Source organism: Symphalangus syndactylus, chromosome 1 (assembly GCF_028878055.3).
Source record: "Symphalangus syndactylus isolate Jambi chromosome 1, NHGRI_mSymSyn1-v2.1_pri, whole genome shotgun sequence".
NCBI classification, from domain to species: Eukaryota; Metazoa; Chordata; class Mammalia; order Primates; family Hylobatidae; genus Symphalangus; species Symphalangus syndactylus.
Window position 1 is genome coordinate 108067573 of NC_072423.2, and position 138155 is coordinate 108205727.

The 138155-nt window shown below is 51.1% G+C and overlaps 6 protein-coding genes and 1 long non-coding RNA gene across 26 annotated transcripts in view; 4 read left to right on the top strand and 3 right to left on the bottom strand.

Moving 5' to 3' along the window:
• Positions 1–625: 625 nt before the first annotated feature.
• Positions 626–62141, top strand: STIMATE (STIM activating enhancer). The gene is made up of 8 exons (XM_055274517.2): positions 626–946; positions 43489–43537; positions 46198–46293; positions 49031–49152; positions 53969–54081; positions 55112–55189; positions 55944–56093; positions 58296–62141. The coding sequence occupies exons 1-8, from the start codon at positions 787–789 to the stop codon at positions 58410–58412; spliced, it is 885 nt and encodes a 294-aa protein (XP_055130492.1). The 5' UTR covers positions 626–786; the 3' UTR covers positions 58413–62141.
• A 123-nt stretch (positions 62142–62264) lies between these two features.
• MUSTN1 (musculoskeletal, embryonic nuclear protein 1) lies at positions 62265–65776 on the top strand. The gene is made up of 3 exons (XM_055274550.2): positions 62265–63949; positions 65154–65286; positions 65474–65776. Exons 1-3 carry the CDS (start codon positions 63941–63943, stop codon positions 65578–65580), a joined length of 249 nt encoding a protein of 82 aa, XP_055130525.1. The 5' UTR covers positions 62265–63940; the 3' UTR covers positions 65581–65776.
• Positions 65777–65791: 15 nt separating this feature from the next.
• ITIH4 (inter-alpha-trypsin inhibitor heavy chain 4) lies at positions 65792–86844 on the top strand. Of its 4 annotated transcripts, none has more exons than XM_055274098.2 (24): positions 65792–68240; positions 69454–69614; positions 71572–71676; positions 71815–71977; positions 72117–72227; positions 72754–72882; positions 73808–73924; positions 74201–74369; positions 74451–74576; positions 74762–74943; positions 75025–75210; positions 77626–77765; positions 77969–78123; positions 78443–78469; positions 78770–78820; positions 78968–79006; positions 79253–79378; positions 80244–80318; positions 80495–80521; positions 80610–80726; positions 81717–81891; positions 84703–84857; positions 84995–85091; positions 85579–86844. In XM_055274098.2, exons 1-24 carry the CDS (start codon positions 67869–67871, stop codon positions 85646–85648), a joined length of 3075 nt encoding a protein of 1024 aa, XP_055130073.2. In that variant the 5' UTR covers positions 65792–67868; the 3' UTR covers positions 85649–86844. The 4 variants fall into 4 exon arrangements, with proteins under 4 accessions (XP_055130073.2, XP_063501939.1, XP_055130109.2 ...); XM_063645869.1 differs by having other exon boundaries at positions 78953–79006; positions 85579–85733; XM_055274134.2 differs by lacking the exons at positions 78770–78820; positions 78968–79006.
• Positions 73455–74888, bottom strand: LOC134737503 (uncharacterized). The gene is made up of 2 exons (XR_010122502.1): positions 74773–74888; positions 73455–73559 (listed from the first exon to the last, which is right to left on the bottom strand). It is a non-coding gene; the product is annotated as an uncharacterized lncRNA (long non-coding RNA).
• Positions 86845–90290: 3446 nt separating the features above from the next.
• Positions 90291–104354, bottom strand: ITIH3 (inter-alpha-trypsin inhibitor heavy chain 3). 6 transcript variants are annotated; one of them, XM_055274183.2, is made up of 21 exons: positions 103992–104354; positions 103264–103284; positions 102241–102407; positions 102045–102149; positions 101624–101786; positions 100971–101084; positions 99814–99939; positions 99417–99533; positions 98982–99150; positions 98245–98370; positions 97762–97943; positions 96391–96576; positions 96104–96243; positions 94941–95095; positions 93126–93158; positions 92833–92868; positions 92565–92678; positions 91866–92070; positions 91056–91225; positions 90751–90862; positions 90291–90420 (listed from the first exon to the last, which is right to left on the bottom strand). In XM_055274183.2, the coding sequence occupies exons 1-21, from the start codon at positions 104082–104084 to the stop codon at positions 90291–90293; spliced, it is 2664 nt and encodes an 887-aa protein (XP_055130158.2). In that variant the 5' UTR covers positions 104085–104354. The 6 variants fall into 6 exon arrangements, with proteins under 6 accessions (XP_055130158.2, XP_063501970.1, XP_063501986.1 ...); XM_063645900.1 differs by having other exon boundaries at positions 91056–91249; XM_063645916.1 differs by lacking the exon at positions 103264–103284.
• Positions 104355–107386: 3032 nt separating this feature from the next.
• On the bottom strand, positions 107387–125916 carry ITIH1 (inter-alpha-trypsin inhibitor heavy chain 1). The gene is made up of 24 exons (XM_055274206.2): positions 125275–125916; positions 123234–123340; positions 121697–121868; positions 121412–121432; positions 120916–121082; positions 120376–120480; positions 119829–119991; positions 119045–119158; positions 117457–117582; positions 117255–117371; positions 116384–116552; positions 116170–116295; positions 115046–115227; positions 114293–114478; positions 113088–113227; positions 112435–112589; positions 112332–112346; positions 111922–111942; positions 111474–111554; positions 111183–111296; positions 109668–109869; positions 108598–108770; positions 107890–108001; positions 107387–107736 (listed from the first exon to the last, which is right to left on the bottom strand). The coding sequence occupies exons 3-24, from the start codon at positions 121811–121813 to the stop codon at positions 107607–107609; spliced, it is 2736 nt and encodes a 911-aa protein (XP_055130181.1). The 5' UTR covers positions 121814–121868; positions 123234–123340; positions 125275–125916; the 3' UTR covers positions 107387–107606.
• Positions 125917–128339: 2423 nt separating this feature from the next.
• NEK4 (NIMA related kinase 4) overlaps positions 128340–138155 on the top strand; it is a 61818-nt gene continuing 52002 nt past the window's right edge. For 7 of the 12 annotated variants that reach the window (XR_008657065.2, XR_010122464.1, XM_063645984.1 and 4 more), the window contains exons 1-5: positions 128478–128771; positions 130836–131102; positions 132751–132948; positions 133131–133238; positions 135522–135676. Coding sequence is in view for 10 of the 12 variants with exons in the window: in XM_063645984.1 (XP_063502054.1) it covers positions 128679–128771; positions 130836–131102; positions 132751–132948; positions 133131–133238; positions 135522–135676 (821 nt within the window). In the remaining 2 variants the exon portion in view is untranslated. Of the gene's footprint in view, positions 128772–130835; positions 131103–132750; positions 132949–133130; positions 133239–135521; positions 135677–138155 lie in introns of all 12 variants that reach the window. The other 5 variants (XM_055274286.2, XM_055274270.2, XM_055274302.2 and 2 more) reach the window with 3 other exon arrangements.

Sequence of the window (138155 nt, forward strand, 5' to 3'; positions counted from 1 at the left end):
CTGAAGGTAGTTGTGCTCCCCAAGTGAATAAAGTGGGACATGTGCACGTCAGGTTTTCAGTGTGAAACCTGGTATATTTCAAAATGAAAGTGATTGGATTCAGGTGACCATTTAAATTATGTCTATGAAAAAAGAAAATAGACTTGGAGCCTTGATAAACCTTTAGCTAGGGAAGTAGGAAAAAGACTCAAATGTCTGGGTTGGAAGGAAGACTCCTGTGCGCAGTCTTAGGTTGTTTTCCTTATTCACTTGCTTCAGAATAATCCAGGCTGCAAACTATCGGGCCCCACCTCAAAACTACTGAATCAGGATCTCTGAGGGTGGAATTCAGGAATGTTAATAAATTCTCCAGGATATACGGATTTGCCTTAGAGGGAAAAATAATTTGACTACAGGCCGTCCCAGCTCCTACCTCCGGACCTGGAGCTCGTGATTCCCAGGCTCTCATTCCGGTCTGCGGTGCCTGGCTCACCTGGCCTGTCTACCTGCGGGCGTGGCGGGGTTGGAGAGTGGAGTGCGACCTGCGACCCCGCCCCCTGGCCCGGCCGGAGCCCCGCCCCTCGGGGGGGAGAGCTGCCGCGGCCGAGGCCCGCCCCAACCTTGGCTGCGCCAATCAGGCACTGCGATCTCAGACGTCGGGTTACGCGCGGCGCGGAGTCGGAGGCCGGGCGGAGGTACCGGCTCGGGCTTGGGCTCGGGCTCCAGGCGCGGGTTTGGCGGCGCTTCGCCGGCAGGCAGCGAGGCCGGGCGGGCCTGGGCCCTCGCGCCCCTCCCGCGAGGCCTGCCATGCAGAGCCCCGCCGGGAACGCGAGCCGGGGACTGCCAGGCGGGCCACCCTCCACAGTCGCGTCCGGGGCGGGCCGCTGCGAGAGCGGCGCGCTCATGCACAGCTTCGGCATCTTCCTGCAGGGGCTGCTCGGCGTCGTGGCCTTCAGCACGTTAATGCGTGAGTCTGGGACCCCCGCCCCTCGGAGGCCCTGCGCGGCAGCCGCGGCCCGGCCCTCCTGGGGGCCCCTCCTGCGCGGAGAGTTCAGGCCTTGGGACCCGAATTCCTCCTCCCCCGCAAACCAAGTCTGGGTATTCCTGCACTAGGGGTAGCCCGAGCCCCTCGCCTACTCGCTGTGGCCTCCAGCCAGGAGTGACCCTTCCCCTTTCCACTTTAAACGTCAGTCTTTTGAGACGCCAGTCTAAAACTCGCCTACCTCCCACCTTACCATCTCGAATTGTTACCCCACTTCCCAGCCTGGAGTCATGACCCCCAAGAGTGACATCCCCTTGTCCGCCCCTTCTCAGGGGCTCTTCGTGCTCAGAACCCACATCCCTCAATCCCCAGTGCGATGCTGAGCTCTTTTCTGCCCCTTCACTCTTCAAGGATTTACCTTCTCCGTTCACATTTAAATCCTGCTACTTTGCATCCCTCTCAACACCTGGAGTGTTAGGGCCATGCCTTCCGTTTCCCAGTACCCGCGTCCCTCTCCGTGGCCCTTCTTCCTCAGCTTTAGTTTCCCTTTTGTCAGGGCAGGACCCACCCAGTCTGCCTTCTTCCCCAGATCCCCTTCCTCTCGTTTCTTCCGGAACAGGCCCACCTGCTCCATCTCTGTCCCAAGCTTTCCTAATAAGCCGCATCTATAGCTTCCCCTGGCTGTACCCTTTCCACTTTTATTCTTTATATTTTAAGTTTCCTTTTCCATTAAACTTGGGCACCCTAGTGGCTGAATAGAGAAGGAAGCCCCCACCCTGTTGTCATGTGTGCTGCTGAGGGGACGGCGGGGGCGGGAGGGGGGGCTTCTGTTTTTCATCGTGTACATCCTTCCCTTATTAAAGTAACAAGAAGTTTTGCTCGGCATGTAAGCCTAGGAGTGCCCTTGTGACTGCGTTTTAGGGGGAAGGAAAGGTTATAACTATCTGTGCAGAGTCATTAATTCCAAAAATGACTTGTTCTCAAAACTTCCCCACTGTGCTTGTGTGGACAGAGTGGAGAGTTCCTGCAGAAAGTATGCTTTGGGGTACTCAGGAGGGATCTTGCAGCTGTGTGCCTATGTCTTGTAGGGTCCAGTTGCTGGAGTGGCCACCTTGCTTGTTTATAACTTGGGGTTTCTTTGAGTGAATTCTCTCAGGCTTTAAGTAACCCTGAAGAGGCTCTGATCATGGATACCGCGTTCTTCTGGTGGCCTGTCCTTGATAAGTCTTACAAGTGCCCAACTGTCTATGTTTGCCACTTTTTCTTTCCTTTTTAGTTCCAACTTGCCTTGCTTTTTCTGTGCTAAACAAATACCCACTTGTACCCACAGTAATAATTTGTGACAACTTAGCCAAAATCTGCTGCTTGTAGTGTACAAGCATGTACTGTACGTGTGTGTTTTCAAGACATGATGAGTGGATCTTCATACCCCTCTTACTTCTCTGTCCTCCAGACAGCCTTCCTTTCTCTCTGAAGGAACTGTAGGTTAAATTTTTATTTCACTCCCTAACCTGAGGTTTCTTAGCCTAGCTCTGGCTGTTTCCATAGGTTTGATTGATGCTGATGGCCCGGCTTATCCCCTAGGGTTTGACACTTGTGATTCAGAGAAGGAAATGTGATGATGACAGGGCAGAGTTGCTCGCAGCTGAGAAGTGTGTTAGGTTGAATGTGTTCTGAGTGGAGTCTTCAGGGACATACTCACTTTTTTACTTAATCTTCAGCGTGAGCACATGTGCAAATCCCACTGTGGTTGGTACTTTCTGTGTGCAGAGATTGGACTAGAAAGCAGTCTCTTGTTCACTGTGAGGCTTGACGTGGACAGAGCTTGTGGAAATGGCTGGTGGGTTCTGGGGTGATGTGGGTAGGAGTGATGGGGAGAAGAGTTGGAAAGGCTAGAGCTATGTCTGCCCCGACACAGAAATGGAGATGAGAGCAAGAGCCTCCTCCCCCTACCTAGAAGCAGACAGAGCAAGCCAGGGCAATGGCACTCTGGGAGCTGGACAAGGAGAAGCCCACTGACTGGGATGCAGTCAGGGTGGGGCCCTTCTTATCTCTCAGATTTCTTGGTCCTGTTGAAATAGAACTGTGAGGCTTTTCCTTCTTGAACTACTGGGAAGAGGAAGAAATCTCTAAGGTGGAAGAGGAAAGAGATCAAGGTAGCCTTAAGGAAGTACATCTGCAAGCCATTTGGCTTTGTCCTGGGCTTTTAGTCCTCCTTCCTTCTCAGTCTGGTGGAGCTGCCAGGAGGGGCATCTGTTGAAGGCCAGGCTCCCCTGACCAGGGTCCCCCTCGCAACCCTGAGGGAGGGAAGTCTTAGTGTATGTTAAGGTGAGGCCACTCCATCCTTCCTCAGTTCTGTTATCTTCAAATATTTTAAATACCAACCAGTCTGTTCTGAGCAGTTTAAACAGCTGCTATCCTTTGAGGGGCTGTTTTTGAGATCACAGTCTTTTCCCTTCCCAGTACCCGTGGCCCTCAAGGCAATGGGCTCGCTGCCTCTCTTCTGGCACGCTTCTCCAGTCCTGATGGCCAACACCATTGTTTCCTGTTGGACCAGCTCTGACTGTAGAATGAACCCACTTCTCTGCAGACAAGCTGTGAGGTAATTTTTCTTACCTCACCTCCCTGATTTCGGTGACCCCTCAGACCACTGTCTTTATGTTCCTTTTTCTATCCAGAAAAATCACTTTTTTCTCCACCTACACATTGCCTTGTTTTTTTTTTGTTTGTTTTGTTTTTAATCTGGGGAGGTTTGTCCTGAAGGAAGATTGCTTATATATATTAATGTCTCTGGGGAGGATTCTGGTTCTGCAAGAATTTCTCATTCTGGTGCTTTGATAGACTTCTTGCCTTACTGTGTAGGGTTTATAGACCTTCTCGGTCCAGGCAGTTGAGAACGTATATGCCAGGTCATACATGGTAGCCCATTCTTTTTTTTTTTTTTTTTTTGAAACGGAGTCTCGCTCTGTCGCCCAGGCTGGAGTGCAGTGGCGCGATCTCGGCTCACTGCAAGCTCCGCCTCCCGGGTTCACGCCATTCTCCTGCCTCAGCCTCTCCGAGTAGCTGGGACTACAGGCGCCCGCCACCACGCCCGGCGAATTTTTTGTATTTTTAGTAGAGACGGGGTTTCACCGTGGTCTCGATCTCCTGACCTCGTGATCCGCCCGCCTTGGCCTCCCAAAGTGCTGGGATTACAAGCGTGAGCCACCGCGCCCGGCCTGTAGCCCATTCTTCAAGCTGCATAAACATACAGACTGTTACAGGCATCACCCACACACATGTCCCAGTGTCAGCACCGCCTTGTTGAGTTGGCAGGCTTCCTAGAGGCTCCAGCTAAGGTACCCTGTGCACGTGAGGAAAGATGAACATACTCAGAGTCAAGCTTATGAAGATACTTTCCACTTAGAGTTTTCTGAAGTGTCTACTAGGTATCTGCATAGAAAGAAATGCTTTAAAGGAGGGGGCTTTGGCATAGTCGGCCTGCCAAGGAATTCCTCGTTTTGGTGATTTTGTCTGTAGTCTGTGACTTGACAAAGTTGCTCAGCTAGGGTCTCAACAGAACAGAGCTGAGCAGTCCTGGAGCTCAGCAGACTGTTCCAGTACAGGGTAGCCACCCAGCTGTCAGCCAAAGGTCGTGTTGGCCAGTGTGTGTGTTGGCATTTGGGGGTGTTTACTCTCAGTACACGTGAATGCAAAGCAAACTCAAGCCTCCCTCACCGTGCACAGTCAGGGTTCTGGGCTGAAGTGTAGACAGAATTGGTTTTTAATAAAACAAGCATTTTGAGAGCTTGGATAAATCTGCCTGCCTATTTTTGTTGTAGACATGGGGGCTAGCCAGCTGGGAGAAATGTGTCCATGTTTTACAAAAACACTGCTGACATTGAGAAGTGATAGCTTTTTTCCTGCAATCCAAAGTAAAATCACAAACCAGTCCACTCAGCTTTGATATCTTAAATGAGAGTTTCTGGGGTTTTCTCCATGGTAAACTGGCCTCCCTATGTGCTCTGTGTGAACAGACTTGAGTTGGCACAACCTTCCCTACGATCACCTCTCCCCACCCCATCCTGGTTTTTATCTCTAAACATGTCAAACATAGAAAAGATGAAAAATAATACACTGAACATCTGTCTGCCCTCTACCTAGATTTAGCAGTTGTTCACATTTTGTCACATTTATCTCTTTATTTATTTATTTTTTTTTTTGGCTGAGCCATTTGAAGGTAAGTTGCGACCAGCATCACACTTTACTGCTAAATACTTCAGCTAAGTCTGCCCAAAATAAGGACAATCTCCCACATAACCACAATTGCATCATCACACTTAAAAGAATTAATAATAACTCCATGATATCATCTCATATCCAGTCCATAGTCACGTTTCCCCAAATGTCACAAGTCTTTTATAGCTGGAGTTTTTAAAAGCTAAGATCCAATCAAGGTCCACACGTTGTGTTTGGTCATGTTTTCAGTCACTTTCATTTCTAGACGAACCTTCTCCTACACATACATGCACACTTTTTTTTTTTTTTTTAATGTTTCTGGCTTTTTGAAGAGTCCTGGCTGCTTGTTGTGTGGAGTGCCCCACATTCTGGAGTTGTCTGGGTGTTTCCTTGTGGTGTTTGAATTGTTTCACTAACCCCTGTTTTCCTGAGTTTGGTCTGGAGCAGTTATTAGATTCAGATACCCTGTTTTATGGCAAGAACATGCCATAAGCGGCGCTGTATGTTTCATGTACATTCCACCAGGAGGCATGTGACATCATGCTGCCCCACTATTAGTGTTAATAAGGTTGATGACTTGGTGATGGTGGATGGAAGACCGCTCAGTCTCCCCCTTGTAAAGGTACATCTTCCCCTGGGCAATTAATAAGGGATCTCTGCAGTGATAATACTTTGAGATCATGTGAATACTCTGTTTCCCAGTAGCCTTTCACCCAGTGATCACCTCCTTCTGGTAAAATAACAGAATACAGTGACAGCTGAATTGGAACTGGAGCTCACGAGTGAAGGCGCCTGTCTTTGGGTCTGGAACCCAGCACAAACTCAATCAATGTTGCTGTCCTTTCCTCCCTCTGGAGTGCCAGCACGGGCAAAGGAAGTACGCCCCTTTTTTCATGCCAGGCTGGTGTTGTGGCCAATGTTAGCATACTGGCTAGCTTAGAGCTTTCATTTTTAGAAAGTTTTCAGGTTTTCTAAATGTTTATTTATTTGGTAGCATTTATCCGTAATGATGATCTGCTGCTTGATTTATCATGTAACTTCATTAATTTAGAATAAAATCAGGACAAGAGGAAGTTGTCTGAATTAGGGGACAATCTGAGTTGTAGAATAACTTACCAAATGCATTTTTTTAAACTTTTAAATACCTCTATTGGCCACATGTTGCCCTGTTGGGGCCTCTCATGCTTCCGCTGCTTTAATATCTGTTTAAAGTCTTTTGCAGTTAGTATATTTGCACAAACATGAAGATTTGTTGAAGGGGTTTTACAAGTGGTTAAAAATAACGGGATCCCTGGCTCTGGATCCAGCCTGACCTGGCATCCATGTCTGCTTCGCTCTGCCATGTGGTACCCCTGAGCAACTTCTGCATTTCTCAAAGCTTCAGTTTTTTTCCCCAGTAACATGTGGATAATAATCCGTCTTTTCTGGGGCTATGGAGATGAGAAAGAATGTGTTTGAGGAAGCTGGGTTGGTGTCAGGCACATGTTAGGCCCTCCTTGGGGGTGTGTCTTCATCCTTGTTATTACATTGTTTGTATTCATGAGTTGGGCTGAAGAATGTTTCACAAGTGCTTAAGTAACTTATTTTCTGAATTAGTTTAAACATTTCCCTTTCTTTCTTGTTTGTACAATGTCTTTACCTTTAGCCCTCTTCACAGAGTGCATGGCAGTGAAAAAAAAAAAAAAAAAGAAAGAAAGAAAAGCACCTTTAGCCCAGCCAGCACAGTGAGTGTGAATCCAGATTAGCATGTGCCAAAACCAGGTGGCTTTCGTGGCCAAAATAATCTTCCTTGACCTAATCTTTCTTGTGTTTTTACCGGCAGGGCCCCCATGTGGGCTCTGAGAGAGAGGGCAGTGGGTGCCTGGGGCTGCCCCACTTCCAGGTGATGAACCTGCTTCAAGTCGCTGGCTTTTCTTTGCCCAGGGCCCATGGTAGTAGGTGGTGGCGCTGGCCCCTGGAGCCGGCCTCTTTCCTGCAGCCTGCTCTTCACTGAGTTCCCAGCATGCCAGCCCCCTCACAGGAACCCTGTACAGAAGCGGTCGGTGAGCAGATGAAGTGCCTTGTACAAGGGCTCCTGGTTAGTAAGTGCAGAACTGAAATGTAAGCCAGGTCCCTGGGACCCCAGACACCCTGAGCCACTTCCTCTGTGCCTGCCTGCTTTTTCCACCCGTCTTTACACACAGGTGCACTTTCTGATTACTCTGTATCTGTGGCTACCTCACCTCATTTTTTTTCTATCTGAACAATTCTGATTTTCTTTCTTGATAATTATTTTTATTTAAGTAATTTTATTTAAAGCATTATTGTTTTATGACTGTTGATAACATTAAAAATATAAATTTGAAATGACTCATCAATCACTTCATGCATACATGAGTCACACCCTAGGTCTGCTGTTCTGGGCCTTTGTGAAGATTTTCCTTGGCTGGTCAGAGGGTGGTGATTCTACCCCAAGGCTGAGGTCTAGCATCTGAGGCGGAGGCACCCCCGCCCTACCCCAGAGCAGCAGAAGCAGGGAGCACGGAGTCCCTTTACTCGCTGGTGAGGAAGGGTCTGCAGGGCTCTGGGTGGCTTCAGGTTACATGCTGAGTTTCACGGAGTTCGTTTCCCTGTTGCTTGCCATATGACAATAAGGAAGGTAGTTAATAATCTTGAGGTTTACCCAGAAGAATTATCCTTTTCCTTGTGTATGCATAGAAGCAGTTGGTGAGTCTCTTTTAGATTACTCCACTGCTAGGAAAGCTATCCATTGAATCCAGAGTTTTTCAGCCTGGCACTGTTGGCACTTTGGACGAGATAATTCTTTCTTGTGGGAGGCTGTCCTGTGCATTGCAAGGCATTTAACATCATCCCCAGCCTGCCTCTACCCAACTAAATGCCAGTAGAATCTCTCATTGTGACAACCAAAAATGTCTTCTGACATTGCCAGCTGTCCCCTGGGGGGCCAAATCGCCTGTGTTTAAGAACCACTGCATCTGTTCAGTTTGTGAATTTCTCAGCAAACTCATATTTGTTCTAGAAGAACAGATTAGAAGGTCAGTGTGTTGTTTCCAAAGTATAAGAACAGTGGACTATTAGGATCTCTTAAGTACTTTGGTGCCAAGCCCGCTATTGGATGTTTCCTTGACGAAGAGTTGAGACTTGTGCCCAGTCCTTGAGGGGCTCACAGCTGGACCAGGCTGTAGGCAGGCGGGCGGGCAATTCTAGTATAGCGTGAAGAGGATTGTAGAAGCTTGAACACACTGGAGAGGGGAATGAGGGATTCTGCCTGGGGACTCGAGGAAGTGTCCCTGAGGAAGCTCCACCTGAGCACCAGGCTAAGGGCTCTCGACACGGAGCGGGTGGTAAGAGCATAGGTTCACGTAGAAGAGTACCAGCGCTGGAGAGGGTAGAGGCAGAGGGTCTCAGGAAAAAGAGGCAGTGTACTCGGAGGCTTTCCAGAGAGCCTTCCTTATTCCATTTCAGGCCTCTTTTACGGGTGCATTTAAAGAGGATGAATTAAATTATTGGGTGTCAAGTCAGGGTCTGCATACACTACTTGCTCCATTTGTATTATTTCCTTGAGAACCTTTCTTTTAAAGCAGTTTTACATCTCATGTGGCAGCCCCTGAGAAACATACACTGTTTATCTTTGGGGCCACAGAAGAAGAAACAGGGACCCAGTAACCACCTGGCCCCCATCCTCTTGGCAGTGCCTTCTGAGCTAGACGGTGGTGATGTGGGCAGACGTGCCGTGCTCGCCCAGGTTGGGCATTTAGTCCTCACACAGCCTGAGAAGTAGGGACTGATAGTATCTCCATCTTATAGATGAGGAGATTGAGTCGTAGAGAGATTAGGTAACCCACTCAAAGTCACACAGCCAGTAAGTGGTAGAGCTAGGCAGTGCGGTTGTGCAGACCTTCCATTTGGATAGTAACAAAGCCGCTCCTTATTGTTAACTAGCTTTTATGGATTGTCTGCCATATCCACATGGATGTGGAGAAGGTAGAGATACTTTCAGCCTGGATTATATGTAGCTCTCGAGGTGTGGGCACAGATCGTCATGCCAGGTTAGGCAAGCCCTGGGAACCACCGTCGCCCACCGAGCACGGTTGCAGGCTTTGGAGGGGTTGGGCTTTGCTACAGAACATCTCTGACAGAAGTTCAGTTGTTGGTACATTCTAAAAATTCTGTACCTACTATGGCAGGATTGTCATGCATGGAAGTCGCCTTAATGCCTATGAGAAGCCTTCTCCGTTGACTTACTACAGCCCCATCTGATCATCACATGCCCTCCTGCTGCATCTCCTGGTTTAGTGTGCCCTCTTCATTCTAAGGGGCATTTTGTGCTGTAAGCAGGTTCCACTCAAGCCATTTTGGGGAGGAGGAGGCAGAGGCTGGTGAGCTCAGCACACTGAGAGCAGGTTTCATGGTGCGGACATTGGGTGGGGTGGCACGAGGAAGGAGGGAGAGGCTGGGGATACCCAACCAGTGTTTTTCTTGGCTTTAAAACTTCTTTTAAAGACGTGATGTTGTGTATTCATGGTTTTTCCGATCACCAGCCATTGATGGGCATCGACAACTTTCATGCTTTCTCTTTATTTCTTGTATGCAGAGTTAAGTCAGGACACATACGGGGCCAACTCTGCTTTTTTCATACATTCATCTTACTTAAAATGCTTCCTCTGCCAAGCTTTTGTCTAGTCCATGGGCTTTTCCAGGTCTCTTGAGCTCATCTGTGTTCTTCGTGGGCTTTTCCATTTTGTTAGAAGACATCTTCATTTAATAGTGTGAAATGACGTAGAGGCATGAGGTAGTAACAATGCATTTAAATGATGTAAGCATAAGACACTGTCCTATAGGAATAGTTGAAACACAGCCACACGGTGCATGCCGCGTCCTTTTGCCCACAGTCCTGTGCAGTGTGCACCATCGGATCATTAGAGCAGCTTTCTGTTTGGGTAGGGAGTTTTGGGCAAAATATCTGCAGGTGGTTACATCAAGCAGGGCTCTCTGCACGCTGTTTATGTGCATCCAGTCTTCGCATGGGGAGCAGTGGAATATGTCAGGGAGGCTTGCTCAGAGCACATTTAAGCAAGCGTGTTACTGACGTGGCTACCCTTCACTTGCCAGGGCAGCCCATTGTATGTTACAAGTCTGCTATTCCATTATGCCCTGACCCTCAGTCCAAGCCCTGGAGCAAAAAGGGGGTTCAGAAGCACGTGAGAGGCTGGAGATGAGGGACATGTGTTACAGTCCTAAAGACATAGTGTAGGGAAATTCAAGTGTTTTTTTTTTCTGTCAAGAGCCCTGGCTTTATTCTACCTTCAGATTTCTGTGAGAAACCCTATCAGTTACTAGCAAAAAAAAAAAAAAAACTGATTCTTTTATATGAAGTTAGAGCAAACAGGGATGCTAAATTGCCTATTAATCCATTTAGCAGATTACATATTGATTTTTTTCCCAGTGTGTTTAAATAAATCATTTACTAATATTCTAAATAGGTAAAAACCTTCAGGGAAATGTCCAGCACACGTGCCATAGTGTCACCATGAGCTGGGTTGGAATGTTGCTGCTACAGACAGGACCTTATCCTGGATGCAGCCATTTTATAGTGAAATCTCATTCTCCCAGTCACGGAGGTCCTCAGGCCAGGCTAATATGGATGTGGTGACAGATGAAGTTTGGTCTGGGGTGATGTGAGGCATAAGGGCATGGAGGCGGGTGGTGGGTAGGAGAGGCAGTGTCTCAAAGTGTTTGTTAGCTCATGTTCCATGGCATGTGAACTGCTGAGCCCTACCAGGGAGCTGCTTGGTGCTTGTTCCCACTGGCTGTAGCTGCTGTAGTGCCATGTGTGGTCCTTCTTAGTGTAGGTCTAAGGCAGCATCCTTGTGTCTTGCAGGACAGCCAGGCTCCTGAGCCTTACTGCCCCCGTCCTCCTTTTCCCAGCTTTTCCTGTGCCGCAAACATCCAGTCTGTGTGGTACAGGATAGGCCTCTGCCTGTGCCTGGGTCCGGCCCACCAGCCAGGCTGTGCTAGCGCACAGTGCCACCTGATGATGCTCTGGCGAAGTGCTCCTCCAGTCCAGGTTTGCTCCTGAGCAGTGAGATCTTGGGAGGTGGAAGGAGGCTGGGATTATTTTCTTTTCTAACTACTAAATACTTCAGCATGCATTTTCCAAGGACACAGGTGTTCTTTTATGTAACCACAGTATAATGATCAAAACTCAGGAAATTTAACATTAATATGTTATTAACAATCCACAGTCCATGTTCACATTTCATCAATTGCCTGAATACTATCATCGCTTTTTTTTTCCTGGTCCAGAGGCACACTTGACGTTTAATTGCCACATTGCTTTAGTCTCCTTTAGTCTGGAATTGTTCTTTAGCCTTTCTTTTTCCTTCCTAGCCTTGACACTTTTGAGAAGTGTAGGTCAGTGATTCCGTAAAATGTCCCAGATTGGGTTTGTCTGATATTTTCTCAAGATTACATTCAGGCTACATGTTTTTGGCAGGCTGCTGCCTGCATACATGATGCCGTGGCCTACTCAGTGCATCGTAACCTGAGGTGCCTGGTGTCAGCTGATTCTAGTGTTGGTGAAGATTTCATTGATAACTGGGATAGGGTCGCTCCTCCAGCTCTCTCCACTGTGAAGTTACAGTTTTTCCCTTGTAATTAATAACTGATTTACAGGGAGATATTTTGAGACAATGTAAATATAAGATGTTTTCAGTCTTTCTTGGAAAGCCTCCCCCATTTGGAAGGGAGCCACAAATACAGAGTGAAGGTCCTACAGCCAATTTTTGATCTGGTAACTCTCTGGTGATGAAACTGAGTCACATGTGTAGAGTACTCATTACGTGTCAAATCTTGTAAGTGCTTCACGTATGTCAACTCATTTACTTTTCAGATTATCCCTATGAGATGAGTACTCATATCATCTTACTTTACACCTGGGAAAACAGGCACTGAGAGGTTAAGGCCCCTGTCTAAGGATGTGACAATCACTGTGTGGCAGAACTGGAATTCAAACCCAGTGGGCCTCACTGCAGTGGTGGGGCCTTGCGTCCCCTGCCATTCTGCCTGCCTGCTGCAATGTGCAGCATACACGTGTGCTGCTTGACACACATGCTGCTTCTCTGACCTGTGCACGTTCCTGTCCTCTGCATGTGGAGTTCTTAAACACCATTTGGTCTCCACTGTCCCTGACCTGCTTGGTTTTTTTGACTGAGAGCCTCACCGAAATCTTTTTTCTAGGCGTGATAGACAGACTGGGAAGAAGCCAAAGGCTTTTCATTTTGAGATTGGAGTCCATGGGCCTTGTCCTGGAAGCCAGAAGAATCTTTCCTATGTGGATAAATTTAACATTTAAGCCTGTGCTAAAGGATGAGGAGGCTTTAGCCCATGAAGGAGTAACAGATAGAGAACTTGCCCATCTTCTGTAAGCAACCAGAAAACAGGCCAAAATTGTATAAAGCAACTTTGCAAATATCAGACAGCAGGCATCAAGACAGTGAGCCTAAGGGAAAAGAAGTAATGAGGTGAGCCCTATGGTCTTCCCTCCAACATTCTGCTGGAGGCAGTTTCCAGATCTCAAAGCAGCGAAGAGGAACCCAAGCGAGGCCCAGCAGTCTTGCTGCATTGAGAAGACACATCTGAGGAGGCCATTGCGGTTGGAATTTGCAGGGGACAGTACAGAGAAAAAAGAGCTATGCAGAAGGACAGCTCTTCACCTTAGCTTAGGGGTCTCCTCGAGACTTTTTATGAACAGATCTGTTGTATAGGGCACAGGAAGCAAATTGAAGAACCACTGCTAGAGAACTGTAAGTGGAACTACGTTCAGGACGGAGAGACATTTGAGTTCTTTCCAGATAGAGCAGAGAGACATTGTTGAACACCTGGGACATCCGTAGACCACTCAAAAGAGTCATCATGCCTTAATGTTAGGTTTTATCTAGCTCTAGAGAAAAGAGGACAAAGTTTAAAAACAAGCCTTGAAGCCATATACAAAAATTGACTGGAAATAGGTCACAGACTGGGAGAAAATACTTGCAAATATGACTATCTGACCAGGTGCTTATAACCAGAATATGTGAAGAATTCTTAGAACTCAGAAAAAAAATGCAATTTAAAAATTGGCAAAGGATCTGAAGACATTTCCCCAGAAAAGATTTACAAATGGCCAATAAGCACATGAAAAGATGCTCAATATCATTACTCATCAGGAAAATGCAAATTAAAATATGATGAGATACCAATATATACCCACAAGACAAGAATGGCTAAAATTAAAATTGATGAACAATACTAAGAAGAGAATATGAACTCTAGAACTCCTATGCATTGCTGGTAAAAATGCAAAATGGTACAACCACTTTGGAAAATTGTTTGAAAGTTTCTTATGAAGAAAATGAAACGTACCATACAACTCAGCAATTTCACCCCTCGAGATTTACCCAAGAGAAAAGAAAACACATGGCCATAGAAGGACATGTGCATAAATATTTATAGCACCTTCATTTGTAATTGCCCCAAACTAGGAACAGTTCAAATGTTCAACAACACATGAATGGATAAACAAATTGTAGTATGTCCACATAGTGGAATAAATGTCAGCAGCTAAAAGGAACAAACTATTGATACATGCAACAACATGATTGAATCTCATGGTTGAGTATGCTGAGCAAAAGAAGCCAGATAAAAGGAATACATACCGAATGACTCCATTTGTATGAGATTCTAGAAAAGGGAATTCTAATCTATAGTGACAGAAAGCAGATTAGTGGTTGCCCTGGGGTAGTAGGAATGGGACTGACTGCAAAAGGACTTTTTGAGTGGGTGTGGTGGGTCACGCCTGTAATCCCAGCACTTTGGGAGGCTGAGGTTGGTGGATCACTTGAGGTCAGAAGTTTGAGGCCAGGCTGGCCAACATGGTGAAACCCTGTCCCTACTAAAAATATAAAAATTAGCCAGGCGTGGTGGCGGGTGCCTGTAGTCCCAGCTACTTGGGAGGCTGAGGCAGGAGAATTGCTTGAACCCGGGAAGCGGAGGTTGCAGTGAGCCAAGATTTCGCCACTGCCCTCCAGCATGGGCGACAGAGTGAGACTCCGTCTCAAAAAAAAAAAAAAAAAAAAAGAACTTTTTGGGTGATGGAAATTACTGTATCTTGATTGTAGTAGGGTTACATCAGCGTACACATTTCCCAAAACTCACTAAACTGTATGCATAATATAAGTGCATTTTTGTTATGTAAATTTTACCTCAGAATTGTTTTAGAAGAGAAAGGGAAAAAAAGGCTTGGAATGATCAAGCTGCTCTACAGAGTTCACTGCTTGCCCAAATAAACTTAAGTGCTCACTAAAGGCAAACAAAATGTAAACACTTAACAATGTAACTAACAATCATGATGTATAGCCCCAATCAACAATTTCTAGACAGGTTAGATAAAGAAGCAGGAAATTGTGGCCTATAATCAGGAGAAGAATCAGCTAATATTAATAGACCAAGAAATTACAGAGATTTTAGAATCACCAAGAAAGGATTGAAAAACAGTTATAAATATGTTAAGTTTTAAAGAAAAATAATAAGCACAATGGAAAATAGAAAAGCAAAGCAAATGGAACTTCTAGAACTGAAAATACAATTTCTGAAAAATTCATGAACTTATAAACCGAAAATTAAACTATGAAAGAATAGCGTATGTGAAAACATAGCAACAGAGCTTTATAAATTAAAGCTCAGAGAGAAGAAAGTCTTAAAAAAAAAACAAAGGAACAGAGCCTTAGTGACCTATGGGAAAATATCAAAGGTCTAACGTGTAATTGGATTTCCTAAAGAGGCAGGGGAGGAAAAGGCAGAAAAATGTTAGAAGAAATAATGACTGAACATTTTCCAAAGTTGATGAAAATTATAAACTCATAGATCTAAGAAGATTGATGAACCCCAGGCAAGATAAACGCAAAGAAAATCACACTAAGCCATATCATAATCAACCTGTTGAAAAACAGATGATGAAAAGAAAATTGTAAAAGCAATCAGAGGAAAAGAAGACATTTTATACAGAGAAATCGACATAAGAACTAATTTGGACTTTTTGTCAAGCTATTCAAGCCTGAAGACAATGGAATAACATCTTTAAAGTCCTCAAAGTGAAAGCCTGTCAATCTAGGATTCTATAGCCAGTGAGAAATACCTTTTATAAATGAAAGCAGATTTAAAAACTGGATGAGAGCACTTTGATCCTTCCTCAAAGTAGGTGGCTCCAAACCTGATAATGACCATTCCAACTCAGCTCCTTGGCCCCTTTGTAAGTTTTGACATCTTTAGTTACCATGTCATGAGTTAAGTGTGATAGTAACAAGTTACAGACGTTTGGAAGAAACTGAGTTGCATTCTTTAATTAAAAACTACTTGCCACCGCTATATGAGAAGCAGTGCAGGGATGTAGTTTTAGGCTCCTAGAAGCCATGCTGGGAAATCAGGTGCTCTCGGCATCTCCTGTTTATGATGCCTTTCTCCATCCTCCCATGCACTGCTGTGGCCGACTCTGAGTGCCAGGACCTAAGCCCTTCTTCATACCCCTCTGTGGCATCATTTTTGTCCAAACTGCCCTTGTTAGCAGACTCCTCATTGCACTGATAGGATACCCCTTGTTTGGGGGAATGAAAAACCAAATTTAGCTTCAAATACCTTTTTTGGTTGTTGAAGTAGAATAGGGGAAAGGAAATCTCCTTTCAGGGTAGACAGAAACACTGTGGTGACTACTTCTAGTGCCTTGTTCTTTTTTCCTACCTTGAAGAGCTGTTAGCCGAGTAGGTCAGCAGAGAACATGAGCGTGTCAGCCAAGACTGAATTTGAAAGCAAAGCAGCAGCTTCAAGTTCGCCCTTGAAAGATGCATCCATGCCACATCCAGTAAAAACGTCCTGAGAACTTAGAATGACAAATGTGGCAGGTCGCCTCCATGATGGACCCCAATCATCCCCACTCATGATGTTCACACCCTTGTATAGTCCCTTTCCACATGTGTCAAAGTTAATTTATGAGACCAGTAGAATGTGCTAGAAGTGAAGCCACATGGCTTCCGAGATCAGGTTATTATGAAGACTGCAGCTTCCATCTTGAGGGTACTTGCTTGCTTGCTCCCTGCTGGGTCCCTTGCTCTGGGGAAAGCCAGCCGTCATGTCTCGAGGACATTCAGGCAGTCCTGTGAAGAGACCCATGTGGTGAGGAGCTAAGAATCCCAGCCCCTAGCCCTATGTGAGCCTTCTGAGAAGCGCATCCTCCAGCCCCAGTCAAGACTTCCGGTGATGCCGCCCTGGCCGACAGATTGGCTGCAGCCTTACAAGAGAACATGAGCTAGAACTACGCAGCCAGTAGTAAATGTTTACTTCTTTAGGCCATTAAGTTTTGTAGTAATTTGTGACACAGTGGTACAAAACTAACATAGCAAAGCTGTGAGAGAAGTTAGGAAACTTGATTCCTGTTCTCTAAGAGTCCATAGCCTGCTTAGGAAGGTAGACCACTTGAGCAAGTAACTATTCTAGGCTTGTATGCTAAGTGAGCAAAGACTGATTCAGGGCCGGGCGCGGTGGCTCACGCTTGTAATCCCAGCACTTTGGGAGGCCGAGGCGGGCGGATCACGAGGTCAGGAGATCGAGACCACGGTGAAACCCCGTCTCTACTAAAAATACAAAAAAAATTAGCCGGGCGTGGTGGCGGGCGCCTGTAGTCCCAGCTACTCGGAGAGGCTGAGGCAGGAGAATGGCGTGAACCCGGGAGGCGGAGCTTGCAGTGAGCCGAGATTGCGCCACTGCACTCCAGCCTGGGTGACAGAGCGAGACTCCGTCTCAAAAAAAATAAAAAAATAAAAAAAAATAATAATAAATAAAAAAAAAATAAAATAAATAAATAAATAAATTAAAAAAAAAAAAAAAAAAAGACTGATTCAGGTATATTTACCTATTGGGCTTATCAATTGGATTTCATCTTAGTGAGCAGGGCTGTCAGAATCCCAGAGTGGTTTGTAGCATTGCTGTTCCTCCTGAGTTCGTTCGTTCTTATTTATTTAGAGACGGAGTCTCACTCTGTCACCCAGGCTGGAGTGCAGTGGTGCAATCTCAGCTCACCGCAAGCTCTGCCTCCCAGGTTCATGCCATTCTTCTGTCTCAGCCTCCCAAGTAGCTGGGATACAGGTGCCCACCACCACGCCCAGCTAATTTTTCTATTTTTAGTAGAGACGGGGTTTCACCTTGTTAGGATGGTCTCGATCTCCTGACCTCGTGATCTGCCCACCTTGGCCTCCTAAAGTGCTGGGATTACAGGCGTGAGCCACTGCGCCCAGCCCTCCTGAGTTCTTGGAGGTAGTTTAGACAGGCTCAGATACCAGCAAACCTGTCATCCAGAGTAGGAGTTAGCTACTTTTTCAGTCTTAAGGATTTCAGAGAGGTAATTTGTCGTATTCTTTTTTTTCCCCACATTTTCTATTATTTTTGATTGCATATGTGCCTTACCCTTAGCAAGCCTACCTGATTCTCACTGTTTACATTTTTTTTTTTTTTTTTTTTTTTTTTTTGAGACTGAGTTTCACTCTTCTTGCCCAGGCTGGAGTACAATGGCGCCATCTCGGCTCACTGCAACCTTTGGCTCACTGCAATCTCTGCCTCCCAGGTGGGTTCAAGTGATTCACCTGCCTCAGCCTCCCGAGTAGCTGGGATTACAGGCATGCCCACCACATCTGGCTAATTTTGTATTTTTAGTACAGACAGGGTTTCACCATGTTGGACAGGCTGATCTCAAACTCCTGACCTCAAGTGATCCACCTGCCTCGGCCTCCCAAAGTGCTGGGATTACAGGCATGAGCCACCGCACCCGGCTTTACTGCTTACATTTTAACTGGTAGGAAATCTGAGTTTCTATAGTCCGCAATGGATTGGTGAACGAAGATGAATTTCAGACTATTTTTGTTATATAATGTGCCTTTGAGTTGCATGTGGGAGTCAAACAGAAGCTAATATTGAAACAGCCAGCTCATTCCATGCATAGTGACTTTCTACACATTTTTGGTCTTAGTTGTGTGGCTTTGTTTCAGTACCTCCTTTGTAAGGAGGCAGTTGATGGATCTTCCTTTTCCTACGAGCCCTTTCAAAGGTACCAGCAGCCCCAGGAGCTCTGTCTCCAATGCCACGGGAAAGGAAGTGCTACGGGAATGGAGCCTGGCTGAGTCTTCGTTCTCTGCCGTGAGCACTCCCACTGGGTTTTTCCCCAGCCACCTGCTCTTCTCCTGTCCCTAGAATGTGCTGAGACGCAGTCACCACTCTCCTGGTTCTTATAGCAGATGGTTTGGTCTTTTTTTCTTTTTACTTATAATGAATATGTAATAATTGTACATATTTGTTGTTTGGTCCACTCTTGACAGTGTTTTAACTCTGCTTTCTCTGGTTCTGTGCTTGCCCACCCACTTCTGGCCCCTCTTGTATAGCATCAGGTGTGTGAAGCTAAGTCTCCTATAGGCGGCTTGGTGAAGAGCACGTCAGAAGGATGCGTGCTGACTGGGACTCTTGCCTGGTTGATGCACACCGTTGCCTGGTTGGAGAGTCTGAGGACAGGTTGGAGGGCCCCACCCGGGCCCTAAGCCTCCTTTTGTCTAGGATCTCATGAACTGTGCTTGGCCTTTCTGTGCGGGAGCTGGCATAGCAGACCTGTTTCAAATGAGAAATAGCAGGGCCAGAGCATGCTGATTTTCTGGGGTTGATTTATGTTTTTTCTAGAATTTTAGGAAGGCAGGAATCAAGGAAGACACCATTGTGATACAACCCCAGAAACATCACCCAGCAAGCCCCTCTCCAGAATTCCAGAGGCTCAGGTGGCTTCCCCTCACTTCATGTAGCTAGGGTTCAGAGCCCACAGGGAAGGAGACTGGCTAGGAGGCAGAGCTCCTTTTCCACATGTTCTTTAAGGAAGCTCTCTGCCAGCCTCATGCCTTGGGGTGCTTACCATGCGCTCTGCAGGACAAGAGGGGCAGAAAAACTTAATTTCATGGTGCCTTTTATGACTTCCATGCCATGTGATGGTGGTTTTTCCAGCTCCTTTGTGGAAGGAAAATTTGAGAGATCCAAGTAGAGAGATGAACAAAGTGAGCCCTGGGAGTTGAGGAATCCTATTCTGACTGAGACTCTCCCTTTCCTCACGCAGCCGGTGTTCCCAGTTCTCAGAGTCTTGGCTTATTTACATTGTATATCCCCCTGTACTGGTGTACATGCTTCTCGTGTCACTTGTTCTTGCCTCCTGGTCCTCCTGTTCTTCCTAAGTGGAGGAGAGGCGTCAGTAGCTGTGAGAAGAACCTCAAGGCTCCTGAAGTATCCATCAGACTACTCTGGAAGGGATTCCCACTGCCCGCCAAAGAGGGCTAAAGATATTTTAGCTCATAGCGGGTGATGATTTCTTAAGGTCCCAGCCTCCTGGCGGTGGAAGGCTGCCTTGGCTGCTGTCTGCTGCCCTGTCTCTGGCCACCTGACTCCTAGGCCTGGGGACTGAGGACGTGAGCTCTGTTGTTTCTCTTCTGAGATTCTCCCTAGTTACACAACTTGTATGGTTTGAAAGGAGAAGACTCTGGATGCCAACTTCATTGGGCTGAGGAGCTAGGGCAAAGGTCTTATGTGTAATTTAATAATTCTGGTGTCATGAGAAGAGCTGATCTTCCTTTAATTGTTCTGCCTAGCATGCTTATTAATTCTCTTCCATCAATAAAATTGTAAGGTAAAGCCCAGTGTTCCCAGAAGAAGAGTTTCTTTGCTTGAGTAAAGGCGTAGCACCCTCACAAAGCCAGTGGATGCTATTGCAACATCCGTGCACTTGCACTGCCGTTGGAGCCTCTCGGTAGACTCCTCGTCTGCCATGCTATTGGCATTCCCACCCACTCCTGAAGGCAGTGTCCTATCGGCTCTTATCTGTTGAGAAGGTTAGATATGGCCTTCTGGAACCCTGGGGAGCTGGACCTCTGAACTTGGACTTGTCCTTGACTTCTTTATGTAGCTTCATAACCAGCCAGCTTCTCTTGGTTGTAGGTGTGTGCCCTTGGAAAACCAGTGGAGATGTTTCTGTTCAACGCTATCAGAACAAAAATGCATTTAGGTAGGCTCACGAGACAATCAGGGAGAAAAGTCTTTGTCATCCAAAGGGACCAGGGAACAGAGATAGTGTAGCCAGGAATGTAGGGTTTCTACACAAGGACACAAAAGTAATACATCCAGAACCACAGGGTTCCTAGACCAGGGAGCAGAGGTGGTACAGCCGGGACCACAGGGTTCCTAGACCAGGGAATGAGATGATACAGCCAGGACCATAGGATTCCTAAACCAGGCAAAGAGGTGATACAGCCTGGACCATAGGGTTCCTAGGCCAGGGAGCAGAGGTGGTACAGCCAGAACCATCGGACTTCTAGACCAGGGCATGAGGTGGTATAGCCCGGACCATAGGGTTCCTAGACCAGGGAACAGAGATGGTACAGCCTATTGGTCACATGCATGGTGTCTAGCATCAGACTGCCTAAATTTGGGCCCTTGCCTCTCCTCATGACCACCAGGCCACGTTATGGTAGTTTTTCCAGTGCTGTCTGACTTTATCTGTGTGAGATTGTTTCTTGTTCTCAAGATAGGGGAGGTGATGGTGATTACCTGTCTTTTTTTTTTTTGAGACAGAGTCTTGCTCTGTCGCCCAGGCTGGAGTGCAGTGGCGCGATCTCAGCTCACTGCAAGCTCCACCTCCTGGGTTCATGCTATTCTCCTGCCTCTGCCTCCCGAGTAGCTGGGCCTACAGGCATGTGCCACCACACTGGCTAATTTTTTGTAGTAGAGACAGGGTTTCACCGTGTTAGCCAGGATGGTCTCGATCTCCTGACCTCGTGATCCGCCCACCTCGGCCTTCCAAAGTGCTGGGATTACAAGCGTGAGCCACCTCACCCGGCCGGTGATTACCTGTCTTAATGGGTTATGAGAATTAAGTGAGATATAGCGCTTGGCACTGCTGGGTGCAGGGTGAGTGCTGAGTGAGTGTTAGCTCACTGAGGCCCACCATGGCTGACTGGCCGCCACATCACACAACCCTGGGGAGGTAGGACAGTTCACACTATGTCATCAGTTATTAGAATTGGGAAAATACAGATAGCTTAATCCAAGACTTCATGTATAGGTGGAACTGGAGGGATTGAATGGCTCACCTGAGACTTTCCAGCAGGTCAGAGGCTGAGCCAGGACTAGAACCCAGAATTCCTCTATCCTAGGCCTCTGCCCTTTCCCCTCCAGTGCCTACTCTTGCTGCTGTTTCTGTGCCCCCTGCCATGGCACACATTTACTTATGCTCATTGGTTTGTCCAGGGAGTTTGTTCTAGACTATGGCATGAGAAAGGGAACTCTTCCCACCTGCGAACTGACCTTCCTAACATTGTGCCACTTGGTCATGACAACCCAAGAGCACAAGCCTGGAGCCGCAGCCAGTGGCAGGTGGCTGAGGCATGTGAATGTGGAGGGATGTTGCACACTCTTGGGAAACATGGGCTTTCTTCCTTCCCTCTCCCAGCTTCAGGCTGGTCTGGCAGAGGCAGGCACTGGGTTGCCCAAAAGCGTGATGGCAGAAGCAGCCCCAGGCAGGGTGTGTCAGAGGAGACCTGTTGTGGACTCAGCCAGTGTGGCCTGTGCCAGTGAACTTCAATGGCCATTCTCAGTTTTAACCTGCATTAAGACTTGAGTTGACTTTTTATCACAAGCCTTGAAATTTTGGACTGTGTATGTATTATAAATGTAGACACCAGCCACCTTCAGTGTAGAATAACATTCTTGAATTGTTTTTCCACCCACAGTTGATCCTTGAACAGCGTGGGGGTTAGAGCAGTCAACACCCACACAGTTGAAAACCCGCATATAACTTCTGACTCCCCAAAAACTTAACTGCTAATAGCCTAGTGTTGACTAGAAGCCTGACCCAATAACATAAACAGCCAATTAACACATATTTTATATATGTATTATATATGGTATTCTTACAATAAAATGAGAAAAGAAATGTTATTAAGAAATGTTACTAAGAAAAATCATAAGAAAGAGAAAAATGTATCTGCTGTTCATTAAATGGAAGTGGATTATCATGAGAACTTGTGTTCGTAATGGTTTTCATCCTCTTGATCTTCACATTGAAAGCCGAGGAGGAGGAGGTTGCAGGGTTCGTCTTGCTGTGTCGGGTGGCAGAGATGGGAGAAAATCCACATATAAGTGGACCCATGCAGTTCAAACTCATGTTCTTCAAGGGCCAACTGTAGATTTAAGTGTTCTATGCTAATTCTCTTTTAGAAGCCATTCTTGTTTTTCGATAATGCTGCCTGGGTTGCACATAAAGACCTAAGTTTGACAAGCTTTGCGTTTTGTATCAAGGGACCAGGCTCCATCAGTCCTGGTGCTGGTGCCTCGCTGTTCAGTGGTGGGTGAGGGTCAGCAGTGGCCTGGGTTCTGGTCCTGACCTTAGTGCTTGCTGCCTGTTGGACTTCAGCAAGTTCCTTAGCTGCTCTGAGCAGTTTTGTCATCTGAAAATTAGGATGATTCTGTCCACCTCCTAGGGTTGAGTGAGGAATGATGGAATTTAATTTAGCTTAAGTGTCTGGGGCCATCAGTATTGCTGATGTTGATCACACCTTATGTGATGAGACTTTCTCAGATCTCCTATGGGGACTCAGTTGAATGCATACTGGCTTTAGGGAGTTGAGAAGGCTGTCTTTGATGGTAAAGCAGGATGCTGTTGGGGAACATGTCAGGTGAGCCTGTCCTTGCCAGCCACCCTCACACTGCTTCTCCAGGTGAGCTGGCTGCTCATGGGTACCTCTCAGTGCTCACAAGGGCTTCTGGATGAGGGAGGGGGCCGGCTGGGTGGCCCCTCCACCCGTGCCAGGGAATGGCATTTAAAGTATTTGACCTACAGATGGCAAGAGGGCAGGTGGAGTCATCTTTATGAATGAAACACACTGCACTGGGGGTTTATCCTAGTGAGTTGAGTGACCTAGTTAAGTGGGTTGGCAACTGTGATGTCCTTTGGCTTCTGGACTTAACTCTTGGCAGGTGGACCTCAAGACTCCCACCCTTTCCTTCCAGATTCAGAGTGAAAACAACATCACAAATACCCCTCTCCATACCCGTTATTCATTCTGTTCTCTGCCAAGTTGGGACCACTCTAAGCAGCTAGAGTGGTGTGGGAGCCTTGGGTTACAGGGGCAGAAATCTAACCTGCGATTTGCTGTGTGATGGGGCCACTGTGTGATGGGGCCAGCAGGTGTCTCCTCTGACTAGGAGGCAGAGAGATAAGTGTCTGTGCTGCTTGAGCTGAGGATGAGCTTCTGTAGTGGGGCTGGCCAGGGGCTACATGTGTTACCTCTGAGAAATGCAGACTCCACGGCCATGCCTTTTTCTAAGAATTTGACTAACCACAAAGTGCAGTGAAGATCAGTTCTTTGGGTAAAGAAAACTTTTTATAGTCAAGGTCCTCTTATCCAACACAAATTAGAACTAGTTGTTAATTTTAAGAGGTAGTGAAACTGGGGAATTCAAAAAAATAGAAACATACACAATGAACGTTTTATTCCAGCTTATGCCTGTTAACAGACAGGAGCACAGGGACCTCCCATCTACCAGAGATAACAGCGCAGCAGTGATCCTAGACCTGCTTGATGTGGGTTCAGTGCAGACTAAAGTGGCGCATTTTCCGTCTCTTATGAGTTCTGCCTGCTGGAAGCTTTTTCTCTTAGAAGGAGATTTTCTAAATGAGTTGGGTTTGAGGAAGGTTTTTAATTACCTAATGTGCAAAATTGTAATTTAGTCATTTTTAATTTATTGTTTTTAGCAGCAGAGACCTTTATTTTATTTATTTATTATTATTTTTTGAGACAGAATCTCCCTCTGTCGCCCAGGCTGGAGTGCAGTGGCACGATCTTGGCTCACTGCAACCTCCACCACCCAGGTTCAAGCGATTCTTGTGTCTCAGCCCCCCAAGTAGCCACCGTGCCCAGCTAATTTTTGTATTTTTAGTAGAGATTGGGTTTCCCCATGTTGGCCAGGCTGGTCTCAAACTCCTGACCTCAAGTGATCCGCCCGGCTCAGCCTCCCAAAGTGCTGAGATTACAGGTGTGAGCCACCATGACCGGCCTCTTTTTTGTTGTTACTACAAAAGTAATACATGTTCACTGTAAGCAACTAAAACATTATGAAAAGACAGCATAGAAGGTGAAAGTTCAGTTCACTGTAAGTCCATCCTCTAGAGAGCTAACCATGGTTAATAATTTATTGTATATGCCTCTGAATTTCTCTCTGTGTGTGTGTGTGTATCTTTTGTTGATGTATAAAAATAGGTTCACATTACACACTGACCATTTTAATGATTTGCTTTTCCCCACCATTCGCATGAGGGTTTTGTCCATTTCTATGCAGATAGATCTACCTCACTTTTTAAATAGTTTTATTGAAGTATAATTTATGTACCATAAAACTCACGCATTGTAAGTATACTTCACAGTTGACGTCCATTGCATAATCACATATAATCAACCCCTTCCCTATCGATGGACATTTAGCTGGTTTCTAAATCTTCCACTCTGAAAGACAATGCTGCAGTGAGTGCTCTGCTACCTAGACTTGTGGGCATTTGTGGAGGTGTAACTGTAGAGGAAAAGCTGAGTCACAGTTTATAAACATTTAAAATCGTAATAGATATGCCAAAATACCTGACGCAACTTTTCATGTGTTTTGTGGACTGGTGGAAAACACACACACACACACACACACAGCGTTGCCGGCTATGAGATTAAATGAAATTCCTGAATTTATTTGTCCAGGGAATTGGGGTTAGCAGTGTAGTGGTGATGCATGGCAGGAACAGATGCAGCATTTCTCTGTGATTCTCCCAGCTGCCCAGGATACTGGCTCACAGGGTAGGGTCCTTCCAGGACAGCCCCATTGTTCTTGGGGCTTCCATCAGTATTCAGGAAGAATGTACACTAACAAGCCCTCATTAGCAAGTACTTACAGGTCCCCAGTGCCTCTTGGCTGTTAGGTCAAATTCTGCATCCTGGAAGCCTCATCCCTCCACCTCCCACCCCATCCCCAGGGCTCTTGGAGCAGCAACTGTGACATCTCTGCCTCTAGTGTCTCTGGTTTCCAGAAGGCTCAGTTAGTTCACTGAGGCTACCCTTGGTACCAGTTTAATGACCTCTTTAACCTGGGTGGTTCTGAAGCCTAGGATTGCAAATCCACTTCCCCACACTTACCAAATGGTTGTACAACTCACTTTTCTACCAGTGTTTTAAGAGTACCTATTTCCTAATATCCTCACCAAATGTTTTAACCTTTGCTAATCTGGGCAAAAATCAGTACTAATTTGCATTTTCAAAACTGCTGTTATTAAGGTTGCATATGTGTTTATCAGCCATTTGTATTTCTTTCCATCAAACAGAATTCCCCATGGAACACACATACAGTGATAATGCCCCCCACTCCTACTGCCATCATTATCTTAGCAGATGACACCACAGCCCTGCTCCTGGGGGAAGCAGTGGTTTCAAGGAGGCCTGTGTTCAGAGAATTTAGCATATTTATTTGCTAGACAATTTAGGGTGGTGGGGAGAGGTTGTTGCATTTTGTTTTTGTTATTTATTTCTCAGCCTTCGGCCAAACCTCCATGGAGCAGGACTAAAGCTGGCTAACTTAGAACCTGGGCTTCATCTGGTTCAGAAAAAATTAAGTCTTTACCAAAAAATGTTCATGAGCACTTAGACCAGATTATCAGCTTCTCGTTTTTAAGGTCAGATATGGTTGCCGGGCGCGGTGGCTCACGCCTGTAATCCCAACACTTTGGGAGGCCAAGGTGGATGGATCACTGGAGGTCAGGAGTTTGAGACCAGCCTGGCCAACATGGTGAAACCCCATCTCTACTAAAAATACAAAAATTAGCTGGGTGTGGTGGTGCACGCCTGTAATCCCAGCTACTTGGGAGGCTGAGGTAGGAGAATCACTTGAACCCAGGAGGCAGAGGTTGCAGTGAGCCGAGATTGTGACATTGCAGTCCAGCCTGGGCGACAGAGCGAGACTCTGTCTCAAAAAATAAAATTTAAAAAATAAATAATTAAAAATCAGGTCAGATATGGTGAGGGAGCCTTTGCCGAGCCAGTTCATCCTACCTTCCAGTTATTTACGAGGAAGAAGGTTTGGAGTAGTTGGCCTCTGACAGTCTTGCATACAGCTTACCTCATCCATAACCAAAGCAGTTTAGTCCTTCCTGTTGTAGGACTAATAACTTGCAAACTCTGCTTCTGGGAGAACCCATCACAGAAATTCATGAAACTTGTTAATTGACAGTAAACGCCTGGACAGGACTCAATAAATATGGCTTAAAAGTGACAGACTGAATGAATTCCTTTGTTCAACTAATACTGTTTAGCTACCTGTTTGGAGCCAGGCTCCCTATAGGTGCTAGGAATAGAGAGGTAAACAGATCAGCAGGTCCCGGTCTTATAGAGCTTACTTTCTAGTAGGGAGAAGACAGTAGTAAGAAAACGTAAGAATTTCTGAGATTAATGCCATGAAGAAAACCAAACAGGGAAATGAGACTGAGGGATGGGACAAGGTGGGACAAGCACACCCGTGGTTGAGGCAGTCGGAGGAGGCTTCCTGAGAGCTGAGACAGGAACAAAAAGAAGACAGCCACTTGGTGACCCGGGAGAAGAGTGTTCCAGATGGAAGGTGCCTCATGAGCCAGAGGGGCAGAGGCAGGGTGGAGCTTGTGGGTGCCGCATCAAGAGAAGCCCTGTGTGACTATGCGGAGCCTAAGTCACGTGGGACGTTGGCCAGAGAAGGAGCCTGCCGTTTCTTCTATCTGCCGTGGGAAGGCATGGGGGAGGTTGTGTTTGTGTGTTTCAATTTTATGGAAGTATTGTTTACATGAAGTAAATTGCACAGATCTTAAATGTGAAGTTGGACTTTTGACAGATTTGTGTCATGGAAGTTTTGAGTGGAGGGTGACATAATTTTGTTTATACTTACAAAGACCCCACTGACAGCTGCGTGGAGGATGGGCAGATGGGTTGGTGGATGGATGAATGAATGAGTGAGTGAGTGAGTGAGTGATTAATAGTCCCATCTTATTTAATAAAACATAGTGAGGCTCTGAGGCTTCTGCTCTGAGCCTCTTTTGTGGAAAAGAGTGACAGAAGGTGGCATTGGAAGCTGTCCCTGCCTCAGGGAGAGGCTAGAAGGTGGGGCAGGAGGAGTGGGTTTGGAATCCAGGGTTGTGTGCTGGCTGACTCCCACTAAGATGGGATATGCCAGGGTTCTGCAGTCCTCCGTAGGTGCTCCCACACAGATGAGGTGCTTGCTGACTGTCGTGAGCAGTCCGGCCTGGGTTCCACTCCCCCACTGCACCGAGCCCCCAGCGTCCTCTCTGCCCAGGGTGTGAGTCCTGTGGCCTTCTTGACGGGACAGGCCTGTGGACGTTCATCCATGTGGTGTGATTCTTCAGGGTTGTTAAAAAAGGTCCCTCTTCAGAGATAGTTTTTCCATCACCCTTTGTTTGGTACCTGAAATTCCAGCATGAAAATATCTTGGTTTTGAGCATATGAAACTGTCATGAGTCACTATCCCATGTGACAGGAGGTGGCGGTACTTGATTGAATTGCCTCCTAACGCAACGATGAAGGGAGCAGGATGTGGGGTAGGCGAGTGTGAAGGTTGCTGGGGAATTGGGCAAGATTCAGGACCTGAGGCACTCAGGTGCTGAGTGGGAAGCCTTGGGAGTGGTTGTGGGAGTGTCGAGAAGGTGCTGGAGGCTCCTCAGGCACTGCCCCGCCTTCCCCCAGACCTTCCAGTGAGAGGGGGCACAATTACTCGGAGCACCTTAGCGACCCCTGACCTCAGCACTCTGCTGAGGTGGTCTCCCATCATCAGCCAAAAGCATGAGATATGCTGAGTCCTGCTCCCTGTCAATCCTGCCGTGTTTCCTGGGCACCTCCCAGGCCCCTGCCCTGCTGCTGGTGAGGCGGGAGGAGAGGACTCGCCTGACCAGCCTGAGGAGAACCTGCCACTTTGCCTCCCGTGGGGCCACCCTGCCTGCGCAGCGGGACGCCATGCATTCACTTCGCATGGAGTCACTAGTGCCCTCGCCCTGGGCAGAGGGTGGCAGGCCTAGAACTTGAGAGTCTTGATGGCTTCGTGTTTCTCTCCTGTGGGCCCAGGTTGTCCCTGTTGCCACTCTCATGTGCTCACCTCCCAGCACCAGCATTCAGCCTTTGGGCTGACAGAGGCCGAGCAGGCTGGGGTAGCTTGATATCTCTTGGGTCCGTTCCCACGTGGGAAGCGCAGGCGAGATTTGGAACCACAACCGTGGTGATACAACAACCAGTGATCGTGGTTGTTTTCAGATGGTGACATTTTAGATAATTTTTCTCTTTCCCTGGTTTCCAAACTTACTGCAATGATTTATAATTTAAAAGAAAAAAAGAGGCCAGGTGCAGTGGCCCACACCTGTAGTCCCAGCACTTTGGGAGGCCAAGGCAGGTGGATCACCTGAGGTCAGGAGTTCAAGACCAGCCTGGCCAACATGGTGAAACCCCAACTCTACAAAAATACAAAAATTAACCGGGCATGACGTAATCCCAGCTGCTCGGGAGGCTAAAGCCAGATGTGTGCTTTCTTGTTTCCTGCAGGTGGACTTTGTGCTTAAAGATTTACTCTTCCTCCAGCAGTTCCTCTAGCTGCTGCTTCTTGCTAGCATGTGCATGGTGCTTGCCAAGTACAAAGCATAGCTGTAGTACTCTAAGTATATTGTTTTATTAATACTCCTGTGAGCTGTGTACTATAATTTCTTCCATCTTATAGAGTCCAGTTGAAGCCCAGAGACGTTAAGCAAGTCTCCCTGGTCCCACAGTCGGCACTAAAGCCAGGTTTTGAACCCAGAGCTCATACTCACAAACACTAAGCTCTGCCGTCTTTGACTTGTGATGGGACACCAGTGTGTTCTGCTCTGTTTGTTCAGTTTAGTAGTTAAGTGCCTACTTCATTCCAGGTACTGGACTGGGTGCCAAGGGTATAAATATGAATAAGATAAGGTCTCTATATCCCTCCTTAACTGTCTAGTGGGAGACAGGCAGATACTTAGTATTGCATATGAAGTGTTGTCCAAAGATGTGCATAAGAGACTTTGGGGGCCCAGGAGAAGGGAGGGCACTTGGTTCAACTGCAGGGAGCTAAGCAAGATGTCTTAGAGCAATGGGAACTATCTGGAAGAATGCCTAAAAACTATCCAAGAGAAGAAATGGAGGGCCCCTCCTACGCCAAGGGGACAGTATGAGTGACAGCACTAAGGTGGGAGATGCCAGGCCGTCGGGGCCCTTTTTTGCCAACTTACAAAGCCTGCATTATGTTATCTGATGATGGGGATGTGGGGCTGGCACTGGAGGGTTTTAGGCCAGGAGCAGCGTGCTCGGTTCACTCTGGTCCAGTGTCAGGGTGGATTCAGGAGAGAGGACTGGAGTCAGGAGGACTTGCTAAGGCAAAGGGATGGCCTTGATTCTGGGAGTTTTTTGAGCACCAGACCAGTGCCTTTTCTGCCAACTTGAGGGATCAGTTGGATGATTTCTCACTGGATGATTATAGTCAGTTTTGTATTCCCCTCAAGACGGCAGGGGAAATGTGGGCTTTGGATTCAGGTAGACTTAGATGCAACTCTTGGTGGTGCCATTTTGGCAATGGCAAACCCCGTGACCTTATCTGTAAAATAGAGATGATACTTTGCCTGGTTGTCAGAAAGATTAGAAGCAATGATATAACGTTCCTGAGGTGTGGCCAGGTGCATTGGCTCACACCTGTAATCTCAGCACTTTGGGAGGCCAAGGCAGGGGGATCACTTAAGGTCAGGAATTCGAGACCATCCTAGCCAACACGGTAAAACCTCGTCTACTAAAAATACAGAATTAGCCAGGCATGGTGGCACGTGCGTGAAATCCTTGCTACTCGGGAGGCTGAGGCAGGAGAATCACATGAACCTGGGAGGCAGAGGTTTCAGTGAGCCGAGATCTCGCCACTGCACTCCAGCCTGAGCGACAAGAGCAAAACACTGTCTCAAAAAATAAAATAATAAAATAATGAAGTTCCTGACGTGAGTACTCAATAGATGGTGACAGCATGACAGCCACAACAGCAGCTGCTCTTCTCCCCACAGTGAACCCATGAAGTGGACAACTGAAGAAACAGACTCTGAAAACTTAAGTGACTGGCTTAAAATCATAACATTTTGGATAAAGCTGGAACTAGATTTCAAGCTATTCCCAACTTGACTGCCTTTAGTTCCCTGCCATAAGAATCACCTGGACCTCCATTTCTCCTTAAAAAGTGGCCCGACGTGGATTTAGAGTTCTACTAGGGTAGGACTGAGTCACATGGCCACACCAGCAGCATGGGAGGCTGGGAAATGTAGTCTTTAAGTTGCCTGACCAAGGGGCTTCTCTTAGCAAGGAAGAATGAGAGAATGGATTTGGGGAAACAGCCAGCAGTCTACCTCAGTGACTTCTGGGGACTTTTTCCCTGGGCACTTTTTCCCTGGGCATCTCTGGGTTTTTAGCCCTACTACGGGGCATTGAGGAGGTTTAAGATGGGGCCTGGTTGTTGGGATGTTCGTTTATCACTTAGGGAAGGTGCAGAAACACTTCTGGGTTTTTCCTTGACTGCTGGTTCCCTCTAGCAGATAGGTTTGTTCACCCCTCAGGACAGTTTCTGCCCTTTGGAGCATTGGAGACCTGGTTAAGAATTGTGGAGAAGGGGCCTGGGCTCCATAGGACCAGCCAGGCATGGCTTGAGGTCACTGGCCTGAACAGTGCTGGTTAGAGAAAGGCTTGGCCCGGGTGACTTGGCTTTCTTTGCGGCTCCTCTGCTAATTGCTGGGGTGATTCTGGACAAGTCAATTCTTCCCCTACCATTTTCCACACCCTACACTGGAGGGGGTTGGACACTCAAGGACCCTTCTGGCTCTGAATGGGAGCCACACTGCCTAGTTTATGAGCTGATACTCAACTGGGGGTCGTGCTGCTTGCCACTTGCCCAGGGAAAGAGTCCTCTGCCTCAGCACTCGCCTGTGTAGCAGGAGGCACTGGCCCATGAGACAGCTTGAGAAACGAGGCCATCAGGGAGTGGTCCTGTTCAGCAACATGCCATGGGGCAGAGGGCTCCAAAACTATGGGTGTGTTTCTGCCTCCGGGTCATCGGAAGGCAGGAGTATTTTTCCCCAGGGATGAACAAGAAAGCATACAGGCTTATGGCGTATGAGCTCATGGCTTCCAGAGCACCCCATTCCTGAGGGTTGGGAAACCTGCTCAGCACCGAGGTCCAACGTCTCATACAAGGACCAGCGGTTTTGTGTCCCAGCAGAGCCTGTGACTGACTTCCTGCTGTCTGTGAGGGAGAGTGATCCAAAGCATCTTAGTTTCTACTTTTGGAAAGTCATAAGCTAAAAAGGCCACTGGGAGGCCTGTGATGACCCTCCTGCTTTAAGGTTACACTGTAGGTGTAACAATACAAATATTTAACTGAATTGCCTCGGTGGATTTTCATGGCAAAGAGCAGCTTTGTGCCAAGAGCCCTGAAAGGTTCATGAGCCTCTTCCTGTTCTGTATCCTCAGCAAGGGGTGATTTTCCACCCATGTTGTGCTGGTCTGAAAAATGCCATCTGGTAAGAGGGATGCAAGGGACTGCACCACCTGGTAGCCAGGGCTGCAGCCGGGAGACCCCGGCTTCCCTGTCTTTATGCAGCCACACGCCTTTCCCTGCACCTGACAGGAGCCCACCACATTCCTCCTAACCCTGCATCTCTTGGGCTGCGCCTCGTGTTGACCAGACAGCTCCCTTAAATTGAGTGTTTAATCTCAAGACAGTTGTACTTTTTGACTCAGTTTCTAAATAGGGCTGCAGCTGCTACCTGGAAATTATATCCCTTCCAACGCCTGTGTTTTTTGACTTGTTATCCTACCACTCTGTGACATCAAGTGTAAAATTCCAACTTCCTTCTGCCAGTCAATGGGTCCACGTGGAGCACCAGCCCGGATTGGGCTCTGAGGAGGACAGTGGAGCTGGGTGCCTGGTCTCCGTCCTCCACATGCCGAGTGGAAAACCAAACAACATAATGTTAAGTGAGCAGTCGGTGACCTGGGTGCTGTGTGAAGTAGACAGGTAGAGTTGAGTCATCCATAATTGCCATCCTATTGTGTGGCATCAGTAGCACTGCCCAAACTTCTCGGAGAGTGAGCACCACACCCTGGTATCCTCAGGGGAGGGTGTGAGCATGGGGAAAAGGAGGGGCTCTGGGCTCATGTCAGAGAGGAGAGAGCAAGTGAAATCGAGTGGGACTGGGAGCCCTGCCAGGCCACTCAAGGCAGTAGACGGTGGCAAGCCCCACAGGTGCCCCAGCACCCAAGTGGCCTGATGGGTGCATGCTGCGGCCCTGCTGAGACAGCCTCTTCAGCGATCAAATTGTCAGAGTGAGAAGGTTTGCTAGTACACCATGCTGGCAAGAATGTGGGAATGGGTACTCGTGCTATTAGTGGGAGTGTGAGTTGGCACAGCCTCTGTGGAGAGTGGCGCCACAGAATAAGCTGCACATAGCTTTTGATGTAGCAAGTGTGCCTCTAGGAATCTGCCCCTCAGATACGGGCCTGCACAGGCAGAGACAGCACATGGCAGGGACATTCGTGGCAGCAGCTCATAGAGTAAATGAGATGGCACAGCCACACGGTGGGATGCCATGTAGCCTCTAATGAAAGAAAATGGAGCCATGTGTACAGTAGGTGAGAGCAGGAAGGTTAGACAGCGTGTAAAGCATGTGATGGCTTGTCCCCCTCCCCGCCCCCCCCCACACACACAGATCTGTGCATCTGTGTGGTTGTCCAGCATGTCTTTGAAAGGATATGTAAGGTCTTGGGGACAGTAGTTGGCCCTGAGAAGGGAAACAGAGGGACTGGGATGTCAGCCAGAAGGGAGACTTTTCACTGAATATATTTTGTACTGATAATGGTTTGGCTCTGTGTCCCCACCCAAATCTCACCTTGAATTGTACGCCCATAATTCCCACGTTGTGGGGGGGACCTGATAGATAATTTGAATCATGGGGGCAGTTTCCCCCACATTGTTCTTGTGGCAGTGAATAAGTCTCAGGAGAGCTGATGGGTTTATCAGGGGTTTCTGCTTTTGCATCTTCCTCATGTTTTCTTGCCGCCGCCATGTAAGAAGTGCCTTTTGCCTCCCACCATGATTCTGAGGCCTCCCCAGCCATGTGGAACTATAAGTCCAATTAAACCTCTTTTTCTTCCCAGTCTTGGATGCGTCTTTATCATACAGTAAATTGGTACCAGTAGAGTGGGGCATTGCTGAAAAGATACCCGAAAATGTGGAAGCAACTTTGGAACTGGGTATCAGGCAGAGGTTGGAATAGTTTGGAGGGTGCAGAAGAAAGGAAAATGTGGGAAAGTTTGGAACTCTCTAGAGACTTGTTGAATGGCAGTCAGGCACCATGGCTCACGCCTGTAATCCCAGCACTTTGGGAGGCCAAGGTGGGTGGATCATGAGGTCAAGAGTTCAAAACCAGCCTGGCCAAGATAGTGAAACCCCATCTCTACTAAAAATACAAAAATTAGCCGGGTGTGGTGGCGGGCGCCTGTAGTCCCAGCTACTCAGGAGGCTGAGGCAAGAGAATTGCTTGAACCCAGGAGGCAGAGGTTGCAGTAAGCCGAGATCACGCCACTGCACTCCAGCCTGGGTGACAGAGCAAGACTCCATCTCAAAAAAAAAAAAAAAAAGAGAGACTTGTTGAGTGCCTTTGCCCAAAATGCTGATAGTGATATAGACAAGGTCCAGGCTGAAGTGGTCTCAGATGGAAATGAGGAACTTGTTGGGAACTGGAGCAAAGGTGATTCTTGCTATGTTTTAGCAAAGAGACTGGTGGCACTTTGCCCCTGCCCTAGAGACTTGTGGAACTTTGAACTTGAGAGACATGATTTAGGGTATCTGGAGGAAGAAATTTCTAAGCAGCAAAGCATTCAAGAGGTGACTTGGGTGCTGTTAAAGACATTCAGTCTTGTAAGGGAAGCAGAGCAGAATAAAAGTTTGGAAAATTTGCAGCCTGACAATGTGATAGAAAAGAAAAACCCATTTTCTGGGGAGAAATAAAAGCCAGCTGCAGAAATTTGCATAAGTAACAAGGAGTCAAATTTAATCCCCAAGGTCATAGGGAAAATGTCTCCAGGGCATGTCAGAAGTCTTCACAGCAGCACCTCCTATCACAGGCCTAGGAGAAAATGGTTTCGTGGGCCAGGTCCCTGTGCTGTATGCAGCCTAGGAACTTGGTGCCCTGCATCCCAGCCACTCCAGCCATGGCTGAAAGGGGTCAATGTAGAGCTCAGGCTGTAGCTTCAGAGGGTGTGAGCTCCAAACTTTGGCAGCTTCCACATAATGTTGAGCCTGCGAGTACACAGAAGTCAAGAATTGGAGTTTGGGAATGTCTGCCTAGATTTCAGAACATGTATGGAAATGCCTGGATGCCCAGGCAGAAGTTTGCTGCGGGGGCAGGGCTCTCATGGAGAACCTCTGCTAGGGCAGTGTGGAAGGGAAATGTGAGGTCGGAGCCCCCACACAGAGTCCCCACTGGGATACTGCCTAGTGGAGCTGTAAGAAGAGGGCCACTGTCCTCTAGACCCCAGAATGGTAGATCCACCAACAGCTTGCACTGTTAGCCTGGAAAAGCTGCAGCCACTGAACGCCAGCCCATCAAAGCAGCGGGGAGGGAGGCCGTACCCTGCAAAGCCACAGGGGTGGAGCTGCCCAAGACTATGGGAACCCACCTCTTGAATCAGCATGATCATCAAAGGATCTCCTTGAATCAAAGGAGATCATTTTGGAGCTTTAAAATTTGACTGCCCAGCTGGATTTCAGACTTGCATGGGCCCTGTAACCACTTTGTTTTGGCCAATTTCTCCCATTTGGAGCGGCTGTATTTACCTAATACCTGTACTCCTGTTGTATCTAGGAAGTGACTAACTTGCTTTTGATTTTACAGGGTTATAGGTGGAAGGAACTTGCCTTGTCTCGGATGAGACTTTGGACTGTGGACTTTTAGGTTAATGCTGAAATGAGTTAAGACTTTGGGGGACTGTTAGGATGGCATGATTGATTTTGAAATGTGAGGACATGAGATTTGAAGGGCCAGTGGCAGAATGATATGGTTTGGCTCTGTGTCCCCACCCAAATCTCACCTTGAATTGTACTCCCATAATTCCCACATGTTGTGGGAGGGACCTGGTGGGAGATAATTTGAATCATGGGGGTGGTTTCCCCCATACTGTTCCTGTGGTAGTGAATAAGTCTCACAAGATCTGATGATTTCATTGGAGGTTTCCACTTTTTCATCTTCCTCATTTTCTCTTGCCACCACCATGTAAGAAGTGCCTTTTGCCTCCTACCATGATTCTGAGGCCTCCCCAGCCATGTGGAACTGTAAGTCCAGTTAAACCTCTTTTTCTTCCCAGTCTTGGGTATGTCTTTATCTTTGAATTTCATTGAAAGAAAAAGAGAAAAGAATCTTTATTAGTTTGCTAGAGATGCCATAACAAATAATCACAAACTTCTTGGCCTAAAACAGCAGAAATGTATGCTAACTGTTCTGAGGCCCCAAGTCCAGAGTCAAGGTGTGGGCAGGAGCCACAGTCCTTCCAACAGCTCTAGGAGAAGACCCTTTTTTGCCTCTTCCAGCTTCTGGTGGCTCCAGGATTCCTTGGCATGTGGCTGCATAACTCCATTCTCTGCTTCCATCTACACAGGTCCTTCTTCTCTTCCCCCTCTGTCTCTACTCCTCCATCTCTCATAAGAATACTTGTAATTGGATTTAGAGCCCACCTAGTTAGTCCAGAATGATCTCATCTCATGATCTTTAATTACATCTGCCAAGACCTTTTCTCCAAATAAGGTTGCATTTGCAGGTATTGGGAGTTGTGGGACATACCATGTGGGGCACCACCATTCAGCCATTATCATTGCCAACTAGATTTTGAGGGGAAAACTCACCTATATGCTTCTTACACTTAAATATAAAATTGAAAGAAGAGAGATTGAAAAAAATACCATAAAACACTACTAAAAGAATATACTTTTTGAATTTTATATACTCTCCATATATTCACCTTTTCCAAAAGATGTACTTTAATTCTAAGATGAGGCAAGTTTTTAGGCAAGTTAGATGGTACACAGCATAACTAGACTGAAAGCCCCTTGAGGGCAAGGACCATGTCTGTATTGTCCATTACTGTATCCCCAGCACAGAGTAAGTGCTCAGTGCTGGTGGAGTGGATGGGTGGGTGGATAGGAAAGGCGGTTGAAGAGATCGGGTCGGGAAGCCTGTTAGGAGGCAGTCTCATCAGCCCAGGAAAGCAGTCCTGAGGGGCTGGGCTAGCTTGCTGGTAGAAATGGGGAAAGGGGCATATGCAGAAGACTCTTCAGTTGCAACTTAGCAGGGGAGATTGACAGCTGAGTGGGAAGGAGGGAGGAGAGTCAGGAGCCCCAGGGTGAGGACACTTCCGTTCTACGCAGAAATGGCAGAGCTGGGCAGGACTAGCAGGGTGGGCAGGAGACAACTTGGCTATGAGGGACCCAGCAGACTGGGCCAGCCTGCAGTTGGAGCATCACTGGGAGGCCAGGGCTGGAGGTGGAGGCTGGCAATCCTTCAGCATAGGAGCCCTGAGAGGGGAACTTTTCCCCGGGAGTCAAGAGGAGGAAGAGGAGGCTGTGGAAGGAGGACAGAACCACGGGAGATAGAGGAGAACATTCAGAGGGCTGGGAGGATGGCAGGGAGGTGAGCAGGGTTGGAGAATCATAGGATCCTCCTAGGATTGGGCCCCTTTGCTGCCTGGAGGGCCAAAGGAGGGATTGGTATGGAGGGTTGCAGCTGGCAGACCTAAGGTCTCACGCTTCACAGAAACCAGGACGGGGGTGGCTCAGCCCCAGGAGTGGGGAAAACGGACACAGAGAGGAGAGGGAAGACAGGGTGCAGGGTAGGGATGCCACAGTGAGGCTTGCTCTCCTGAGCACATGTTCATTACTGACGTTTCCATCTGTCTTCTCATTTAATCCTGGAGACAACCTGCCTGGCAGGTCATAGCAGCCCCCCACCTTCCCCTTTTTTGTGATATACAAAAGCCACAAAGCTAGATAGTAGCAGAGACAGGATTCAAAGCCACATCTGTCTGACTGTGCCCAGGCTGTTGACCACTCCTCCTTTTCAGGGCTGATGAGACCCATGCCTGTCTTCAGGACACCTGTACACAAAAGGCCACAAGTCTGCTTAGGAGCCTGCTGTGGCTTGGGGACAATTGGCGCACTTCATCACAGAAGCAACGGAACGGGACCTGTGTGCAGAGGCAGTGCCACTGAGTGCTGCAGGCCTCAGTCTCTGCCTCCCCCTTCTCCCCTTTCTCTGCTCACTAGGGCTCTTTCAGGAATCACTGCATCAGCCTTGGCTTCCAGCTCTGTGGTCGGGAACCTGACCTGCACTTGAGGTGTGGCTGGTACCCTCCACCAGCCTCCACCTCAGGGGTGTGTGGGGATGAGGATGTGCTAGAGAGGGTGGCTTATGCTTTCCTGGCTCTGGCTCCATCTGAGCGAGTCCCCTTCATCCTGCAAAGCACTACTAATTAAGAAAGGTCTGTGGTCCTAGGACCCTGCCGGAGCCACTCTGAGCATGGTGTGGCTTCTGCAGGAGCAGCTTCCAGGCCCAGCAGGGCGCAACTGTTTCCATGGGACGGGGTGCCTGGCTCACTGTCTGTGAGGCACACAGAGACCCCTCCTTGTTTGTTGCCTGGAGATAAGTACCCCCGCCACCACATGGAACAGTGTAAACTCCCACCTCCCGAGTCAGCCCCAGCCATCCTTTCTTCCACACCCCACTTCCACTGTCAGCAGAGCCTTCAGCTCAGCGTTTAAGACCCAACCGGAATCTGACCTCTTCTCCCGTCTCCTGTTGCCCCAGTCAGTGCCAGCATGTGGTCCTGGTTACTGCGGGAGGTGAATGGGGGTGGGTGGTTGTCTCTAGTGGGCTCCCTGCTGCCACACCATCCCTGTGGGCTGCTCTCAGCACAGCAGCCAGAGGGAGCCTGTTGGGCTGTGGCTACAGCTGCCTGGCCACCACACACAGGCCCAGGTGGAGCTCTTAGCCTGGGCTCTGGGCGGAGGTCCAGCTGCCTCTCCTGCACGCCCTGCTGCTCTGCCTGCTGGCCTCCAGCTCTCTGCCTGGACGTCTCTTCCCGAGACCCTCGTGACTTGGCCTGCACCGTCCTCGAGCCTGGGCTCTCCTTCATACCTCCTCACTGACAGTTCAGACCCCACGTGCCAGCCCTCTTCTCTCTTCACCTGCCTCTGTGTTTACCTCCACACTTGGCACCATCTGCCATGCTCCATATGTTATTCCTCTCCCTACTAGGATGTGATGAAGGCAAGGGTTTTGTGCATTTCATCTCCTGCTGAATGGGGCTTGTCACACAGCAGGCCCCTCAATAACATATGATGGTAGATGAATGAATTTTTCTGTTTTTTTACCCCCTTTACCAAATTTGATTTGGAGAAGCTCTCTTAGTATTTCCTCCTCCTTAAAAAAAAAAAAAAAAAAAAAAGACTCTGGACTGTTCTAGGGAAAGGGGATAGGAGGTGGAGAGGAAGGAGGCAGGAGCCCCACACTTCTGCTCTGATTCAGAAGAATCTGATTCCATTCTGAACTTGATCAAAGGTGCTCCTATATGTGGCTGTCGCAGGACACCCACGGGCACGGGCACACCATTCTCCTCCATTCCTTGTCTGAAGCCCAGCTGTAGGCCTCTCTGATTCTCCCACATCCCACTTTGCTACCTTGGCTCAAATCTCTGAGACAGGTTTGTCTTTTCTTTTGTAAATTCTGAAATAAAAGCAATGTGAATTCCTTGATCCATAACTCCTTTAATCAAAAGTAGCCTTTGGATTTTTTTCTTTTTTTTTTGAATCAGGGTCTCACTTTGTTCCCCAGGGTAGAGTGCAGTGACACTCTTGAGCTTAAGTAATCCCTTCCCGCCTCAGCCTCCCAAGTAGCTGCGACTACGGGTGCATACCATCATGCCCAGCAAAAAAAATATATAATATATTTTTTGGAGAAATGGGTCTTGCTTTGTTGCTCAGGCTGGTCTCAAACTCCTGGCCTCAAGCGATCTTCATGCCTTGGCCTCCCAAAGTGCTGGGATTACAGGTTTGAGCCATCACACCCAGCATAGCCTTTGTTAATAGTCACTTATGTATTCTTCTAGGAAAAAAGAATACGTAATACCAGCATAAATGTATATCCATTCAAAGTGGACATGAACAGAATCATGGTAGGCATATTATTCTAGAATTTATTAATATAATTTGAAAATCTTCTATATTAGTCCATATAGATCTACCTCATTGTTTTTAATTTAATTTTATTTTATTGTATTTATTTATTTTTTTTTGAGATGGAGTCTCACTCTTGTCGCCCAGGCTAGAGTGCAGTGGTGCGATCTTGGCTCACTGCAACCTCCGCCTCCCGGGTTCAAGTGATTCTCCTGCCTCAGCCTCCCAAATAGCTGGGATTACAGGCACACGCCACCACGCCCAGCTAAGGTTTTTTTGTATTTTTAGTAGAGACGGGGTTTTGCCTTGTTGACCAGGCTGGTCTTGAACTCCTGACCTCAGGTGATCTGCCCACCTTGGCCTCCCTAAGTGCTGGGATTACAGGTGTGAGCCACCACGCCTGGCCTACCTTGTTGTTTTTAGCAACTGCTTAGTATTGTATTGAATGTATGTACCATGTCATAGACCTAACCCCATACCGACAGGCATCAGTTTTAGTTATGACAGTATTGCAGTGAATATTCCTATACATCCTGACACACCTGCAATAATACTTGTATAGTATGCATCTGGCAGTGCATTGTAGATTAAAGGAGCATGGACATTTAAAATTTTGATAGATATTGCCAAGTTGACCTTTGTTTTTTGTTTCTTTGGTTTTTTTAAATTTTTTTGAGACAGTCTTTCCCAGGCTGCAATGCAGTGATGCGATAGCTCACTGCAGCCTCAACCTCCTGGGCTCAACCAATCCTCCCAACTCAGCCTTCCCAAGTAGCTAGGACCACAGCCATGCGTCGAGACACTTAGCTTATTTTGTTTGTTTTTTGTAGAGATGGAGTCTCACAGTGTTGCCCAGGCTGGTCTCAAACTCCTGGGCTCAAGCAGTCCACTCCCTAAGTTTGGATTACAGGTGTGAGCCACTGCATCCAGCCCATGTTGACCTTTGAATGGTTACACTGGTTCATTCTTCTGGGATGTTTTTCCTCAAACTTTTTATTTCGAAAAATATTAAACTTACAGAAAAGTATTAAACTTTCAGGAAAGCCTAAATAATAGTGTAATGGATAGCCAAATACCTTTCACCTAGGTTCACCAGTATTGTGATGCTACATGTTTTCGTTTGCTCAAGCTGCCATAACCAAATATCACAGACTGGGTGGCTTAAACAATAGACACTTATTTTCTCACAGTTTCTGGAAGCTGGAAGACCACAATGAAGGTGTCAGCAGGTTGGGTTTCCTCCCAGGCCTCTCTCCTTGACTTGCAGATGACCATCTTCTCAGTGTTCTTGCATGGTCTTTTCTTGCTGCACTCACACATCTGTGCCCTAATCTCCTCCTCTTATAAGGATACCAGTCATATTGGATTAGGGCCCGCCCACATGCTCTCATTAAACCTTAATTACCCCTTCAAAGGCCCGGTCTCTAAATAGTCTCGCTCTGAGGTGCTGTGGGTTTGGACTTCAACAGATGACTTTGGTGGAGGGGGCACAATTCAGCCTATAATACCACATTTGCTTCTCTTTCCATATATATATGTGTGTGTGTGTGTGTGTGTGTGTGTGTATAATGTTAATATAATTATAACATTTATTATACAATTTGTTGTATTATTTATAATTATAAAACCATTTATAATGTAATATATTTATTACACATAATTGTCATGTATAATATATTCCCCCAAACCACTCAGAAGTAAATCGCAGCCACTGTGTTACTTTAGCATGCATCTCCTAGGAACAAGGACATGCCCCTCAGGATATATTTGATGTCCTTTATTTTACAGTGATGGGGACAGATCCCCTGAAGCAGAAGGAGAAATGAGCATGCAGTGGCTCTGGCCCTGACTGGGGGCGTTCCCTCCAAACGGTTTTGTCCTGGCCTAGTGTTCTCCTGTCTCCTTCCTGAGTTCCAGCCCCCAAGTGAGACCTGGCATGCTTAAGGGAAGGGGCCTCCGGCTTCCAAGAGCTGTTCAGGCAAGCAGAACCTCTTGGCCTCGACTCCATATTCTCTGGCGTTGTTGAGGTTTGGGATCTGTGATGTGTCAAAGAGATGACAGACCTCCTCACAACTTCACCTGCTCATTGATCTCTCTCTCAACATGTCTCTCTAAACAGACTTGTTACTGCAATTCTTTGTATAGGCAGTCCTTGCCTGGCAAATGTAGACTGCCTGTGTTTATTCAGAGAGTAGGGTTTACTGTCTTGGCTGCCATTTTCTCCTTCCCTGTCTCCCTTCTCCTCCTGCACCCTCGCTGGCAGCTCAGGACTCTGCCAGAAGTTGGTTCTTGCCTGCCACCAGGAGTAACGAGGCATCTTCTGTGGGCTTGCAACAGCGTCTGTTTCTTCCTCAGTACTTTTCTGTGGGAAAATATCACACAGGCAGCACTTTCAGTGTTTGTTTTAGTAGATAGAATCATTGTGGAAGTACTTGCCTAGCACCTCAATGGAGGATACGTAGCTTCAAAACTTTTCATTTCCTCTTGTTCAGGCCATCGTGTCTACAGACCCAAGGTTCAGACGTAAATCGGGCAAGTTCTTTGCTATCCAAGGCCAATCAGGTTGTTGCTGAATGAGTGCCCAGACATCCACTGTCTGCTCAATTAACAGAGCTTCTTTTCTTTTCTTTTCTTTTTTTTTTGAGGTAGAGTCTCGCTCTGTTGCCCAGACAGGAGTGCAATGGTGCAGTCTTTGCTCACCGCAGCCTCAACCTCCTGGGCTCAAGTGATCCTCCACCTCAGCTTCCGGAGTAGCTAGAACCAGAGGTGTGCGCCACCACACACGGCTAGTTTTTAAAAAATATTTTGTAGAGACGTGGTCTCACTCTGTTACCCAGGCTGGTCTTGAACTCCTGGGCTCAAGCGGTCCTCATGCCTCAGCTTCGCAAAGTGCTGGGATTACAGGCATGAGCCACCATACCCGGCCATAGAGCTGCCTTTCTAAAACTTAGTCCCAACATGTCTTTGACTCTGCTTAGAACTCTTCCCTGGCTTTTCCTTTCCTACAGGATTCATTCCAGTTTCCTTGGCCCAGCATTCAAGACCCTCCCTCATTTGGCCCCTGCTCAATTTGTCACCCTGTTACCTGCTGCTCCCCCAGGAGGTTCTCTTGTTACCTATTGTATTAAAGCCAAATTAAATGAGGCCAGACACACTCTGCCATGCTTTGTCCCTGTACCTGTTGGCTTGTGATATTTCCCAGAACGTATCTTTTCTCCCCTCCCTGATCCATTTGCCAAATTCTTACCCAGCCTTCAGGGTTTGGCTTGACCGTCCCCCATCAGTAAAGTCTCTTCTTCACTGGAAGATGGAAGACATACAAACACTTTGGTCCCCACTGCAGGGTTGGCCATCCTTCCCTTGTGCCATCATTCTGCCACAGACTTCACTCTTCTCTAGCATGTGTCACACCGTATGTGATATGTACGTGTCTAGCCCCCTGGTTGCAAGACAACTGGTTTTACCTTTGTATCCTTAGTGCCTGGGTTGGAGTAGGCACTCAGTAAACGTTTGAGTTGATGATGGATTTGTCCTTGAATAGAGCCACATCCTGAAGTTAGAAGCAGCTGCGTTCCACTTTGTCATTACCAATCCTTGTCTGAGTGAGCCTTGTGTGTCACAAAGGGAAAAATACAGTTTTCCACATGCTATGAGGAGTCCTTCTCCCTAAGTGTCCAGTTCTAAAGAGTCCATACCAATCATCAGCAACACAGGACCTCAGTGATCTTCGCAGGGCTTACTGTATGTTGTTACATGTTAAAAGAGTGTGTGTATTACCTTGGTTATACACACAGTGAGTAGACTGATAACCCAGCTTGTTATGTGCATCTTGCTTTATGTTACTTCTTTGGAAAACTACAGATGTCTGTCTTTTCTTTCAGTCAAACGCTTCAGAGAACCAAAGCATGAAAGACGTCCGTGGAGGATATGGTATGTGTTTAGGTATTAGTTCATTCTGGATTACTTTCGACTATGTTGGGGGTCTTGGGGCTGGGGGTGGGGTATGGTGTTGGAGTGGGGAGGGCATGGAATGTGAGAAATGATACATAATATAATGTATCTGGAATCCCTGAATTAAATTCATTAGGAACTATGTATATTATGAAACCGTTTCTGTTTCTCCAGGTAACTTTTGATCCTACCTTTATTTTAGAATCACTCTGCTTCCACTTCCAGAAGATGGAAGATACGCAAATACATCAGTCCCCGATGCTGGCTCCTTCATCTACCTGTTGTTAGATTTGGTTTAAATTCCTGGATTCTGTAGTCTGTATGTGCAAGCAAAAACTAACCTAAATTTGGAGATCAAACATAGCATATAAATGCTCCTCTCTCCAAATGAGTCTTTCTTGGTCCTAGTGTAAAGGAAAACTATTTCTCTACTCAAAATACTTCTGACACCAAATATATGAGGGTTTTCTTCCCCCAGCATCAACCAGCTTTCCAACTCTGTAAATACCATTTGGGTGTCCCATAATTTAATTCACTTCTGACACTTAACTACCTGGAGTTAGAACAGAATCCACAGGTTAAGGGCTCAGTCCCACAAACTGCCCCCTTCTTCAATGCCAGTTGCAAGTAGTGGGGTCCTCGGTATCCACATTTCTGTCCAACTTTGCTATAAAGTCAGGGGTTCCCACAACCCCCACTTCCCCACTAAGGTTCAGTAATTTGCTAGAACGGCTCATAAAACTCAGGGAAACATTTACTGATTTATTATAAAGGACACAGATGAACGCTAGATGAAGAGGTGCATAGGGCGAGGTCCAGAAGGGTCCTGAGCACAGGCGTTGGGGTGTGCCCCACTCCCAGCACGTGGATGTGTTCACCAGCCCGGAAGCGTTCCAAATCCCATTGTTTAGGGATTTTTATGGTGGGTTCATCATGTAGGCATGACTGATTGTTAACTCAGTCTCCAGCCCCTCCCTTCTCCCTGGAGGGTGGGGGATTAGGGCTGAAAGTTCTAAGTTTCTAATCACGACTTGGTCCTTTTGGTGACTAGCCCCATCCTGAAGCTATCCAGGAGCCCACTAAGACTTGCTTCATTAGAGCAAAAGCCTCCTGTCTTCCGGGAAATTCCATGAGGTTTAGGTGCTCGTATCAGGACCAAGGCCAAAGACCAAATACTAGAACAAAAACTCCTCTTAGCACCTCTGTTACTCAGGAGATTACAAGTGTTTTAGGAGCTCTGTGTCGGAAACCAGGACAGAGACCAAATACATATATTTCTTAAATAGACTTTGATATATATATCAGGCATATATTTATTTCACAGAGGATGATCCTGCAGTCACATTTTTTCCTTCGTAAAATGGTGGTAAAGAAGTAGGTTCTAAAGACAAAACTCCAAAATAATTCATCACTTGGAAGGATACCGTCAGCTCTTCAAGACAGCACTGTGTCCACAAGAAGCTGCCTGTTTTAGGCTGCCTTGGGCTTCTACCTTTCCTAACAAAATAGCCATTTTATCCTTCAGAGGAAACGTCAGTAATGACTGTGATAAAATTTTTAAGCGTGTACTTGCTTTTTCTTAAACGTGTTGCTGGTGAATTTGATAATTCTTTTTATTTTCCCCCCACTGATTTTTCTCAAACCCTGTTAACTTTAGAATGTGTGACTCCCACCTCAGGGCTGGGGCAGACCTAGCTTTGGAGCTCTCTGAGTCTTACGTGCGTTGTCCTTTGGTAACTCCTCCTTTCCAGTGAGTCTAGGGAATGATTTTCCAGCCACTGTCACTGGGTTGCTCTGGATAATCTCTGCAGTCCTGAGACCCTGCCCAGCTGGGAGGCTGTGAGAGACAGCTGTGACTAAGAGGTGCCTCGACCACAGAGGAGAGTGGCTGCCTGGTGCTCGTGGTGGAGGACATACTGAAGGCACACGCTGTCTCCACCATGCTCCTGTCACATGGGTGGGGGATAGCTCCTCTCAGAGATTAACGGCCTTGTTTTTTCTTTTTTGAAATGCTTACCATCTAGTCCAGGGGCTGGCACGCTACAGCCCGCAGGCCCGGGGTGTGTATGATTGGAATAGCTGTGTCTATGCATCATTCTCTAGCGGCAGGGCTGAGGAATTGAGACAGAGATCGTATGGTGCACAAAACCTCAAATATTTATTCTTTGGTCCTTTACAGAAAAAATTTGCCTACCCTGATCTAGCCCATTGTTTAAATGGCAGCAGCTGAAATTTCTTTAGGGTTCCAGCTGCAGTACTGGATTTGTGCACATCTTGTTAATTTCACACATAATTTAGCTCATTGTGAGTGAAGTTGAATGGGAGCTCTTTAAAATAGAGGCACCTTGGACTTCATCACAAAGCAGTGATTGAGCATTTTATTTTGAAGTAAAAAAATTTAAAACATATTTTAAATATCAATCCTTGACCTTTTAGGGATTTCAAAGGCAATGTTATTGAAGGCTTTGAAAGGTGGCTGAGATGCCAAGCCTGAGTTAGTGCTCAAGGCCCCAGGAAGAGATGACCAGTGATTGGAAGGTTGGGGTGGCTTTTTTCCCGTTTCAGTCTTCTCGTTTTCCTCAAATTGGATATTGCCCTCCTGTCAGGCTAACAACCAGTGTTGGTTTTATTTTGTACAGGTTTTTAGACACTTCCAAACAAGCCATAGGGATGCTGTTCATCCACTTTGCAAATGTATACCTAGCAGATCTCACTGAAGAGGACCCTTGTTCACTGTAAGTGGCCCCTATTTGAGTGCAAACATCAGCTGCCCCCCCATTGAAAATATAGGCTGGCCTTACTTTCTGCTGCTGGTCCTGCTCCCTCTGGCTTGAGGAGAGGGTGCTCCCCTTTTCCTCTGTGCTCCTCTGAGAGACCATCCTGTACATGCTGTCCTGGAGCTCACATACACAGCTGTCAGTTGGCTTGTAGGGCTTTGCGTGGTGACACTTTCCCCGTGCACTGGCTTTCTGTTCATCAATCCAAGTTCCGTCCTTTGATTTTCTAGTGTCCTTATGTCTCCCAATTTCCAAGCCGCCCCTGGCAAGGAAGGATAATGCCCTACAGGAGTGTCTCTGTGCTGGAACCAGGACACACTGGGGCTTCTCTGTGACGTCAGCCATTCAGGGTCAAAACTGTTGTTGACCCTCATTGACCTCTTCCACCTTATCATTGCAACGTGCCTTCCATGCAGACCCCAGAGCAATCCATCTGTGACCTCAATCCGGCCAGGATATTCTGTCCTCCTTGCTGATGGCACCCACATAGTGCTTCTCTTAGCAGGTGGAGTGGCAGAGGAGGCTTGCCTACCTCATCCTGGCCCCATCTTCTGCCTCCCTTTGTCATAGCAGCCTGCCATATATTAATGGAGACTTTGATTATCCCCGTTTTACAGTTGTGGAACTGAGGCACAGAGAGGTTATATATACTGTAAGTTCACACCGCTCAGGAGTCATGGAGCCCAGCCAGTCTGGCTTCCAGGGCCCACATGATGCTTTGCTGTCTGTCAGAATCGTCTGTGTTGAGGATGGAACATAGAACTTTCTCTCTTGATTCCCGAGGCATGGCACACAGTAAGCTTGTAAATGTTTGCTAAGTGAATGTATAAAAGTAAGGTCTGTGTGTACATCACATGTCCCTGTTCTCGCAGGTGTGAGATGCTCTGGACACAAATTAAAGTAGCTGAGAGCAGCATAGCCTCAAGCTAGAGGGAAATTGCCTTGGAAGCAGTTGCTGCTCCTGCCATCTCTGGTCTGAGAGTGACCCCTTGTGATTTTACAGAGGAAGGGCAGGCAGGAGAAATGCCCCCTCCCTCTTTGCACTGGTTTTCCTGCTGACCTACCCTAGCACAGGCTGCGCCCTCTGGCATCAGAGTGCTGTGTGCACATCACCAAAGCTCCAGCCCGGGATAGGAGGCTGTGAGGCTACACAAAATGTCTCAAGCCTCAGCAACTGGAAAGCTCACTACACCTGGAGCGTGTAGTGTCCTGCAGCTTACCTGCAAGGATTTCAGAGCCACATGGTATCGCAGAGGGTCAGTACTGGACCCAGTGCCCTTGTCTCCCACTCTGTCTACCGTAGAGAGCTGGGGCTTGTGGTCAGCAGTGCCCAGCTGGATCTGGGTACAAGGCCCTCAAGAGAGGGTGAGTGGAAAAGGGCCTTTCTTTGGTGAGAGAAGAGATTTTGTGTTAGATGGAAACAGACCTTACAAGAACACAGTCCATGTGGCATGCCCTTCAGAGCCTCCTCCTCTCACTCCCCCAGTTATCTTGCCTTTTCCCATGGGGAGTAAAGCTCTCTCTTTAAAGTGTAGGCCGGGCGCAGTGGCTCAGGCCTGTAATCCCAACACTTTGGGAGGCCGAGGCGGGCAGATCCCTTGAGGCCGGGAGTTCAAGATCAGCCTGGCCAACATGATGAAACCTGTCTCTACTAAAAATACAAAAATTAGCTGGGTGTGCTGGTGGGTGCCTATAATCCCAGCTACTTGGGAGGCTGAGGCAGGAGAATCACTTGAACCCAGAAGGCGGAGGCTGCAGTGAGCTGAGATTGCGCCATTACACTCCAGCCTGGGCAATAGAGGGAGACTCCGTCTCAAAAAAAAAAAAAAGTGTAAAAATACTACTTATGCTTGACTGCAGATGGGGATGGGCGAAGACCATGTGGCCCTGCCCGCTTTGTCTGCGAAACCCGAGAGGCTGTTTTCCTGAACCTCTCTGGTGCAGCAGCACTGTTCTGGGCCTCCTGGGCTGGACTGTCAGGGAGTGAGCAGAATCATTGCGTAGGTGTTTCTGTCATCAGTTAAGTTCTGTTTCCTGTTGATTTCCTTGGCTGCTTCCAGGTACTCTGTCTTCCATTGAACCTTCGCCTGGCAGAAGCACTGGCAGGTTTTTGTGTTTTGTTTTGTTTTGTTTTGTTTTGTTTTGTTTTGTTTTGTTTTTTTGAGACAGAGTCTCGCTGTGTCACCCAGGCTGGAGTGCAGTGGTGCGATCTCAGCTCACTGCAACCTCCACCTCCTGGGTTCAAGTGATTCCCCTGCCTCAGCCCCCCGAGTAACTGGGACTACAGGTGCGCGCCACCACGCCCAGCTATTTTTTTTGTATTTTCAGTAGAGACAGGTTTCACCGTGTTAGCCAGGGTGGTGTCTATCTCCTGACCTCGTGATCCACCCGCCTTGGCCTCCCAAACTGCTGGGATTAGAGGCGTGAGCCAACGCGCCCAGCCAGCACTGGCAGTTTTAAAGTGTCTTTGTCCCTCACTCACCTCCCTCAGGTGGTCCCACTCCTGATGAGCTTCGGCACATGGTTGGGGGGCACCTGGAAGTGACAGCTACACTGGCACATGAGGGCTCCCAGCCCCCAGAACGGGCCCAAACAAATGCTGAGTCCATCCGCTTCCCTCAGGCCACCCTGCATCAGCCATGACCTCTGGCCCCGTGGCTTCTGCCGTGACCATGCGTGTGCCCTGTCCTCACAGGTACCTCATCAACTTCCTCCTGGATGCCACTGTGGGCATGCTGCTCATCTACGTAGGGGTGCGCGCCGTCAGCGTCCTGGTGGAGTGGCAGCAGTGGGAGTCCCTGCGCTTCGGCGAATATGGTAATGTGCTGTGGATGCCGGACAGGGCGTGAGGGAACTGCTGGAGGTCTCTGCTCCTTGCCCCATGCGGCCCACCAGGCAAGCAGATCCAGAAACGGCTGGAGAGCTGCCATTGTCTCCTCTGTGTGGTAGAGGGGGCTGTTCTGGGTTTGAGCACACCTTCCTGTGGGTATGGGTGCCTGCTTTACCACCAAGGCCCTCACCTTATGGCAGGGAAGGTGGCAGGAGGCAGGAGACACTAGACGCAGAGAGAGGGCTGAATGTCTGCTCCTTCTCATAGAAGACACCAGCAGTCCCACATACAGGGCCGCAGGGCCTCTTCATTCTGCCAAGCTTCCTGTAGAGCTCACACCACCTGCCTACCAGGTTAAAGAGATGGGGCAGCTCTCATTTTTTGAAGGTGTTCAGTAACGAGGTGGCAAGCCCTGCCCCTCTTTCTGCTGCACATCTGTGCTTGTCCTGTTGCTAGGCCATTCCACACGGCTGGTACTGGAGGGCACCTTCCTCAGGCCCTCACTGCCCTCTGAGGTTTCAGGACAGACTTAGGGGTAACATCAGCTCTCTGCCACCCTCACAGCTGGCCCTAGGTGTCTGCAGACAGAAGCTCCTCTTCCAGGTGGAGCGGCATCAGTGGAGCCTTTGCCTTGAGAGAGGGCCACAGAGGACAAGAGGGAGGGAGAGCAGATGGAATTCGGGATCCCCACTCTCCTGTCCTGGTCATGCCTCCCAAAGAGCTCATGGCTGTGGGCTCAAGGGCCACTCACTTCTAGATGGCTGAAGATTTACAGGGCACTCACAGTTTAAAAGGGGAGCTGGCTATGAGTGCCTTGGGTATTTCCAGAAATGTTAAGTAATTGTTTGTCTCCGTTGAGGGGAGATGAGCTCAGGGGAGGGCTTTCTTAGTCCTGTTACTTGATGCCTGATGAGTCACTGACTTAAGATAGTGTCCAACACACAGCGTGTGCCTCCTATGGCTCCAGGGAAGGCTTCTGAGAAGCTGCGAGTCATTGAGTCCTCAGCTGCAGAACAGAAATGGACCACAGCGGGGGGACCAGCACAGCATCATCTTCATTTATAGAATGGGCACCCAAAGGAGTTAAGTGACACACAAAGCTCACCCAGCCAGTGCATGGCTATGGGAGCCTGGGCCTGCTGCACCAGGATACCTAAACCCTCCCACCACCCCCACAAACAGTGCTCACAACTACTCCTTTGCAGTTGAGATCTCTTCTAGAAGGCGTGACTCCCAGCTCTACTATAGCTGACCAGTGCTAAGGTGAATCCACCACAGTCTGTCAGGTGCCGCTCAGTGACCTGGGAGTGAAGATCAGGTCTGTTTCAGATACACCAAGCATTAATGCTACCAGCCGTTCCCTCACAGTTTGTCTTCATCCCCAAGGGTGGATGGAAAGGAAGAAGGCAGTGGTTGTGTTTCAGCCGCCTCCTCAATCTCTTGGCCTGCCTCGGCCCCTGCCCCTGGGTCATCCCACCACTGCCTTTGGGAGCCAGAGTCTTCAAGCCAGAATGTCTCCAAATAAAGCTGCGGGGACCATCCTGAGTCCTCCCTAGGCTGAGGAAGGATAGCTTGTCTGCTCAGTTACCTGTTGTTTTCTATTTCCATCAATTTCTGTTGTTTTCTATTGCTACTGTAACAGATTTCCACAAACTTCATGGCACAAATTGAAACAACACAAGTTGATTATCTTTTTTTGTTCAGAAGTCTGCCATGGGTCTCACTGGGCTAAAGTCCCGGTGTCAATGGGGCTGGCTTCTGGAGCCTCTGGGAAGATTGTTTTCTCGCCCTTTCCAGCCTCTAGAGTCTGCCTGTAAGCCTTGGCTCGCGGCCCCTCCTTCCATCTTCAAAGCCAACAACAGTCGCTGGGTTTATCCCACATCGAGTTGCCCTGACTTCCTGCGGCCTTCCACTTTAAAGTGTCCTTGTGATTACAATGGCCCCACCTGGACACTCAGAACACTCTCCCTGTCTTAAAGGCAGCTGACTAGCAACCTTAATTCCATTTGCAGCCTCAATTCCCCTTTGCTGTGTGATGCTACACGCTCACAGGTTCCAGGGATTTGGATGTGGGCAACTGTGTCGGGCTGTTATTCCGCCTCCCACACCTGTTATCCTGCCCATTCATTTGAGGCAGAGGTCCCCACAGCTCTCTTCTCACGTAAATGAACAAGAGGGGCTTATTTTTCTAGGATGTGTCTTTTGTTCCTAGAAGAGAAGGCCAAGAGTTTGCTGATGAGAATGTGGGACTCAGGGAAATAAGCCACACAGCCCCGGCGGTTGAGACCAGATCCAGGTGACACATGGTGTCTGCACTCTGATTACCAGGCCACTCTTTCCCATGTGGAAGCCCTGACATCTGGGTCACGGTGCTTCATGGGTCTTGCTGCCCATGCCTGGCCAAACTCTCCCTTTTGGAAGCCTCTCGCCACAGATGTGTTCCCTCCTTTTGGCCCCTATTGCTGTGACTTCTACTGAGGAAATAATTAAATCCAAACAAAACACCCACATGCCTGAGGTTGTTCATTGCAGTAAAAAGCAAGGCACAAAAGGGCCGGGTACAGTGGCTCACACCTATCATTCCCAACATTTTGGGAGGCTTAAGCGGGGAGGATCGCTTGAGCCCAGGAGCTTAAGACCAGCCTTGGAAACAAAGCAAGACCCCGTCTCTACAAAAAAAAATTTTTTTTAATTAGCCAGGCACAATGACATGCATCCTTAGTCCCAGCTACATGGGAGGCTGAGGCAGGAGGATCACTCAAGCCTAGGAGTTTGAGGATGCAGTAAGCCATGTTCATGCCACTGCACTCCAGTCTGAACGACAGAGTGAGACCCCATCTCTAAGAAAACAATAACAGTAATGACAAAGCAGGACATACAACACTGCCTGGCATGTCTGTCCTTTAAAGAGGAGACGGTGGGGGACATTTGAAAGACTCGCAAGTGAAACAGGAATCAGGAAATACAGCAGCCATGTGCGCTTCTCCCAGTGGTGGCTGTGTGAGATCTGGGTTCCCAGAGGAAATGGTGTGCCAGACGGGGTCACAGGTGCTTTTTCTCTTTTCTCACATTTCTGAACTTTCTTATTTTAGCATCTAAAGAGGCAGCTGCAGCTAAGTTGTGTAGCAGAAACCTAGAACACTGGGGCAACGTGAGGCGTATGGGAGGAAAAGCATTTTCCTCCTTGTCAGTCACTTAAAACTGAAGAGCAGATGGAGTGAGCACATTGAGCGAGCGGACATCCTTCCATAGTAAATAAGCGGTGCCGCGCGCTCTGCTGGCTCCCGAACACTCCAGTCCTCGCAGAGAGATTTCCTAGTGGCACTCTGTCCAACTGTCCTCAAACCTACTTAATGGGTTCTCACAAATAAGTTCATCTGTTGTTTTGAGAACTGTTCTCGATAAGGTTAGGTGACTTACCGAAAGGAAAAGGATTGCAAAACTCATTAACAACCTAGCAAGGAGGGATTATGCTTATGAAATGGGTTTTTTGGCTCAAATGTCTCCTATCCCTTAAGTGAAAGTAGAAAGGAAGACCTCAGAAGAGGCAACTGATGTGTTTCTGCCACACTTCTCCCAGAGTTTTCCAGAAAAGGGAATGGCCTGGTGTTTTGTCCATTGCAGCTGCATAAAGTCATTCCCTTGTGTATAGCTGACAGGCTTGGGCAGGGCGTGGGCCTCCAGCACGGGTGCCCAAACAGGGATTGCTGCAGAAACAATAAAGCCAAATGAGAAGCTGGAGATTTCTCTTTGGACCAAATTATCTTCTCACAGCCTGGATTACGGCCTTTGCCCCCCAGCCCCCTGCCCCCACGCTGCCCCCAAAATGCTACCCTGTACCCCCTCTTCTGGCCAGCTGTGGTAAGGCAGCTCTGGCAGAACTTCCAGAGTGAGCCCCAGATGGCCTTCCCACATCCCACTCTCCCCCGGGGTCTCCCACTTTGGGGAGGCCTGTATGGCTCCCAGGAGCCACCCTAGGGTTCTTCATATCACAGGATCATTCCCTGGAGGGGCTGGTCTTCTCTCCATTCAAAATGTCCTGGAGGTATTCCAGGGCCTGCACGTCCCCCAGCTTGGACTATTAGGTCCCCCGGTTTCTCAAGCATGGTGACTGAAGGGGTCCCAGATGGACGTTTGTCACAGCCCTGGGCCCTGGCCCATCCCTCCCACCTCCTTGCCCCAAGGACTTCTCTCTTCACTTCCTTGTCCCTGGCCAAGGTGTTTGGGGTGACCCATGCTGGACAGTCAGAGTCCAAATTCCTCCAGAGTCACGTTTCTGCTCTCAAGAGGCTGAGGTATCAGGGACAGCCCGGGGAGTTGGGTAAGGGATGGGAGGTGGGGAGGTGGGAGACAAACAAAGCGACTGGGTCCTGCTTCATCATCCACAAACATCAGTCCACTCATGGACAGAGAAGGGAGGGGCAGCCCTGCCGTCACTGGAAAAATCAACAACGGATAAGAATAGCAGTCTTGCTTCATACAGCTTCTGCTGCCAGCAGGCAGAAAGAACAGCTTTTCTGAGCTCCAGCAATAAGCACTTCCTAACTTTAGTGCTTTTTAATCCTATCTTAGAATCTCTTAAAAGAAAGGCCATTTTAGTATCTTCAAATAAGGAATTCTCTGATTTTATTTAAAATACTGCATTTGTCTGTTAAGGATGAGGTAATCCTTTGGACTTTTGGGGGGCTCATTAAGTACCTTTAGAGCAAGGGTTCTGGGGTGCGTGTGGGGGAGTGGGGTGGGGACATCATCTCACTCAGATGCCTGGGCCCCGTGTGACTAAGCACCCACCTGTCCCTGCAGGAGACCCTCTGCAGTGTGGAGCCTGGGTCGGGCAGTGCGCTCTTTACATCGTGATCATGATTTTTGAAAAGTCTGTCGTCTTCATCGTCCTCCTAATACTTCAGTGGAAAAAGGTTTGCTTCGTCCCTGCATTAGCAGCTCCTTGCCACGCTGAGCAAGCAGCACTTCCTCCCCCACCACCCACACATGCCAACTCTAGGAAAACCAAACTTCTGTTTTAACTCTGTGAATGTGTCCTGGATTTGGTCTGATATGGCAACTACTCCAAAGAGCTTGTCAATTCTTAGCATCCATCCACTTTAAATGTCTGTTCTAGATGAAGCCTTGGGATGTATAAAACTAATGAAATACAGTCCCTGCCCTCGGCTTACCATCCGATGGTGGTTTTTAGGCCTTGCGACGATACATGTTTCTACATCGGCAAACATCCTGTCACACACCTCTCTTGGCTGGTAGTTTAACGGAGCCATGTGGTGCCACGGGCAGCTTCCACAGTCTGTGACCTTCAGCGTGCCGATGCCCTGGCCAGCCCACGGGCTCCCCAACCATGGCTTCTGCCCTCTGACCCCAGTTCTGTGTAGATAAACCCCCACTCCTCATCCCCGAATGCCCACATGAAACCAGCCAGAAGCCTTTGAGAAGAAGTGGCTCAGCTTGGCCTCCTTTGGGTTTTATTTGTGTTTGGATTTTATTTAAGAAAATAAGCCAAGGCTTTTCAGAGCTGTTGTCTTTTAGGGGTGGTTGAGGTGTGGGATTTCTGTTAGAAAGTGGTCTGGGGCCTCATTGCTGGTGTCTATAATGAGCACCCACTGTGTTCACCCCTCCAGCCCCCTGAAGCCCACACTCCACTCTCCCGGTGGGCACTGCTTGCTTTGCCCTGGCTTGGTGGCTGTGAGCCCACTGCACTTTGCAAGTCCACACTGAGGGGAAAGCTGCCAAAGCACCAGCTGCTTAATGTGGTCTCCAAGGGTTCCTTGTGGACAGTCTCATCTGGGAACCCTGGGCATGAGGTGCTGCTCCCGTTGGGCTTTGGGGGAAGCGTCTAAGCTAAGGCTCCCTCAGGGCCTGTGGGTACCACCCACCCACCCCAGGCACACTCTTGGTGGCCTCTCCCTACCTCACTGAGTCTGCTTCTCTTTACAGGTGGCCCTGTTGAATCCCATTGAAAACCCAGACTTGAAGCTGGCCATCGTCATGCTGATTGTCCCCTTCTTTGTCAATGTCAGTGCCATGTTGCGTTTTTATCCTGGTTTGCTCCCTGCCTGGCAGGGTTCCTGTCCAAAGTTCTGAGTCTGACAGCTCACCTTGTAGCCCTCAGGTCTTTGCATGACCATTTGCCACCTCTCCCACCCCCAGACCTGGAAATGGCAGGATTACCCCCTCAAAAGGCAGGGCCCCATCCCAGGGCTCCCATCCAGGATGGAGGGGCCTGGGAGCTTTGTCTTGTCCTCCCTGCCGAGGGGTCTTCCACCAAGAAGCCCCACCCATGTGTAACGCCAGCCTCTAGTTCAGGATCATTCCAAACGTACCCATCGTTCATTCCTGACCACAGATCTTGAGAAACTCCCGAGCACAATGGCTAGAAGTTAATCGACAGAAGTGGTGAGGGAAGCTGGGACAAACAGATGATGGCAGGGTGTGCCGGCCACCCACACGGAGTCTGTGGGGAGGGGCCCGGAAGGCGTGTCCAGAGACCTTGCTTCCAGGCCCCAATAAGGCTATTCCCCCAATTACCACAACAAAAACCCCTCAGGGCACGTTCCTTGCACACTCTGATCAGAAAACTGAACCCGAGGATGTGGAGACCGGGAATCTCTTTCTAAGCTTTGGGAGATAGCAGGGTGATTGGATTGGGTTTTTCTTTGCATAGCTCTGGATCTTATAACTTGGAATGGGAGTGGGCGGATGGGGGCCGTTCGGCTTTGCTTTGAAAAATGGTTTATCCCAAAGTAACCTGCACTTTTCCTTCCCGCAGGCTTTGATGTTTTGGGTAGTGGACAATTTCCTCATGAGGAAGGGGAAGACGAAAGCTAAGCTAGAAGAAAGGGGAGCCAACCAGGACTCGAGGAATGGGAGCAAGGTCCGCTACCGGAGGGCCGCATCCCACGAGGAGTCTGAGTCTGAGGTACGGCCTCCCTGACTCTCCAAGGGCCCAAGCTGTCGTATCGCTGGCCCAAGGGGGTCTCTGGTCTCACGTTTGTGTATGCTCTTCCCTTGAGTGCTGAGTCACAGTGCGAGTCAGAGGGCGGGAGAAGAGGCTGAGCCAGAGATGAGCGAGGGACAGACAGCTCTGTCCAGCCAGGACCCATTCCCACTGTCCCTTGGGCCTGCCTAGAGCAGGAGGGCAGAGCAGATGGGGGTGGCTTGCCTGCGACAGTTCCTCTGTCAGTGGAGATGACAGACAGGAGAGGGAAGTGCTGCCTCGTTTGGTGAGCTGGCAAGTACCGTCATGGGCCTAATGGTTGACCTTCAAGCATTAGGGTGTTTGAATCTCTGCCCAACACTAAAGAGCAAGGGAAGTGTTGGCTCAGACAGCTGGAAACTTCTAAAATATAGGGGTAGCCAGACCTTGCAGGAGGAACCTCATCCCCCCCCTTATTTTCTGGTCTTCTGAGTTCAAAGGTTTGGACCTCAGGAAAGAACGGTGGCCATGAATAGCAGCCCTGAGGCCAGGATATGTGTTCTGGCGGCCCCGCAGCACTCACCCCACATCTGCGTGCAGGGCCAGCTCGTGGGAGGCATGGGAGGCCTAGGAAGTGTGCAGGTGGGAGCTGCAGAAAAGCTGAGACGAACGTCTTCCCCGGAGAGGCTGTCAGACACATGGGTGAGGTGCAGGTGGACACATAAGTAGCTTGTCATGACACCGTAATATGTTCTAAGATTGAAGCATAGGCAGAACCCAACGAGGGCCCTGGGACAGCCTGGAGGGAGTTTCAGAAGACGAATAGATAGTAGGACAGAGGGGAAGCTGTGTCTTCTCTAGGTGCTTGTCTCTAGAATTTGGCCAGCCCCTGTCATATGAGAACTTGGTGAACATTAGGTGAGTGGCAAACAGTGTTGTGGGCAGAAGCAGCAGCTCATGAGCATTCACAGTCACATGGTTTAGTGTCTGGGCCATAGTGTGAAATGCACTGTGGCTTGTATTCTGGAGCATAGGACAGAAGGACAAGAAGTGAGGCACAGGCTGAGCTAGATGGGCAATGCCCTGTGATCTAGGCTGAGGCATTGGGATGTACTTGTACAGGCGGTGAGGAGCAGGGGAAGTGTGGTGGTCGGGACCGAGACTAGAGGAAGCCCTGCGAGGGAACAGTGCAGGGAAGAGGAGGTGAGACTGCCTGCCCTGCCCTAGAACAGGAGTTCATGTTTCCCTACACAGGTGGGCTTTGGACCTCCTGATCCCAACCTAGGTGGTTCCAACCTTTCCCTGATATTCAGAGGTCTAAGGAGCCAGGCAGGTGGGCAGGGGATGAGTGTGTTTGCCCCAGCTGCATGGCTGAGTCATTCCAGGGGCTTAGAACAGCAAAGTGCCACCGTTTGTCTTCAGCAGTTACAGAGTTGGCTCAGAGCAGCCACGCTGAACTCCCCCTGCCCACAGATGCTTTCTCTTCCTTTTGAAAGAGGCTTTTCAGTCTGCCTCTGCAGTATTTAAGGCAGCTTCAACAGCTGCATGTGGTCATAGTTGAGCTTTTTTTAGCCAGGGTGACCTTAGGCTGCAGATCCCTGCTGAGTTTGTCCTGATGGAGGTCGGTTCCCCTGGAGGTGGACCAAGAAGTGGGGAGCATTAGCAGAGGAAGGGGGTCTGTCGACTCAGTGCTGGCTTCAGTAGCCCATGAGTGTCCTTGGGGTGAACGTGGCCTGTGGAGGCTAGCACATCTCATTGAGTACAGGGAGCTTCCCCTCACTGTTGTAAAGAAATGTTAAGACTTGGCCAGGCATGGTGGCTCACGCCTGTAATCCCAGCACTTTGGGAGGCCGAAGCAGGTGGATTACTTGAGGTCAGCAGTCTGAGACCAGCCTGGCCAACATGGTGAAACCTCATGTCTACTAAAAGTAGCAAAAAAAAAAAAAAAAAAATTTAACCGGGCATGGTGCCATGCACCTGTAATCAGCTACTCAGGAGGCTGAGGCAAGAGAATCACTCGAACCCAGGAGGCAGAGGTTGCAGTGAGGTGAGATCGTGCCATTGTACTCTAGCCTGGGTGACAGGGTGAGACTGTCCAAAAAAAAAAAAAAGAAATACGAGATTCGAAGGGCCCAGGGTCCAGGGAGGGCAAATGAAGAAGGCCCTGCTGGGGGTGACTCAGGCCCTGCCTCTCCACTGCCTCAGATCCTGATCTCAGCGGATGACGAGATGGAGGAGTCCGATGTGGAGGAGGACCTTCGCAGACTGACCCCCCTCAAGCCTATGAAGAAAAAGAAGCACCGCTTTGGGCTGCCCGTATGACACATTCCCATGCTGGGGGTGATGGGAGGGCCCCGCCAGCCGCTGGTGTGCAGAGGTCATCCCGCAGCATCATTCCTTACCCTCTCTCTGCCCTTCCTTTCTACCTCTGCTCCTCTTGCTGTCTCTGCCCACTCTCGCCTGCCCCCAGACTACTGTGACTTACAAAGAGGGAAGAGGAGCCAGCGCCCGAGGGGGCCACGGGCGGCTGGAGGTCCCCATTCAGTTGCACTACAAAAACTGACCAAATATGCAAGGAAGGAGTTGTGTTTGTTTGTTGTCGTCCCAGACAGTGTTGTGAGGGACCTGAGGCCCTGCCCCGTGTCCAACCGAGTGGCAGGGTGGAAGGAAGCACAGGCACACAGACCGTGGGTGGGTCTCCTCACCGCGGCTGTGGGCAGTGCGAACACGTAACGCCTTTGGGCTAAAAGTGACTCGTTGACCATGTTGGAACCGGAATGCTTTCTTACTCGAAATGGCTTTTGTAACTATTGATTTCTGAAGCTGGTTTTATGAGCTGTGACAGTGTTACCGGGTTGGGGGTATGTGTTTATTTCCTACAAAGTACTTATGGGACTAATGGGCAAAACAGAGATTTTTAAGTCTTCCGTATGCTGTTTGACTTTTATATTTTTAAGTTATATTTTCATACTATTGTATTTAAAAACTCTTTTTAATCCCCAAAGAAATTGGTTTATTTGCCTTTCATGGGGTGTGGGCTGGCAGGAGGGAAAAGTCGGGAGTTTTTTATTTGGAATATTATTAGATGATAAGATGAGACAAATGATTGGGGAGAGAAGGAGGATGGCCCTTCTCTAGAATCAGCAAACCCAGTGGTTCTGTGAAGGTCAGACCCAAGCTTGGAGCAGCTGGTCTGGATGCAGATCCAGGAGCTGCAGTGTGTGTGGAATAGGAAGGGCTCTGCCCAGAGCCCACGAGCTCTAGCATTGCTGCCGGCAGATTAGAGATCTTAGTTAAATTTGACCAAGAAAGGAGCTTAGCTAAGAGGTCTGTGTCCAGAGGACCCAAGACTACCAGACTCTCCAATCATGGTGTAAAGTGGTCTCGGCCTCTCAGCCCCCACTGCTGCAGCCTTCAGAGCCAGCCTCTGGACACAGCGCCAGGAACCTCCTCTCCTGCTGCCCTGGTACCTGCCATCCTAGTGTCACCTATTTGTTTTGCACAGCATTCTGAAGAACATCTGCCTCACAAAGTGATCCTGTTTTTCTCGCCCTCCAAAGCTGAGGTGGCTAAGGCAGGCAGGGGTGAGAGAGCTCACTCTAAACCACAGGCAGGGCAAGGCGCTTCTAGGCCGTGTCCCCTCCCTGGGGAATGGTCACTACTCCTCAGCGTGGCCACAGGCCCCTGTGGTTTTGGGAGTTTGCTGAGTGACTGTGGAATGGGCAGACCCCAGCCGTTTCCCTGCTGTGGAAGCAGCAAGGTAGGGGCGCCGCTCAGTGGTTTGTCAAGTCAGAGGCAGCCACGGATGGTTAGGAACAGGAAGCCACACTGCTAAGGTGTGATGAGCTAGAAGGGGGACATCCTGAACTTCAAGTGAGACAAGTGCAGAGGAGGCCACTCCACTTAGAACCTTCCTTTTAGACCTGCACGAACATGTGTTTCACTTAAAGCACAATGGGTTCGAATTGTGGCGCATGAACCCAGCTGTTAAACCAGGTACCCTGGGACTGCCCTCTGCCTCTCAGAGCCCTGCCTGTCCTGGACTTGAAGGCGAGCATCAGGCAGGCCTTCTCAGCCCATCTTCCGCCAGGAGTGCAGAGCCAGGGTGCTGAGAGGAGCAGGGACTGTAACTACAGTAGGAGGCAACTTTGCTGGTGCTGTTCCTGCTCAGATTGACTTTGTGCCCCCTCCCATCCACAGCTATGGTAGCCAGTATTTCCCCAGCAGCTCTCTAGTGGGGAAGAGTGGCTGGAACCAGGCCATTCTCAGTCGAATTTGGGAAGACCAAGACTCATGTTCCTGACAGGACGGTCATTCCTTCATGGCATCACTGACTCAATTCTAATTCCTCCCCTCCTGTTTCATTTTGGTTTGAACAACCTGTGCCTGCAGCTGTTTCTTCCACCTTCCTGGAGCTCACAATCGGAGCTTCATGTTCAATCTTGAGCTCCTAATGTTTCCAAACAGGGCAGGGGATAGGAGAGCCATAATCTGTGAAAGCTGTGAAACAAACCCTGGGTTATGTAGACCTCAGATGGTCTTATCTGAAGGCTTGGCCCACTTCCCAGTGAGCAGAGGGTTTGGGGAACAAAGAGGTAGCTGAGGAGTGATGGTTTTTCCCTGTATCCTGATTTTCAGAAAGGGCTTTAGTCTCTGAGCTGCAGCTAGTAGCTGGCTGACCAGAGGACCGGGGTCTAATAGGGGGTCTGACCATAGGGCACCTCTCGTGTTTGGCCTTCCCTTTCTTGTGTGTGTGTGTGCGTGTGTGTGTGTGTGTGTGCACACGCTTGTGCACACACATGTACACACACAAATCTGTATCCCCAGGAGTGCCTCCTGCAGTCACTGGGGGCTCTTCCATGGTGCACCATCCCATGAGAGCAGATCAGAGGGCTGTGGTCAGGACTTCCTCCCAAGCTGCCCTCCCTCCCTGGGATGAGTTTCCTCTCCATCTGCTCCAAGGTGCCTTACGAGGTGCAGCTCTTCACCTGGCCACATGGCATCCATCACCGTGTTGAGAAATGGTGGGACGTTGGCTGGATATTGTGTGCTATCAATCTGATTTGTCCAAATCTGGACCTCAGCCAAGCCACCTGTGGTGGAACCTTGCAAGTCAAGGTCACGAACAAATTTCTTGTAACTACTGGAAATAAACTAATGAGGTAGAACTGTCGTATCCAGATGGAAGAGGTGGTTGGTACTGTTACTTCCTTTTGCTGTCAGAAGGTTGTTGACAATGGCAAGGGGGGATGTTAGTGAGATCCAGGTGGTGGTGGCTTCTTGGTCCACTCAGCTTGCACACTTGCAAGAGGGGGTCTGTGGCCCCTCGGCCATGCTGGTGGCCTCCTTCCTCAAGCTTTAACTTGTGCCCTCCCTGGCGACAGGGAGTCATGGGTTAATGTCACCTGTCATGCCTCTTTCTTCAGGGAAAATATTAAAAGGCTCAAATCAAAGCTGTGACTTCCCTTAGACAGTGTAAGCCTGTAGGGTGCAGCCCCAAGTTTATGTTGAAAGGCTGCCTCAGAACCCTGGAGGGAGCAGCGCCCAGCTGGCAGCTCACTCTGCCCTTGCAGTTCACTGGCCTTTTCGCAGCCAGGCTAAGATAGGCAGTGCAAGGAGCTTCCCACTGGCCAGAGCAGCTGCCTCGTAGAATGTGGGGCTGGCTTTTAGAAGTTTCACACGCTTGCAGCTAAGAGTGCAGAGCTCTCTGTTTTACTTCGTGAAACATTGGCAGCTCTGAGGGGCTTGGGTTTTGGTAAGGGACTTATGGTCTGACTTGCCACAAGCACCTTGAGCTCCTGGGTTGGTTGGTGGTTGGTTAGTTGGGTTGTTTTAAATTTGATTTTTCTTTTCCTGAAGTTTGTTAGAAGTCAGACCTATGCGAGCAAAACCATGGCCCACTTCAGCAGCCATCCAGTGGGGGTGCTTAATCGGTGGTGGTAGGATTCATGGAAACGTTTTTTTGCAATGAAAGAGAAAATGATGTACTTACATTGTAAAATGGTTTACAATAAAGTTTGGCATCTTATTACAGTTTTTTTAAAAAAGAAACCATCACATTTGTGGTTGTTGGTTGTGGGTTCTCTGGAGTTGAAACAGCTTGGCAGGGTCAAAAAAGATTCCCCTGTGAATTAGAAGGTTCTCACCAGGAACCAGAGTGAGAAGGAACCTTACAAAGCCTCATGGCAGGAGTGGGAGCCAGCAACTGCCCAGGGAAAAGCCAAACATGCTCTTGCCATGTCCATCTCCACTTCCTCGCTAGTGAATATTAAAGCAAGTCCGTCTCTGAGGAGGACATCATGTTGGGGAGGTAGAATATAAGCAGTGAGCAGCCCACATCCTTGTCCCTGAGGCTGCGGGGCTAGGAGGCAGGTCCCTGGGCAGAGCTGCAGCGTCAGGTGCCATCTGCAGAGGCACCCCTGGAGCTAGTGGAAGGCCCCCACGAGGCCTGGCCTGCCCTTGGCTGCCTCTTGGCCCATGTGCCACATCCTGGGCATTCCTCATGTCAGCACTTGTCTCAGATCAAGCCTGGCAGTCCTCTCATTGGCCTCCTGAAGCCAGGATGACAGGAGGGGGATTGGGGTGGGGTTCAAAGTATGACAGCAATGGAGTGGCATTTGGAATAACCAAATGTCAGTGCCTGGTTGGGTTCCATCTGCCTGGAGACTTCAAGGATAAAAATAATCTCCATCATAAACGGAAAAGGACTTAGATATGTGTGTTACTGGGAGGGCTCCGACCTCCTACGCACACCTATTCCCCACACCCACCCCAGGCTTAGGGTCCTGGCCTGTGCCCTGGGGGGTCTTCCCCTTGCAAGGAGAGGCGTGTCAGGAGCTTCTAGCAAAGGAGAGCTAAGTGACCTTCCGGGGAGCCCTTGGGCCTGTTCTTGTCTCTGCAGCTCGGTACCTGGAGTGGGCTTCACTCTCCCCCACCCTCTTTGAGCAACTGAAACTGTCCTGCAGGCCAGCCCCCCTGCGGTGGCCTCACCTACTCGGAGGCCTGAGCCTGAGCCTGTTTCCCACCTCTGTCTCATCAGTGCTGTCACCATCGAGCATGGTTTCCTCCCTGGTCCTTTCCAGACCCCTTACTCCCCCCTCGCTGAACTTGCAGTTGGAATAGGACAGAGGACAAGGACATCAGCAAAAACATGAGCAACTCCCCAGGCTCCCTTTACCTCACTTTCTCCACCTGTGAACGTGTGGTAGCCCCTCTCCCTGAGTTTGCTGTGAGGGCCAAGTGAGCTTGCCGTGAGCGCCCAGTGAGCTTGCCGTGAGCAGATGCAGCAGACATGGGAAGCTCGTGCTCTGCCACCATGCAGAGATGGAAAATCTCTCCACTGGAATCCAGGGCAAGGGATGGAAGAAGAAGAAAAACAAGCTTGGAGCAGTCCAACCCGGCTAGGGCCCTCCATTCCCTCAGGGACACCCCACACCCACCCCATACACTGGGATGAACCCTTGCAGAGGAACAATTCAGATGGTCACGTTCCAGGACCCAAATCCATAAACACAAAGCATGTCCGCCAGTGCCAGCACCTCCCCCTCCGGCGAATCAAGCAGCTGTCCCAGAGGGCGCAGGGTCTCTGCAGCCATCTGCTTTCATCAGGGCTGCAGCCCCCAGGCAGCAGTACTCGGAGCCCCTCTCATCTCCGAGAATAAACTCTGAAGCCAGCGACCCTGCGGACCTGAATCATCAGGGAGCCTGTCAGAGGAGGGGCAGTGACTCTCCGGGACAAGCAAGCAGGCTATATAAGTTTCAGAAGGCTGGGCTCCACTCAGATCTTTTCCAGCAGCTGCTGCCTGCCAGAGAGGCGCCTTCAGAGACCCAGCGCTTACACAATACCCACCATGTCCCAGGTAGGAGGACCCAGCACGGGCTGTGTTGATGCCAGAGGGAGTGGAGGTGGAGTCCTGGACACTTTCGGCTCTGGCAGCTGTGTCTTGATCTGAGCCCCAAGCATGAACTGGAGGCTCTGCAGCCCTTGGGAGATGGGGGCTCAGGGAGGACCCCCTGAGGAACCCCTCTTCTATGTGGCTTTGGTGGTATTCCATGGTTTGTTAGGAGAAGTGGAGAGAAATGTTGGGGGTGGGGGGTCCTAGATAGATCTTTGCATGTGCGTGTGTGTGTGTGTGCATCTGTGTGTGTGCACGCGTTTGTGCACGTGCATGTGTGTGCTGCTGGTATAGCTTAGTGTGTAGAGCTTTGTGCATTTGTAGCTATGGGCCCTGCAGCCATGCAGTCTGTGTGTAGCTACACACATAGGTCTGTCTGTCTCTGTATGATACATGCATGAAGCTGTATGTGTGTGCACATGAGGCTGGAGGGACACAGCTGGGTGCATCCCTGTGCAGGGGTATAGTGTGTTGCTCTGAGGAGCCTGGCCCGGGCTGAGGGAGGAAATGCCTGCACCTGCACCCAAGCACAGGCAGGTCTGAGATTCACAGGCGCCTGGGGTTGAGGGGTAGGGTAAACACCGAGCCTTGGTGTCCCCCACGCTGGAGGGACAGACCAGCCTGCCAAGAGAGAGGATTGTCCTTGCTGCCTGCTCTGTGGGTGGGTGGCCACTTTGGACTGTAACTCTGCGGGCATCTGGTCCTTCTACCCCATTTCCAGCCCCAAAGACACAAAGTAAATACTGGCGCTTTTCTGGAAGAGTGGCAATCCTTGAGGGACTGCTTGCCACCCAGTGAACAGGTTTTGGAACTAACCAAATTCCCTAGTATTGCCCAGCCTCAGAGCTAGTCCCCTTCACCGTTCCCCACTGTGCCCAGCCCTGAGCTTGACCAGGCAGCCAGACACACCAGTGTGAGGCTGCAGCAGCCACTGCTCCCAGGAGCTCCCAGGCTGTAGGGGAAGGGCACATGGGCAAGTCAGACCAAGACAGCTGGGAGACCTGCAGCAGGTGGAGTATAGTTGGGAAGGCTTTCTCTGGAAGAGGAGTAGAGCCTTGAATAGGCTTGGGTTTAGTGAGCAGAGAAGAGGGGTCTTGGCCAAGGCACAGAGGTAGGTGTCCCCGCCTCAAGGCTTCAGGTAGTAAGATGAGGCTCTTGGATCTCCAAGGCTGGTGCCCAGGAAGCCCCTATCAAGAAGAAGCGCCCCCCTGTGAAGGAGGAGGACCTGAAGGGGGCCCGAGGAAACCTGACCAAGAACCAGGAAATCAAGTCCAAGACCTACCAGGTCATGCGAGAGTGTGGTGAGTGTCCTCGTGCCATCTGGGGCTGGGGATGGGGGTGCAGGTGTGTGTCAGTGGTGGGGGGAGGCGGTCAAGGATCGTTTTCTGAGAATCCAGTATTCCTGGGCTCAAGAAAGGGTGCTCCCATCACAAGGGACCTTCCCTCCCAGGAAGCCAGGCTGGCCCTTGACTTTACCTCCTCCCACAGAGCAAGCTGGCTCGGCCGCCCCGTCGGTGTTCAGCCGCACCCGCACAGGCACCGAGACTGTCTTTGAGAAGCCCAAAGCCGGACCCGCCAAGAGTGTCTTCGGCTGAGAAGTGCGTGCCACTCCCCTTGCTGCCCGAATGCTCAGAAACAGGAGCCTTTCCCAGGAACTCTTTTTTATGCTCTTCCTCTCCCCTGCTGACTCTGGGGCTGCCACCCTCCCCCACAGTCCCGGCCCTTCAGCCAAGGGCTCTGCACCAGCACCTTGGAAGCACCAATAAAGAGGATGCCCGCGTGGCCCCGGCAGTCAGAAGGTGTTGGTTGGTCCCTGGCTATGGCCACTATTAAGAGGGAGGACAGGGTGGGAACATGGAACATGTCTATTTAGGAGGATCCCAGGGGATAGCACAGGTGCTATTACGGCCATTGCCACATGCTGCCTTGGACATGGAGACCCAGTGCTGACCTGTGACTTCAGACCAGACTCTTCTGAGCCTCAGGTTCCCCTTTTATACTACCGGGGAGTTGAGCTGGAGCCTATTCCATAAAGCAGGCCATGATGACACTGCTCAGAGTGAAGTGGGTGGGGTCTCGGGGACCACCTCTCCTCCTGCCTTCCACAGAAGCTGCTGAGAAGCCTCTGAGGACCTGCAGGCTCTGCAGCACCTAGGGACCTCAAAACCCCTCTCCCTGCACTTTTGTTCACACTGCCTCCTCCCAGCTTTTGTCCCCTCCAAGACAAAGCCAGATTGAGATTCCTCTCTGGCAGTCTGTTTCCTGAGCTACTGTCTCTTCCAAACAGCAGGGGTAAGACTCCCACATTCTGCTCCAACCAGGCTGTCTGGGCATGGAACACCAGATTCTCAGCCTGCATGACCCTTCCCTCTCCAGTCCTCTGTCCACTGTGTACCTGGAACTGCCAGGTTCAAAAGACCCATAGAGGCCTGACCCATTGTGATGGCAAGACCATGACCATGGACAGGCTGACTGGCTCCTTTCGGAGCTGGACTGGCAGAGCCTGGGCTTGTGGTGCCTGGCTTGGGGCTGGCGCCTGCTGGGGATGTCCTCCTGTCCCAGGAGGTTCTGGCTGCCCAGAACGCTTCCCACAGTCGCAGCCAGCCTGGTCTCCTTATATAGCCCTGGGTCTGGGCTGGGCCTGTGCTCTGTGCCCCAAGGGAGCAGACCTGCTGTGAGGAAGGGCCCAGTCCTACTTGCTGGACCCCATGGGGAGACTCTTCCCCCAGACACTGGAAGGTGTGTGTTCCCCTGTGTAATCCTAATCATATCCAGAGCCAAAAGGGTGAGCAGTGGAGACGTGCGCAGAGATGAGGCTTCTGGCCAGTCATGCTAAGGAAGGGGACCGTCTTCCTTGCAGCTGTAGAAATAGCTCCAGTCTATGGCACCTTTGACCCAGGCCTGCCGCCACCTCTAATGGAGACAGGACTGGTGGGGAAAACCCTCCCCAGCCTCTGGAAGCCACTGGCTGCCCCAAGGCCCCTGATAGGTTCCCAAGGCAGCTGGCCCACTCAGGGCTGGTGTCACGGAGCCCTCCTCCTTCCCTGATCCAGGACTTGGCATCTGGCCACACTTTTATGACTCATCTTTACCCATCTGTGGCCACAGACTCAGGAGCTGGCTTCCCCAGAGCCACCAGGGAACGCGAGCCCCAGCGGTGCCCAGAGCGCATAATATGTACTCACTCGATCCCACTTGACAAGGAGCAGAGCGCTTCAACTTTAGCAAGGCCGGGACCCACCCCAGGCCTTGGGGCAGCGCTCCCCTGGGTCTGGGCTGAGGCGGCATCACACTGCTCATGACAACAGCATTCTGCCCTCTCTCAACCAGCGATTCCTGGGCTCCCTCCACTCCACCGAATGCCTCCCCAGTCACCCCTCAGGAGCTGCTGGCACTGTCAGCTCTGTCTTCTGTTCCATGCTGTCCTGTCTAAACTCCCTGCATGGAGACCTGTGTGCCACAGGATGTGGCAGCTTTATGACTCAGTTGTATTGCCATTCTTGTTTTGGGGGCCTTGCTGGGGTTGAACCTAAAGCATTGGCTAGATTAATGGCACCCAAACAGCAGCCTGGGACCCCAGGAGAGAGAAGGAGGTGCCCCGTGCCCAGCACCTCTCACTTCAGAAATACGGTGTATCTATCTTGACTCTAGATCTTGCCCCACACAGACACCTCCCAGAGTCACTCCATGCCTTTGGGCCCTCCCATCAGCCAGTCACACTTACCTGGTGGCCAAGCCCCCTTCCTCCGGGAAGCCGCCAGGGTAGCCCTGTAGCCCTAGTCTTCCCCACCATCCCCCCCTGTTTCTCTCCAGGCTGGACTTATGGAGAGCAGACTGACATCTTCACTGTCAATTCCCTCCCAGCCCTGTGGAGCTTGGTGGAATGCCTGGTGTGAAGGGTCCTGGTGAAGATTTCGCACTTTTCAGAAGGGGCACGTACCCCCACTCCAACCTGAGCCTACCTTTCTTTGGTATACATTCCTGCCCCCAGCCAAGGTCCACGGGACGTTCGTCATTTGCTTATCTGAGGTCACTGTGGTTTTTGGCTTGTAGATCCCAATTTCCCAGAACCTGCCCCCATGTGGGTGGGACAGCAAACAAGTTACTAATCCATTCCCCACTTGCTGTCAAGTTCAGAAGCCTCCTGGCAGACACTGGAGCCACGATGAAGCCCCCAAGGCCTGTCTGTACCTGCAGCAAAGTTCTGGTCCTGCTTTCACTGCTGGCCATCCACCAGACCACCACTGCCCAAAAGGTAGCCAGCGTCCATGGGTGTGGCGTGAGCTGGGGGATGAGAGAACGCCTGGGAAGTGGGGAAGAGCCTCTGCATGTGCGAGCGTGTCAGCACAAGTGCGTGTGCATCAGTGTGTGTGCAAAAAAATGGTGCAGATCTCCCGCCAGGCACTACCCCAAGGGCCTTATTGGTATTCTCCCACCTAATAGAGGGGATGATCCAATCATTTCCATTTTGCAAATGAGGAAATACAGTTTTACAAGCCTGGCTCTACTGCCTTTTAGTAAGTGACCTCAGGGGAATGATTTATGCTGTCTATGTCTCAATTTCCTCATCTGTAAAACAGAGTAATACTAGGACCTATTCAGAGGGTGGCGGTTGTGAAAACCAAACCCATTGTGTCTATAAAGTGCCTAGGACAGTGCTTGTCGCAGAGCAAATACCCAAGCACATAAACAAGCCACTTGGCACCTCTGTGCCAAACTGCATTCAGGCAGCCGCATGCAGCCGAGCAGAGTTGGTGCAGTGCGCATGAGCATGTCGCACACAAGTTACTAATCCATGGGTAAGAGGTGCCCGTGTGCCTCGAGGCAAATGGCACATGCCAGGGCAGTGCCCTGCAGAAGGGGGGATGAGTTGGGGAGGGCCCACTGCGGAGCAGAGAGGAAGATTCCCAACTCTTAGAGACCAGACTCTAGTCTACCTCCGAATTCTCCCAGCTCCGGGGGCTTCCTTCTAGGAGACTGGTGGGAGCTTCCCTGTTGCCACAGAGGCCAAAGTCTCCAGAAATCAAAGGACCTGGTCACTGCCCTTTTTCTGGGCAAAGCTAAGCCAGCATGCAAAGCTCCCTGACGCCACCAGCGCTCTCACCCCTGCCCAAAGGCTGAATGTGATGCCCCTCCCAGACACTGGCCCTGGCTTCACCAGCTGCACCCCCTGCATACTTGTTCTTCTCCAAGGGGCGCTCTGGGCCCCCATAGATCAAGAAGGACATGGCCCCTGCCCTGTGGTGCTGTAGGGTGGGGAATGAAGCACACTGCTACCTCCTACCTGGGACAAATGTTCACATATGAGATGCCTCACTGGGTTCAGCCTGAGGCTTGGTCAGTGGCTCAGTCAGATTGGGAGCCAGGGTTTGGTCTGGAGCCAGAGTCAGGGCCAACTCTTGAAGAGTGTCACCCCGAACTGAGGTGGCATTGAAACCCTGCAACCCCCTTCTTCTTTGCTGGTCCAGAATGGCGTCGACATCTATAGCCTCACCGTGGACTCCAGGGTCTCATCCCGATTTGCCCACACGGTCGTCACCAGCCGAGTGGTCAATAGGGCCAATACTGTGCAGGAGGCCACCTTCCAGATGGAGCTGCCCAAGAAAGCCTTCATCACCAACTTCTCCATGTAGGTGCCTTCCCACCCTCCTCCCCTCTCTACGCCCCCCAGTGCTATGACTCCATCTGCTCTGTGCCAGCAAACCCTCTTCTTGAAGTAAGGCATGCCAGGGTGTACATATTCAGGAGTACACCCTGCATCTGGGGGTCACACAGGAACAGGGGCTCACCAAGGGACTTATTCTCAAAGATGCCCCCGTCCTTCCCTCCATCCAGCCATTCATCATCCCTAAGTGCTGTCCAGGTGTTAGGCAGAGAACCACAGCATCTTTGCGACTTTGCCTTTGAGGAGCACAGACTTGAGGCCTCCTGAGGCCAGACCAGGCAAGAGGGAGTCACCAAAATGCACATTCCAGCTCAAAGTACAGAAAACCTCCTAGACCCTTGGCTTCTCCTCAGTGGAGAGTGGCTTGAGGAGGGTTCTCCTAGTTATGCCCCAGCTGGGATCCTGCAGAGGACATTTTTGCTCAGGCTGCATGAGAGATGCCTGAGGTTTCTCTGAATTCTATGAGCCAGTGATGGTCCTCACTTTGTTCTCTGCCACCCTCCCCTACACTTCCCAACTCAGTTTCCAATGTTTACTAAATGCACCAGGACGCTGTCTGTCCCTTGCTGCCAGGAAAAGCTGTGATTTAGGACAAGGGCAAGACTCTTCCCAGAAACAGAGAGGGCGATGGTGGGGCAGACAGGGAGTGTCTCTCATGCGAGGTCCCACACTGCGGCCTCTGGAAAACTGCAGTGGGGGCTAGTCTCCTCTGTCAGGCCCCACGCATCCCCCACTCCACAGCAGCCCCTACTTTTCCTAACCCAGAGCCCGGGCCTATGCTGCCCAGCTTGCAGTGCAAGCCCCATGGGCTGTGTCAGCCTTCGACATGGGTGCCAGGGTCAGCAGTTGCCAGGTCCAGGCCCGTGGCATCTGCTGAGAGCTGAAGACTGTCACTTGCCTTCTCTGGACCCAGATCCTGTTGCTGCATGAGTTAGGGGAGCAGAGAGCAGGTTCCTTGCTCCCTGACCTGGCTAGGAGCCCCAGCTGGGCATCTGGAGAGATGAAGCACTGCCTACCCAGGGGGAGGAGCGCCACTGCCCACTCACCAGCCCCATCCTGGGCTGGAGTTAAATTATAACCAGGAAGATCAGGCAGGAGGGACGCGTAGTCCTGACATTCTGGCTGCTCCCCCTCCTGCCCACTGCCACACACTCCTACACTTTCATACCACCCCCAGATGGAGCAGGCGAAGTTGACCAGGCACATCCCTACTCACCCGACAAGGAGGCTCTGGAGAAGTCGTTTTCCTCCCTGAGAAATGGCCTGGGCCATTCTTTCTCAGCCCCCAAAGGATGGCTGCTAGGAGTGTGTCCACACACCCAAGAGTCCCGTCCACCAGTTGTCCGAAACCTCCTTCCAGATGTGCCAGCCTCCCTATAGGGTGCCTGCCTCTTGTGGGAGGGAGGGGGGAGACTGCTGTAGGGGGAAAGGGCTTAGAGCCTCCAGCCCTGCGTCTCCTTCCTCCTCAGTCCTGGCCCCACACGGCTGCACGCAGGGCTGGGAACAAGTGTGACTCAGAGAGCTCTTGCTGGTGATGAACTGGTTCCCCTGGAACAGTCCGTGAAGTGGAAGGGACAGGTGGGAATGTGGGCCAGCCTGGGCCAGACTGGACAGGTGGAGGGAAGGCAGGATTTAGCCCAGCCCTGCCCCTCTGCAGCCTCCCCTTCGTCCCTTCTATAAAATGAATGCTTACTGTTACTGTACACACCTCCAGGAGCTAGAGGCCTGGCGCACTTTGCAGAGTGCCCTGCACAGGGTCCTGTATGCGGTAGGTGCATAATAAATGGCACTGGGCTCAGGCAAAGATGGGAGTCACTGTGTCAAGAGGCACACCGAGTCCAGAAAGGCTCTTTGGAGGAGGCAGGAGTGGAATGGGCTCCTGCCACCAGGCTCTCAACAACTCCCACCCTTCTGCCCCCAGGATCATCGATGGCATGACCTACCCAGGGATCATCAAGGAGAAGGCTGAAGCCCAGGCACAGTACAGTGCAGCAGTGGCCAAGGGAAAGAGCGCTGGCCTCGTCAAGTGAGCTGGCGGGGGCAGCTTCTGTGGGGAGGGTCTAGACAAAGGCCACCTTGCCTTTGGCCCTTAGTCCTGCTCCCACCTCCACCAGCCTTACCCCACCTGTCCTGGAGGGGCAGGCCTGATGCCCTTCTCCCCCAGGGCCACCGGGAGAAACATGGAGCAGTTCCAGGTGTCGGTCAGTGTGGCTCCCAATGCCAAGATCACCTTTGAGCTGGTCTATGAGGAGCTGCTCAAGCGGCGTTTGGGGGTGTATGAGCTGCTGCTGAAAGTGCGGCCCCAACAGCTGGTCAAGCACCTGCAGGTACCTGCTGCTACCTCTTCCGGGGAGGCCTCCTGCGTGACCCTTGACCTGCTGAGGGCGGCCCCTCTTTGTCCCTGGGCCTCCTGTTAGCCCCAGCCCAGGCTCCTGGCTGACCCAGGGACCCACATCTTGCCTCCAGATGGACATTCACATCTTTGAGCCTCAGGGCATCAGCTTCCTGGAGACAGAGAGCACCTTCATGACCAACCAGCTGGTAGACGCCCTCACCACCTGGCAGAATAAGACCAAGGTGGGCCTGTTGTGGTCAGCAGGTGAGGGTACCAAGGGCCCTGCCTTCAGGCCAGCCCTATGAGCCTGGATTTCTGGAAAGCAGGATGGACTCTCCATCCTCTGAGCTGTGAGCTGGAGAGGCTCCTGAGATCTCTGCGTCCTTGCTGTCATTTGGCAGATGGGGAGGGCAAAGCCTAGAGAAGGACTATGGGGCCCTTGTATGAGCCCTGAGATCTGTCTGGGAAGGGGCTGGATAGTAGACTGATGTGAGGGTCCTGGGGCCAGGTGGAGAGGAGGAGATGGTTGGATGGCACACATCCTGGAACAGCCTCTGCTTGCGCGGCTCCAGGAACAGGGCACTCATCACACCCCTCCCCTACGTGAAAGTGGTCCATCAATAACTCAGCCTGAAAGAAAGTGCCCTGGAATACGGACCCAAGGCTGCATCCTGGAATTCTGATTTCCCAGTATACAGACAGGGGTAGAGGGTGTTGTTGGCCTGGCTTTGCTGTTCCTCCCAATTTCAGCCCGGATTATTCCTCCAGGCTCACATCCGGTTCAAGCCAACACTTTCCCAGCAGCAAAAGTCCCCAGAACAGCAAGAAACAGTCCTGGACGGCAACCTCATTATCCGCTATGATGTGGACCGGGCCATCTCCGGGGGCTCCATTCAGGTGGGTGGACTCCAGGCAAGGGCAGAGCAGCCTGGAAGTCTGTCCACCCCCAAGGGCCTGAGCTTGGGTATTTTAGAAGAGGAAAAGAACCACCCTTACTTAGCAGTGTGCACCAGGGACCGGCACAGACAGAAAACACCTGATTGAGTTGTGTTGTCCCTGAAACTATTCCCTTTCCCAGGCAGAAAAGGTTTGTCTCTGAGAAGAGCTGCTCTGTGGGGTTTCCCTCTTTGCCTCTGCTGCTAGGAGGCTCACAACTCAGTTTTACGCACATTTGCAGTAGTTTCTTGCACACTGGTTTCTGTTATTATTATTGTTGTTATATTTTGGTATGATCATGGCTCACTGCACCGTCAAACTCCCAGGTTCAAAAGATCCTCCTGCCTCAGCCTCCCTAGTAGCTGGGACTGCCCACATGCACCACCACACCTGGCTAATTTTTTTTTTTTTCCAGTAGAGACAAGATTGCCCAGGCTGGTCTTGAATTCCTGGGCTCAAGTGATCCTCCCACCTAAGCCTCCCAAAGTGCTGGAATTACAGGCGTGATTCACCACACCCAGCCATTTCTGCCATTGTTATTATAGTTCCCTTTTACTCCATGTTTTTGAAGTCTTCCCTCTTTTGATGGTTGTCAGGTTTATGATGTCTGAACTTTTTAATATAAGCCGTCTGAAATACTGAAACAAATAGAAGGAAAAGTTGCAGGGAGAGTTCTAGTGAGCTATGCATGAGCAGGGTAGGCTTCTGCAAGAAAGGGGCTGGTCTGAGCCCTGAAAAAGGGCAAGGTTTTGGGGAGGGTAGCAGTAGGATGGAAATGGGATTGGAACAGAGCACAGAAACCCAAGAATTTGGGGTAAGGGGGCTGAATGGGGATAGGGCACAATCGTAGCTCTGACGGCCTGGGTGGGTCTCACTCTGGCCACAGATCGAGAACGGCTACTTTGTACACTACTTTGCCCCCGAGGGCCTAACCGCAATGCCCAAGAATGTGGTCTTTGTCATTGACAAGAGCGGCTCCATGAGTGGCAGGAAAATCCAGCAGGTAGGTCCTGTGGCCCAGGGCAGGGCCCTGAAAACTCCCAGGCCCTTCACACTATCAGCTGTGGTCCGACAGGCGGACCCCCTTCCTTCACCTTTCGGCACCATGGGGCGGGTGGCTCTCAGGAGCCAAGGTTGGCCAGAGCCTAGGGCAGCCCCTGTTCCTAGAGCAGATACCATGACCTCACCCCTGAGACAGGAGTCCAAGGATGCCAGCCCAAGGGCACATGAGCCCTCAGGGAGCCCTTCTGAAGCACCCACATTTCCTCTCCCTGACCAGACCCGGGAAGCACTAATCAAGATCCTGGATGACCTCAGCCCCAGAGACCAGTTCAACCTCATCGTCTTCAGTACAGAAGCAATTCAGTGGAGGCCATCACTGGTGCCAGCCTCAGCCGAGAACGTGAACAAGGCCAGGAGCTTTGCTGCCAGCATCCAGGCCCTGGGAGGTAAGTGCCTCTGCGGCCCTGCAGGGTAGGGGCTTCCAGGGCTCCTGGCTGGGGGCCACCTTGAGAGTGCGTGCTCCTCAGGGACCAACATCAATGATGCAATGCTGATGGCTGTGCAGCTACTGGACAGCAGCAACCAGGAGGAGCGGCTGCCCGACGGGAGTGTCTCACTCATCATCCTGCTCACCGATGGCGACCCCACCGTGGGTGAGGGCCCTGCTCGCGACTCCAGGGCACGCTGCACAGGGGAGGCGGCTGGGGCTGCGCCTGGGCTTGCTGTGGGACCTGGGCAGGGAGAGGGGGTCACTGAGGCCCCTCAGCTCTGAGGTTCCAGAAATATTCATCGAGCAAATCACTATTTTCTCGCCCTCATCCCAAACCCCTGGGTCCAGGGGAGACTAACCCCAGGAGCATCCAGAAGAACGTGCGGGAAGCTGTAAGTGGCCGGTACAGCCTCTTCTGCCTGGGCTTTGGCTTCGACGTCAGCTATGCCTTCCTGGAGAAGCTGGCACTGGACAACGGCGGCCTGGCCCGACGCATCCATGAGGACTCAGACTCCGCCCTGCAGCTCCAGGTGCCAGTGTGCCCCAGGTGGGCTGCACAGAGAAGTGGGCAGTCATAAAGCCCAGCCTTTATGACACCCCCAACCCTGCAGGACTTCTATCAGGAAGTGGCCAACCCACTGCTGACAGCAGTGACCTTTGAGTACCCAAGCAATGCCGTGGAGGAGGTCACTCAGAACAACTTCCGGCTCCTCTTCAAGGGCTCAGAGATGGTGGTGGCTGGGAAGCTCCAGGACCAGGGGCCTGATGTGCTCACAGCCACAGTCAGTGGGAAGCTGGTGAGTGTGTCCAGAGCCACCCTGGAGGGGTGCAGCCAGAGGGGCTGGACTCAAATCCCAGCTCAAAGCTCCAGCTTTCCCCTCTGCTGCCTGTGGATGACAGAGGGGCATGGCAGGGATTCAATGAGACAATGGAGTGATTCTCATGAGACCAGCACATACAGGCCCTCGGCAGCCGGTCTGTGCACCTGTGAGCACAGGTGAGGGCAGGGATTCCTCCCTAGTTGTCATCCCCTCCTGTCCTGGTACCACAACCCTCTCAGGTTGCAGTTGGACAGGGAGGACTGCTCCTATTTCACAGATGAGCAGACTGAGCTCTAGGCAGGGCAGGCAGCTTGCCCTGGGCCCCACTGCAACCAGGCCAAGAGCCCAGCTTGCCACGTGGCACCCTGTCCTTGCCCAGCCTTCCCTGCCTCCTTCCAAGGATCCCCTGTCATTCCATAAAGAGAAACTGAGCACGAGCTCTGCGGCAGAGCCTTCTTCAGGCCCTGGGATGCAGCAGTGAATGAGGCTGGACCCCTCCGTGCCCTCATGGGAGAGACAACCCAAGGACATATCACCACACAAACCAGCTACAGGCTGGGCTCTAACCCTGGACTCAGGAGAGCAGCACTAGGAGCCCCAGCCTGGCCTGGGGATCAGGGAGGGCTTCCTGGAGGAGGCCCAGCAGAGACAAAGGGATAAGTAGGAGGTGGGAAGAGTCCAGATGGGGCAATGGAGGAATATGTTAGGCCCCTGTGGCATGAGGGCAGCGTGTGTGAAGAGAATAGCCGTGGGCGTTGGGGGCCCGTGGCCTTGTCTCAGGACAAATCCCCAAGTGTCATGACTGTTGGTACAGGCTGTGTGGCCACCCTGCCTGACTTCAAACCCAGCTCTGCCACCTCCCAGATAGGAGACATGGAGAAGTCACTTAACCTCCATGTACCGCAGTTTCCTCCTATGTAAACATGGGAATAAGTCTCATGCCCCCCTCATAAAGTCACTGTGATTGATGTCCAGTGATAAGCACTCCATACATGTCAGCAGCTGATTTAGCTTGGAGGCCGTGGGTTCCCAAAGTACAGAACCCAAGGTGACTCAGGGGAGTTCACAGACAGACATGGCTTTGTTTTAGTGGTTATTTACTTATTTTAATGTGTATTCTGAAAAATATGACCTGAACTTCAGACCTAAGATTTTTTTTTTTTTTTTTTTTTTTTTGAGATGGAGTCTTGCTCTGTCTCCCAGGCTGGAGTGCAGTGGTTCTATCTCGGCTCACTGCAATCTCCACCTCCCAGGTTCACACCATTCTCCTGCCTCAGCCTCCCGAGTAGCTAGGACTACCAGCACCCACCACCACGCCCGGCTAATTTTTTGTATTTTTAGTAGAGATGGAGTTTCACTGTGTTAGCCAGGGTGGTCTCAATCTCCTGACCTTGTGATCCGCCCACCTTGGCCTCCCAAAGTGCTGGGATTACAGGCGTGAGCCATCACACTTGGCCCAGATCTAAGACATTATGGGTATAAAGCCAAGTAAAAATTGTTAGCCTACTTAAAGTTCATTTAAGGAAAAATATCAATTAAATAGCTGTATGTGTGGATGGGGCAAAATTCATGCAGGTAGCCTATGTATGCCAAAGCTTTGGAAAGCCAGCCAGGCTCTGGGTGAGAGACAGGCTGCTCCAGTGGGAGTAGACCACAGGTCTGATCCACATTGTGAAAAGGTCTGTTGGCCACTCGGGGAGCTCTGGTGGGAGAGGCCTGGGATTCATCTGCCCTAGGAGCCCATTTCCCAGGCAGCGAGCTAGGTCAGTCTGAGACCACAGGCCCCTCCCCAAGGGAGGAGGGAGTAGGTTCACACAGAGCTTGGGTGCATGCTTCCCTGTCATTGTCCCACGGTGGCCAGCCACAGAGGGGCCAGCTTGGACAGGGGCAGCCGTTGGGGTAGATGGAGCCCCAAACCCGGAGCCACGACGTCTGAGTTCTGTTCTCAACTCTGCCTCTGACCCCTGGGAAGGTCCTTCCCTCTCTGTCCCTTTCCCCCACCTTTGGGGGTAAGGGCAGGCTGTAGCTAGATACACTTCCTGCTCCACACTGCACTTGCAAATCCTTCCTGCTGCTGTTTCTACACTGGCCTGGGTTTCCCATCCCTTTCTTCCAGAGGTTTGGCTGATGTGAGTCCTGGCGCTGTGCCTGCTTTGTTGTACCTGGGCTACTTTGCTACCTTTTCACCTCTTTCTCATCCCTGTATGTTCTGTGACTGAGCCCTTTGCATCCCTAAGCCCCCTCCTTACCCCCACTCAAAGGAAATGCAGTCCTCGCAGTCAGGGTGTGGGACCTGCCCCAGCTCCAATCATGGAAGAGCTCGGAACTGCCAGGCCAGATGCAGATGTCCGGCCCTCACTGCTCCTGCCCTGGCTGGGCCCCTCTTTCCAGCCTACACAGAACATCACTTTCCAAACGGAGTCCAGTGTGGCAGAGCAGGAGGCAGAGTTCCAGAGCCCCAAGTATATCTTCCACAACTTCATGGAGAGGCTCTGGGCATACCTGACTATCCAGCAGCTCCTGGAGCAAACGTGAGTGCATCAGCACCTCCCTAAGCCTGTCACTAGGGGGCAGGCACAGGTGGCACGGGACCGCCTAAGCATGGAGAGATGGGGGTCTTTGTATCATGTCCAAGCTCCAGATTCTCCCGGAGGGACCTCCCCAGAAGGGGCTGGATGGAAAATCTGTTCCCGAATTCAAGGACCTCCTGAGCTCTGATGTGCTCCACCTACAGTGTCTCCGCATCCGGTGCTGATCAGCAGGCCCTCCGGACCCAAGCGCTGAATTTATCGCTTGCCTACAGCTTTGTCACGCCTCTCACATCTATGGTAGTCACCAAACCCGAAGACCAAGAGCAGTCTCAAGTTGCTGAGAAGCCTGTGGAAGGCGGTGGGTGTGGGGTTGAGATCTCAGCCTCCCAGGTAGCAGAGTTTGGACCCAGCATTCTCCCCGATCTTCCCTGCATCCTGACCAAGACCCCAACCGTGCCCCCAACAGACTCCCCCTGGGAGATTCAGCCTATTCACTGATGAGGAAAGTGAAGCCGGGTCTCCTATCTCCCCAAATTCATTGCACCTACGATATAGTCCGGGATTGGGTAGCAAGATTAAACACAAGCGCTTCAAATTGATGAAAACCACCCCGATGGTGTCTGTCTGTGTCTCTGTCTGTCTGTCTGTCTCTCTCTCTCTCTCTTTGTTTTATCCAGAAAGTAGAAACAGGAATGTCCACTCAGGTAAGCAGCGAACATCCTCAAAGGCTGTGCTGGGTGGTGGTCTGCTAACACAGGGTCCAGGGCACCAGCCCTGTGAGGTTGCTGGCCAGGGCCCAGGTCTGCCCAGGCCTCTCCAGCCCAGCCCTGCTGCCAGGAGGCAGCGTTATCTGACCCAGCACGCTGGTGCATTTAGTCGCCTGTGCATTCAAATATTGGCTGTGCCTCAGGCCCTGTCCCCAGCGCTAGGAATACAGTCCCCATCCAAGTGGGGCCACAGGAAGGTGGGTGCAAGATGCAAACCCAGGTCCCACTGATTTCCAGGTTCCACTTTCTTCAAATATTATCTCCAGGGAGCAAAAATACCAAAACCAGGTGACAAAGTAGGAGGTTGGGGGAGGGGAGATTGACAGATTGGGCTCGGTCCTGGCTGTGGAGGGTAGTGCCTTGCCCAGCTCCTCTGGCTGGTGACAGCCCTCGGGCCTCAGTTCAGTTGTATCTGATCAGGACTTGACCACACAGAGGCTTCCTTTTCTCCAAGAAGAGGATGGAGTAGACAAGGTAGTTTGAGGGGTTCTGTCAGGGGGAGGCATGACATCCCTGGGGGGGAGTTCGAGGGAGGTCCATTATTGTTCCAGCATTGATTATCTCCCAGCTGTTGGGGGAGAGGCTCCCCAAGTTGGCCGGGTGTGGGGAGAGGAGACATAGCTGCCCTCTCCGCACCCACTCCTGGGTGGATCTCAAGCCCTGGCTGTGAGGACCCACACCCCACCTGAGAGAAGACTGCATCTGTCAATTTCTCCAAAGCTGGAGCTGCTGTCTCCCGGATGAATTTCAGACCTGGGGTTCTCAGCCCCAGGCAAGTTGGATTCCCAGGACCTCCTGATGCTCCTGACCATGCTGCTCTCCACCCCTTCCGCCGTCTGGCCGTCTGTAAGCCGCCTTCCGGCCCTGCGAGGGCCTTGGTTTCCTCACGGTGGTCCTTGAGCCTGCCCCATAGAGGGGGGTGGGGTAAAGCACGCACCACAGGGCCAGGCCGGGGACGGCTGCTGAGGGCATGATGTGAAGTAATTGTGGGTCATTTCAACCTGGGATCATTTACTGGGGCTGGGGTGGGAGTGCATTTCCTAAGGAGGTGTCCTCGCCTTCCCAGCTCTTTGCAGCTGCCCCCTGCCCTGTCCTCAGCATCTCATCTCCTCAGATGCGAGCTCACCCAGGTCCTTTAGCTGCCCCTAGGTTGTCAGACCACAGGCCGTGACAGAGCAGCCTCTCCCACACTCCTTGTTCAGAGGGGACCCTAGGCCCTAAGAGGGGCAGGGACTGGCCAAGCATGCACGTCACAGCGCTCTTTGGAGCAGTCCTTACCAGCTTCCTCTCTCTGAAGGCCCCTCTCCCCACTACCCAGTGTATGAACATCAGGCCTTCCCTCCCCAAGGCAGGACTTCACCTGTCCTTTACTTTCACTGAGTGGGATCCACTATACTCTAGAGGCTGACTCATGAGGAAACCTTCTAGGAAGGGAGGGCTTCCTCCGTTCAGAAAGCCAACAGAGATCCCTCGAACTGTTTTCTGATCCCCAAATCTGCACTCGAATGCAGCTGCAGAGCAAGGCTGGACTTATCCCTGACAGCATGCTCTTCTGTTTGAAAATCTCCTGTGACAAAGGCCATTCTAGGTGGAGTGTATGTGTGGCAGGATGGGGGGCTGGAGCTTGGTGACAGCGGTGGCTGCGCCGCTGGTTGCTTGCCTCCTGACTGCCTTTCTGCTCCCTTTCTGTTTCCGGATGTTCCTGCCCTAGCGCCTGCTTTAGCGCCACCAGCCACCTCAAATCCTGATCCAGCTGTGTCTCGTGTCATGAACACCAAAATCAAAGGTGCCCCCAAGGCCAGAGGCCCTGTCCTAACGGGGATCCTGGGAGGGGAGTGACCTGTCACGTGTCTCGATGTTGAAGTAGTGAGGGAACCCGGCCACACCTAGTCACTGCTCCCTCCGTCAACCTCCCACTCCTGAGGAAGGGGCTGCCTAAACCCAGACTTTTTCTTCTTTTAGAAACAACCATGACAGCCCAAACCCCAGGTACGTTCCCAGCCCCCTTGGCCCCCTTCTGCATCCTTGCCCCCAGCCTGCCCTTCCTGCTCCAGGAGCCGTGCCCCGGCTGTCCCAGCCCCCATACAGGCTCCCTCTGCCATCCTGCCACTGCCTGGGCAGAGCGTGGAGCGGCTCTGTGTGGACCCCAGACACCGCCAGGGGCCAGTGAACCTGCTCTCAGACCCTGAGCAAGGTAAGAGGGGCACACCCAGAGAGACGCAGACACCACTGGCACACACCCACCACCTGCCTACAGAGACACACACAGCGCGTGCAGGCTGGCCCCACACAGGCCCCTCCCAGATCATAGCATGCTCCTGCCTCCCAGCGCCGGCATGGGCACATACTCACACAGACACCCCAGGGACCTTCCGCTGGGCACCTTGTGTGCAGGTGTGGGTGGCCTAGGCACAGATAAGCATGGCAGCCATGTGGAGGTGAGCCTAGAGGAGGAGCCAGGGTGGGGCAAGGGTCAGGGGAGCTGCCTGGGGTCGCACAGGGATGGCAGGGCCCTGGCGGGTGCACAGAGACCAACATGAGGATGTTCCAGATGGAGGAGTTAGTGCCTGCAGAGTACAGAGCCCCAAAAGATGAGACCTAGAAGGTGTGGATGAGGAGAATGGCAGGAAGAGACAGGGGTGCTGGCTGGGCCCCGCCCCTTCAATCCTGGACCAGACATGGGGACACACTCCACTCAGCAATGCTCACCTCCCCACCGCCCAGCCCCGCTCAAAGCCAAGGGACATCCACGGCTTTCTCATTCCTCAGATGCATGTGTCACCCACTTCCTCACTCAGGCCTGGGAATGTCTTTCCTGAGGGCAGGGAGCACCGATTCTCCATCTTACCCTTGGCCGCGGCATCTAGCTCAGGGCCAGGCGCTCCATGGGGTGTTCTGAAGGCTTATTGACTGGAGACAAGTTAATTCTCAAAGGCCTCATCTGAGGGTGGCTGTCGCCAAGGATTTAGGGGCCCCTCCAAAGCCTTAGACACCAAGGGACAGTGGAGAGATTGTGGGAGCCAGCCCCCAGTGTGAAGGAGTGCTGAGAAAGGGGCGCCCCTCCTGATGAGGGAGGGAGCTGCTGCAGAACTCCAGGGGGTGTGATCAGGGAGGTCTCCCCGTGCAGGTCGGTGTCAGCCCTGGCTGGGGCCCAGCTTTGACCTCTCTGGTCTGGTCCTCCCAGGGGTTGAGGTGACTGGCCAGTATGAGAGGGAGAAGGCTGGGTTCTCATGGATCGAAGTGACCTTCAAGAACCCCCCAGTGCGGGTTCACGCATCCCCTGAACACGTGGTGGTGACTCGGAACCGAAGAAGCTCTGCGTACAAGTGGAAGGAGACGCTGTTCTCAGTGATGCCCGGGTAAGGCCCAGGCTGGAGCCCGGGGCAGGGGTTGACCCTTCAGGCTACAGTGGCTGATGATGGTACAAGCAGGTGGCCTGAGGCCATGGACCTGAGAATGGAGCGGCTACACTCACAGGAGGGGCAAAGAGACAAGAGCCCTGCCGTATACCCCTGCAGCTCCGGAGGGCACTGAGGAGTTGTCCTGGGGACCTAACCCAGGTCACTATCCCATGCAGGAGACAGTGTGGTTTGGAGCTAGCTCTGCTGCTAATCCTTGTGACCCTGGGCAGGCAGCTTAGTCCCTCTGAGCCTCAGTTTCTTCACTAATAACCAGTACTAATCATCCTGGCCCAGAGTCAGAAGGCTGGAGGGAGACCCCAATGAGAGAGTGTAGTTGGGAGCACTTTGCTGTCAGATGATACAGTGCCCCCCAGGCACCCCGCAGGACAGTGCTGCCTATGTAGTGACGTGATGTTCTGATGACAATAGTGAGAAGCTGAAGAGCATTGTTGACAGCATGTTAGCAGCATTCTCTTTAGTGTATCCTTGGAGCTCTGCTAAGGAGACACAAGTCAGTAGCCTCAAATACTGAGCAGCTGGTGAGTAATGGAGGCAGAAGGCCACCTCTTCTGGGTGAGGAAGCTCACTGCTTCACAGTGGCCTTCCAGGGACAGTCTTCCAGCTTTGCAGATCACGAGGGGCCTCGGGGAAGGGCTGAGGCCCTCGTCCTCTGTGGGCAGTGGCCTCCAATCCCCCGCCCTGTGCCACAGCTCACCCTTTTCCAAGTATGGAGAGCCTTGTCCAGCCCTTCCTCACCCAGCCCTCAGCGGGAACTCCCTTGCAAGTGCAGATGAGTGCACACCCAGCTAATCCAAGGGCTCACCCAAAAGCCTTCCCAATTTCATAAAAGATCCAGGCCCAGTGTGATGGCTCACGCCTGTAATCCCAGTACTTTGGGAGGCCAAGGTGGGTGGATCACCTGAGCTCAGGAGTTTGAGACCAGCCTGGGCAACACGGTGAAACCCCATCTCTACTAAAATACAAAAAATTAGCCAGGTGTGGCAGTGTGCACCTGTAATCCCAGCTACTCGAGAGGCCAAGACAGGAGAATCACTTGAACCCGGGAGGCAGAGGTTGCAGTGAGCCAAGATCATGCCACTGCATTCCAGCCTGGACAACAGAGCGAGACTGTGTCTCAAAAAATAAATAAAAGTTCTAAAAGTTGGCCGGGCACGGTGGTTCATGACACCCAACACAAGTGTAATCCCAACACTTTGGGAGGCCGAGGCGGGTGGATCACTTGAGGCCAGGAGTTTGAGACTAGCCTGGCCAACATAGTGAAACCCTGTCTCTACTAAGAATACAAAAACTAGCTAGGTATGGTGGCGGGCACCTGTAATCCTGGCTACTCAGGAGGCTGAGAATTGCTTGAACCTGGGAGACGGAGGTTGCAGTGAGCTGAATTAATACCACTGCACGCCAGCCTGGGCAACAGAGGGAGACACTATCTCCAAAAAAAGGAAAAAAAAAAAAGATCTAAAATTCCTTGCTATCTGGTAGATTCACCAAAATCAATAGCATTTTTATGCCTAGAAAATGAAATAGAAGTAAAATCTTATTAATTGTAGGGAGAGAAAGTCCAAATACTTTCATGAGCTACAGAAGACATAAAGAAAAATAGGCCAGGCGCGGTGGCTTATGCCTGTAATCCCAGCACTTTGGGAGGCCAAGGCAGGTGGATCACCTAAGGTCAGGAATTGGAGACCAGCCTGGCCAACATGGCGAAACCCCATCTCTACTAAAAATACAAAAATTAGCTGGGTGTGGTGTCACGCCTGTAATCCCAGCTACTTGGAAGGCTGAGGTAGGAGAATCGCTTGAACCCAGGAGGTGGAGGTTGCAGTGAGCTGAGATTGCGCCACTGCACTTCAGCCTGGGCAACAGAGCGAGACTCCGTCTCAAAAAAAAGGAAAAGAAAAAAAACCCCACATCTTTTAGATTGAATTGAAGCAACAGAACAGTGTATGTTTAGGGAAAATTTGTTTCAAATAACCTCTGAGTAACAGCAGGGTCTTATTCAACATGCTTAAAGGAACCTAACGTTCATGAGAACACCAGAAAGGCAAGAATTTCAAGGGTTATTTTAACTAAAAAACTGAGGAGACAGAATGAGAAGAGGCCTATCCTTTAGACATTAAACACATGATTAAACACAAGTCATCCAAAGAGAGTACACCAGCTGTAGAACAAAAGGGACAGAGTGGATGCATCAGAGAAATTCCTTCAATCATATAAAACTAATTTATGACAAACTGAATTTAAGAAAACCAGAGGCCGGGTGCAGTGGCTCATGCCTGTAATCCCAGCACCTTGGGAGGCTGAGGCAGGCAGATTGCTTCAGCTCAGGAGTTTGAGACCAGCCTGGGCAACATGGTGAAACCCTGTCTCTCTTAAAAATAAAAAAATTAGCTGGGCATGGTGGCATGTACCTGCAGTACCAGCTACTTGGGAGGTAGAGCTGGGAGAATCACTTGAGCCAAGGAGGCACAGGTTGCAGTGAGCTGAGATCACACCACTGCACTGCAGCCTGCCCCGCCAAAAAAGAGAAAGAAAAAAAGTGATGAGGAAACCAGACATCATTAGGTTAACTTTGGTCCTATTTTACCAATGAGGAAACTGAAATCCAGAATATTTAAGGGCCTTCCCATCCAAGGCCACTCCATGACTTCCTGGACAAGAGGGGAAGCCCAGCCCACTCCCCACCCTGACTACTGAGGTTCTGTGCACACGTCTCTACCTTCCTGCTCAAGACGCTGGGTCTTTCCACAGCCTGAAGATGACCATGGACAAGACGGGTCTCCTGCTGCTCAGTGACCCAGACAGAGTTACCATCGGCCTGTTGTTCTGGGATGGCCATGGGGAGGGGCTCCGGCTCCTTCTGCGTGACACTGACCGCTTCTCCAGCCACGTTGGAGGGACCCTTGGTACTGTGCCCATTGCCGGGGCCCAGGCCTTCCTCACAAACCAGCTGTGCTTGGGAACAGGCGGTGCCCCTCCCCTGCGTGTGTCTCCCAGGCTCCCTCTGTCTCTAACCCTTACTGACCCACCCTTTGTATCTCAGGCCAGTTTTACCAGGAGGTGCTCTGGGGATCTCCAGCAGCATCAGATGACGGCAGACGCATGCTGAGGGTTCAGGGCAGTGACCACTCTGCCACCAGGTGACTCGGCACAAGCAGACCGCTGAGCCCGGCTGGGGTGGGGTGGGGACTGGGAGGCCAGGAGCCAGGCTCTCCAGGGCCCCACTCCTGTCCTTGCCCAGGAACTAGACACAGTCCAGTGGAAGGTTGATGCTGTAGAGTTGTCTAAGCCAGCTTTCAGTGACCCCACAAAAGATGGATGGCCATCTCAGACCCACAGAAAACACATGGGCCTGAGATCCCTGGGGTTGGTTGGGGACAGTAGGAACCTCTTCCTGTCCACACCCTGAACTCCCAGAGCCTAAACCCTGGAGACCTCACGTACTGGCTTCTCTAGGGTAATGCTCTGGGTGACTGGGCCTTGTTGGCCTGTGCTGGAGGGAATTCTAGAGGGACCCCAGGACTCCCTACCCTCCATGTTCCTGTCCCCAGCTGTCTCCCTCTTTTGCCCCCACACCTGTGATTTGCTGACCACCTGCCTATCTGTCTGTCTGTCTTTCCATTTCAGAGAGCGCAGGCTGGATTACCAGGAGGGGCCCCCAGGAGTGGAGATTTCCTGCTGGTCTGTGGAGCTGTAGTTCTGATGGAAGGAGCTGTGCCCACCCTGTACACTTGGCTGCCCCCTGCAACTGCAGGGCCGCTTCTGGGGCCTGGACCACCATGGGGAGGAAGAGTCCCACTCATTACAAATAAAGAAAGGTGGTGTGAGCCCAGGAAGTGGGTGTCTCCAGTTCCATGTGGCCAAATCCTAGGGCCTCAACCTTGCATCCTGAACCTTAGCATCGTGGAACATAGAAGCTTCCACTGTCAGCTCTCAAGGGCCCATGGCCAGGAGGGCCCATGCTGAGCTTTCAGTCCAGCCAGCCCCTTCATTTTACAAACAAGGAAATTGAGCTCGAACCACCCATTTGAGATGTCACTCTGGCTGCCAGCTAGGGGCCCAGGGCTGGGAGCATTCTCCAGGAGCAGAGGTTCAGTCTGCTTCATGGTCACTTGGACCAGTTTTGACTACAAAAAAAAAAAAAAAAAGAGTGAACTGGGTTGGAATTCTTTCTAGTCCAACTCCTAAACTTTCTCAGTGAGCTTTTGGACCTCTCTGCAATGGGATTTGCTTTACACAATTTGATTTTCACGCCTGTGCTGAGGAGCAGGCCTGTCTGCTCATTGTCTTGTAAGGAAGCACTGGATCTTCGAAGGGGACGCAGAGGCAAGGCCCCAGGTGCAGCGGGGAAATATGGCCTGTTCCCAGGAACCTCTAGTCTAATGGGGCTGATCTGGGTCCCAACTCTAAATCCTGTGCTTGAGGGTCTCCTTTCCTGTTCTTGCCCCAGGGTTAGGCACCCCAAAGATTCCACCAATTCTTGTATGGGCAACGTATACTTTAAAGAATTTACGGCTGGGTGTAGTGGCTCACACCTGTAATCCCAGCACCTTGAGAGGCCAAGGCCGGAGGATTGATTGAGTCCAGGAATTTGAGACCAGCCTGGGCAACGTGACGAAACCCCATCTCTACAAAAATTACAAAAATTAGCTGGCATGGTGGTGCATGCCTGTAGTCCCAGCTACTCGGGAGACTGAGGTTGGAGGATCGCTTGAGCCTGGGAGGTCATGGCTGCAGAGAGCCGTGATCGTGCCACTGCATTCCAGCCTGGGCAACAGAGCAAGACCCTGTCTCAGAGAAGAAACAAAAATTACTATTAGCCCACCTACTTCTGAAAAAAGGATATGAGTCTATGGCTTACCAATACAAAGCTTAAAGAGGAAAAAACCAAAATCTCTGAGTATAAGGCTAAAAGAGCCAAGCAGAAGGATAGTGAAGTCAGGGGCATCAGGGTAGGGGAAGCTGCAGCAGTGATGGAGCACAGGGCTTTGCTATGGGCTTCCTGGAAGCCAACGTAAAGCAGAAACTGAGCTCATTTGCTTGCTAAAAAACACCAGATCATCAGGGAAACATCCTTTCCCTGCTCTTGAGCCAGAAGAGGATATTTGCTGGATGGGTCTTTCTAAAAGGGTCAAAGTACTGGCTGGTGGGAGGGGTCGCCAGCAGCAGGTTTGCCCAACACACAGAAATGCTCCTCCCTGCATTGCTGCCTCCCCATTGAGCCTCCTTGGCAGATAGGGATCTCAGGCAGAGTTGCTTTGTAAAGGCTGTTCCAGGGGGCTTGGGCCAGGGCTGTGTGACATGAGAGTAGCTCAGAGGGACTTGCTGTGGGGCTAGCCCTGACATACAGGGATGAGAGAGGAGTGCCACCCCAAGCTTACCCTTCTGGGGCATGAACCCCTGGACTGGCTGCTGAATTTATGCAACAGCAGAGGAGTCACAGTTGATTTTCTGGCCCTGCCAGCACCTGCAGGGCAGGTGTTTTCTGTGACAGTTGGAAATAGGCCCATGTTCTTCACTCTTTCATCCAGCAAGTGCTTTCCAGCTTGTGCCAGGCCCTGGGCTGAGTACTGTGGGCACATTGGGCACCATGGCAGACACAATGCCTGTGGTGATAACTGCCACCCAGAAAATAGCCAGGTGCTGCGGGAGCCCAGAGGGAGACATGGGGATGACCAGGAAGCCTGGGGGTGGCAGGGAAAGCTTTCTGCAGGTAATGTGGGAGCTGAGATTTGAAAAATGGAGGGAAGTTAGCCCAGTGGAAAAGGAGGGCAAGGACACCAGGCGGTGGGAACAGCATGCGTCCAGGCCTGGAGCCAGGACACTGTGTGCTAAGTTTGGGGAAGATTACGGAAGGAGATGCTGTGGGATGAGGTGGAAGGGGAGGGGGGCCGGGCCAGCACAGGTGGTGCACACCTCACCACAGAGCATGGCTTCTACCGTGAAAGGGTAGGGAGAGCCAGGCAGGGACAGGAGGGACCAGGGTGACGTGGAATGGGGAGAAGGCAGAGTCCACCTAGCTTTTGCCTGCATAGATGGCCTCCCGGCCTATGGGTTGAGGGCAGCCAACTCCTGCCTCCCAACCTGTTCACATGGCTGCTACCTGGAGCTGTCCTCCTGGAGACACCTGAGGAGGACCAGAAACCGTAACGAGGACGGCTTTTCACATCCTTCATGTGGCAGGATCCTTCTCCCCACTGCATAGATGTGGAAACTGACCTCAAGATGACTGTTTTAAAGCTATGTGGGCCGGGGGCAGTGGCTCACACCTATAATCCCAGCACTTTGGGAGGCTGAGGCGGGCAGATCGCTTGAGCCCAGGAGTTTGAGACCAGCCTGAACAACATGGCAAAACCCTGTCTCTGCAAAAAATACAAAAATTAGCCGGGTGTGATTGCACATGCCTGTAGTCCCAGCTGCTCTGGAGGCTGAAGTGGGAGGATCACCTGAGCCTGAGAAGTTGAGGCTGCAGTGAGCCGTGATCACACCACTGCACCACTGCAGCCTGGGCGATGGGAGTGAGACCCCATCTCAAGAAAAATAATAATAATAGCCATATGGCTCCTCAACCAACCCAGGCTTGAACAGAATGGTGGGACTTGCCCACTGTGGAGGGTTCCTTTCTCAGGCCTGGGCCCTTTTAGCCAGTCCAGCCTGGCCTTCTGCCACATTCACCTGGGGCTACGAGGAGGCCTTCAAGATGGGAGCCATGTCTATGTGGACCCCTCCCTAGAGCAACAACAGGCACCGGTCTGCCATTAGCATCCTGTAGCCACCTGGGGGGCTCCTCTGATGACAAACATTTGCCCCTGGACTGCCCTTAATGGCCTCTAGTCCTCTCTCCAGGGACCCCTGCCCTGGGAGGCAGGACAACTTCCTTTCATGTCCCCAAGGCCACATGCCACGCCCCGCTGACATTTGTGGCATTCCCCAGTCTGATTCCAACCTCATCCAGTCTTATTGTGCCCCCTGCTCTGACATCAGGCAAAGCCACTCACTGCGTCCTCTGACGGGTACTGTCTGCCCAGCATGCCCTTACCCCCTCCCCACCCCCAGGCAGAGAGAACAGCAGAGGCAGAGGATGTGGGCAGGAGGGCTTATGTTTGCACAGTTGAGAGCAGCCTGGTCATGGTTCCAAGAGCAAAGGATGGAAGATGTCATTTGTGGGGATTTAGTCAGCGAGCAGTGATCACATCTGCTCTGTAAAAAGCTCTCTATGGGAAGCAATAGAGGAGGCAGGGAGACTCAGGAAGTGGCAATTGCAGTTGTCCAGGTGGGAGAGGGTTATCCAGACTGGAGAGGTCTCAGAGCCCCTCATCCAGGAACCTCTCTCTGACCCTCTACCCCACCACAGACTCATTGGGAGGATACACCAAGTGGGCATCATAAGGTACAAGCAGAGGATCCCAGAGATGCCTAGCCCAGCTGAAGACAAACTTGAGCACTCATGAAAATAGGAACTGGATTACTCAACTGTACCCCCAGATCCTGGCCCAAGGTATTGTGTTTATCTGCTGAATTGATGAATGGGTATGTGGGTGGATGGGTGGGTGAATTGATGGTTGGATGGATGGATGGGAGGATGGACAAATGGAGAGATGGACAGATGGTAGGATGGATGGGTGGATGGATGCATAGTTGGATGATGAATAGGTAGCTGGGGGATGAATGGATGAATGGACAGATGGTTGGAGGGATGGATAGATAGGTTGATGGGTGGATGCATGCATGGTGGCGGGATGGATGAGTGGACACGTGGGTGAACAGATGGTTGAATGGTGAATGGGTGGGTGGGTGAGTGGATGGATGGGTGGAGAGATGGGTGGATAGATGGATAGATGGAAGGGTGGCTGACATCCCTATTTAGATGTGGGCTGTGTCTGCACTGGAGTATTATCTACTTCTAAAGGTCCTTATTGGAGCTCCTGAGCTGGGACCATTTACTTACCTTATGACTTTCCTGGATACTGAAATACATTCAACCCTTCCTGACTTCTCAGAGCCCCCTTCCTTCAGAGTCAGTTCTTTATTTTTTCCCCCAGGCTGTCATACATTTGACTCCCTAAAGTTCCAGTCCAACCAACTCTGTCTCAGCTGTGTCAGTGGAGAGGCCCAAGAAGTTGCCTTCCTGCTAGCCATCCCCTCTTTTGAGCTGCCATGGGTCCCAGTTGCCTGTTCCCTGGAGCAGAGGCTCATGAAGGCATGTAGAGGCTGGCAGCTGTCTGGTCTCGACCTTGGACTTTATTTTCCCAGCCCCTCCCACAGGCCCCTCTCTGTGCCCATGTTCCAGATGCCACAAAATCTGCGCCATCCATCCCAACAGGAGCTGGCGTGTCTACTCAAAACAGGTTGGGGACAATGTAGTCTGTGTGGACACCATCAATCAGCCCTTCTCCGTTGTTGTGGACAAACCAGCAGACAACCTTTGCGCCGATGCTGGCATCCTTTCTGTAGTCTTTCTGGGAGCCCCTGGGGAAAGAAGAGAGATGCTGCAATACACAGGGTGGGTAAGATGGCTGCTAGACTAGCGGACCTGAGATTGAAAAAGGGTGGGAAGTTGGCAATTCTAACAGCCCAGAATTCTTTGGTCAAGAATGAAGTTACATGATTACTCTTTCTAGGAAGCCAAGTTTGGGCTTTTTCTTGATTAGGAAGAGCCTGGTAGGGGCCAAGACCTCAAAGGGAAACAAGGGTACCCCACAGAAGACAAAAGCCCACCAGACTAATGTGCCTGGGCAGCAGGGGCTCTTTCCTCCTCTCGTTGCTGAGCAGGTGAGGGTGTTGGAGAAGTCTCCTCACCTGGTGACAATCAGCTGATGGTTCTTCACCACCAATGTGGCATCTGGCTTTGCAGGGTCAGAGCCTGGCCGGATGTCAGACACTTTAAAGTCAAAGGGTTGGAAAAATTGCCCTGGGAAGAAAAATATTGATGCTATCAGCCCCTGGCCATTGCCACGGGTAACGTGGCCACTGGCCTTTCAGGGTTGATGCAAAGGCTGAATGGGGTGTTGTGAGCTGGGTACGGGGTGCCTAGGAAGGCCTTCTTTATGTGTTTCCCATGCTGCTCTCAGGCCTGAACAGCCTGCAGTCTGAACACTTCGTACCCAGCAGCCCATGTGTCTGTGCTGACATCCGGTGACTGTCCACCACGTAGAAGCCTAGAAAGTCACGGTGGACAGGATGTTTCTTCCACACCTGGTGTAGGATGACCACAAAGGTAACCCCATCTCCAAAGGAGACCACCATGTTCTTCCTGTTGATCATCATAGACAGCCTACGAGAGGAAGCCAGAAAGTGGCTGTGGGGCCCAGTGGCCGTGACACTGGGCATCTGACTCAAGGGCGTCTTGGTGGAGCCTCCCCTGTACATGGCACCCGAGGGCCCACAGACTCCAGAAACTATCTCAGGGGCATTAGAAAGAGGATGCCTCATGCACGCTGTCTCCCGCCCCATGAGTGGATCCTTGCGTGTCTGTAAGTGGGAAAGAGAGGGCTGGCCTATGAATCTGGAGGCCTGTGGTCCAGCCCCAGCTAAGCCACTGACTTCCTGAGTGACGTTGGGCAGGCTCCACACCTTCTCTGAGCCTCAGTGGGAGGTTCTGGGGGATCCAAAGACAGGAGGGCTAAGAAGACAAGAGCAGCCACAGAACAGGCAAATGGGGCCGTTATCACCTAACGCCTTCACCCAACCAGCTGAACTGTGCAGCTACCAATTCTGGCTCTGACAGGGCCCCAGGGTTTGATTGGGGGCCACTATGGTCACCCTCCCCTGTGGCAGGAGACTGAATTCTGGGGTCTCTGATCTTTCCTGTGACCCCCATGGATCTCCTTTCCTGGGATTTGTCTAAATCCCTCAAGAGCCTCCTTAGACTCTCAGCCTGTAGCCCACCTTGGAGACCTTGTGGGGGAGCTTACCCATCCTGCGTGACTGTGACTGTGTCCAGCCAGCTGAAAGTGCTCGGCACGGCCCTGTTCCACAGGGTGATCTTCTCCGTTGTCACCTCCACCTGGAAGTCCATCTGAGCATTGGCAATGCCCAGTTTTCCAAAATAAGTCTTTCTGGTTTTGGAGTCAGGGCTGCCTCTCTTGTCGCCGATGATCTGCCCGTTAACTGTGAGGCCTGCCAGAGGGATGGGGCAGGGAGAGAGACCAGCGAGAACTTCTGAGTCCAGATTGCCTTTAGGGGTGTGCCTTCCTCTTCAACCAGACTGGCTGAGGGGCAGCAGAGCGGGGGCCACAAGAGAGACCAGGACTTCAGAGCCCAAGCTTGTTGGTTCCTAGACACTCTAGGTTTGGGTCATGCTGGGACATTGTGGGTCTGCCCCTTGCCTGGGCCAGGGAGTGTTGTTCAGAGAAAAACTATTCCCCAGACACAGGCTGGGTCCTACCCTAGGCCCAGGTGGCCCATTCACGCTAATCATCTCCCCATAGCACTGGCATGTGGGACTGAGCAAGCCTGTGGCCCTGGGCACTCCCCACCCCCAGGGGTTTCTTTGCATGTGAAGACGATGCCTTACTGGGCAGAGTGAGAACCTGGTCCCTGTGCCTACTTGGGGGGACCCAAGCCCTCCCAGGAGGAGCCCCCTGGCCCCGGCCCTAGCCCACAAGCCTCACCTGTGACTGGATCCCGAATAAGGCGCAGCACTGTGCCTGGGGCTTCATCGATGTTGAAGCAGAGGGCATCGTCTTTCTCCGGAACTTGGATGATGAAGTGGGGGTCCCCGTCCACTGGTGACACATTAGAGAAGGGGCTGACTCCCGGGGCCTCTCATCATACCTGGGGCCTCCCCCAGCCTTCTGGCCTCCATGGGCTCGACTCCGAGACAGGCAGGAGCACGTTCCCAGGCCCCTGAGCCTTCCCCAGGAGCAGCCAGGGACTCACCATAGTAGTAGGGGTTTTGAGGAGGCTGGTAGCTGGCTGCAGATACAAAGGGAGAGGGGGCTGAGCTAAGCAAGTGGCCCTGGGAGGCGCCCGATGACCCCCATAGGAGTTCAGCTCATGCCCCTCCCCTTCCCACTTGCTAATGCCATTGCCCTCCCACCCCGCAATCTCCTCAGGGCACATTGTCCATCTGCCCATCGCGGAGAGCTGAGTGAGTAGCCACCGCGGAGGGACACATGGCAGGGGCAGGCTCTAAGCAGTGGGAGGAGTGGCAGCCGCCATCGTGTACTCACTCAGGTAGGACATGGCGGGGCTCAGCGGTGTGGCTGAAAAGAAGCCGAAGGGCAGTGGTGAGCAGGGTCTAGGGGTTCCTTCTTCCCCAGCCCCATGCCTTCTGCCTGTCTTAGTGCTGCTGGGCCCCAGAGGGGCCCCAACACTGGCAGATAGAGGTGGAGATGTGACCCCAAAGATTAGGCTTTGGAAATCGGGCACATCCAGGGAAGCCCTTTATGGGGCTGGTGACAATGGGATGTGATTTTAATGTTGGGGCAGGGCTTTTCGATGTGGCCGAAATGCAAGCCATTAAGTCATCAGCTTCTCTCTCTTGAGTAATGCTCACAGCAAACATCTGCCCCACCCCTGGGCTTCCCACCCGCTAGTTGGGGTGAGTGAGGCTCATGGCTGTCTGTTGCTTCTTGGTAGTAAACACCCACCCACACGTGCACACAGGCGCACACATATGCGTGCACATGCATATATGTACTCACATGCACAGGTACATTCGTCAGGGCTGTTCTGAGGGGAACGTGATGGCCCAGTCCAAATGTGCCGTGCTTATAGATGGAGGTGGGGCAGGCCAGTAGGGGCTGGGGAGGCCCTGCCTAGTGGCAGGGAGTTTGTGAGGTTCCAGTTTTGTGGTGAGAGAGGCACAGAGGACTGTGATCCCCAGCAATTCCCAACATGGGCATTGGGGCCAGACTGCCTTGGCCTAAGTACCAGCTTGGCCATCTGCTGAGTCTGTGCCTCAATTTCCCCATTGTAAAATGGGGATCATAAAAGGGCCCTCTTGGAGGGTTGCTATGGGATTAATGGAATATAAATGACTGACATGCTAAATTGCTCATTTTTGCAGGTCATAGATACTGTCATAGTGATTGTCTCTCCCTGGGCAAGGGAAGCCACCCCCAGTTAACTTACAGGGATCCTCAGGCTCAGAGAGGGGCAGAGTCATGATTTGGCAATAGGGCTGGGCCTGAGCCCAGGTGTCCCAAGTGTGCCCCCATGGCTAGGGATCCTATCTTGCTTGGAAAGGCCTCAGTTCTCTCTTGTCTCCCTTCCATAATGCCCACCCTGGTGGCTGGCTAAAGCTTATCTTCTGCATCTGCAGGTGCAGCGAGGGAGGAAGAGGAGAAATGCATTAGAAGCCATAGGGCACTAGTGAGCAGGGCCCAGAGCCGGCTGCTTGGCCAACCAGCCGTAGGCTGTGGGCCTCCCAGCAGCCAGCTGTTCCCCCACTGGGTGTCCCCTGGAACTAGGAGTTCTTGGAAGCCAGAGGCCTGGCCTGGCCAGGCCCAGCTCTTTGCCTCCCATGTCTTCCAATGCCAATCCCCCACCACCACACACAGACCCTGTACCTAGTTGCAGTGGGCATTTGGGACCCCCTGTTGAGTAGGGCAGTCTGGAGTCTGGTTGAGGGGGTCCCAGCCTCCAGCTCTCAGGGACTCTTCCCCTAACAATCTCCAGGTGCCTGGTAGCCTGCTCCAGGCCTTTCATGTTGGAAGTGCTTCTTCTTGTCTAACTAAGCCCTTCCATGCTGCAGCCTCAGTCCTTTTCCTTGAAATGTCCCATGGGCAGTGTGCCCCCTTTACTCACTTCCCTTTAGAGGTGCAGAGGCTCCTATTCACCCCACACCCCACTGTCCATGCTGACTGCTTCATGCTCCACCCCACTTTCCCCAGCCCGTGGCCAGTTTTCCTTCAGATGCCCCACTTCAGCTGGTCTGGGTCTCCCCAGCCTGGCCCACTCCTCCACTGGACACCCAGGGAGGGTGCCCAGCGCAGGGTCCTAGAAGGAGGCTTCCAGGTTCTGGCCTCCATCCCTATCCCCACCTTCCCCAGGCTTGTCGGCAATGGCCCTCTCATCCTCGTTGTCCTCAGGCTTGGTCACCACCATGGAGGTCAGTGGAGTCACAAAGTGATACTTGAGGGACAGGTCCAGGGCCCGGGCCGTGAGGTTCTCCTTCTCCTCGCCATGGGCGTTCTTGCTGTGAGGAGGGGCCAGTCAAGAGGACAGCCTAGAGAGCAGCACCCTGCCCGCTTCCCCTGCACTGGAGCGCTGGACGCAGCTGGGGATCCCCACTCCACCTTCCCCATTGTGGGGTGCCCCAGGGTACAGCCCAGTTGGGCTCAGAGGAGGCTGGCTCACAGCTCCCTGGGGCATGTAAACAAGCCCTGTTTCCTTGCTGGGCCTTGGTTTCCCCACCTATAAAACATAAGGACTGGCCGGGCATGGTGGCTCACGCCTGTAATCCCAGCACTTTGGGAGGCCAAGGCGGGTGAATCACCTGAGGTCAGGAGTTCGAGATCAGCCTGGCCAACATGGTGAAACCCCGTCTCTACTAAAAATACAAAAATTAGCCAGGCATGGTGGTGCATGCCTGTAATTCCAGCTACTTGGGAGGCTGAGGCAGGAGAATCGTTTTCAACCCAGGAGGCAGAGGTTGCAGTGAACCGAGATCGCACCATTGCACTCCAGCCTGGGCGACAGAGCGAGACCCCCTCTCAAAAAATAAATAAGTAAATAAATAAATAAAATAAGGGGCTACAACAGCCACTCTCAATGGTGTCCATGTGCGGAGCACTCAGCATGTGCTAGATTGTGTACTGACGGCTTCACAGGCTAATCCCACCCACACCAACACTGACCCTCTCAGTGGGCTCAGCTCTGCCCTCTGGGCACTGAGGGCTGGGATCCCGGCCTTCAGTTCCGCTCAGCCTCACCAGCCCTGGGCCATGCCCAGTGTGGGCAGCAGGGTGCTGAGGCCCCCCTACCCCGGGGCACTCCCAGGCTGCTGGCCACGGGGCTTGCCCGCTTGAGCCTTGGGGCTGACAGGATGGGGAGTGGCGGCCTGGGGTTCCTTACAGACTGCTCTACAGACAGTTCCTGGGCTGGGCCAAGAAGAGGGCAGGACCGCTGGGACTGCGTATGGGGGTGCCCTTGCGTTGGAGCCCAGCCAGGGGTAGGCACAGGTGGGTGCCGGGCCCCTGCTCACCGCTTCTCCAGCAGCTGCTCGATGGTGAGGTAGGCCCAGAGCCGCTCAATGTAATTCCCGAAGATGTAGTCCCGCTCCTGAAGGGCCTTCTCCATCTCCTTCATGTCCACCTCCTCTGTGAAGGTCAGGTCGTTGGTGGCCTGGGGTGGGGGTGGAAGGAGGCAAGGGTCTGGAGGCCTGGGTGGATCAGGTTCAGGGGCCACCACTCCTGGACCCTCACGAGGCCAGAGCCCTACCACTGCTGATACCCCATCCCCAGCACACTTCCAGGCCCTGTCAACACTCACCCCATGGCCCTTCACATCTGCCTTAAAGCTGTTCATGTCCTCGTCCACCAGGCGCCCGGCCACCACAATCTCAGAGCCGTCGTAGAAGTGCTGGTAAGTGTTCTGGGTGAGGTCCAGGACAGCGTTCTCGGGGTACTCCATCTCCACGCCCGTCAGCAGTGGGTTGGCCACCTCCTCATAGAAGCCCTGAAGTTCGGATGGGGCCGGTCATCTCGAGCCCCAGGTCAGGCTCCCACTGACGCTGCAGCCGGGCATCCGTGCCCCAGGGCTGGGCCCGTCCTAATGGCTCCTAATGTTCACCCTGCCTGTCCCTGACTGCGTCCTTCAGTCTGTGGGGGCCTCCCCCCCGCAACTCCCTGCTCCCAGATAGACACAAGGAAGACTAGAAAGGACAGTTTCAGAAGTATTTCCTATCAAAAAAAGAAATATGAAAGGACAGAGTTCTTGGCACAAAGAAAGTATTTAAGGAATGTCTGTTGGAATGAAAGCAAGAAGGAGAAAAGGAAGTAAAGAGAGGCAGATGAGAAGGTGACGTGGACAGGAGTGCAGAGATCCGGAGACAGAGGAGGGAAGGGATGGGGTGGTCGCCCTGCAGAGGTGGAGATGCCGTTACCTGCCTAGAGAAGGAACAAAATTGCCAGATTCAGCAAATACAAAGACAGGACATGCAGCTACGTTGAAGGTCAAATAAACAATGAATAATTTTTTAGTGTAGGTATGTCTGTTATGGGTTGAATAGTGTACTCCTAAAGTTCAACCTTATTTGGAGATAGGGTCTACAAAATAAGGTCTTGACTGTGGGCCCTAATCCAATATGATTGATGTCCTTATTAAAAGGGGAGTTGGACACAGACATCCAGAGGGAAGACGTGTGCAGACACAGGGAGAAGACAGCCGTTGATAAGCCATGGAGAAAAGGAAAGAGGCCTAGAAAGATCTGCCCTCACAGCCCTCAGAAGGAACCAACCCACCGCCACATGGATCTGGGATGTCCGGGCTCTGGAACTGGGAGACAATACGTTTCTCTCATTGAAGCCACTCGGTACTTTGGTATGGCAGCCGCAGTACACTAATACAATGTCCTGTGCAATATTTGGGGCATACTTATACTATAAAAAATTCATTACTTATCAGAAATTCATATTGAACCAGACGTCCTGTGTTTGCTCTGATAATCCTATTGAAGAAGCAGGCCTGTTGTGTAGCCCAAGGACAAAATCAGAATCTTTACTGATGGGTAAGAGATAGTCAGAGGTGGATTTGGACCCAAGAGGAAGCTCTTCCTGATAACTAGAGCCATCACCTTATGGAGCAGCTGTCTGAGGAAGTAGTGAGCTCCTTATGCCCGGAAGTGTGCAAGACAAGGCATACCTGCAACTGCAAATCGGCATCAGAGTCCTCGTAAATGCGCCGGGCAAACCCATGGTTCTCCAGGGCCATGTTCTCCAGGAAGTTATAATTCAGATTGTTGCCAAAGCCCAGGTTATACAAGGGGAACTTGCCCCCGATGGCATTCCGCACATTCTCTTGGATTTTTTCAGGTCTGCTCTCACCTGTTGGAGAAGGGGATATTCACAGTCCAGCCCCAGCCCTAGGGATGGTCTAGACCAGCTCTGTCTGGGGAGACTGGACTCCTGCACATGCAGACTTGGTGGAGTCACAACCATCAGCCCTTGTGGAGCAGGTGGTGGAGAGCCCTGGCAGAGGGAGGCAGGACCCTGCCCTTAAGGGGCTCCCAGACCACAGGGAACCCAGGGAAGAGCTGTCCCAGGTTTTCCAACAAGCCAGCTACAGAGCCAGAAGCAGCAGCCAAGCGCTCCAACCCTAGCTCAAAACCATGCCCGTGCTCCTCACCAACATTGGCATCCCCGTCAGTCAGCATGATGACGATGGAGGTGCTCCTCTCTGGGACTCTGTGCTCCTCTCTGGCCTTGTTCAGCATACTGATGCCCCTCAGCAGCCCGTCGTTGATGTTGGTCACTGGGACACAGACAGCACCGTGGGAGGGTGTCCTCAGGGTGCCAGTGTGCAGACAGGCTGGAGCAGAGGAGGCCGGGACAGCCGGCCCCACTCATGTGCCCAAGGATCCTATCTGCCAGCCCATGGTGGTACTCAGCAAACAATGAATGAATCACCACATAAACAAACAACTTCCACTTTCAAATGGGGATGAAAGGCACATGGTGAAGACGAAAAGCACGTGGTGATTGTGAAAGCCCTTTGGCAAAGAGTTGGATGGACTCCCAGCCCCTCTTGCTGGGAGGAGAGGGGAGCGGTGTAGACATCATTTGCCATTTTCCATATGAAACAGGGCCAAGAAGAAGGGTTCTCTGTGGCCTTATCTTGCTGGGACTTGTGGGATACCAGGATCATGGATTAGAAACAGAAAGAATGGGTTTCCCTGGACCACAGAGAAGACAGCCGATATTCTGTCTTCAAGCCTGAGGACCATCCACTCCCACCTCTACTCCAGCACGGATCCGAAGGGCCTGAGACCAGCAGAGTCCCTGCCCTAAGAGGGGGGTTGCAGGCTGCTTAGGGACAGAGGGAGGCGCTGCTAGGAGGCGGGTGGGCTCCAGCTCTGCTCTTACTTCCTTTATCCTCCATGCTCTTCACAAACGTCCTGGCCGCCTGGAGGTTCTCGGGCGTGGCCTGGACTAAGTGCTCTTTCCATGTGGACACATCTCCACTGAACAGGATGAAATTCAGATAGTCTTCCTCTTTCATATCTTCCAGGATTCTGAGAAGGGCCTCCTTTGTCTGGAGGAGAGAGAGACAAAGAGCTGGGAGAAGCCGCAGCAGAGAGTGAGGTCCCTTCTCAGCTCAGCAGGCGGTGCAGCCCACGCCATCTGCACCAGTGAGCCCTGCCTGAGGCTTGCCACAGAAGCGGGCAGAGGCCATGAGCCTTCTCTTATCCTGTCCCCTTTCTCCTCATTCACCACAGGATCAGCTTTTTCCACTTAAAAAAGAAATCTCCTCTACCCCCTACTCCCCCGAGCCCTGGCTCTGCCACTGGCGCTGAGTACCTGCTCTAATTTCCGACCAGCCATGGAGCCGCTGATATCAATCACGAAGGCCACGTTCTTAGGCACCACTGGAAGGCCTTGAGGTGCAAAGAAGTGCACAAAGTAGCCATTGACTATCTGGAAAGTGGGGAGAGGGGACGGAGGCCGGTGTCCTTTTAGCAACACCACATTGACTATTCTTGCAGGTAGAAGCCAGACATTTACCAGCCCAAGAAAAAGACGTTCCTATCCCACCCTCTAGGGGGTGCTGCACCAGGCTCTAGGCCATCAGCTGTCCCACATCCTGTAGGAAAACAGACATGGGCTGAGGACCCAGGGTGATGGCACTAGATGCAGCTGCAGCCCCTCCCCACCAGCCCTCACCCCACCCTGATGATGAATCAGCTAGCCCGGGTACCTGCACGTTGCCAGGAGATTCTCTGTTCACGTCGTAGGTGATGGTGAAATCTCCATTGAGGAGGGAGTCTGTACAGGTTGGGCATGAACGCTGTTGGTCTAAGCTGGGCTTGAAGGACACGTGGCCCTAAGGGACGGAGATGAAAGACCTTGCTCAGCTTGGCCAGGGCCAGGGAGACCTCAGTCCTTAGCTGAGGGAGCAGAGGTGCAGCCTTGCAGGGAGGAGCCCTTAGCAGGGCAGAAGCTAGCAAGAGCTGGAGGCCTGGGCAGCCCTGCCTGCCGGCGGTGTGCCCTGCATCTCCCAGGACTCAGTGGAAGGCACTGTTGACCACGCTCCGGCCTTTCGGAGCACCACTCTTCCCCTTGGAGATCAGGCTCCTGGCGGGGCACAGGCCTTGTCTGATTCAGCTTCCAGCTCCCTTTTTCTTGGCCTCACACACCCATTAGCCCAGGCTACCTTGGAGCTCAGCACTGAGAAGCTACTTAGGGAAGGGGTAGCTTCCCATTAAAAGGAATTTCTTGTAGGTTTGGAATGTTGGTGTGTGGATGCCAAGAGGAGGGGAGGGAGAAAGGAGGAGAATGGGGAGGAGGAGGGTCCCGGGGCAGGATGTGGCCCTCCAGAAGCCAGCAGACCTCTGAGTGTGTGCCCCTCGGGCCTCTCCCTGGAAGTCCTGGATGACTGGTTTGTTGTTTATACAAACATTTATTCACCCACTGTCCACTGCCATGAAGGCCCCTGGAACAGCTGGGAGCCTTGGGGACTGGAGCCAACCACCCAGCACCAAGAATGAAGTTCTCTTTAGTCTTTCACCCCTCCTTGTGGAATCAGTAGATCTAAATGACTCCCTTGGGCCTCAGCCTCCGGACCTGTATGTAAAACAGGGAAGATAAGCCCTGCCCTGTCCATTTCCCAAGGGGGAATGGGACCAGGCTTTGTAAATGGCTCCTCTGGCAGGTCATTGTCAGCAGCCCCTGCCCTCAGCATCCTCACTCCCAACCCCAGTGGGCAAGGAGGAAGGTGATAGTTGCAGATTGATCCCCAGCCCCACCCCAACACATGCATGCTTGCAGCTGCTAAGCCCTGGGCTGCAGGCTTGTTCTGCTGGAGTCAGTGTTCCTGTCCCCTGCCCCACCAGGTCTGAGAGGCATCTACATCACCTTTTTCCCTGAGAAGGACTTGGCGAGGGCGCTTCCCAGGAGGTCATTGGTGATGAACGAGGCCTCAGCATCCAGCATGCTGATTCCCTGAGGCTCGAAGATGTCTACCTCGATCTGAAATGGCCAAAGTAAGGAAATGTCACTCAGTGATCGCAGAGGCCAGTTCCCAGAACAAGGCCAGTGGGAATGAGATGGGTGTGTGGTGATGCAGGGACCCTCTAGGGCAGTGTTGAGGGCCAAGCCTGGTGTCTCCCACTGGGAAAGTGACCACAGGGGCTTGGAGGAGAGTATGCTGATCCTGAGGTGTTACCACCACCTGCCATATGCCACCAGTGATGCTTTTCCTTTGGCTTTCAGCTTTGAGGTAGGAAAAATGCCCATGTGCCCAGTGAGAAGCCTTACAGAGGCACTTGCTGGTGTTGCTCTCGAGGGCCCAGCACCGAATCTGCATCTGTGGAGTCCACCCCAGCCTCTTCCCCTTGGCCCCAGATGCTGTGGCCAGAACCACTGAATTCCTCCAGCCTTCCCAGCCAAGGATGGGGGATGCTGTGAGGCGGAACTTTTGTGTTTTTGACCCCTGTCTGAGACTGCCCCATGGGCCGGTTCCTGCACCCTGCTGCTGTCCCCCCAGGGCTGCAGGGGCGGTTGATTACCTCGAAGTGTTTGACCAGTTGCTTAGGCTGGACCTTGAGGTACATCTCGTACTTGCCCTTGTGCCTCTTCAGCAGCTCCTCGTAGGTTAGCTCGAAGGTGACTTTGCTGCCTGCAGCCACGTTGACCGAGACTGTGAACTTCTCCATCTTCCTCCCAGAGGCCCTGAACAGGGTGTGAGATGGCGACTTCCTCAAAGACTGCAGGAGCCCACCCTTCCTCGGCCCTCGGCCCCAGGCCCAGCCCTTTGGCGAGGGAGATCCCTAAACATTCTGAGCCTCGCTTGCCTCAGCCTCAACATGGGATAATGGCAAAATTATGGGCACATTTTGCTATACCAATAATAATAGCTGTTGTTGTTCGTAGCCCTGAAGGCCCTCGAATCCCAGACATTCTCCCCAAGGCCTGGGAGTCCACACTTACTTGACCAAGCCGGCCGTCTTGCCCTGGGACACAGCCTTTTCATACTGCTTCTTGGCAACTTCCTTCTCCTTGACATTCCCAGGGTAGGTAACACCGTCGATGGTCCTGCAGGGAAAGAGAGTTGGGGGTGGGGGGATCACACTGGGCCAGACCCCCTGTTCCTGAGCCCAGAGCCAGCAGCCATGGTGGTACCCACAAGGTGAAGTTGGTGATGAAGGCCGTCTTGGGCAGCTCCACATCAAAGGAAACCTCCTTGGCCGTGTCTGCACGGTTGACCGTTCTCGTGGTGACAACATTGTGAGCAAAACGGGAGGTCACCTTGGAGTTGATTTTGGTACTGTAGACCTCGATGCCATTGGCCACCTTTGGGGAGGTGGGTGGAGAATCAGCCAGACTGGGACACTGGAGAAGCAGGTTTGCAACCTGGCCACCTCTCTTGCAAACCTTGCAGGCTCTGAGGCCCCTGCCTGGCACGCAACCCTCATCCTCCAGGTCTCCTACATTGGAAGACTTGGTGGTGTCTCCAGTCTCCATGTTCTGGTGGCCACTATTATTCAGATGCTTGTCCTGCCTCCTCAATTCTGTGATCTGTTTACACACTGCTGCAGCCAGTGAGAGCTTGCCCTCTCCCGTCCAGTCACCCTGAGCTCCAGCCATGTGCGGGACACTGGCTCTGGAGCACCTGCCCCTGGCTCTTCCTGCTCATCCTCCACACCTCACACTCCCTCTAGCACACAGCCCAGCCCACCTCCTGGGTCTTTAGGTAATTGTCTCATTCTGTCTCCCAAAGAGGAACTGATTTCCTGTGCCAAGGGAAGTCTCCAGACACGCTCTTTCCAACAGGGGTGTTGGATTTTGAGAGGCTCTAGGGAGGTGTTCCAGCCCCCTCCCCCTAGGGATATAAAGATGCTTCATGAGGGTGTGGCAGGGTCCGCTTCACAGAGCCGGGTACCAGCAAGTGCTAAGGAAGTGTCTGTGGAGGGAAGAGATGCCTGTGAGGGGCCCTCTTCAGCTACATCCTGCGAGGTTGGAGGGGTCGTCATTCTGTGGTGCTCTTTCCCAGGAGTCTTGCACCGTTGGAGGCTGCCAGGGCAGCGGGCTGTAAGCTGTTTGCCAGCTGTGAGGAGTCTGCTGTTTTAGCCTACACCTTCAGCAGTTGGGCAACCAGCTCCATCCTGCCCTGCCCCACTCGGTCCCACCCCCTGGTGAAAGTTCTCACCCCTTCCGGGAGGCTCCGTTTCTGAAAAAACAAAAACAAACACAAACAGAGGAATCAGGCCAAGGCCAATGCCAAGGCTGCATGGCCTGGGAGGCTCTGGGCTGAGACCAGGAGTTCAGTAGTGCCCTGCCACCCACACACCTGAGTGGCCCCCAGACATAGGACCCTCCAGAGCCTCATGTCAGAGTAGGAAGAACTCTGAATAGATGGGGAAACTGAGGTCCAGAGAGGGGCAGGTCTCCAGGTTTCCAGGAGAGCAGGGCCGGGGGAACTGAACCCGGAGCTCTCTTCACACCCTACATGCCCCACCTCATTCTATCTCCCATTCTGCCTTTCCCTGGCCCCCAGGCCCCTTTAGGCCTCCTTCCAGAGCACCCCTGCCCCCACCACACCCCACAGGGCTCAACTGAGCGTTTTTGTAGAGGTCACACTCGTTTGAGACTTGAACCTTCATTGCCCCTCAGTGAAGTGAGCAGTTCATGGTGCATTGCTCTTTTGATGGGGTGGGAAGCTGAGGCCCAGGGAGTTTTAAGAGCCTTCCCAGGGTTAGACAACAGGTTAGCAGAGGCCTCAGCTGGAGCCCAGTTCTCCCAGTGTCCACACTACTCCCAGCAGCTCAGTGCCTAGCCCTCTGCCTCCTCTTCACTCCACTCAGAGGCCTTGCCCAGCATGATGCCTTCTGCCCATTCCACACCAAGACCCAGATGGCAAAGAGGGGGCAGACTCACCCCAAGCAGCCGAAAGGGGCTTCTCGGGAAGCCAGAGGCTGCCAAGCTGAAGAGCAGAGCCAAGATGAGACAGGGCCACCATGCAGATGCCATCGCTGAATACTCAGGCCTGGCCCACGCTCCTTATATGAGCAAGCCTGGTGTTTTCCAAGCAGGGTCAGTGACCTGCAGCGGGGGTGGGAGGAGTGGAGGCAGGAAGGGCCTCCGGGAAGCTGGGCATGGGTGGAATGACGGGTCTCTCGATGTGTCTATCTGAAGAAGGCCTGGTGGGTCTTGCCAACAGTGTTGGGGCTTCATTCCTGACAGACCGGGGGACTCGGAAGAGGCCCCCAGGAAAGCAGAAGCTGTGTGCCAACAAATGGACCCTGGGACTCCCTGGTGTGGATGATGGAGATGGGATGTGGAGTTGCATTTAGAGCAAAGGGCATCTCAGCATTGTTGCCTCTTATCCCTACCACTGGGACAGCCTCTCTCTGGCCTCCTGGATTGCAGCCCCTCCCTTCTTGAGGCAGCCAGGGCATGAAACTAGACTGTCACCTGCAGGCTGGGACCTCCACAGTGGAGCCCCTTGCTCACTACTCTTCTATGGCCCCCAAAGCCCCAGGGAAAGGACACACGATGATCCCGGAAGCCCAGCTCTCTCTGTGATCTGACCCAAGCTTGTTTTTCTGAGCTTACTCTCTTGCACCAGCACACCCTCCCCTTCTGCACATGTCACATCTTTCATCGCCCTGCCAGTCCCAGTGCCTCGCCTCCAGGACCCTTCCCTGGCCATCAGAAAGTGTACAAACCTGTGTAATATTGTTCCTACTACCCAGAAGAAGAGAAGATGATATTACCCCCATATCGCAGGAGGTGTACACCCACTCTGTGATATTTTTTCTAATGTGCAGGGCGGGGGAGGATAATATTCTTCTTAATAGCGCAGGGTGTGTACAGCCCCCCTGTGATATGGTCCTGAATATTCCAAGGGGGAGAGGATGACCCTACTCCCAATATCGCAGAAAGTGTATGCCACCCCAGGGACATTGTTCCCATGATCCAGGAGAGAAGAGGATGATGTTACTTTCAATATCGCATGGGGTGGACACGCTCCCAGTGACATTGTTCCTAATTTCAGCGTGGGAGAGGATGACACTACACCCAATGCTGCTGGGGGTAGAAACACTCCCGTGATATTGTTCTTAATATCCAGGGGCAAGAGGATGCTATTACTGCGAAGAGTGCAGAGGATGTACACCTGTCTGTGATTATAGTTGGTAATTTCCAGAGGCGGAGAAGATATTACTGACAATACCGTCCACACGCTGTGGGACCACCGTGGATCGTAATATCCAGGGGGGAGAGGGGGGTGATATTACTCCGGGGGGCAATCGCCCCCCTGCGATGTGGATCGTAATATCCAGGGGGGAGACTATGGGACATCCCTGCTCCAAGCCCCAAGCCCCCTGAGGGCCTGCTTTGTCATCACCTTATGTTGAGGTCGATGTGCTCAGGTCTGCCTGCCCCCTCTGCACCCAGAGCTCCTGGAGACTGGACCATGTCATGTTTCCCTCTGTGCTTCCAGGGCCCAGCCAGGGACTTGGCTGCCCTCAGCCTTTCGGGGAGTCATTGCTCTAAAAGTCTATAGTGAGGCTGGGCTCCAGCTTCCAGGACAGCAGGAGCTTTAGAGGCAGGACCTGGTCTCAGTGGGGGCTGGGACCTCCTGAGCCACCTCAGGACCCTGCCAGCCTAGCCCCTTCAGGCCAGCTGTTTAATGCCCACCATACCCATGGCTTCTCTGAGCCAAGCTGACCCTGTGACCCTCCCACTGGGCAGCCCACTACTGAATGGAGTAGACAAGGACGGCTGGGTCCAGGACAACTAACTTATGGGGAGTTCAGCGGCCTCAGCTGAAAGCTCTGGTGCTGACTGGGAGATGTGCAGAGAGAGTTATTGGGAGCAGAGGAACCAAGAAGGCAGAAGGCAGATGCCACGGGCCAGCGGAAGCCCTGAGGAGGGTGTGGTCTAATGGCGGAAGAGGCGGCAGCCACAGAGCAATGACGGAGAGTTGCCAAATCAGCCAGGCACTATGGCTCTTGCCTGTAATCCCAGCTCTTGGGGAGGCTGAGGCTGGAGGATCACCTGGGCCCAGGAGTTCGAGGCTGCAGTGAGCGCTGTGTTCGTGCCACTGCGCTCCAGTCTGGGTGACAGGGCGAGACCCCCATCTCAAAAAAAAAAAAAAAAAGATTGAAAAGAGAGAGTTTCCAAGCCAGTGAAATGATGGCCAAGCAGCAGATGCTGCCTGTGCTTGGTGTCTGGCTGGGCGGTGCCTGTTTCCCTCAGGCCTCCTGAACCTTTACACCAACCTCACTGGCAGCAGGCACCAAGCTCGGGCCTGATGGAGGCCAAACCCAGCAGGTGCTGGCGCCTGGGTGTGGAGAGAGGACCCCTCAGAGCTGCCATGGCCTCATTTCCTGGCTCCTGGGATGTTTTCAGTCCTGTGGCTGCTGGCACTGGGTGGCTGGCGCTGTTGCCCAATGGCTCCTCCTCATGGACCTGCAGCCGCCTGCAGAGCTTCTCCTGTCCTCTCTCATCTGGACCACTGCCCCATCTCCAAGTGCCTGGAGTCTGGGGAGAGGGACAACTCGAAATAGGGATTCTGGAGCTGCTCAAGCGGCCTCAAGGGATGGCTGCGGACTTGGAGGAACCAGAGTCGTCATGCAGACTTTATAATTAGATGGAATCTAAGAGGTCTTTGGGTTCACCCCCTTTCCATTCTACAGGAGAGGGAGATGAGGCCCCCATCAGGCAGGCCTTGCCAAGGGTGACCCCGACAGCTGGCAGCTCACAGCTCTTCCTGGAGAACCCCAGGATACCTGGGAAGGTGGGCTGGCCGCCCCACAGCCTGCCGCTAGGAGCTCTGTGTTCATAGGGCCTGGGGCAGCCTTTGAGCTCAGCATTGGTGTTATTGATCCAGGCCCTCAAAACCAGTCCTTGTTCTATCTGGTGCCTTGTGAGCCTCACTTGTAGTGGAAACTGGACAGAAACTAGCAAGAAAAAGCAGAAAGCCTCTGGAAAGCAGTGGGTGGAGGCCTGTGCGCATTCACACACAGAGCTCTCTAAAGTGTGGCTCACCTCCCTGCACCCGTGATGTTGCGTTTTGAATGGGCCCCAAGGCCAAGCCAAGGGAGGGGACCCTGATGGGGTAATTCCAGGCATTCACATGAGGAGATGGTAGGGTGCCACTCCTGGCCCCCTGAAATCACAGCTTCTGGGCAGGGACCGTCTTTGCCTTTGGAAAATACCAGCCTGGCTGTCAGACGTTACAAACCCTTGGCAGGGAAATGGTGTGAGCTTTCTTCCCAGCCTCTGACCTGCTTCTCCTGTCCCTGGGTCTGCTGTAACCCCTAAGTCCATCTGAGGGGCAGCATCTTGGGCTGCCTCCCTGCCATCCTCCCTCCCCAAAATCAACCAGCTCGGGGTGGACACGGCCTCTCTTTAATGGAAGGCATGAGGTGCTTTGACACAAAGAACCAGCTTAGTCAAGGAGGTGCAGCCTCAGCAGCAGGTCAGGCTGTCGTCCTCCTCCTCTGCCTTGGCCCCAGGGAAGGACAGGCGTGCTGGCCAGAGGGCTCAGAAGATGCCAGAGACGATATAGTCAGTGTAGGCGCCATCGATGAGTCCAGCCCCATTGTTGTGAATGAACCAGCAGGACACCTCGGCCCCATGCCGCGGGTCCTTGCTGTAGTCTTTTTGCAAACCCCTGTGCAGAGACAAGTCAGCTGGGGTCACCCTTCGGACCAGTAGGGCAGCACCTCCCCAGGAAGCTCACCCCACCCATGTGACACCTGGAGGAAGGCCCGGAAGAGCTGCAAAGTGGCCGAGGGCAGACGTGCTGGGCAAGCAGCCCACCCACCTGGTGACCATGAGCCGGCGGTTCCTCACCACCATTGTGGCATCTGGCTTTGTGGGGTCGGAGCCTGGGCGGATGTCAGACACTTCAAAACTGATGGGGTGGAAAAATTGCCCTAGAAAGGCACATTGGAGACAGCGGTTACCGTCTCGGGGACTTGCTCCTGCCCTGCACTCAGCAGGTGCTCACTGTGGGGTTAGAGCATTGCTGGACTGCTTTTTTTCCAGAGCTTGACTGTTTCTGCTAACAGTCCCAGCACGAAAAGCTACCTTTGGTTCACTTGCTATGGAGAAGTAGATACATTTCTAGGTGGTTCTACCTCCTGTCTTTTAAAACGGGATCTGTCTGGGGAGAGAGGTTTGAGGGGCAGGTGCCCATAGAGAGCAGTGTCTGTAGAAAGGCCACACAGGAGCAGTGTGGTCAGTGACCCACCCTACTCACAAGGTCCCTGGGAACCCTCTGGGCCTTTCTTTTTGCGATCAGACCTCTGCCCCTCACTTGCTCCCAAGCTCACTTAAGCATTTGTTTCACTGTGTGTTTGCTCACAGCCTCACCAAGACAGCCCCTCAGACGGCTTTGCTCCTTGGAGGCCACACTGGAGGTGGGCCTGTCCTGGTGCCCAGCTATAGAGCTGACTGGTGGCCCCAGGTCCCACATGTCCTCTGGCTTCAACACCCTGCCCCACAGCCCTGCCAGCCTGGCCAGCCGTACCCAGCAGCCCATGCGTCCGGGCTGACATCCGATGACTGTCCAGCACATAGAAGCCCAGGAAGTCCTGGTGGACCGAACTCCCCTTCCACACTCGGTGCAAAACAACCTCAAAGGTGCCGCCATCGTCCACAGACACCACCAGGTTCCTCTTCTTGTTGATGGTCACCACCACCCTGCAGAGCCAGGTGGCCGAGAGGGCAGGTGCGGCTGCACTGCATCCCTCTCCATTCAGCTGCCCTTGTCATCTGGGACCCAACCCTTATGACCACGCCCCCAGCCTATGGCCTTCATCCCCAGATGGCCGGCTATTACCTGTTCCACACCCCTTCCCACATGTTGCTATGGTGCATGGGGCCCTTGCAATGTGCCAGGCCCTGTGCTAAGCCCTCTATGCAAACCGCATCATTCAATTCTTATTCCGAGCCTGTGAAGTCCAAGGCTCAGAGAGGTTAAGTAACTTGCCCAAGGTGGCACAGCTGGTAAGCAGTGTAGCCAGGACTTGGACTTCAGGCTGTCTAGTATCAGAGTCCGTGTTCTGTGACTCCCACTCATCACCTGTGACCTCCACAGCAGACTCTCCCCACCTCTTCCTATAGCTCTGCTGCCCAGCATTGCTCTGGTGCTCAGCAGAATTTGTTGAATGAATGAATGATGAATGAATTAGTAAAGGAAGGAAAAATCATGAGACAATGCAGACTAAGACATGCCAAATGAGAAGCCCAGAGAAATCTGGAGTTCAGCAGAGGAAGAGAGCAGGAGGGCTGAGGGGAAGAGGTGGCCTCTTTGCTGGGCCTGGGAGGATGAGCTGGTTTTGTTTGGTAGAGACAGGGGCGGCATTCAGAGCTAAGGTGCGGTGGGAGCACAGTTGCTACGCAGCCGGGCCCAGAGGACATATCCAGGAACCAAGGGAAATGGAGGGCTGGGTGGACCATGGAGTCTGACATGTCTGCACAGGCCACATGGGCGTCACCCACAGACATGGCTCAAGGACAAGAGCCCTGCAGACTCAGCAGAGTCCCAGTCCCAGGCCACACCTCCCCCTGCTTCTTGCCCAGGCCCTGGCAGGTTACCCGTCCTGCCGCAGCACAGCTTGGTCCCTCCAGGAAAACACAGGCCCACCAGAGCCGGGGTTCAGTGTAATGTTCTGAGGAGTCACTTCCAACTGAAAGTCCGTGGCAGGGTTTGCGATTCCCAGCCGCCCAAAGTACGTGCCATCATGCTGCCCAGGGCTCCTGGCCTTGTTGCCAATGAGTTGCCCATTCACTGAGAAGCCTGCAATGGAGGAAGAGGGCATCCGGGTTGGGAAGGGGCCTGCCTGCCTTTGCTCAGCAGGATCGTGCCTCCTTCCTAAGAGGCCCCTACGCCCTGCCTGTGCCACTCTGTCTTTGAGAGTCTCCTGCCTCGGGGTCTGCAGGTCTGGTCCCGCACACAGCACCACCTCCCCTTCCTCTCCACCCCTCCTGCCATGCCAAATATCCCATACTCAGCTCTCGGTTCTGGGCCCTAACGGAGGTCGTGCCTCCCCAAGGACAGGACCCAGCCTGCTCCTTCTCTGTGGCCCCAGCCCCTCACACAGGGACAGGCTCCCATCGTGCTGGAAATGCATTGTGGGACCTCTTCACAGAGGTCTCCGCTGACCTGGACAGCCACAAAGCCCCCTCCCCACCCTCACTCTGCCAACCCAGCACATCTCATGCTCTGAAATGATCATCTCAGAATGTGTTCACCTGTTGGTCTTCCCCTTCCCTAAACTCTATGAAAGCCAGGACTATCTTGGCTCCCACTGCATTCCCAGCCCCTCGCTGGTGCACAACAAACACTTGCAGATGAACTAACTGGACAGGGAGGGAGGGAGACAGGAGGGAGCAGGGGTGAGAGAAGGAGAGGGAGCTGTTCCCCATCATCAAGGCACTGCTGGGAGAGAGGTGCTCTGCTCAGCCATGCTTTGTGGGGAAGGTGGGGCAGGACCGTGACACATTTGCAGGACCTAGTATGAAATAAAAAGGAAGGGCCCCTTGTTTAAAAAGCATTAAGGGTTTCAAGGCAGCAACGGAAGAGCATTAAACTGGCTGGGCACAGTGGCTCACGCCTGTAATCCCAGCACTTTAGAGGCCGAGGTGGGCGGATCACCTGAGGTCAGGAGTTTGAGACAAGCCAGGCCAACATGGTGAAACCCCATCTCTACTAAAAATACAAAAATAAGCCAGTCATGCTGGCATGCCCCTGTAGTCCCAGCTACTTGGGAGGCTGAGGCAGGAGAGTCACTTGAACCCAGGAGGCAGAGGTTGCAGTGAGCCGAGATAACGCCACTGTACTCCAGCCTGGGCAACACAGCAAGACTCTGTCTCAGAAAAAAAAAAAAAAAAAAGCCCCTGTGTGCCTACCCCAGTCACATGCCGATGAAGCTGGCCCTGTGTAGGTGCAGCTAGGAGGATGGGATGGGAAGGCAGCGGGCAGAGCCCAGCCAGGTGGATGGTGCCCAGGCAGAGGGCAGTGAGGGCCTTGGTCATAGTCCTGTTTGTGGCTGAATGTTGAGGGCAGAGGAGCCCTGGCCCTGTCTGGCAGAGGCATGATGCCCACCATACCTGTGTCGGGGTCCTGTACCAGGCTCAGGATAACACCAGGCTCCTCGTTGATGTTGAAGCACAGGGTGTCCTCTTTCTGGGGCACGTGGATGATGAAGTGAGGGTCCGTGTCCACTGGGGGCACAGCATGGAATTCGTTAGATTGGACATCGGGCAGATGGGGCCGGCCAGGGGCTGGGGTTCAGCTAGGCGGGTCCCAGAGAGAGACAGAGAGAGACAGAGAGAGAGAGAGACAGCCAGGCAGGGTGGGTCCCAAACAGGGGTGTCCCTCAGACCCTTCCAAGGACTCACCGCCGGTCACTCGGTCTGGCAGCTGCTGGGTATTGGAGCTGGAATGAGTAGGAGAAGGCTGCAAGGCTGACAGCATGAACGCTGATGGGAGGGGGAGTGGCATTTAGAAGCGGGGCAGCCAGGCCTTCCCTGGAGCTGCTGATCCCTCTGATGACTCTTTCCTCACTGGTGGGGCTGGCCTGAGGCCACCAAGCAGGGATGTCCACTCAAATCACATGCCCTTGATTGGCTCTTGGGACACGGGGACAGAAGCTTGGCCTGGCAAGTTCAGCTGGCCCCCTCTCTGTCTCTTCCCCCAGGGACCTCAGGGAGGCCAGGCTGTTCAGGGGTCTGTTCTAAAGATTCCCAGTGACAAGCAGTGAAGACAGCTAGAATGGAGGAAGAAAGCCAACGGGGTGCTAATCAAGGAGGGGTAGAGATGTGAATGGCCAGGATGGCTGCCACTTACTCCTTCTGGGTCCCAGCATCTCTGTAGAAGACAAGGACATATTATAGAAGACAGTGTCACCCACGGTGCCCCACACGAAAGGCATGCAGCTCTGTCCACAACAGGCCTGGGCCCAGCCCTCCCTCTGGGGGTCTCAGCCCTCCCCTGGGGTCCTGCCTCCTCACAGACATACGCTCACACCAAGAGAGGACCAGTGGAGGCTGCTGGGGGTTCAGCCTGCATAAAAGCTCACAAAGCGCAGCAGGGAGTTCGCAGTGATGTGCAGAAAGGTGGCTCAAGGGACGGAAGAACGGGAAAGAGTGGAGTCAGGGAGGACGGGGGATGGGGAGCTGCGAGCCTGGGGCCGGAGCACCTGCCACCTGCCCAGCTACCGAAGCCCAGAGCTGAAACTAATGCAATTTAAAACTCACCCAAAGGCGGAGAATCTGGAAGGGAGGGAAAGAGAAAAGAATTAAAGCCCCAGAGGTTTTTGGCCCATGGCCTCCCCACTCTGTAGACCTCTGCAGCCTATACCCTCTGAGGGCTTGTCGATGGTGGGCTTCAGGCCGTCCTGGTCCACCATGCCCCTGATGCTCATGGAGGTCAGCGGGGTCACAAACCCATAGTCCAGCGACATCCGCAGGGCCTGGGATGAAAGGTTGGCCCTCTCCTCCCCGTCCACCTTCATCCTGCATTCAAGACAGAGGCTGGCTCCAAGCCCCGACTTGCACGGCCCTCATCCTTTCACCTATCCATTCACTCATTCATTCATTCATTCATTCGACACATAAATATTAAGCCCCCATGCTGTCCTGTGCAGTGGCTACGTCCTCAGGGGCCTCCAGGTTTAATGATCTCTTACAGAGATCACTTGGAGATTTGGTGGGGTTGAGGGGCATGCCTCAGAGATACGCAGAGACGTTAACAGCTGTGAGATCCGGGTCAAGAGGTCTAACCTCGCTGAGCCTCTGTGTGCTGAGTGTGGGTAAATAGCAGGCTGCCTTGTGCCCTGGTGGGCCTGCCCGGACTGTTGACTAACTGGTTGATATTAACTCAGTGAGCAAAGCAGAAGAGGAAAGTAAATCTGACCTACTTGCCCCAGAACCACCCTTCCTCTGCTCACCTCCAAGGGGTGGGGGGACTCTGGGGTGGGCAGTGCCCACCCGGGGCAGCTGCAGGCACCCTACCGCTTGGCCAGCAGCTCCTGGATGGTGAGGTAGGCCCAGAGGCGCTCGACGTGGTTCTCCAGCATGTGGCCACGCTCTTGGAGCAGTTTCCTCATCTCCTCCTCATCCACTAGGCAGGTTGTACTGAATTCTTGTCCCTCCTGAGAGTTGAGGTACAGAGAGGCGCGGTGCACCATGATGAGCACAGCCCCTGGCTGGTGCTCGGGGCTCTGAAGGGCCCATTTCATCTGGTATCTGCAGCTTCATCCTCAGCATCACCTGCTTCCCTGAGCCTGTTCGCCTCATCCTATTTGTTCATTCTTGCCAAGCACCCTCTGCAAGCCAGGCTTGGCCTGGACCCTAGGGATCCCATGGAATGGGAGAACCAGGCCCTGCCTTGTGGAGTTTCTCTGGGGGAGGCCAATAAGCACCTGGCTGTTTCCACTATGACCCACTCCAAATGCCCACGAAATTCTAGGTGGGCTGCACCATTCAACTTGCCACGGCACACAAATGTGCCTTCTCCATCCAGCTACATTAACCGGGGCACCACTTCCCAAGGGCATCCTATCCACCAGCTGCTGCCTACGGGTATTATATGGATTATTTCATTTACTCCACACAATGCTCTGATGCAGTATGGTACAGAAAAGGAAACTGAGGCCTAGAGAACTGGACCCCTTGCCCAAGGATGCCCAGCTGGTCAGGATGGAGCCAAGGTCCAGCTCAACTCTCCTTACTCAAAGCCTGAGTTCTGAACCTTCGACCACACTTAGGGTGTTGTCTGTGTCTTGGAGGGCAGGGTCCAGGTCTCATATGCCTGTCCCCACCACACACAGGTGCACATACACGCATGCACTGCACCATGGCACAAAGCCTGGCACACAGTAGGTGTTCAGGAAATGGTTATCAAATGAGAAGGGAGAGGTTGGTCTCTTGCTCTCTTGCACCTTGGTATGAATGATGCGAAAAATAACAATTGGTCACTGGGGACCAAGGGACTGCAACTGATCAAGGCCATATTGGCTCCATTCCAGCCAATCCAGCCCCCAGGATGCCTGTGTGGAGGGATGTTCAGGCCTGGGGTGTATGTGGCATGGTGGGGATGAGGGTACTACTCTGGGGAAAGAGAGGCCTCTGGAGGTTGTCAGGAATGGGGAACATTGTGGGTTTGGGGCCTCTAGGGTGCTGCCTGGCCTCTCCACCCTCCATGGCCCACCATTTACCCCATGGGCCTGCACATCAGCCTTGAAGCTGCTCTGTTTGTTGTCAGCAATGCGCCCGGCCACCACAATCTCTGAGCCTTCGTAGTACTGTTTATGGCGGTTCTGGGTCAGGGCCAAGACAGCATCCTGGGGGTACTGCAAATCCACATCCACCAGCAGGGGTTTGGCTACCTGGCTGTAGAAACCCTGCAGGGATAGAGGATGCAGCCTTAGAGCTGAGCACCCTGGGCCCCTGATGGGAAGCCTGCCCACAAAGTGGAGTGTTGGGAATTCCCAAGTTAGAGAAGGAATCTGAGAGTCCGAGAGGTCAAGTAGCTGGCTCAAGGTCATGATGCTGATTTTTTTTTTTTTTTTTTGAGACAGAGTCTCTCTGTGTTGCCCAGGCTGGAGTGCAGTGGCACAATCTCAGCTCATTGCAACCTCCACCTCCTGGGCTCAAGCGATTCTCCTGCCTCAGCCTCCCAGGTAGCTGAGATTACAGGCACCCACCACCACATCCGGCTAATTTTTGTATCTTTAGTAGAGACAGGGTTTCACTATGTTGGCCAAGCTGGTCTCGAACTCCCGATCCACTCACCTTGGCCTCCCAAAGTGCTGGGATTACAGGCTTGAGCCACCATGTCTGGCCCATGCAGCTGATTTGAACTCTATGCCAGAGCTTTATCTGCTCCTCTAGGCTGATGGGCAAACGGCCACCAAGGCTGGGCTCCCTATGGCATGCCATTGGAGGTACAGGGGGTTGTGAGGGGAGACCTGCAGCTGCTGGGTGGCGTCACGGTCCTCGTAGATTCTCTGGGCCCGTCCGTTGTTCTCCATGGACATGACCTCCAGAAAGTTAAAGTCCACATTGTGGCCGAAACCCAGGTTGTAGAGCGGGAACCTGCCCCGGATGGCGCTGCGGACGTTCTTGAGGATTTGGGAACGGTCCGTCACCCCTGCAGCCACACACCTGGGTAGTGACGGGATGCTGGCCCACAGGCATGTGGGGCACGAGGGGGCTCTGGGGAACACTCCCTGGGGCTCAAGCCTTCCATCTCAGAGCATCTCCAGGCTCCTGGGCGTCCTGAGGCATCGCCTCCTCCTGGCGCTCCTGGGAGACTGCAGCAGCTACCAACGGCTCCTCACAGACCCCGCCCATCTAGGTGGGTCTATCACCAGCAGGTCCGATTCTGCTCGAAACCCTGCCATGGCTCCTTTGCCATGGACTGCGAGACCTTGCTGACCTTCCCACCCTTGTTTCACCCCATTCTGCACATGCCCACGGTTCCCGGGCAGGCCCTGCCAGTGCACACACCCTTTTTATGACTTAAGCTGCCTCTTCTGCCTGGGATCCCTTCCTACCACTCTCTCCTCTTTCTAGACTGAGCTCAGGAGTCACCTCCTCCAGGAGGCCTTCCCGGACATCATCCTGGGTGAGGTGTCCTTTGTCTATGGTTCCACAGCCCCAAGCACCTTGTTCTTTCAGGGCCCTCAGTATCTACTCCTGGATCTGCTTCCCACAGTAGGTCCTGGGCTCTTTGAGGGCAGAGATACGTCTTGTTCCCTTTGTATTTCATTCCCTAGCCCCTTCCTTAGCATACAGTAAGTGATAAATAAATAGTTCATTAAACTGTAAACAGAAGCATGGAATCCTGCCCATCTTCCAGGGACTCGTACAGACCTGTGTCATTTAGAAACGTCTCCAATTTCTCCACTCACAGGACAGAGGTACACCATGGAGCTCCCGCAGACTTTGTGGTCTGAATTGTGTTTTTAGACCAGTTCTTGACTTTGCCCTGAGCTTTTCTGCCCCCAATGGTTGGGTTTCCAACTTCAGCTTGCACGTCTCAGGTGACAAGGAGATCACCACCTCCCAAGGCAGCCTCCAAAGTGCTTACCCTCTGTGGGATCGCCATCTGTCAACATGATGAGAATTGCGGCATGGTTGCTGAGTTCTGGGAGGCTTTCCTGAACTTGGTTCAAGATCTCAATTCCCCGGAGCAAACCTCCATTCAGGTTTGTGGCTGCAAAGAAGAGAAAGCAGACCAGTGTATGCCCTCATTCTGAGGGGACGGAGGTGACATCAAGGTGGCCTGAGACCGCCACACTTACCCTCATCCAGGGAAAAGCCCCGCACAAAGTCTTGAGCCGCTTGTAGGTTGGCCTCAGATGCTTGCACCAGCGAGCCCTTCCACGATTGTACTCGAGTCCCGAAAAGAACCAGGTCAAAGTAGTCCCCTGGGAGCATGTCCCCCAGAATTTTAAGGAGTGCCTCCTTGGTCTGCATGGACAGAACAGTCAGTAGACAGACAGGGCCCCAGGGTGGCCCCAGGACAGCACCTTCCAACTCCAGATACCCGTTTCAGAGATCCACAGGGTGGACAAGCAGGAGGAGATAGGACAACCAGGTGGCCCCGAGACAGGAGCATCCTGCCGGGCCTTGGGGTGGATGAGTGGGGGTGGAGAAGGCAAAGGAACCCACCATGGGAAAAGACATAATCACGAGTTCGGGAGGGGCAGGATTAAGAGAAAGGACCCCAGGAGCTGTGCTTCTAGAATACTCCTTGTCCAGCCATGTCTACACTGCACCATGGACAGGGCACTCCAAACCCTATGGGCGGAGAGCTAGTCCCTGCTATAAGGTGCCTCCCCACGGACCACCGTAATTACCCCCGGCACTTGTAGTGCACCGGTTTCCTCTTCTAAGCACTTCCCCCAGGGGGTAACTCCATTACCCTGTGGACACCATTGTCATTCCCATTTTTTGCCATTGAGGAGAGGTGAATGCACTTCCTCACGACTGCACAGTGAGGAAGTGATGCTGATTCCAGAGATGCTAACCACTGGGATTTCCTGTTAAATCACCCTGCCTCTGACCAGGAGGATAAATCCCAAACCAGACTCTGGCAGCAAAACTGGCATGTGGTGAGTGATGGGGCTGTGGAAGCTTCTGCTGGGTGAGCTGTTTTAAGCTGCGGCCCACCTGCTTCACTTTCTGGCCTCTCATGGAGCCACTGATGTCAATCACAAAAACCACGTTCTTGTTCATGTTTGTCAGGTTTTGGGGGGCGAAGAAGTGGGCAAAGTGGTTATTGGCTACCTGAAATAGAGGAGAACGAGTGAGGCCACTCTCACAGCACCCCTTGCCCATCCTCTGGGTGCTGAGCCAGAAGCTCAGGGCTCACCAGGAGGTCGCAGATCTTGTCTCGACTGACATCGTAGGTCACCTTGAAATGCCCGTTCAGTAAGGATGTAGAGCATGTGGGGCAGGACTGCTGCTGGCTCACAGTGGGACGGAATAGCACGTGACCCTGGAACCGTCGAGAGTGTGAGCTATTACTGGTTTGTGTAACCACAAACAGGATGTTTGCAAAGACAACATAAGAAGGCATGCATGTGTGTGTGTGTGTGTGTGTGTGTGTTTGCACGGACAGAGAAACGAGTTCAGTGGGCCACTCACTCACCTAGCTGCTGAGAGCACACACCTGTAGGTGGTGGGAGAGATGACCCAGTCCCTTGCTTATATGCTTCTGAATCATTGAGATTTTCTACAATGAACATCATCACTTTGGGTATATAAATAATAACAAAATAATAGCAATGTGATACATCTGTCAACTCAAACTGTTGAGTGAAAAAGCAGCACTACAATACTGTGGTGGGAAATAAAAGCTGCCCAGGTTGACAAAGAACAGAGACTGGAAGGAAGGGTCCAGAATGGAAGCTGAGGTCTGGCTGGAGTTGGTGATGTGCTTGGGGAAGCTAGTGACGGTTTTTATTCAATACTTTCTATATTCCTGGACTTCATACATTTTTCTATAAAGAAATTTTTGTTTGTTATAAAAGTAAGATAAGCTCATCAAAAAGAAGCAGAAGCAAAAGGAAGAAGCAGCAGCAGAAAAGAAGAAGAGGAGGAGGAAGAAGAAGAAGGAGGAGGAGGAGGAGAAGGAGAAGGAGAAAAGAAGAGGAGGAGAAGGAGGAGGAGGAAGAGGAGAGAAGGGATGGAAGATAAAATAGAACCTTGAAAAATTCTTGGGAAGACAAGGACCCATCCCTTTGTTCCCCCACAGAAAGCAAGCATGTTTGCTAACACTGTTGAGGTGTCATATTTAGTTTAAAAAGAAACCCCTCCAAACTGTAAGAAGTACTTCTTTTAAATGAATTGTGGTGCAGGCTCTACATAAGTGGGAACTAAAGGATTTGCTCTCGGCTCGGGTTGGGGACAAGTCAGGAAGCAGGGCATTGCCCATCCATACACCACTCTCCTCCAGGAACCTGGGGTGGGGGTGAGCCAGGGGCTTCTGGGATTCCTGCAAACGGTGGCAAGCAACAAGTCGCTGGGTAGGCCAAAGGTCTTTCCAAACTTATGTTTCCAAGAAACCTGAAGCTTGGAGTCCTAACCACACCAGCATATGAGGTTTACTTATGTGCTGGATATTTCCCTGAATGCTCTCCCATGGGCATGAGGCAGGCAATGAGGGCACTGAGGCTCAAGCAAGCCAGCAACTCACCCTGGACCATGCAGCCCATGTGTGGTGGAGCTGGAGCTGGCTCCTTCCCCACCTCAGCATGCAGGCTTTTGCTAAATTGCTCTGACAACCAGGATTGCTGAGTTCTCCTAGGCACCAATCACATGACACCAGCTTCTCTCATCCTAAGGGCAGACCACGGCCCCTGCCTGGTTTCTGGGCTAAGGCTGGACATTCCATAAGGGGTGGGCAGGCTGAGAAGTCCCCAAAGGGCCCACCACCACCCCCTTGCTATCCTATGTACCTTTTTTCCTGAGAAGGACTTCTTGATAGTTTGGGCTGCCAGTTCCTCGGGCAGGAAAGAGGCCTGGGCATCCAGCTTGCTGATCCCCTGGGGCTCGAAGATGTCCACATCGATCTGCATCATTGAAGCAAATTATTTTTTTAAAAAAAAGATGGGATCTTGCTTTGTTGCCCAGGCTGGCCTCAAACTCCTGGGCTCAAGCCATCTTCCTGCCTCAGCCTCCCACGTAACTGGGATTATGGGCTCACACCACACTGAAGCAAATTCTCTACCAGGGCTCCCACTCACAGAGTCTCAACCAAGAGCCAGCATGTGTCCTGGCCACCTACTGTGTGCAGCACCCACCCAGCCCTGATCACAGGGCCTGGTGCTCAGTAGGCACTCCAGAAATACTGACCAAATGAAGGTGTACATGCCTGCATCCCTCAACTCAGCCACCACTTAGGTGCCAGCAATAATTCCAGGCCCTCAGGCTGCGCGGGACTTTCTAGTTTACAAAATTACCTGGACATTCAGTACTTCTCGTGATCCCTGTGGCAGTCCTGGGACCAATAGAAATCCCCCATTTAGCAGATGAGCAAACTGAAGCTCAGAGATAAAGAGGAAGTTAGAGAGTTCAGGGAGTTCCCTGCCCAAGAAGAGCACATCAGAGCTCACCCTGAGGAGTTAGTCCCCATCTCTGTGTTCTCAGGCCTGGATGACACATGGTGGATGCTCAACCAGTGTTGGGAGCCATGGTGACGGAGAGAGGGGCAGGAGCCCTGCCCTGGGACCTGTGATCTACCTCAAAATGATGCACCAGCTGCTTGGGCTTGACTTTGATGACAATTTCATACTGCATATGGTTTCTCTTCAGCACTTCCTCATAAGTCAGCTGAAACGTGACCTTGCTCTGGGGATTGACGGTGAGGTGGATGGTGAATTGCTCCATAGTTCTTCCCGAGGCCCTGGATGTGCCACAGAAGCAACAGCAGACAGACAGAGGGTAAATGACATGTGGGTCCTTGTCACCTAACATGTGGCCCTCAGAATTTATTTCTCTTAGATGAGTGTTGCTCCCAGGTTTCCTTGGACCTCACAAATGTGTCAGCTGGCTGGTCAGGGTCAGGGCCCAAGATGGGGGGGGCCACTTCTCCCAGTGGCAGATCTGGGAAAAGGGCAACTGCACAGCAGCCTGTTCAGTGCACTGTGCTGGCATCTGGGTTTGGGCAGTTTGCTTACCCTTCCATCATCCTGGGCTGTTCTCCACTAAAGCCACCTTGCAGCCATCAGATGTGTCCTGGCTGGGGAGGGCCACCCTAGAGATGAGACCAGCAGGGCCCAGAACTCACCTGACAAGGCCGGCATTCTCTCCTGAGATAGCCGCTTTCCGGTACTGCTTCCATGCAGTCACCTTGTCCTTTATGTCTCCGATAAATGCGTTTCCATCTGCCGTACTGCAGGGAGGGAAGGACACCCTCAGGAAAGATGAGCCTCCTGACCACACAGGTCCTGAGAGGGCCTGTCCATGTGAGCCCTTGGATAAGGACGTCTCCTGACCAGCCTTCCACTGCCCATGGTGGAACTCAGGGGTCCATGGGCAATGAGGTGAGCAGCCCAGGTCAGAGGCCAGCAAGAAGCCTCAGACTCTGGCCTTGGCTCCTTGGGTTCTAGCCTGAAACATGCTGTCACGGGCCCCAGTTTGCCTCCAAGATAGGAGCCAAGCACAGACCTAAAGGGCTTCTTCCTCCCTTCAAAGCCAGGGCTGGTCTGTGGCCCTTCTAGAATGAGGAGATGCTCTGCGCTATCTGGCCACTCCGATCCTTGTTCTTAAGCTGGGACTAGTAAGAGGCACCCCTGGGAGAGGGCATGGGAGTTGGGCAGGCACGCACATGGCAAAGTCACTGATGAATGCTGTCTTGGGGATTTCCACGTCGAAGGCCACTTCCCTGGCTTCACTGGCGGTGTTGACCACTTGGCTGGTGACAACATAGTGGGCGAAGCGAGAGGTGACTTTGCAGTTGACTTTCAAACTCCGGATGAACACACCATCGACAGCCTAAAGTGAGACATGAAGGAGCTGTGGCCTGAGACAGGGCCTCTGTCAGCGAGGGACTTCCTGTGGTACGGGGGCTTGGCACTCAGCTCCAGTGCATGGTGCCCAGATGCCGGAAGAACAGACTAGACCTCCCAGGAAGACCCCTGCTCTCTGGCTGAGACTGTGCCGTGGGGCATGAGGTGAGATGGGAACAAGTCCCCATTTCTAGGACCCTGGAGAGTACCCCCTGCCTACGGCCCTGATAGAGGGGTCCACCCCTGACGGGTTGGGGAAAGCAAGCCTGTAAAAAGGGCTCTGTCACAGACCCCTTTGCCAGGACTCTTACTCACGGTGTCCACAGCCTGTCGCTTCTGCAAAACAAAATCAGGGTTAAGTGTGAGAGGAAAACTCAGGGGACCACCGGCCTGTCAGTTCAGGGGTAGGAGTGGAACACAGCCTGTGTCCTCTGCCCCTTCGCTTCACCTCCTTGGTGATGCTGGGAGGTCACCTCTCCACTCAGAAGTGGTGGAGGTGGTGGGGGTGACCCTGGCCCCTGGAGTGGGGGTCTTGTGTCCCGCCCGGGGCCTCATCCAGGTTCAGCTGCCTATTTCTGCCCTGTGGGCTTAGCCACATACCTCGCTGCTCTTGGACCTGCCTGTAGCCGAGCCCAGGGCAGGCATGGCCTGCAGGACGAGGAGAGATACCAGGTAGATGCACAACAGCAGCCCCCGAGGCCCCATGGCACCGTCCATGCTCTAAGACTCCCGCTGCCCTGTCACCTCAGTCAGACCAGTAATCAATACAGTGCTGGATAAACATGGATTAAACATTAGACAAGGTGCAGGCAAATATTAATGACAAAAACCGCAATGACTTTTGCATCAACCTAACACATTTTGAGGAATCAAAATTTGGCAGTGGAAGCTTTTTGCCTGCGGGGGGTGGGTTCCCAGCTCTGGGTGGTGTAAACTACTGATGGGGCTCCAGACCGTGTCCCTCTGTGTAGAACTGCGCTTAGCCTATGTGAACTGTGAGGACCCCCGGATGGCTCATCTCATCCTCAGGCTGGCACAGGGCAGCACCAGTGACACGGTGACATGTGGCAAGAAACAACAGTTAAAAATGGGTTTCTAAACTTCATTAGACTTTACTTTTTTTTTTTTTGAGATGGAGTTTTGGTCTTGAGTGCTAGAGTGCAATGGCAAGATCTTGGCTCACTGCAACCTCCGCCTCCTGGGTTCAAGAGATTCTCCTGCCTCAGCCTCCCGAGTAGCTGGGATTACAGGTGCACACCACCATGCCCAGCTAATTTTTGTATTTTTAGTAAAGACAGGGTTTCGCCACATTGGCCATGCTGGTCTCGAACTCCTGACCTCAGGTGATCTGCCCGCCTCAGCCTCCCAAGGTGCTGGGATTACAGGAGTGAGCCACCGGGTCCGGCCAGGCTTTACTTTCAAAATTCTCTCTTTTTTTTTTTTTAAGACAGGGTCTCCCTCTGTCGCACAGGCTGGAGTACAGTGGTGCGATCTCAGCTCACTGCAGCCTCGACCTCCTGGACTCAACTGATCTTCCCACCTCAGCCTTCTGAGTAACTGGAACCACAGGAATGTGGCACCACACCCAGCTGATTATTTTTATTTTTTTGTTGAAACAGGGTTTCAGTCGGGCGAGGTGGCTCATGCCTGTAATCTCAGCACTTTGGGAGGCTGAGGGAGGCAGCTCACTTGAGGCCAGAAGTTCCAGCCCAGCCCGGGCAACATGGTGAAACCCCATCTCTACCAAAAGTACAAAAATTAGCCAGGCATGGTGGCATGCGACTGTGGTTCCAGCTACTCAGGAGGCTGAGGCAGGAGAATAGCTTGAGCCTGGGAAGTGGTGGTTGCAGTGAGGCGAGATTGTGCCTCTGCAGTCTAGCCTGGGTGACAGAGCGAGACTGTCTCCAAAAAGAAAGAAAGAAAAGAAAAGAAAAAGAGAGAGTGAGAGAAAGAAAGAAAGAAAGGAGGGAGGGAGGGAGGGAAGGAGGGAAAGAGGGTCTCACTTTGTTGCCCAGACTGTTTCAAAATTCTTTCAGCATCAACACACTTTTCAGTCATGCTTTGGCCAGGGAGGTAGACATGGTGGCTTAGAAACTGTGTGACATCCAGCCATGCTGGTGATTCTCACAGTGCTAACCTGGTATTAGCTCTGTCAGAGACAGTCTGGACGGTCGGGGTGAGGCATGATGGGAGATCCACGCTTTAGGCCAGTTGCTTCACCTCTCTGGAGGTTCTTACCCGGATCTAGAAAGAACAGAAGTGAGCTTCCTCATTCCTGCACCTGGGCAGGGAGGCCTGGCAGATAAAGGGGAGCTGAAGATGAATGACATGTTTTCATAATCGAGGACTCATTTGTGTCATGCATTCCTCTAAACCCTTTATTGTCTAATTTTATCTCGAAACAGTCCTGGGACACTGGCCCCATACCAAGCGACAGAACAGGGATTCAAACCAGGTCTCTCAGGCTCTGAAGCCCAAGCCCATCATGTAATGACAGAGAAGCAGACTTGAAGATCCTAGAGACAGGAGTTCCCAGAGACCCATCTTGCACCTGCAGTTTCTTATTTTTTTATGGTCAAACTCACCCTGTTCCCCAAAAACCACAGCATACTGGGCAGACAGGGCCCCTGGCCAGTCCAGTCTGTGACCTGGGCTGGGATATGCTGGCTGCTGTGACCCTGATAAGAGGAGGGGGCCCAGAGCCCTCACTGATCTCTGTTTGCTTGTCCTGGACTTTATCTCACAGAGCAGCTTCTGGGAAGAGTTTATTGTCCTTAGGCCAGGGTCACCTTCTGGCCTGTCTTCTGGCCTTTGTGGAAGAGAAGCTGGATCTACATGACACTGTACATTTGAAGTTCTGCTTATTTCCTGCACCAGTATCGACCGAGCCCTGCAGTGTGTTGGGCACAATGCCAGGCACTGGGACGCCGCCATACAGAAACTTGGGTGCCCTGCTGTGTTCAGTGAGCTGATGTCAGGGGAAAAGGGAATCAGACAAGTCAAAGGGAGCCCACTGAAGCCCAAGGAATGATGAGAAGCTGAAGAGATAGAAATTTGGAGAGGCAGAGGCTCATCTCCCACAGGGATTAGGAGAAGGTTCCTGGATAAGGTGCCGGGAAAAAAGAGCAGTGCTTGGGAAGGGGAAGGTGGGAAGGGAGGGAGAGAAAAGCAGATGGGCAGGTGGGATGTATGCTGTGGGAAGGTGGAGGTGTCTGGGATGGGAGCAGGAGCTGATGAAGAGGGTGGGAAAGGTGGCTGGGAAGGGGGTTGGGACCAGCTGGCGCAGGGGTCTGAAAGTGATTAGCCTTTTGGGTGGGAGATACTTAAGATATTTTGAGCAAGGGTGTGATGAGTTCAAGACTGGGCTGTTGAGAGATGGCTAGCACCAAGCCTCGTCCATGTAAAGTGCTAGAAGCATGTTTGCACAGGGGGAGGGTGGACAGGAGATGGGGAGAGCTAACTATGACCCGTGCCTGTCATACTTCTTAGCATCGTGTCCAAATTCATTTACTGCTCACAACTCCCCCCAAGAGACAGATATTATTGTTAATATTATCCTCATGGTACAGAGGAAAAGAAGTTGGCCCACCACATGCATGTGAGAGGTGGGGGCCAGGGTGGACAGAAAGCAGCTATGGTTGCTGAGGATTGAGAATGGGGAGGGTAGCTGTGCTGCTGGTGCCAGCGGGACAGCACATGGGCCCAGACCTGCTCTGAGCTCCACCCACACACAGCCAACTGTCTGCTTGATGTACCCACAGCCCCTCCATCTGGTATGTCCAAACTGAACTCCTGACCTTTGTCTCCTCCTCACCATACCCCGCTACTAAGCCAGGTCTTCCCCCTGTTGTCCACTCCAGTCAAGGCCACCGCCATCCAGTTGGCCATCCAAGCCAGAAGGCTGGGTGGCATCCTGGGTGCCTCAGTCTCCTTGACCACCTACCCCACCTCCCACCCTCTGAATATCCCTCTAATTTATTAACTTCTCTCCCCATCCCCAGTCACCACCTAGTTCAAGCCACCCTCATCCCTCATTAAGACGGCTCATCTCCTTCTTCTGCTCTGCTCCAGGCAGCAGCCAGAGTCACCATTTAGAAAGGTCAGTCTGCTGCAGGCCTTTCCCTGTCTCACACACCCTATCCTGAGTGGTACGGCCCCTGCTGACCCCTCTATGTCACCTAGCCCATGGCCCTTCTGAGTCTCTCAGCTTCAACTGCAGAGACTTCTTTTAGATCCAGGTAGGCAGGTGCTTCTCCACTCATTCATTCAGCAACCGGCAATTCCTTCCTTTACACCTGCTGGGTTTAGGGTGTTGAAGCAGACAGGCCTGGCCCAGTCCTCAGGGAGTTCACGCTGAGGTGTGGAGGTAAAGTCACAAAATGAGTCCATTGGGTCTTAGCACATGTTGCTCCTCTGCCTGAAAAAGTTTTTGTTTAAACTTCCACTCATGCAGTGCTTGCTTGGGGCAACCTTTCCTGGATGGCCAGGCTGGGCCTGGCGGCTTTTCTGAACAGTACTGATCTCAGTTGGCAAGCGTAGCTTGTTAGTATGCATGGCCGTCTCCCCCTTCGACTGTAAGCCCCACAGGGGCAGGCCCTTGTCTGTCTTGCTTATAGTTGTCCTCCAGGGGCCAGGCTAGAAGACCCTTGCTAAATGTCTGTAGAATGAATGATACGTTTCTTTTTATTTTTATTATTATTTTTTTTTTAGAAGGAGTATCGCTCTGTCGCCCAGGCTGGTGTGCAGTGACACGATCTCGGCTCAATGCAATCTCCGCCTCCTGTGTTCACGTGATTCTCATGCCTCGGCCTCCTGAGTAGCTGAGATTACAAGAGAAGTGTGCCACAATTTTTTATTGTGGTAAAATATACAAAACATAAAATTTATTATTTAACCATTTTTAAGAATACAGTTCAGTGGCATTGGTACATTCATGTTGTGCAGCCATCACCACCATCCATCTGCAGGACTTTTTCATTTTCCCCAGCTAAAACTCTGCACCCATTAAACACCAACCACCAATTCCCTCCTCTCCTCAACAACTGGCAACCACCATTCTACTTTCTGAATCTATGATTTTGACTACTACAGGTACCTCACATAAGTGAAATCATACTTTTGTCCTCTTGTGACTGCCTTATTTTGTTTAGCATAATGTCCTCAGGGGTCATCCATGTTGTAGCATGTCAGAACATCCTTCCTTTTTAAAAATTTATTTATTTTGAGACAGAGTCTCGCTCTGTCACTCAGGCTGGAGTGCAGTGGCATGATCATGGCTCACTGCAGCCTCAACTTCTGGGGCTCAACTGATTCTCCCACCTCAGCCTCCCAGGTAGCTGGGACTACAGGCATGCGCCACCACACCCAGCTAATTTTTTAAATTTTTTGTAGAGAAGGGGGTCTCACTGTGTTGCGTAGGCTGGTCTCAAGTGATCCTCCCACCTTGGCCTCTCAAAGTGCTGGGATTAGGTCATAGTGTGCGGCCTCTAGAGCACTAACTTTAAAAAGCTAACAATTACAAATCCTTCCTCTGTCCCTCTGAGATATATACCTGTGTATTTCCTACAACCTAGGAATGTCTTTCTCAAGGACCTGAAATCTATTCCTTTGAAATGTAATCATCATAAAGGTAGGGCTCATGTCTCCCAGTCTATGTGGGAGAATAGAATCCTAACTTCTCTAATTGCCAGCTAGCAGACACAGTTGGCCTAATCACATTTACGCTAACCACTCCTTTTAATTTTTCACTTCCCAGACTCTAAGTGAGGCCCTGCATGCTCCCCTGCCTACTCCCTTATTCTTCCTTTGGAATGCCCAATCACCCCTGCGCAAATGGAATAGAGTTCAGCTGTTTCCCCTACTGTCCGTAGTTACTGAATAAAATCTATTTTCATCATTTTTAATGCCTGGCTTTGTTTATTTTTAATAATATCATTAACTAGAGTTCAATCTTTATTTATGGTTCTTTTTGTTTGGTTTTCTAGTGAAGATGAAATTGCTTTGAGTAAAATGTGCAAATATAAATGTACCATTAGATAATTTTGACAAATTCATACACCCAAATCTCCTATCAAGATATAGATCAAGGATGAGGAATTTGAACCCCTGTAGATTGCTAATGGGAATGTAAAATGGTTCAGCTTGCTGTAAAAAATGGTGTGGTGGTTTCTCAATACATTAAACTAGAATTAGCATATGATCCAGCAATTTCACTTCTGAGTGTATACCTAAATGAATTAAAAAGAAAGCAGGGACTCGTACACCCATGTTCATAGCCGAATTATTCACAATAGCCAAAAAATGGAAGCTATCCATGTCCATGACTGCATGAATGGATAAACAAATTGTGGTATATACATATAATGGAATATTATTTGGCCATAAAAGGGAAAGAGGCCAGTCACTATGGCGCACACCTGTAATATCGGCATTTTGGGAGGCCAACGTGGGTGAATTGCTTGAGCCCAGGAGTTCAAGACCGGTCTGGGGAACATAGTGAGACCCTGTCTCTGAAAAAAAAAAAAAAAAAAAAAAATAGGATTAGCCAGGCATGGAGGTGTGTGCCTGTAGTTGGGAGGATGGCTTGAGCCCAGGTGGTCTAGGCAGCAGTGAGCACCATTGCACCACTGCACTCCAACCTGGGTGACAGGGCGAGACCCTGTCTCAAAAAAAAAAAAAAAAAAAAAAAAAAAAGAAGCGCTCTGGGAAAGGGAGGCTTTGGCTGGAACAAATGGTGAATTCCTTTGGCACCCCTGAGCTTTCTTGGGCAGGCATTTTAAAGGGGCCTAGGTCCACCTAGAGATCCGCCCTTAGGCTGTTAACTTAGCATGACGCCATGTTAGAGTTTAGTCAAGTCTCTTAGTGCAGTGGTTAGGGTAGTCGTTAAATGCTGAGGAGTCTTTGTAGTTCTCAATTAGCAGGTGAAAGTTTTTAGGGATGAAAGGTACTGATATCTCCAATTTACTTTGAATGTATCAAACAATAGGATGGATTGCTGGATGCAGAGAAGGCATGTGATAAAGCGGATACAGCAAATGTTACTGGTAGAGAGTCTGTCACCCAATCATTAGAACATGAGCTCCAGGAGGGCAGGGACTTTGTTGGCCTGGCACATAGGCGGTCAATAAATATTTGCAGAATGAACGAACAATACTTGTAACGGGCTTAGGACAAACAAGTTCACAAAAAGAGGAAGCTTTCCCTGACTCTGTTGTGGCAGGGACCCGGACGGTGGAACGGACGCACAGAAAGCGCGCGGGGTCTGGCGGAGTCGCTCTGGCCTCCTGGAGCCTCTGCTCTATGGCGGGTCCTCCCAGGGCTGCGGAACCTCTCTGGCCGCTCGTGGCGTCCGCTCTATGGCGGGCCTTTGGGGACGCAGGAGCATGCGCAGGACTGCTCCCGGCCCGGATCTCTATGGCAGCGGCGTCGCCGTGGGCCCGGCCCCTGCGATCCCGCCCGGGCCCGGCTGTCTCAACAACCGCCCCCACTGCCCCCTCTCGGGCATGAACCGAGCTTCTTGTTGCCGCCCGTTGCCCTACCCGCCGCTGCCGCCGCATCCCGACTCTGGGCCAGCGCTGGGAACATGCCCCTGGCCGCCTACTGCTACCTGCGGGTCGTGGGCAAGGGGAGCTACGGAGAGGTGACGCTTGTGAAGCACCGACGGGACGGCAAGCAGGTCTGCAGGAGTGGGGCCTGGCAAGGGGCGGGGGCGGGCAGAGGTGCGCCGAGGGCGCCGACCGGTAGATTAGGTCGGGGGTGGTCGCAAGGGGCTCATCTCGGATGGCATTTTCTCAGGGAAATGGTCCCAGACCAAGACGAGGCCAGGTCTCCCTGTAATATGCGCCCAGAACTACTTCTACTTCTTTGTTGTGTTAAATTTTTTTCCTTTTAATTTTCATTTTCTTTACTTACGATTCTAAGTTTTATGTAAAAATTTTCAGTCTCTGCCTATCTACTTCTTTGTTGTGTTAATTGGCATGCTTGATTTACACACCTTTCTCCCAACCCCGACACTCTCATGAGAGCAGGTGTCATGCATTCCCAGGACTTAATACAGCGCCTAGCAAGCATTATTCCTTGAATGAAGGGCCCCAAACGTCTCTACTGTAGACTGCTGGACTCGCTTAAAACTCGACCCATTTTCTTCCCGCCAAACCTTCTCTCATGTCTTCCGTTTCATTGAATAGTGACACCAACCCACCAGTTGCCCAAGCCGGACACCTGGAGTCATTTTTAAGCCTTCCCACGCACCCCAACACTGATTATATTCATCTATCACTAAGACAATAGGCCTCCTCTCATCTCCACTGGTACCACCCCAATCCAGGACACCCGGTTGTCTCTAGCAAAGCTATGGCCACGGTTTCCCAACTGGTCGCCGCCACTTGACTTGCTTTTCTCCAATCCATCACTTTCACTGCAGCCTCAGTGATCTTTCTCAAATTTAAATCTGATGTTGTCACTCCTCTGTTTAAAACACTTTATCCCATTACTCTCAGGATAATGAACCAATTCTTCAATGTGGTTTATTAATAGGGTGACAATATAATGTATTGTACAAACTGGGACAATTTTGAAACTGAAAGGAGGCATTATTAATAGTTACACCGGGACAGTAGGACCGCTCCAGGCAAACTGAGAGGAGATGTCCCCCCTAGATATAGGGCCCAATTGCCTGTTCTTCCTTGTCTCTGGTGCTAGTTGCTTTGCATGGAACACAGCTCATGCATTAGAGATTTATTCAGTAGGCATTGGGGGAATCATTGGATTTTGGGGCTGATGATAGGGAACTAGCAATAGCTAGTTATTTGAGCTTTAGTTTACACTTCACAAAACACATTTATGTATGTGTCGAAGAAATGAATTTTATGGTCTTTGAAATGATTGAGGGCAATGTATTAGGTGTTAGAGGCTATTGATTTCTTTTAAGTGTGAATAATTTTGTATGCTGAAGATCAGTGACTATTAAACTTATGGGGGCCATAGATCCCTTTGAGTATCTAATATAATCCACAGACCATTCTGTCTGCAAATGTATAGTCAGGCTATATTTTATGCACCTTTTTGGGAGAGCTTAGATATTAAGGAATTTCTTTTTTTTTTTTTTTTAATTTTTTTTGAGACGGAGTCTTGCTCTGCCTCCCAGGCTGGAGTGCAGTGGTGCGATGTTGGCTCACTGCTGCAACTACTGCCTCCCAGGTCCAAGCAATTCTCCTGTGTCAGCCTCCCGAGTTACTGGGAATACAGGTACACACCAACCACGCTGGGCTAATTTTTGTGTTTTTAGTAGAGACAGGTTTCACCATGTTGATCAGGCTGGTCTTGAACCCCTGACCTCAGGTGATCCACCCGCCTCGCCCTCCCAAAGTGCTGGGATTACAGGAGTGAGCCACTGTGTATGGCCAGATATTAAGGAATTGCTAACACAGGTTTTATAATTGATCCAATGGTAGGTTATCTTGAACTCACTTTTTTTAGTCATTAATGAAATTGTGAAATGCAGATGGAAAAGGTAATTTTTTTTGTGGCCCTACACTGCTATAAATCTAACTTATAAGAAGTATCAATAATAGCAAATATTTTCCCTGATTTTGTGCTTGGTGAAAAACATAATGAATAGGTTATCTGACAGGCTCTGCAAGGTTGGTTTTGAGGGTATTCTTGAGAGCTCTTAGATAACTCTGAGGCCACAAATCTTATGTTTATTTGCACATTGTAAAAATACATGTTTTGTTTTTAGTATGTCATCAAAAAACTGAACCTCCGAAATGCTTCTAGCCGAGAGCGGCGAGCTGCTGAACAGGAAGCCCAGCTCTTGTCTCAGCTGAAGCATCCCAACATTGTCACCTACAAGGAGTCATGGGAAGGAGGAGATGGTCTGCTCTACATTGTCATGGGCTTCTGTGAAGGAGGTGATCTGTACCGAAAGCTCAAGGAGCAGAAAGGGCAGCTTCTGCCTGAGAATCAGGTGGTAGAGTGGTTTGTACAGATCGCCATGGCTTTGCAGGTACTGTGTAGACTAATAGCATCCTAGCTTGTTCCCAGATGTCAAGAAGATGGCAGATGTATTTTAGGAAAATTTTTCTTCAGATACTTACATATAGAAATGTATTTTTTGGAAAATTCATTTGTGAAGTTGACCCAATCACTCTTGCTGTAGCATTGGAACTTTTCTAAGCAAGTGATACCTATATTAAAATAGACATAGCTTTCATGTCTAATTGCAGGGGAAGCCCACTCATTTACTATTTATAGCAAAGTCAATTTTAAGGACCCTGAGGCAACCAAGAGCAAAGAGTGACTATGTTTGTTATCCATTGGTCAGTTGTGTCATGCTGAAAGGTGGCTAGGCTAATTGATATGCCCAGTGATTTCATCTGTCACTCTGCTTGGGTACAGTAGATGGGAATGCAAAAGAAGTTTTCTTTTTTTTATTTTTTAGAATTGGGCAGCACATCATTCCATAAGATAGAATAAGTGGTCCTACAAGTTTGTGTTTTAATATGCATATAACTCAAAAGCGAGGCTGTTTATGAAATACTATTTTGGAGCTGGGTAGACTTGTCCAGAATTAACTGACCATGTTTAAATTCTGAGATACTTTCTCTTTTTTTTTTTTTTTGAGACGGAGTTTTGCTCTTGTTACCTAGGCTGGAGTGCAATGGCATGATCTCGGCTCACTGCAACCTCCACCTCCCAGGTTCAAGCGATTCTCCTGCCTCAGCCTCCCAAGTAGCTGGGATTACAGGTGCCTGCCACCACACCTGGCTAATTTTTTTTTTGTATTTTTAGTAGAGATGAGGTTTTACGATGTTGGCCAGGCTAGTCTCGAACTCTTGACCTCAGGTGATCCGCCCGCCTCGGCCTCGCAAAGTGCTGGAATTACAGGCATGAGCCACCGCGCCCGGCTGAGATACTTTCTCTAAATAAAAATGCTCTTGCTATACTTGAAAATATTATTAAGCTGAGGATTTCATGGGTCTGAGAGGACTGTGCGTCTGACTTTGTATAAGTTGTCCTACCGTCAGTGGGAGTTTGTAAGCATTTTTTTTTTTTTTTAAGACAGAGTGTCACTGTCGCCCTGATTCGAGTGCAGTGGCAAAATCATGGCTCATGCCAACCTCCACCTCCTGGGTTCAAGTGATTCTTGTGCCTCAGCCTCCCAAGTAGCTGGGATTATAGGCATGTGTCACCATGCCCAGCTAATTTTTGTATTTTTTAAGTAGAGATGGGGTTTTGCCATGTTGGCCAGGCTGGTCTTGAACTCCTGGCCTCAAGTGATCTGCTCACCTCGGCCTCCCAAATTGCTGAACACTGCGCCTGGCCTGTAAACATATTTTTAAACTGGATTCATGTAATGCCAAAGTGGTATAATTGTCAAGCTACCAGGGAACAGTTTTGATGGGTACTGGGTACGTCAACACATGGAACTTAATTTTCTCATTTCAAAAATTGTAAATTAGACCTTTTATTTAGAGATTATAAAGCAATAATGTTTGGTAGGTATTTGTTTGTTGAATGAGGAATTCTATGGTTGGTTACTCTTTACGGTCAAAGACTCTAACTCGTGCCATTGCTGATGGTATATAATAAGCCAGGAATAAATACATAATTAAGTCTATTTATGTGTAATAAAATCTTGTTTCTTTCCTCAGTATTTACATGAAAAACACATCCTTCATCGAGATCTAAAAACTCAAAATGTCTTCCTAACAAGAACAAACATCATCAAAGTGGGGGACCTAGGAATTGCCCGAGTGTTAGAGAACCACTGTGACATGGCTAGCACCCTCATTGGCACACCATACTACATGAGTCCTGAATTGTTCTCAAACAAACCCTACAACTATAAGGTAGGATTGGGCTCTGTATGCTGGCTTACCTTGTCTCTGGGAGAGTAGTCATAATTTCAGAAGTTAGTTAAGTCAGAGAATTATCTATGAATTGGTTTAAGGAAAATGTTTTCTTTTTTTAAAGGGAAAAAATGTAAATAAGCTATTCTGACATTTAACCATTTACTGTTTTTATTTTCTAGTCTGATGTTTGGGCTCTAGGATGCTGTGTCTATGAAATGGCCACCTTGAAGCATGCTTTCAATGCAAAAGATATGAATTCTTTAGTTTATCGGATTATTGAAGGAAAGGTAAAGAATAATCTAGAACTAATTGACCAGTGTTTCTATAGTGCAGCTTTATAAATAGCTACTAGCAAAATCATTGATGATTTTGATGAGTCAATGAGTAATTATTGAGATTGGGTTGATAGTTAACAATGGTGGGTCCCTTCTGTGGGGAAGGTCAGACTAGAGGAAGAGGGATTGATGGATCATTTCTTAATATTAATCTATAAGATGGCTTAATGGCTCAAAAGAATTGGCTTTTTGAAAACCTGTGCCTATAGTCATAGCATGTGCAGATGCCCTGAGAGGCTATTTGTCTCTTCTTCTAAGCAGTCTATGATTCAATGAGCTACATTTAAAATGAGTTTACTCTGTTTGAACTTGTCGTTCCTTTGATAATCATCACAACAATCAGTAACTAGTTAAGAACCACAGAAAGCATTGTGTCTGATACAGACTCCAGAGTGACTGGCTTTGTATGTTCCATGAGGCTAGTTGCCCTTTATAGTGTTAGGCATCCATGTATCATTAAGGTTTTTTTTTTTTTTTTTGGAGATGGAGTTTTGCTCTTGTCTTCCAGGCTGGAGTGCAATGGCATGATCTCAGCTCACAGCAACCTCTACCTCCTAGGTTCAAGTGATTCTCATGCCTTAGCTTACCAAGTAGCTGGGATTACAGGCACATGCTGCCACGCCCAGCTAATTTTTGTATTTTTAGTACAGACGGGGTTTCACCATGTTGGCCAGATTGGTCTCGAACTCCTCACCTCAGGTGATCTGCCCGCCTCAGCCTCCCAAAATGCTGGGATTACAGGTGTGAGCCACCGTGTCTGGCCAATGTACCGTTAAGTTTTAAAGGCCATAAATCACCTATTGATTTTAATACTATCCCACAACTTATTTAATTTTTCAATTTGAAACATATTGAAAAACACATTTCAAACATATTGAAAAAGTAAAATTTTCCCATAATGCCACTACTTAAGAATCAAACAAGAAGGGAGTGAAATTCTCTTCTCTTTCTATTCCCATTCCCTGGAAGATGACCATTGCTAGCAAATTGGTACATGGCCTTTCTGGTTTTTTCCTGTCTTTATACAGACATAACTCTGTGTGTATGTGTGCACGTGTGTGTGCATGCACACGTGCACACCCACAGATTCTTAAACTGAACTGGAATCAGGCTGTTCACATGGTACATAACTTGTTTTTTTGACTTAATATATGAGGAACACATCCTTCCAAGTCGGCACCTGCAAGGCAAGTCTTGTTTTTTTTTGTTTTTTTTTTTTCTTTTTTTTGAGACGGAGTCTCACTCTGTCGCCCAGGCTGGAGTGCAGTGGTGCGATCTTGGCTCACTGCAACCTCTGCCTCTCGGGTTCATGCCATTCTCCTGCCTCGGCCTCCCAAGTAGCTGGGACTACAGGCGCCCACCACCACGCCTGTCTACTTTTTTGTATTTTTAGTAGAGACGGGGTTTCACCATGTTAGCCAGGATGGTCTCCATCTCCTGACCTCGTGATCCACCCGCCTCAGCCTCCCAAAGTGCTGAGATTACAGGTGTGAGCCACCGCACCCGGCCCAAGTCTTGTATTTTTTTAACCTGCTGCCTAGTTTCTTTTTTTTCTTTTCTTTTTTTTTTTTTTTTTTTGAGACAGAATCTCTCTCTGTTGCCAGGCGGGAGTGTGGGGGCGTGATCTCGGCTCACTGCAACCTTCACCTCTCTGGTTCAAGCAATTCCCCTGCCTCAGCCTCCCGAGTAGCTGGGATTATAGGTGCATGCCACCACGCCCAGCTAATTTTTTTGTATTTTTAGTGGAGACGGGGTTTCACCATGTTGGCCAGACTGGTCTCAAACTCCTGACCTCAGGCAATCCACGCGCCTCAGCCTTCCAAAGTGCTGGGATTACAGGCGTAAGCCACTGCGACTGGCCCTAGTTTTTATAAGAAGAATGTATGATAACTTATTCCACAAATCCCCTATGGGACATTTATGTTTCCAATTGTTTACTACTGCAAGAACAGTACTGCATTGAACATCCCGATACATAAGTCTTTAGGAAACTCATTTATTTCTGAATGAGAGTGTCATCAGATGGGGCTGCTGGGTTGAAGGATATACTTTTATAATTTTACAACTTGTTATCTTACAACTGGGATACCAGTACACTTCCTGTAGACTAATATACTGATTGTTTTCTGCTTATGTGGATATATGACTATAAATAAATATTGGGAAACCTCTACCAGCTTTTACTTTGTTTCACAAGACCATTAGTCATAATTACAGTATTATTTTTCTTTGTAGCTGCCACCAATGCCAAGAGATTACAGCCCAGAGCTGGCAGAACTGATAAAAACAATGCTGAGCAAAAGGCCTGAAGAAAGGCCATCTGTGAGGAGCATCCTGAGGCAGCCTTATATAAAGCGGCAAATCTCCTTCTTTTTGGAGGCCACAAAGATGTAAGATACTTCCCTTGCAAATAGCTGGGCTAAGTAGATGGGGTAAAAGAAGGTGGCTTCTATAATATTCATATGCAAGAATTAATGGTGAGTTTTCTTAAAAACAAGAAATAAAATGGCATGATTACATATGTAGAGGAGGCAAAATTCTACCCTCTTAGGGTTTTTTGGGTGAGCTTGAGAATTAAACTTGTAATTTAACAGGAGAAAAGCATATAGATTTATTTAATACCTGAATAAGTTTTATGTGACACAGGAGCCCTCATAAGGAAATGAAGATATAACTTCTACTAAAAATACAAAACCTAAATGCTTTTGTGCTTGATTGAACAAAGAGAGGCAATTGTGGAAAAGTAAACTATGTGGAGAGGCTAAAGGAAGATAAGAATTATTTTAATAAGGTCTGTTTATAGAATTCTCTCAGTTTCAGCTTTCCATTCTTGGTAATAAGAATGTTACTTTCCTTCTGGTACAGGGAGGACATATTTCATATGGGAGTTTTATCTTCTGCTTTCTGGAAGAAAAAGGGAAGATCAGAGTGCCCTTCTTGCACTTACTTTTTTTTTGTTTTTTTTGAGATGGATTCTTGCTGTGTCACCCAGGCTGGAGTGCAGTGGCATGATCTCAGCTCACTGCAACCTCCGCCTCCCGGGTTCAAGCAATTCTCCTGCCTCAGCCTCCCCAGTAGCTGGGATTACAGGCGCCCGCCACCATGCCCAGCTAATTTTTGTATTTTTAGTAGAGACAGGGTTTCACCATGTTGGCCAGGCTGGTCTTGAACTCCTGACCTCGTGGTCTGCCCACCTCGGCCTCCCAAAGCTTGCACTTACTTTTTAAAGAACCTTAGCCCAAAATAATCTTTATGCCAAAGTAGCATATTTTGGCATGGCATATTCTCCCAGTCTTCAAATACGTGTTGAAATTTGCTTAATTGCTAAAATCAGAAATTTGGAGAACCACCGTCACATTCCTCAGAGGATTCTAAGACATATAGTATAAATTTTTTTTTAAAGGACATATGCACTACTCTGGGCTCACTGCCTATGAGTTAGTCCTGTTCTCAAGGAGCAGCCAAATAAAAAAAAAAAGAGGGCATATATTTTAGAAATCATATAATAATTAGAGATTATCTGAGAAACCTATACATCTTACTGTGTAAGATAGTAATATTTAAAAAGTAGTGTTCACATTTCTGAGAGCTTGCATAAAGTTCCCTCTTCATTCATATAACTTCCCAAGAGAATTCCTGGCTTTGGCTTGCAGATCCTACCTTTATTAAACAGGTGTTCCAGGATCTAAGACTTAGGGCTGGACAAAACTATCACAATCTGTTTGGCTTCTCCTCTTGCCTTGTGGCATGTTAAATTTGGAAAGAGAGGAGGCAATGCCAGAGATGCCTCAGGGAATAAAGAAGAACCATCTTTTTGTGTACATTGTCTATGTAATTTCCCACCAAGCAGACCTTTGGCCTTCTAGTGCACTGATCTCCATGCTCCTCTTGAATTCTCCAGAGGTTTAACCCAGTTTTAGAAATGACATACTAAAATAGTTGGGGATGTTATTCCTGTATACATTTATTCTATAAGTCAGGACTAAGTATACCAATCAGTTTCACTCTCAAAGTTAGCCAAGCAGTTGTGATATCATTACAGACATGTAAAATTTGAAAATGAAAATTAACCTGATACTCCGGTATGTGAGGCAATCTCCCATAGAATTTTTATTTTGGAATAATTTTGTATAAACAGGAAAGTTGGAAAGATAGTGTGGAGAGTTCCTGTATACCCCTCATCTAGTTTCTTCTGTGATTATGAGATTACATACCCTAATGCATTTGTCAAAACTAAGAAACCAACATCGAAATATTACTGTTGACTTGGCCAGGCATGGTGGCTCACGCCTGTAATCCCAGCACTTTGGGAGGCCGAGGCTGGCAGATCACCTGAGGTCAGGAGTTTAAGACCAGCCTGGCCAACATGGCAAAACCCTGTCTCTACTAAAAAAAAAAAAAAAAATACAAAAAAATTAGCCAGGCGTGGTGGCGCACACCTGTAGTCCCAGCTACTCGGGAGGCTGAGGCACAAGAATCACTTGAACCCGGGCAGTGGAGGTTGCAGTGAGCTGAGATCACGCCACTGCACTCTAGCCTGGGTGACAGAGTGAGACTCTGTCAAATTTAAAAAAAAAAAGAAAGAAAAATATTACTATTGACTAAATTCCAGACTTTCTTTGGCTTTCACCAGTTTTTTTCTCTAAGGTCTCTTTTCTGTTCCCGGATCCAATCCAGGATATAAATACATCTAATCAGGGTTCTGTGATCGTTTCTCACTTTCTTTATTTTTTATGACCTTGATTGTTTCAAAGACTACTGGTCAGGTGTTTTGTAGGATGCCCCTTAGATTTTTAGAAAACTGTTCTCTATAAATGGTGCAGTTCTGTAAGGGAATTCATTGTATACACACACTCCCACATATACCTA

What these genes read in the sequence shown, in the direction of transcription:
- ITIH3 (XM_063645900.1), bottom strand. Translation starts at nt 104,084, where the DNA reads ATGGCATCTGCATGGTGGCCCTGTCTCATCTTGGCTCTGCTCTTCAGC. An exon ending in AGTCCTTCTCAGGGAAAAAG is followed by an intron (nt 99,940 to 100,970) that starts GTGATGTAGATG and finishes TCCGTCCCTTAG; the next exon opens with GGCCACGTGTCCTTCAAGCC. An exon ending in TCAAAACCCCTACTACTATG is followed by an intron (nt 92,679 to 92,832) that starts GTGAGTCCCTGG and finishes ATGTGTCACCAG; the next exon opens with TGGACGGGGACCCCCACTTC.
- ITIH4 (XM_063645869.1), top strand. Translation starts at nt 67,869, where the DNA reads ATGCCTGGTGTGAAGGGTCCTGGTGAAGATTTCGCACTTTTCAGAAGG. An exon ending in AAGAGGATGGAGTAGACAAG is followed by an intron (nt 79,007 to 79,252) that starts GTAGTTTGAGGG and finishes ATTTCTCCAAAG; the next exon opens with CTGGAGCTGCTGTCTCCCGG. An exon ending in AGTGACCACTCTGCCACCAG is followed by an intron (nt 85,092 to 85,578) that starts GTGACTCGGCAC and finishes TTTCCATTTCAG; the next exon opens with AGAGCGCAGGCTGGATTACC.
- STIMATE (XM_055274517.2), top strand. Translation starts at nt 787, where the DNA reads ATGCAGAGCCCCGCCGGGAACGCGAGCCGGGGACTGCCAGGCGGGCCA. An exon ending in AGACGTCCGTGGAGGATATG is followed by an intron (nt 43,538 to 46,197) that starts GTATGTGTTTAG and finishes TATTTTGTACAG; the next exon opens with GTTTTTAGACACTTCCAAAC. An exon ending in TTGTCCCCTTCTTTGTCAAT is followed by an intron (nt 55,190 to 55,943) that starts GTCAGTGCCATG and finishes TCCTTCCCGCAG; the next exon opens with GCTTTGATGTTTTGGGTAGT.
- MUSTN1 (XM_055274550.2), top strand. An exon ending in CCAGGTCATGCGAGAGTGTG is followed by an intron (nt 65,287 to 65,473) that starts GTGAGTGTCCTC and finishes CTCCTCCCACAG; the next exon opens with AGCAAGCTGGCTCGGCCGCC.
- ITIH1 (XM_055274206.2), bottom strand. Translation starts at nt 121,813, where the DNA reads ATGGACGGTGCCATGGGGCCTCGGGGGCTGCTGTTGTGCATCTACCTG. An exon ending in GCAGGTCCAAGAGCAGCGAG is followed by an intron (nt 121,433 to 121,696) that starts GTATGTGGCTAA and finishes TTTGTTTTGCAG; the next exon opens with AAGCGACAGGCTGTGGACAC. An exon ending in GCTGTGCTGCGGCAGGACGG is followed by an intron (nt 108,771 to 109,667) that starts GTAACCTGCCAG and finishes CTGGCTCTGCAG; the next exon opens with GGTGGTGGTGACCATCAACA.